This window comes from Bubalus kerabau, chromosome 2 (genome assembly GCF_029407905.1).
Source record: "Bubalus kerabau isolate K-KA32 ecotype Philippines breed swamp buffalo chromosome 2, PCC_UOA_SB_1v2, whole genome shotgun sequence".
Classification (NCBI taxonomy): Eukaryota; Metazoa; Chordata; class Mammalia; order Artiodactyla; family Bovidae; genus Bubalus; species Bubalus kerabau.
In genome coordinates this window covers 103,314,062-103,458,240 of record NC_073625.1, presented here as the reverse complement: position 1 = coordinate 103,458,240, position 144,179 = coordinate 103,314,062, and the positions used below count along the sequence as shown (strand labels likewise).

At 38.0% G+C, this 144,179-nt stretch overlaps 2 protein-coding genes and 1 pseudogene across 4 annotated transcripts in view; 2 read left to right on the top strand and 1 right to left on the bottom strand.

Moving 5' to 3' along the window:
• Positions 1-18,213: 18,213 nt before the first annotated feature.
• Positions 18,214-19,739, bottom strand: LOC129644455 (craniofacial development protein 2-like; annotated as a pseudogene).
• Positions 19,740-28,327: 8,588 nt separating this feature from the next.
• SLC9C1 (solute carrier family 9 member C1) lies at positions 28,328-120,005 on the top strand. Its single transcript, XM_055570081.1, has 26 exons — positions 28,328-28,472; positions 30,597-30,697; positions 33,666-33,794; positions 41,309-41,474; positions 47,873-48,001; positions 54,042-54,203; positions 59,118-59,217; positions 62,765-62,908; positions 64,891-65,065; positions 67,117-67,198; positions 69,109-69,275; positions 72,201-72,326; positions 76,949-77,046; positions 80,837-80,956; positions 88,549-88,744; positions 93,685-93,873; positions 94,947-95,096; positions 99,954-100,005; positions 101,233-101,381; positions 106,866-106,991; positions 108,282-108,380; positions 108,904-109,077; positions 115,953-116,084; positions 116,218-116,403; positions 119,185-119,308; positions 119,890-120,005. Exons 1-26 carry the CDS (start codon positions 28,328-28,330, stop codon positions 120,003-120,005), a joined length of 3,537 nt encoding a protein of 1,178 aa, XP_055426056.1.
• Positions 120,006-136,479: 16,474 nt separating this feature from the next.
• The window catches only part of GCSAM (germinal center associated signaling and motility), a 14,437-nt gene continuing 6,737 nt past the window's right edge, over positions 136,480-144,179 (top strand). Inside the window, exons 1-4 of one of the 3 annotated variants that reach the window (XM_055570273.1) lie at positions 136,480-136,508; positions 140,018-140,086; positions 142,937-142,981; positions 143,954-144,000. In XM_055570273.1, the coding sequence (XP_055426248.1) occupies positions 136,480-136,508; positions 140,018-140,086; positions 142,937-142,981; positions 143,954-144,000 (190 nt within the window). Of the gene's footprint in view, positions 136,509-140,011; positions 140,087-142,936; positions 142,982-143,953; positions 144,001-144,179 lie in introns of all 3 variants that reach the window. The other 2 variants (XM_055570272.1, XM_055570274.1) reach the window with 2 other exon arrangements.

Below are 144,179 nucleotides of genomic sequence, written 5' to 3'. Positions count from 1 at the left end.
TCCTTGGGAGAAAGGTTATGACTAACCTAGATAGCATACTGAAAAGCAGAGACATTACTTTGCCAACAAAGGTCCGTCTAGTCAAGGCTATGATTTTTCCAGTGGTCATGTATGGATGTGAGAGTTGGACTGTGAAGAAAGCTGAGTGCAGAAGAATTGATGCTTTTGAACTATGGTGTTGGACAAGACTCTTGAGAGTCCCTTGGACTGCAAGGAGATTCAACTAGTCCATTCTAAAGGAGATCAGTCCTGGATGTTCTTTGGAGGGACTGATGCTGAAGCTGAAACTCTAGTACTTTGGCCACCTCATGCGAAGAGTTGACTCATTGGAAAAGACTCTGATGCTGGGAGGGATTGGGGGCAGGAGGAGAAGGGGACGACAGAGGATGAGATGGCTGGATGGCATCACTGAATCAATGGACGTGAGTTTGAGTGAACTCCGGGAGATGGTGATGGACAGGGAGGCCTGGCGTGCTGCGATTCATGGGGTCGCAAAGAGTCGGACACAACTGAGCGACTGAACTGAACTGAACTGATATTAATTGTAGCATGATGCACATTAGCCAAGGTGCAGAAACAACCTAAATATTCATCTGCAGATCAATAGATAATGAAAATGTGTTATATATAGTGGAATACTATTCAGCCTTAAAAAGAAAAATTCTGCAATATATGACAATGTGGATGAATATCATGGGCATTATTCTAAGGGACATAAGCCAGTCACAAAAGATAAATCCTGTATAAGTCCACTTATGTGAGTGATCTAAAATAGTCAAATTCATAGAATCAGAGTGAAATGGTTGTTGCCAGGGGCTGGGAGAGAGAAGTGGGAAGCACTAGTTAATTGGTCTAAGTTAAGCAACATGAATTAGTTCTAGAGATCTGCTCTACGACATTGTACTAATAATCACTAGTATTATATTGTATGCTTATAATTTTTATTAAGAGGGTAGATGTCATGTTAAATGTTCTTACCACAATGAAGTAAAATGTTTTAAAAATAGAAATGAATTTACATACATTATAAGAAATTTAAAAATGGAATAATCCAGTAACTTTGAAAGGAACTCAACTGAAATCAAATAATTCCCCTGCCAAAGATGATTCAGAAAAATAAAAGTATAGTCGTTACATCTAAAAAGCAGACAAAATTCCCCATATGGTTTAGCATTTGAAAATCTGTCAATAGAATTTAATGTATTCATGAACTACTTTGGAAAGTTCATGTCACTATCTCAGCAAGTACAAAAAGAATTACTCAAGTTCAACAACTTATATATGATAAAATCACAGAAAATGGAAATAATGAAACTTCTCCTTAAGTTGATAATATGCTTAAAGGCCAAACACTGCATCAGATAGTGTAGAGAAATTTTAGATGTTTTTAAATTCAGAAGTCTTTTAAAGCAAAAATGTCATTACAGGCAAGCAAGATGATGATCTATGTGAAAAATCATTAGATCAACAGAAAACTTTGAATACATAAACAGTTTAGCAAGGTTTCCAGCTACAGGTTAACTCACAAAATCAATAACTGTTCCTAAGCCACTAATAACAAGCTAGAAAATTTCATTTAAAATACGTTACTATTTATTATAGCAAACAAATGAAAAGTACCAAAGGATTAACTTAGAAAAGATCCACAAAACCTACTGAGGGAACATTTTTAAACTTTCTTAAATAACATTCAGAAAGACTTGAATAAAGGGATAACATATTTGTAGGTTGAGCAAATTACACCATAAAGATACCAATACTTCCAAAAGTAATTAGTCTATAAATTCCATGTAGGACTAACCAAAATTCAAGCTGTATTTTTTAAAGAATTTAAACTTATTTCATGATACATTTATATGTTTGTGTATACTTCAATTGAAATATCAAGTTTGAAAAGAAAAAAGGGAAACCTCTACCTACCACATTTTAACACATAACAAAAGACCATAGTAATAAAAAGTAAGCATTCATGAAAAAAAAAAAAAAAAAACAAACAAACAGGGGAACAAAACTTCCACCTGAGAGAGCTGAAAATAAAGCTTATCTGTAAGGAAAGGGTAGATCATGTAGTAGATGATGTCAAGAATATGATGAAAATTAATACTGTATTATCAAGTCTACATTGGGTATAAAGGTTTAAAGACCTAAATAGAAAATAGAAAAATAGAAAGCTAGTAAATACGATTATATTTTTGTGAGTTTAGGTAGATGAAGACTTCTTAAATAAGATTCCAAACTCAAGCTATTAGGTTAAAAAAGTTATGAATTTAACAGCATTAAAGCACTAAAGATTTCTTTTAATTTGAGTAATACCAAATAGGGAGAAGTAATCAATATCTTGTATGTACAGAATCTAGGATATAAGGAATATCTATAGATGTCATATGAAGATGTAGACAATAACTTCTCAGAAGGAGAAACCTATTTAAAGCATGCTCATACTTATTAATACTCAGGAAAAAAGAAAACCCCAAATCAGATAAGCCATTCAATTGGTGACAGTGGGAGGTGGGAATAGACTGTGAATCAGGGAATCAATTGAAACATTCAAAGACATGATTATTACTATAACCTCATTTGAAATGACTAATTCATGAAACTATATATAAACAATTTTTTTCCATTTATTTTTAAAATAACAATTGCTGCAACCAAAGGCACGATTGGGCTTCCCTGGTGGCTCAGATGGTAAAGCGTCTGTCTGCAATGCAGGACACCCGGGTTCGATCCCTGGGTTGGGAAGATCCCCTGGAGAAGGAAATGGCAGCCCACTCCAGTACTCTCGCCTGGAAAATCCCATGGACGGCAAAGCCTGGTAGGCTACTGTCCATGCGGTCGCAGAGTCGGACACACCTGAGCGAAGGGAAGAAGAAAGGCATGATTTAATATGGAAGATTAAGTCTTAAATTTGAAGTATACACAAAGACAGCAAAAGTCACACATTCGCCAATTACTTGTATTCATTAAGGAGTGTGGTTCATTAGGGGTGTCTCAGCTGGAGTGTGCCTGGAGAATGCCAGGGATGGAGGAGCCTGGTGGACTGCCGTCTATGAGGTCGCACAGAGTCGGAGACGACTGAGGCGACGCAGCAGCAGCAGCAGCAGCAGCAGCAGCAGCAGGAGTGTGGTTTCAAGCACATTCTCAGACCTACAGATACAGACTGTGATGATACATAAGATGAATACAACCCAAACCCTCCCCCTACTGGCGGTGTATTGTAAAGCATGCTACGAATAGAAAAGGGAGATTCAAACTCTTGACAGATCAAAATATCTTTTCAATAATGTTTTTGATCATTGATTTTTAATAATATATTGATATGATTTGTCTCCTTGGAGAACATGCCCTGTATACTACCAAATTTATACCTCTGGTCTTACATGCTCTGTAAATCCCAGATTCATAAATCTAGATCCTTCTCTTTTAACTGCTTCAATGGATTGGTATTGCAGACATTTAAAAGCTCAAATGCCTTTCCAAGCCGTGCGTCTTACCTGTTCTGGCCCTCGCTTCTATTTCTAAGTCATTGTTCTAGTCACACTGAGGTTCTCATTATTCTTTGAACACTTCAAACTCATTCCCACCTGAGGACCTATACTAATTTTTCCTTTTTTGTCTGGAATATTCTTTGCTAGAACTTTACTCAACTTTTTTCTTACCCACTTCTCAGGTTAAAAGTCACCTCCTCAAAGAGACCACTCAACATAAACTGGCCCCATGATTTCTTTCAATTTTATTGTTCTGTTTATTTTCTAAATAGTACTTGTCACTACCCAGTATTTTCTTATTTCCTTGTATCTTTCCTTAACTGCCTCTCCCCACGGGGATACAAGCTTCTGAAAGGCAAAGAACTTGTAGGTTTTAGCTGTGACTCTGTCTCCCACACTGAGAACAATGCATAGCAATATATAGGCATTGAGGAAGTATTTGTTGAATAACTGAATCAATATTTTATTATATTAATCTTGTAAAGTAACACCACTCTCACCTTACTGTGGCTTTGTCAGGTAGACTTATCTCAAGTCTCCCGTCCTCACAGTTTTACCACCCAGCAGTCATCCTTCCACCAGATGTCTGAAGTCCATATGATTCTCTCCCATCAAAATCTGTCCTCAAGAATCTTAAACTCCATTTACCGTGCGTGCCAAGTCACTTCAGTTGGGTCTGACTCTTTGCAGCTCCATGGACTATAGCCCACCAGGCTCCTCTGTCCATGGGATGCTCCAGACAAGAATACTGGAGTGGGTTGCCATGCCTTCCTCCAGGGCATCTTCCCAACCCAGGGACTGAACTCCCATCTCTTGTGTCTCCTGCATTGGCAGATGTGTTCTTTACCACTAGTGCCACCTGGGAAACCTTCTATTTACTGTAAGCATGAAAGATTACTAACAGCCTGCCTCTGTAACAATCCCAAGTAGCATGTCATTTTAATAAGGATAAATCCTTTGACTGCAAAAAATTACCAAGAATATACAAAAGTTTTCCATGATGATTCTTTCCATGATTAATTTTCCCAGAGCCATTGGAATTTTTTTTTTCCTATTTAAAACTAGCCCTATTTAATCCACCTTTTCTATGAAAACAGGTAGTAATAATACAACTTACTTTTTCTTTCTCCAAACAATACAGAAGATGAAAAATAAAATACATGAAACAGTAAAGAATGTACGAAATGTATGTAGCCAATTATAAGAAAAACCAGCAGTACCTAGAAAACATAAACCAAAAACATGTTCTTTGGGACTATACTTCATTTTATATACTATGCTGACATTTTGGTACCTTTAATCTGTAATGCTCTATTGGTTTACCATTGGTTTGTTGACATTCAAATTGATACTATAAGATTGTCACATTTCATTTTGTAAAATAATATACTAATAGTATTCAAATTGAAGACAGACAATATTTACTATCATTCTATCACTCTCAAGAATTAAAAAAATATATAGCCACCTAAATATCCACTTAGATATAACCACTTTAAAAATTATTAAGCAAAATATAATATAGTCACTTAATGAAATATTATCCTGTTACTAAAATTGAATTTCCAAAGATTCTGTAATAACCTTAGAAAATAAATTTACAAGGATAATTAGTATTTAAATTAACATTCTTAGAGATGCAATAGACACTTTATAAGTATTATGTAAGGTAGTAGTATTTACCACCCTGAAATACATCTTATTTACACAAGGATCATTTCAGGCTGATTTTTTAAGAAGCTGAAAACACAGGATATACAACTGAAAACCAAGTAGAAGTTACTCTTTGGTAAGAAAGATGTTCATAAGAAAAATAAATCTATAAGACAATCTGTAAGAGAAATCTTCATTTGTACCAGGAAGAAGAGAATGGTGCTAAATGTGTAGATTCTTATCAATTGAGAAAACAACAACTCAAATATGCATAACAGCCTTACCTGTGTTTACGGTGCCCTTTCTGGTAACCTCCCATAACTGACTCCCACCCCTAACATCCTTTTTCTTAAAAAAGCTGAAGATAGTGCTGAGGGTGATGGTGTCAGTCCTTTCAAAGGCTCTGTTTTCTTGGTTCTCTCCCATGTACACATACACTGAAATTTGTTTTTCTCCTATTAATTTGTAATATCATTTTTTTTTAAATTAGACTAGCCAAAGAACCTAAAAGGGAAGAAGGGAAAACTTTTTCATTCCTATAATTATTTACATCAACTAGGTGAGCACAATTATTTGGTACAAAATGGAAAACAGAGGCCCTAAGATGTAATAAAATTGCCCAAAACTACATAGTGATTAGGTGGTAAAACTGAGAAGCAAGTGCAGTTCTCTATCTGACTCCAGGGCCTGCATACTTAAGAAAAACACAATGAGTATCAACGCTTTCTACAATAGCTGTTTTGACTACAATGTACTTAAGTTGTATTAATAAACTTTCCTTCTTTCTATATAGCCTTCTGAATATAATGTATATTTTATATAACAACTTCAGTTTAACAAAAGACCATCATTATGATTATCAATAATAGTTCTTAGGTGTAGCATAAAAATGAACCTGTGCCTCATGGTGGATGGATCTTAAGGAAATTTTCACTTATGTTAAGTGGCATGAACTACTGTGTATTTTGCATCTTTGTTTTTGTCCTCTTTCTGTTTGTCAGATTGATGCCATTTGTCTGCTTTTTGTGACCTCTCATTCCTTTTTAATTTGCTGCTTTAGTTTTTTATTATCATTGAAAAAAAAGATAAATTCTTGTTAGCAATTACTTCTTCCCTGAGATACTATTAGAAAATCATAGATTTTAGTTGAAAAGCTTTGTGCCATTTGTTTTTGACTGGTCAAATATCACTCTGCCTCAGTTTCTATTTTTAACTCTTTTTTTTTTTTTTTTTCTCAGTGAGATACTGCATAGCTCATTCAAATGGGTAGAGGAAGCTGAATGGAAAGAATCTGGCACAAAAATTTGAACACAGACCTGAAGTCAATGGCAACAAAAATCGGGCGGGGGGGAGGAAACTCTAAGATTTCAGCAAAATCAGAGATTTATATCCCAAATACGTTCTATAAAGCTAGTGCTACATTGCTTCAGTGTCCAACTCTTTGTGACCCCATGGACTGTAGCTCACCAGGTTCTTCTGTCCACGGGATTCTCCAAGACAAAATACTAGAGTGGGTTGTCATGCCCTCCTCCAGGGGATCTTCCTGACCCAGGGATCGAATCTGAGTCTCTTACGTCTCTGGCATTGGCAGGTGGGTTCTTTTCCTCTAGCCTCACCTTAAAGATAAACATGGAAAAATCCTCTTCTGAACTGATGTTACATCTTTGAAGACATTTGTATCTCAGTGAGAAATAAAATTAAAAAAAAAAAAGAATTGAAATTAACTATAATAATCTACTCAATAGATTGATGGGACATACATATGCCATTTAGTTGCCATAACTCAATCTCATGATTTGGGGAAAACTACCAGGAGAAAAAGGCTGATTGACTTCTGTTTGAAAGGATACGTGTAACAGAAATACGTATCTCTACTCTTTCCTGAGACTTCATTAAAATAATAGTAACAAAACTAAAATGATTACATGAAAAGTAACAAGTAGACAGAAGAGAGACCTCCATTAACAAGAAGTTTAAACAAGCATATGAAAGATATAAAAAGTACAGAATGGCCTATGAAGGCGCAGGATGAAAGAAGCTGCAGGCTCATGTTTGTACAAAGCAGACTATTCCTGCACAGAGAGCCCTGCAGGACTTGCGGGGAGGGGCTCAGGATTCAGATGACAAAGGAAGGAACAGTGAATCACAGAATAAAGGTTAGAGGCAAAAGCATCACTTCCATATCCCAAAGCACAACTCTGGATAGCCAAGTGCTTACCCCTCAGGCAAAAAACATGGAGGTTCAAATAATCATTAAACATGCAGAAATAGCCAAGGTAGAGGGGATCAGAACACCAGAGTAAAGGCTCTACATTCTGGCTTTCAGAGTCTTCTGGTTAATCGCTGCCTGCTCTGTACAAATAAAAATTTAGTTCTTCACAAGATGCAAAAAACCAAATGAAGATACTTTAAACTCCCAGTCAGGAATCTGTAAACTTTGAAGGAAGCCTGTAATCAAAGTGGAAATTACTAAGTAAAAATAACATAAAATCATGGTAGTGGAGGTGAGGCAGGGACTGGTAGAGATAATTAAAGCACCCCTAAATTATTATTTAAATTATTATTCTTAGATAGATTTGAGAAGATATTATTTCCTTAAAGTAGGAGGATAATTTGTAAAATTAATTTTAAATTATAAAAGCAATTCAGACTTATAAACTTGTTTATCAAAAGAAGGAAACAGTTAATAAAGAGTTTGAACACATTTTAGAAACTTTCTCAGTAGTCTGAAGAAAAGGAAAAGAGACATGAATGTTAAAGAAAAAATAAAATCCAAACTAAATATTTTAATGGCCGCTTAATAAAGTTTATCAAAAGAGAACGTTATCTGAATGGGGGGAAAGTCTCAAAGATATGAGAAGGTTGTCAGAGTTGAAGGATTTGAGTCTCTGGATTGAATGAACCTACCAAATAAATGCCCATCACATTAAAGGATTTTTAAAAAGACAACTATTAATAAAAATAGCACTAGAAAGTTTCAAAAGTCTAATAGTAGAAGAGCCTATGTTACCAATGAGAAGTAATGTTTACTATCACAATTATCAGATTGACATTTGGCTTCTTATCAATAACAACTGATAATCTGCCTGCAATGCAAAAGACACCAGTTCAATTCCTGGGTCAGGAAGATCCCCTGGAGAAGGGATAGGCTACCCACTCCAGTATTCTTGGGCTTCCCTTGTGGTTCAGCTGGTAAAGAATCTGCCTGAAATGCAGAAGACCTGGGTTCAATACCTGTTTAATGGAGAAGGCAATGGGACCCCTCTCCAGAACTCTTGCCTGGAAAATCCCATGGATGGAGGAGCCTGGTAGGCTGTAGTCCATGGGGTCGCTAAGAGTCTGACACGACTGAGCGACTTCCCTTTCACTTTTCACTTTCATGCATTGGAGAAGGAAATGGCAACCCACTCCAGTGTTCTTGCCTGGATAATCCCAGGGACGGGGGAGCCTGGTGGGCTGCCATCTGTGGGGTCGCACAGAGTCGGACACGACTGAAGCGACTTAGCAGCAGCAAGCAGCAATAACAATAGATGGTCAAGGTAACAGAGAAACACTCTGTTCTGAGGCCAAAATGATGCTTAAAGTTGTATAACAAGCAAGATATCATCACATGTAAAAGCATTCTAAGACCATGGGATAGATCCTGTGGTCTGTTAGCATGACCACGAGAGTCACTAGGAAAACTGCTGCTTGTTCTAATCTACAGCATTGAGTTTTGAACTCAATTCTAGACTAGTATTCTAGTCTAGAATACTAGAGTGGGTTGCCATTTCCTTCTCTAGGGGATATTCCTGACCCAGGGATTGGACCCACATCTCCTGAATTGGCAGGTGGATTCTTTACTGCTGAGCTACCTGGGAAGCCCTGAGTTTTTTTTTAATTCAGAGATTGATGAGATTTCATAGGCCTAAATGATGTTATATTTAGCTCATCTGGACTGCTTACTAGACTACTCATTTCAATACTTTTGCAGTTGGCTATATACAAAACTGTTAGATTTCCAAAAGATATGATGTCTCCTTCACTCATTCAAAATTTATGATTCAACATCACCGAAAGCTAATGATGCTTTTGTTTCTTGGGTGGATGTGACAAATTATGGAGATACTTTATCCTTTTCATCATTTTCTTGCATTTATAAAAACCAAAATATAGATTATATTAAAGATATCTTAATAAAATAGAATAAGTAGACTAACTAATGTGACTTACTAAATACTGTCACCAACTCTGAATATAGCATTAAGTTATACTACAAACTGTCCAGTCAAATAAGATTCTGGAAAAGTTATTAGCTTGTGCTTTCTGCAAATGATATGCAGAGGTGCTATAGTTTTTTTCCTAAAATAATCTGTAATAAATGACTTGCCTTCTCCATGTGTATTTTGAAGAAAGAAAATATTTCACTCATTATAAAGCCTAGACTTTGAAGTACTACTCTCTGAATAGTGAAGTCACTCAGTCATGTCTGACTCTTTGCCCATGGACTGTAGCCCATGGACTTTACCCTACCAGGTTTCTCTGTCCATGGGATTTTCCAGGCAAGAGTACTGGAGTGGGTTGCCATTTCCTTCTCCAACTCTCTAAATAGTAAACACTTAACAGTAGATCTCTTCTGTGAACTCTAGTTGGCAGATAAGCAAAGAGCCCTTCTCTTTCTGTTAAAAATATTTAAGGCTATGCAGTGAGGGCAGGAAACTCCTTTTTTGAATTTCTGGAAACTTGAATCAAAGCATATTAATTCTTTAATGTGGTGACAAGACCCTGTTGACATTGAAGCTGTGGAAATGCAGCTACAAAAGATGAATAAATGATGGCCAGTATAAAACTTGATAGTAAGAGAAGATTTCAAGGATATATGTTACAATCTCAAAGTCAGCCACTTAAAGGGTATAGAAGTGTATAGGAATGTATAATTAACAAAGAGGGGGGAAATGAAATAAAAACAAATAATTAATCTAAAAGAATTCAGGAAGAGAGAAAAAGAGACATAAAACTGGTCAGATAGTAAATAATAAGATGGTAGATTAAAATCTCAACATATCAGTACTTACACCAACTTTAAAGAGTTTAAAGATTTTAGTTTTAAAAGATTATCAGGTGGAACTTGAAAACAATTATTTAAAGTCTATAGAAAATTATGCTATTTTAATATTTAGAGAAGATTCCAGAGGAATAGGACATGGAGACCATTTTCTCCCCTACAAACTCATCGAAAGAACATTTGAACGCTGAGCAAATTCCACAAAACAACTTCTGAATGCTGGCAGAGGACATCAGGCACCCAGAAGGGTAGCCCATTGTCTTCAAAAGGAGGTAGGACAACATATAAAAGATAAAAAGAGAGACAAAAGAGGTAGGGACGGAGATCCATCCAGGAAAGGGAGTCTTAAAAGAGAAGTTTCCAAACACCAGGAAACACTCTCACTTGCAGGTCTGTGGGGAATCCTGGAATCTCAGAGGGCAAAATAACCGGGAGGAAAAATAAATAAGTAATTAAAACCCCTAGATTACATGCCTAAGGGAAACTCCCAGCGCTCACAGCCGCCACCAGCAAGCAGGGGCTGAACATTGCTTAGGGTAAGGACTGGGCTGAATGCCCTGAGGGCAATCTGAGGGAACTAACCTGAGATAGCAGCTCAAACTGTGGTATAGCCAGAGAGAGAGAGAAAAAAAAGAGAGAGAGAGAGAGAACTATCCTGCGAAAAGCCCTAACCTGAGGCACTGCCAGGCCTGCTCACAGAACAAAGGACTGAGCAAACATCAGAGGAGAGCTAGCAGGCTGTGGACTGGCCCGTCCCCCGCTGGAGACAAGCAGGCATTGGGGTGGGGTGGGGGGGAGGGTGGAGCCAGAGCTGGAAAAGGGCAATCAGGGCCCCAGAGAGGCAACCTCTACCAAACTGCAAACAGGCTCCATTGCTAACCAAGAGTTCTTGGGATTCTGGACAGTTGACATCTGCTAGGAGGGTCACAGCGAGAGATCAGCTCCCCAGAAGAGACACACGGCACACCTGAGAAGGCACGCCCGTTGTACACCCAGAAAAATGAATGGCTGGGATGTGGGAGGCAATAAGACGCACTGCCCACCTGGGGGTGACTGCACTCACCAAGCACCTGGTCACCTGAGCTGCTCAGACCTGGGAAGGGCACAAAACGCAGGCCCAACCAAGTCTGCGCCTTTGGGGAGTACTCAAGAACCTGAATCTGAGCAGCTTAGACCTGGAAAGTGTACGCAACCCAGGGCCCACCTCAGACAGTTCCCAGCAGAGCAACCTAGAGGCTGAGAAATGTAGACCATGAAAGCACACACGCGGTGAGCAGGGGAAAACCCAATGAGGCTGAAACACTGCAAGCACTCCCCACACACGCCAGTGATACTTGTTTGCAGTGCTCCTCCCTCCCCACAGCACAACTGAACAAGTAAGCCTAAATAAGTGACCACCTTCACCCCCTTGTGACAGGGCAGAAATTAAACACTGACGAGACTAGCAAACAGAAGAAGCTAAAATAAACAGAGGGAACCACTTTGGAAGTGACAGGTGCAACAGATTAAAACCCTGTAGTTAGCACCAACTACATTGGAAGGGGCCTGTAGAAATTGAGAAGTATAAGCCAGATCAAGGAACTATCTGAAACTGAACTGACCCCACACTGTCCGCAACAGCTCCAGAGAAATTCCTAGATATATTTTTACTACTATCATTTTTTAAATTAAAAACTTTATTTTTCATTTTAAGTCCTCTATTACTCCTTTAATTTTCATTTTTATGACCTATTACCTTTGCAAAAAAAGACCTTATTTTTTAAAGCAAACTTTATCTATATATTTTATAATTTTTGTGACTTTGTATTTTTTTTTAAATATTGTGTTTTTGAGAGTCTAACCTCTGCTCTAGATTTTTAATCTTTGCTTTTTGGTATTTGTTATCAATTTTGTACCTTTAAGAACCCAATCTTCAGTACCCATTTTTACTTGGGAGTGTGATTACTGGCTTGATTGCTCTCTCCCCATTTTGACTCTCCTTCTTCTCCACCAGGTCACCTCTATCTCCTCCCTCTCCTTTCTCTTCTCTACCCAACTCTGTGAATCTTTTTGTGTGTTCCAGGCTGTGGAGAACACTTAGGGAACTGATTACCAGCTGGATCTGTCTCTCTCTTTTTGAGTTCCCCTTTTCTCCTCCTGATCACCTCTGTCTCCTTCCTCCCTCTTCTCTTCTCTGTCTAACTCTGTGAACATCTCTGAGGGGTCCAGACTGTGAAGAGCACATAGGGAATTGATTACTGGCTAGCTTGCTCTCTCCCCTTTTGATTCCCCCTCTTCTCCTCCTGGTCACCTCTATCTTCCTCCTCCCTCGTCTCTTCTCCATGTAATTCTGTGAACCTCTCCGGGTGTCCCTCACTGTGGAGAAACTTTTCATCATTAACCTAGATATTTCATCATTGGTGCTGTATAGATGGAGAAGTCTTGAGGCTACCATAAGAATAATTTTGAAATCCAGAGGCAGGAGGCTTAAGTTCAAGACCTGAGAACACCAAAGAACTCCTGACTCCAGGGAACATTAATCGGTAAGAGCTCATCCAAAAGCCTCCATACCTACACTGAAACCAAGCACCACACAAGAGCCAACAAGTTCCAGAGCAAGACACACCATGCAAATTCTCCAGCAACACAGGAACATAGCCTTGAGCTGCAATATACAGGCTGCCCAGTCACACCAAACTCATTGATATCTCAAAACTCACTACTGGACACTTGATTGCACTCCAGAGAGAAGAAATCCATCTCCACCCACCAGAACACCGACACAAACTTCCCTGACCAGGAAACCTTGACAAGCCACCCGTCCAACCCCACCCACCATGAGGAACCTCCACAATAAAGAGGAACCACAAACTGCCAGAATACAGAAAGGCCACCCCAAACACAGCAATATAAACAAGATGAAAAGGCAGAGAAATACTCAGCAGGTAAAGGAACAGGATAAATGCCCACCAAACCAAACAAAAGAGGAAGAGATAGGGAATCTACCTGAAAAAGAATTCAGAATAATGATAGTGAAAATGATCCAAAATCTTGAAAACAAAATGGAGTTACAGATAAATAGCCTGGAGACAGGGATTGAGAAGATGCAAGAAATGTTTAACAAGGACTTAGAAGAAATAAAAAAGAATCTATAATGAATAATGCAATAAACAAGATAAAAAACACTCTGGAGGGAACCAACAGTAGAATAATGGAAGTAGAAGATAGGATAAGTGAGGTAGAAGATAGAATGGTGGAAATAAATGAAACAGAGAGGAAAAAAGAAAAAAGAATTAAAAGAAATGAGGACAACCTCAGAGACCTTGGGGACAATGTTAAACATATCAACAATCAAATCATAGGAATCCCAGAAGAAGAAGACAAAAAGAAAGACCATGAGAAAATACCTGAGGAGATAATATTTGAAAACGTCCCTAAAATGGGGAAGGAAATAGCCACCCAAGTCCAAGAAACGCAGAGAGCTCCAAACAGGATAAACCCAAGGTGAAACACCCCAAGACGCATATTAATCAAATTAACAAAGATCAAATACAAAGAATAAATATTAAAAGCAGCAAGGGAAAAACAACAAATAACACACAAGGGGATTCCAATAAGGATAACAGCTGATCTTTCAATAGAAACTCTTTAGGCCAGAAGGGAATGGCAGGACATACTTGAAGTGATGAAAGAGAAAAACCTACAGCCCAGATTACTGTACCCACCAAGGATCTCATTCAAATATGAAGGAGAAATCAAAAGCTTTACAGACAAGCAAAAGCTGAAAGAATTTAGCACCACCAAACCAGCTCTCTAACAAATGCTAAAGGGTCTTCTCTAGACAGGAAACACAGAAAGGGTGTATAAACTCAAACCCAAAACAACAAAGTAAAGGGCAGTGGGATCATACTTATCAATAATTACCTTAAATGTAAATGGGTTGAATGCCCCAACCAAAAGACAAAGACTGGCTGAACGGATACAAAAAACAAGACCCCTATATGTGTTGTCTACAAGAGACCCACCTCAAAATAAGGGACACATACAGACTGAAAGTGAAGGGCTGGAAAAAGATACTCCATGCAAATAGAGACCAAAAGAAAGCAGGAGTAGCAATACTCATATCAGATAAAATAGACTTTGAAATAAAGGCTGTGAAAAGAGACAAAGAAAGACACTACATAATGATCAAAGGATCAAGAAGAAGATATAACAATTATAAATATATATGCACCCAACATAGGAGCACCGCAGTATGTAAGGCGAATGCTAACAAGTATGAAAGGGGAAATTAACAATAACACAATAATAGTGGAAGATTTTAATACCCCACTCACACCTATGGATAGATCAACTAAACAGAAAATTAACAAGGAAACACAAACTTTAGATGATCCAATAGACCAGTTAGACCTAATTGATATCTATAGGACATTTCACCCCAAAACAATGATTTTTACCTTTTTCTCAAGTGCACATGGAACCTTCTTCAGGATAGATCACATCCTGGGTCATAAATCTAGCCTTGGTAAATTCAAAAACATTGAAATCATTCCAAGCATCTTTTCTGACCACAATGCATTAAGATTAGATGTCAATTATGGGAGAAAAACTAATAAAAATTCTAATATATGGAAGCTGAACAACACATGGCTGAATAACCAACAAATCACAAAAGAAATCACAAAAGAAATCAAAATATGTATAGAAACGAATGAAAATGAAGACAAAACAACCCAAAACCTATGGGACACTGTGAAAGCAGTGCTAATGGGAAGGTTCATAGCAATACAGGCATACCTCAAGAAACAAGAAAAAAGTCAAAAAAATAACCTAACTCTACACCTAAAGCAACTAGAAAAGGAAGAAATGGAGAACCCCAGGGTTAGTAGAAGGAAAGAAATCTCAAAAATTAGGGCAGAAATAAATGCAAAAGAAACAAAAGAGACCATAGCAAAAATCAACAAAGCTAAAAGCTCGTTCTTTGAGAAGATAAATAAAATTGAAAAACCGTTAGCCAGACTCATCAAGAAACAAGGGAAGAAGAATCAAATCAACAAAATTAGGAATGAAAATGGAGAAATCACAACAGACAACACAAAGATACAAAGGATCATAAGAGACTACTATCAGCAACTATATGTCAATAAAATGGACAATGTGGAAAAAATGGACAAATTCTTAGAAAAGTACAACTTTCTAAAACTGAACCAGGAAGAAATAGAAAATCTTAACAGACCCATCACAAGCACGGAAATTGAAACTGTAATCAAAAACTTCCAGCAAACAAAAGCCCAGGACCAGATGGCCTCACAGCTGAACTCTAGAAAAATTTAGAGAAGAGCTAACACCTACCTATCCTGCTCAAACTCTTCCAGAAAATTGCAGAGGAAGGTAAACTTCCAAACTCATTGTATGAGGCCACCATCACCCTAATACCAAAACCTGACAAAGATGCCACAAAAAAAGAAAACTACAGGCTAATATCACTGATGAACTTAGATGCAAAAATCCTTAAGAAAATTCTAACGAACAAAATATCAAACAACATACAATATCAAAATATCAAACAATATCAAACAAAATATCAAACCAACAACATATCAAAAAGATCATACATCATGACTAAGTGGACTTTATCCCAGGGATGCAAGGATTCTTCAATATCTGCAAATCAATCAATGTAATACACCACATTAACAAATTGAAAGATAAAACCCATATGATTATCTCAATAGGTGAAGAGAAAACCTTTGACAAAAGTCAACATCCATTTATGATAAAAACCCTCCAGAAAGCAGGAATAGAAGGAACATACCTCAATATAATAAAAGCTATATATGACAAACCCACAGCAAACATTATCCTCAAAGGTGAAAAATTGAAAGCATTTCCCCTAAAGTCAGGAACAAGACAAGTGTGCCTATTCTCACCACTACTATTCAACATAGTTTTGGAAGTTTTGGCCACAGCAATCAGAGCAGAAAAAGAAATAAAAAGAATCCAGATTGGAAAAGAAGATGTAAAACTCTCACTGTTTGCAGATGACATGATCCTCTACATCAGACCAGATCAGTCGCTCAGTCGTGTCCAACTCTTTGCGACCCCATGAATCGCAGCACGCCAGGCCTCCCTGTCCATCACCAACTTCCGGAGTTCACTAAGACTCACGTCCATCAAGTCAGTGATGCCATCCAGCCATCTCATCCTCTGTCGTCCCCTTCTCCTCCTGCCCCCAATCCCTCCCAGCATCAGAGTTTTTTCCAATGAGCCAACTCTTTGCATGAGGTGGCCAAAGTACTGGAGTTTCAACTTCAGCATCATTCCTTCCAAAGAAATGCCAGGGCTGATCTCCTTCAGAGTGGACTGGTTGGATCTCCTTGCAGTCCAAGGGACTCTCAAGAGTCTTCTCCAACACCACAGTTCAAAAGCATCAATTCTTCGGCACTCAGCCTTCTTCACAGTCCAACCCTCACATCCATACATGACCACTGGAAAAACCATAGCCTTGACTAGATGGACCTTTGTTGGCAAAGTAATGTCTCTGCCTTTGAATATGCTATCTACGATGGTCATAACTTTCCTTCCAAGGAGTAAGTGTCTTTTAATTTCATGGCTGCAGTCACCATCTGTAGTGATTTTGGGGCCCAGAAAAATAAAGTCTGACACTGTTTCCGCTGTTTCCCCATCTATTTCCCATGAAGTGGTGGGACCAGATGCCATGATCTTCATTTTCTGAATGTTGAGCTTTAAGCCAACTTTTTCACTTTCCACTTTCACTTTCATCAAGAGGCTTTTGAGTTCCTCTTCACTTTCTGCCATAAGGGTGGTGTCATCTGCATATCTGAGGTTATTGATATTTCTCCCGGCAATCTTGATTCCAGTTTGTGTTTCTTCCAGTCCAGCGTTTCTCATGATGTACTCTGCATATAAGTTAAATAAATAGGGAGACAATATACAGCCTTGACGAACTCCTTTTCCTATTTGGAACCAGTCTGTTGTTCCATGTCCAGTTCTAACTGTTGCTTCCTGACCTGCATACAAATTTCTCAAGAGGCAGATCAGGTGGTCTGGTATTCCCATCTCTTTCAGAATTTTCCACTGTTTATTGTGATCCACACAGTCAAAGGCTTTGGCATAGTCAATAAAGCAGGAAGAGATGTTTTTCTGGAACTCTCTTGCTTTTTCCATGATCCAGCGGATGTTGGCAATTTGATCTCTGGTTCCTCTGCCTTTTCTAAAACCAGCTTGAACATCTGGAAGTTCACGGTTCACGTATTGCTGAAGCCTGACTTGGAGAATTTTGAGCATTACTTCACTAGCATGTGAGATGAGTGCAATTGTGCAGTAGTTTGAGCATCCTTTGGCATTGCCTTTCTTTGGGATTGGAATGAAAACTGACCTTTTCCAGTCCTATGGCCACTGCTGAGTTTTCCAAATTTGCTGGCATATTGAGTGCAGCACTTTCATAGCATCATCTTTCAGGATTTGGAATAGCTCAACTGGAATTCCATCACCTCCACTAGCTTTGTTCATAGTGATGCTTTCTAAGGCCCACTTGACTTCACATTCCAGGATGTCTGGCTCTAGGTCAGTGATCACACCATCGTGATTATCTGAGTCGTGAAAATCTTTTTTGTACAGTTCTTCTGTGTATTCTTGCCATCTCTTCTTAATATCTTCTGCTTCTGTTAGGTCCGTACCATTTCTGTCCTTTATCGAACCCATCTTTGCATGAAATGTTCCTTTGGTATCTCTGATTTTCTTGAAGAGATCCCTAGTCTTTCCCATTCTGTTGTTTTCCTCTATTTCTTTGCATTGATCGCTGAAGAAGGCTTTCTTATCTCTTCTTGCTATTCTTTGGAACTCTGCATTCAGATACTTATATCTTTCCTTTTCTCCTTTGCTTTTTGCTTCTCTTCTTTTCACAGCTATTTGTAAGGCCTCCCCAGACAGCCATTTTGCTTTTCTGCATTTCTTTTCCATGGGGATGGTCTTGATCCCTGTCTCCTGTACAATGTCACGAACCTCATTCTGTAGTTCATCAGGTACTCTATCTATCAGATCTAGGCCCTTAAATCTATTTCTCACTTCCACTGTATAATCATAAGGGATTTGATTTAGGTCATACCTGAATGGTCTAGTGGTTTTCCCTACTTTCTTCAATTTAAGTCTGAATTTGGCAATAAGGAGTTCATGGTCTGAGCCACAGTCAGCTCCTGGTCTTGTTTTTGCTGATTGTATAGAGCTTCTCCATCTTTGGCTGCAAAGAATATAATCAATCTGATATCGGTGTTGACCATCTGGTGATGTCCATGTATAGAGTCTTCTCTTGTGTTGTTGGAAGAGGGTGTTTGTTATGACCAGTGCATTTTCTTGGCAAAACTCTATTAGTCTTTGCCCTGCTTCATTCCGTATTCCAAGGCCAAATTTGCCTGTTACTCCAGGTGTTTCTTGACTTCCTACTTTTGCATTCCAGTCCCCTATAATGAAAAGGACATCTTTTTTGGGTGTTAGTTCTAAAAGGTCTTGTAGGTCTTCATAGAACCATTCAACTTCAGCTTCTTCAGCGTTACTGGTTGGGGGCATAGACTTGGATTACTGTGATATTGAATGGTTTGCCTTGGAAACGAACAGAGATTATTCTGTCGTTTTTGAGATTGCATCCAAGTACTGCATTTTGGACTCTTTTGTTGACCATGATGGCCACTCCATTTCTTCTGAGGGATTCCTTCCCGCAGTAGTAGATATAATGGTCATCTGAGTTAAACTCACCCATTCCAGTCCATTTCAGTTCGCTGATTCCTAGAATGTCAACATTCACTCTTGCCATCTCTTGTTTGACCACTTCCAATTTGCCTTGATTCATGGACCTGATGTTCCAGGTTCCTATGCAATATTGCTCTTTACAGCATTGGACCTTGCTTCTATCACCAGTCACATCCACAGCTGGGTATTGTTTTTGCTTTGGCTCCATCTCTTCATTCTTTCTGGAGTTATTTCTCCACTGATCTCCAGTAGCATATTGGGCACCTACTGACCTGTGGAGTTCCTCTTTCAGTATCCTATCATTTTGCCTTTTCATACTGTTCATGGGGTTCTCAAGGCAAGAATACTGAAGTGGTTTGCCATTTCCTTCTCCAGTGGACCACATTGTGTCAAATCTCTCCACCATGACCCGCCCATCTTGGGTTGCCCCACGGGTGTGGCTTAGTTTCATTGAGTTAGACAAGGCTGTGGTCCTAATGTGATTAGATTGACCTCCTCCATAGTTTGGCCTCAGGTCAAGCAACAGGAAGGGAACACAGCCTGGCTCATCAACAGAAAATTGGGTTAAAGGTTTACTGAACATGGCCCCACCCATCAGAACAAGACCCAGTTTCCCCCTCAGTTTCCCCCTCTCTCCCATCAGGTAGCTTTCATAAGCCTCTTATCCTTATACATCAGAGGGCAGACAGAATGAAAAACCATAGTCACAGAAAACTAACCAAACTGATTACATGGACCACAACTTTGTCTAGCTCGATGAAACTATGAGCCATGCTGTGTAGGGTCACCCAAGATGCACGGGTCATTGAGGAGAGTTCTGACAAAACGTGGTCCACTGGAGAAGAGAATGGCAAACCACTTCAGTATTCTTGCCTTGAGAACCCCATGAACAGTATGAAAAGGCAAAAGGGTATGACACTGAAAGATGAACTCCCCCGGTCAGTAAGTGCCCAATATACGACTGGAGAAGAGTGGAGAAATATCTCCAGAAAGAATGAAGAGACAGAGCCAAAGCAAAGCCAACAACCAGTTGTGGATGTGACCAGTGATGAAAGTAAAGTCCGATGCTGTAAAGAGCAATATTGCATAGGAACCTGGAATGTTAAGTTCATGAACCAAGGCAAAATCAAGGAAGTGGTCAAATAGGAAATGGCAAGGGTGAATATCAACATTTTAGGAATCAGTGGACTAAAATGGACTGGAATGGGTGAATTTAACTCAGATGACCATTATATCTACTATTGTGGGCAAGAATCCCTTAGAAGAAATGGAGTAGCCATCATAGTCAACAAAAGAGTCCAAAATGCATACTTAGATCAATCTCAAAAACAACAGAATGATCTCTGTTCATTTCCAAGACAAACCATTAAATATCACAGTAATCCAAGTCTATGCCCCAACCAGTAGTGCTGAAGAAGCTGAAATTGAATGGTTCTCTGAAGACCTACAAGACCTTCTAGAACTAACACCCCAAAATGATGTCCTTTGCATTATAGGGGACTGGAATGCAAAAGTAGGAAGTCAAGCGCTACCTGGAGTAACACCCTACTTAGATAAATGGATAGATCAACCAAGAAGAAAGTAATAAGGAAACACTTGCTTTAAATGACACATTAGCCAGATTGACTTAGTAGAATTATAGAAAATATTCCATCCAAAAGGAACAGAATATACATTATTTTCAAGTGCACTTGGACTATGCTCCAGGATAGATCACATTCTAGGATACAAAGTTTGTCTCAATAAATGTAAGAAAATTAAAATCATATCAAAAATCTTTTCTGACCACAATGCTTTGAGACCAAAAATCAATTGCAAGGAAAAAATACAAAAGCCCACAAATACATGGAGGCTAAACAATATGCTACTAAGCAACCATAGATTACTGAAAAAAATCAAAGGAATCAAAAAGTACCTTGAGACAAAAATAAACACACAAGGATCCCAAATCTATGGGACATAGCAAAAACATTTCTATAATGGAATTTTATAAGATCATTCACAGTAGATACTGTAGAAACAAACCATAATTATCTTCCATTGAATTCCACACAAATAAAAAAAGAAAAAAGAATGATACAGATACCTGTTCCTTGTAATTTTAGGGGTGGAATTCAGTTGGCCTGGAAGAAGCGATAAAATACAGAGAACAGAAAATAAAATAAAAAAATATTTCTCACAAGTAAATAGATATAGTGATTGCTTCATTTATTAATTTAATTCTAGCTGTAATAGAAGGTCTTCTCTGGTGGTTCAGCAGTAAAGAATCTGCTTGCAATTCAGGAGATGCAAGTTTGATACCAGGGTAGGGATGATCCCCTGGAGAAGTAAATGGCAACCCATTCTAGTATTCTTGCCTGGGAAATCCCGTGGACAGAGGAGCCTGGCAGGCTACAGTCCATGAGGTGGCAAGAGAGTCAGACACAACTTAGCAACTAAACAACAACAAAACAATCCTGCATGTGTTACTTATATTTCCACTTAAATGATTTACTCAGAAACAATCTTGTCTTTTATTTCATTAAAACATTATGTGAACTTTATCACTTTAAAAAGCTTTACTTAGTTTCTTTTGATTAACCATCCCCCAAATGGATTTACATGGTTAACTTTAGGAAGATTATTTTCTTCAAGAAATACTACTGTTTTGTGGCCACTACAAGTACACATATGAAGGTTCTGAATGCTTTTCTGCCCATCAGAAGGATCATTTGATCAGCACTTCTTTAGCTTTTACTTCTGTCTTTGATGAGTTCACGTTTCACTCCCTATTCTTTGACCTTTCTTCTCTGCACATCCCTTTTATAGCCATCCAAAGAGCCTCACAGACTTTGAGTGAGTAGAATTATAAAGAAGTATCACACATGACAAATAAGTATTTAATTTCAAAATCATTCCAGTATTCCTCCCCAAATATTTTACTATGAGAGTGGGAATATGAAAATTTGCTCTATGGTATTGTAACCAAGCAATTTCAATGAAAATATCCTTTTCATAGTATGTTTAGAAAAAAGCAATGGGTCTATTATTATTCCTAAAAATTTCCCCAGATAAGGAACTCTGGGGAGTTAAATTCTATCTTGCCTGTCTTTATTGCATTCTCAATAAATCCCATCTAGAATGGGATTTCCCTGGTGGCTCAGTAGGTAAAGAATCTGCCTGCAATCCAGGAGTCCCGAGCTCAATCTCCGTGTCAGGAAGCTCCCCTAGAGAAGGGAATGGCTGCTCTGCTCACTCCAGTATCCTTGCCTGACGAATTCCATGCACAAAGGAGCCTAGCCGACTACAGTCCCTGGGCTCACAAAGAGTCAGACAGGGCTAAGTGACTAACACTTTCACTTTATGTTCATACGGCTAGCAGCTAAGTCGCTTCAGTCCTGTCCTACTCTGCGCGACCCCATAGACGGCAGCCCACCAGGCTCCTCTGCCCCTGGGATTCTCCAGGCAAGAATACTGGAGTGGGTTGCCATTTCCTTCTGCAATGCATGCACGCGTGCTAAGTTGCTTCAGTCGTGTCTGACTCTGTGCGATCCCATAGACGGCAGCCCACCAAGCTCCATCCACAGGATTCTCTAAGCAAGAATACTGGAGTGGGTTGCCATTTCCTTCTTCATCATACGGCTAGACTAGCCACTCTCTCTCTCTCTCGTTTCCTAATTCAGCAGCCTGCATCTTCATATTTCAAATTTTCTACAACTCAATCTTATCTAGGAATCTCACTTCCACTAGAATTCTGGGAAAACAGTGTCCATTGGCTCTTTGCCACTAATCTACTGTTCCTAAGCTTTAAATTAATATAACAATACAATTTCTAGAGTTTCCTTTTCACCCTTGCTTAGGTATTGACTTATTTTTAAAATACAACAGCCTTAATAGTTCAAGGATTGCCACAGATGTTCAGAGGTAATGATGCTGTGTAGCACTTTCTACGGAGAAGGCAATGGCACCCACTCCAGTACTCTTGCCTGGAAAATCCCATGGATGAAGGAGCCTGGTAGGCTGCAGTCCATGGGGTCGCTAGGAGTCGGACATGGCTGAGCGACTTCACTTTCACTTTTCACTTTCATACATTGGAGAAGGAAATGGCAACCCACTCCAGTGTTCTTGCCTAGAGAATCCCAGGGACGGGGAAGCCTGGTGGGCTGCGGTCTATGGGGTTGCAGAGTCAGACACGACTGAAGCGACTTAGCAGCAGCAGTAGCAGCAGCACTTTCTAAGACTGTACTGTGTCAGCCAATCAAGTCATGGGTTGTGAACCTAAAGCCAATGGGTGCAGGCCAGGGGCGGGGCTTAGGGCAAGTAACTGTCAATGAGGTTGCAGTTGGTTGTGGCTGTTTCTGGATGAACGGATTAGCTACCTTCCACCTATCACTTACATACTACATAATACTCCTCCTGAAGCTCTGGATGGTGAGTCTCCTTTAGCTTCCCATTCAGGAAATTGCCCTTCCCCGCTGGTACTTTGTTCCTCAAAGAGGAAACAAATGCTTTCACAGTATTCCAGCTACAGATTCAGCAACCATTCGTCTTGTAGTTTCCACTTTTTCTATGGCAGCCAATCACAGACTTTCCCGAAGATCAACCAGCCTCTCCGTGTGACTTTCTGTTCCTTAGCCCCTGCCCCTCCTCCATTACACTTCCCATATCAACTTTCCAAACTGCTCACCTACCTAGTATTTATTCCCTTTGCCTTACAAGGCACTAAGAGGAAACCACACTGTCGCCGTGGCTAATCTTAGGTGTATGGAGCAGAGCCGAGAGCAAGGAAGGGCTCATTCTAGTGAAGAAATCTTAGGAAGGCAACAGACCGCCCACTTTCACAGCGTTTGTGAGTAAGAACCTGCTCTGTTGTGTGATCAGAGAGTCCAACTCCAGTTTTTTATCTGTCATAAATCCTGAGCACTTTGCAGCTTCTTAAGATTACTGGGCTTCCACAGCACTTTTTTCAGGATACTTTTGCTACTTAATTCCTGCAAAAAGTAGTGATTAAAAGGAAGAAATATTTACCATTTTCAGGGACAGAGTGAATCAGTATGATTTCCACACCATGAGAAAGAGAATTCCTCAAGGCTGACTGATGTTGGGGACAAATCCATGGGCCATTTGAGAGGACAATTATTAACCTCACACAGAAAGAGATTTGAGGCATTATTTAATTTTCCTGATACATTAATGTAGGAAACCCATGTGGCAATTTTAAGACAAATCAGTATTTTTTTCCTTAATGCATGTGACATGGACTCATAAACTTATTCAAAATTGTTAAAAGTCAATTTAAGCTGAATAATAATAATTGTAATTACATTGAAAATCTGTTTAATCTAAACTGCTACTTCTTTATCCATATTTTTAAAAGTGTCTTGAATAATATTAGCATTTACATGCTAACTTAACATGAGATCATTTTGTGGGAGTAAAGTTTTGTTAGGTGAATTTGGAGTGAAGATTGAAGAAACTGATTTGAGTTTTCACAGCCAAACAGTGAAATTCTGCTGATTTTGATCATATATTTCCCTAAAGTTCAAGTATAATTAAGATTTGGAGTAATTTTATTCTTTTATAAAAGGGTTTTATTAGAATTTAATATACAAACACTTATTAAGGTTTTCAAATAAGCTATTTTAGAAATGAAAAACCTGCTTATGGGATCATGTATCCCTGCTTTTAGTTTGGAAAACAATTGACTCCTTAACTGTATTAAATTCTGCGAGCATATAGGAGTATACAACTATGATGCAGAAAATATTTTCCTTTTTTGTTCAAGCCCTTTTGCTTTGTAACAGTGAGAAAATTAATAGCTGACATTGACAATATTTTACTAACCAGTTTGATTCTGAGAGCAAATACACCAGTCTTTCAGTGTTCTTCCCTAATGGCACAGATTTCTCCTAGAGCAGTGCTTCTAAATAGGCTGACTATTAGAATCACTGGGAAGCTTTTAAGGTTCCCAATACTCAGGCTGCACTTTATACCAATTAAATTAACCTCTGGGGAGCCACCCAGGTAAATACCTATATTTTTAAAACAATCTGATTCTAATATGTAGCCAAGGTTAAAAATGTCTGTCTTGGAAGGATAACTGAGCTTACTCTGCTGTATCACTATACTATTATCAAGATCCCCTGGTCTACTTCCAGTTCTTAACATGTTACAATGAGGTTAAGGAATTTAGAAATTATTCTAGGGAAAATGAAAACAACAAGTAAAAAAAAAAAAAAAGCAGCCCCAGACACTGGGAAACTGGTCTGACACTTAGGGCTAGATATCACTCAGTGTTACCACAAGCTGGTGTGATGCTCACAGCTAGTCCATGTTGTTCTCTCATTTGACATAAATAATCTCACAGAACATCAAAATCAAATGAGGTCACTATGAGATGATAATAAAATTGGACAGAACAAGTCACCATGCAACCCATCCAATACCAAACACCTCTCATTCTTGTCTAAAATGAGTGGCTGCTGCTTCTGTACTCAATACAGCTTTATCCCCATTCCAGTTTGCTTTCCCTATAGATAAGAGTTATTGAGTACCCAACCACAGAATTGTCCTTGCTTTCTGACAGCACCCAAGTTAGAATAAAGTCTCACTTCCTTAGACCCTCCTTCTCCAATATTACCAAGATCCATAATTAGTTCTTTCTAATTTTGGGGGCTCCAAAATCACTGCAGATGGTGACTGCAGCCATGAAATTAAAAGACGCTTACTCCTTGGAAGAAAAGTTATGACCAACCTAGATAGCATATTGAGAAGCAGAGACATTACTTTGCCAACAAAGGTCCGTCTAGTCAAGGCTATGGTTTTCCCAGTGGTCATGTATGGATGTGAGAGTTGGACTGAAGAAAGCTGAGTGCCGAAGAATTGATGCCTTTGAACTGTGCTGTGGGAGAAGACTCTTGAGAGTCCCTTGGACTGCAAGGAGATCCAACCAGTCCATTCTGAAGGAGATCAGCCCTGGGATTTCTTTGGAAGGAATGATGCTAAAGCTGAAACTCCAGTACTTTGGCCACCTCATGCGAAGAGTTGACTCATTGGAAAAGACTCTGATGTTGGGAGGGATTGGGGGCAAGAGGAGAAGGGGACAACAGAGGATGAGATGGCTGGATGGCATCACTGACTCGATGGATGTGAGTCTCAGTGAACTCCAGAAGTTGGTGATGGACAGGGAGGCCTGGCATGCTGCAATTCATGGGGTTGCAAAGAGTCGGACATGACTGAGCAACTGAACTGAACTGAATATCCTTTAATTGATGCTTTTGAACTGTGGTGTTGGAGAACTCTTGAGAGTCCCCTGGACTGCAAGGAGATCCAACCAGTCCATTCCGAAGGAGATCAGCCCTGGGTGTTCTTTGGAAGGAATGATGCTAAAGCTGAAACTCCAGTACTTTGGCCACCTCATGAGAAGAATTGACTCATTGGAAAAGACTCTGATGCTGGGAGGGATTGGGGGAAGGAGGAGAAGGGATGAGATGGCTGGATGGCATCACCGACTTGATGGATGTGAGTTTGAGTGAACTCCGGGAGATGGTGATGGACAGAGAGGCCTGGCGTGCTGCGATTCATGGGGTCGCAAAGAGTCAGACACAACTGAGCGACTGAACTGAACTGACTATCCTTTTACTGAAACTCCCTACCACAGTTCCCCAGGGTGGATATGTCTCCCTCACTGAGACACATAATACGCCAAACTTGTCAACTACAGATGTGTTTCTGGGGTCTTCACCAGAAGGACACTGATACCCTTTCTCAAAATACCTGACTCAAGAATATTGGAAAAAAATGTTGGCTTAGAGACAGAAGATTGAGCAAGGTTGCCTTTGAATTGGGTGAAGCACAGTGGTTACTAACCTTGGCTACACATTAAAATCACTTGGGGAGCGAGGCTGCCATGCAGACTGATTTAAATAGGAATCATGGGGATAAGACTCATCACCAGTGTTATCATATCTCCCCAAGTGATTTCAAAGAAAGTTATAAATACAGAGAGAGAAATTACACAGACTGGGAAAGTATACAAATTAGAAAACCGAAGCCAACAGCAGGTTGCCCAGAGTCTTTTATGCTGTAAGCCTCAGCCCAGCAGATCTTTGCATGTGGGCAGTCAGACCAGAGAGTTGCCGCTTTCACATTGGTGTTAATATGGTACAGTGTTTGCAAGGCTCTTTGATGCTGGTGATACAATACCATGTGCAAAGAAGCAGAAAGTATGATTAGATAAAGATGAACCCAACTGTGTAAATAAAATACATAAGAGCCACTAGATGACATGATAGTGCAAAAATTTTTCCTGTTTTTGAAATGTTTGTTTATATATTTATTTCAAAAATATTCACAATAAGCATATATTTATTTAATTAGTTTTCTTTCAAAAGGTTGTTTAGATAGTCAGAAAAGAGCGTATAAGAAAACGTATAAGTATATGAAATATGAAACTGAAAAAGACATTGCTGGATCATGAGAGGAAGTTTAGTAATAACTAATTGATTGCTTAGCAAGGCAGCAAGGTGAGATACTAAGAGATGCTAGAAAATGTTAAACCAACATGAGGAGAGATAAAATTGAAAGAATTTCCTCCATGAGGTTTAAGACCCTGATGTAAAATGTTCCTTACCATGGGAAGCAAGTGAGATTGGCAGACTGCAGCTCTCACCTATTTCTTCAGACCAAGACACATCATGGCCCTTGTTCTTCTTCCAAGAAGTAACGATGGAAACATGTAACAATTCTCCCGTTTTAAATCATTTTGGTTTCAATATTTTTCTTAGGTCGTTAGTTGCTATAAAAATATTTAAAAATTAGAGAAAACCTGGCCCATGAATGTCTTAAAGCAGATAAAATATTATTATTGAATATCATCATTGTCTATTGATTTCTCTCTGGATATAACAAGAAAAGAGATCAGAATATTCTGCCCCCTCCACCACTTTCCACTTTGGAATAGCTGCCTGAACATGCTTCCAGAAGCTCAGATAAGTGAGGGCAAACCCCTCAATTGTCCATCCTGAGAAAAAAGTAATCTGTATGAGCGTGTAGTCCCGGTGACTGGCTAGATGAAAAATCCTCTTTTCAGTTGAATAGATACAGCATGAATAATAGCTGATTAGTGCTTGGCATCATAAGAACACAGGATGACACTGAATAGTCTCTATTACTTGGGGTTGTACTTTTTCTTTATTATTTAAATAGAAAACATCATAGAAGAGGAAAGCATCCCTAATTTTGGCAAACTCTAAGAAATTACTGGAAATAAGGACAAATATAGGCTTTTTTCTTTATTTTTTTAAGAAAAGCTTTAGGAGGCCACCAAGAAGAAAAATCTAACTTTCTTTTTTTCCTAGGCAAGTTTTGCAGAGTCCTGAGAGTTGGATTCAGACAGCCTGTGAGAAACCACAGGATGGATGGACAAATTTCTAATCTCACTTTTCTTAGGAAAGAGTTTACTGATGAATGGCTGGAAGTTTTTAGGCATTCATTCTTGGAAACTTCTCAGGAACTCCCTAAAATCATTCTAATATTGTCTTTGATCTGTATGATTGGAGGTAGGTGCAATTCTTTTTATTTCAGTGTATTCTGTGGATGTATTTTGTATATGTCACCATATAGAATTAAGGAAGGAGAAGGCAATGGCACCCCACTCCAGTACTCTTGCCTGGAAAATCCCATGGACAGAGGAGCCTGGTGGGCTGCAGTCCATGGAGTCACTATGAGTAGGACAAGACTCAGCGACTTCACTTCACTTTTCACTTTCATGCACTGGAGAACGAAATGGCAACCCACTCCAGTGTTCTTGCCTGGAGAATCCCAGGGATGGGGGAGCCTCATGGGCTGCCGTCTATGGGGTCGCACAGAGTCGGACACGACTGAAGCGACTTAGCAGCAGCAGCAGCAGCAGAATTAAGGAAGGTAACAATAGTAGGAAATTAGTGTTTTTTTAACAAATTCATACCTCTATCCCAAGATTTCCAATCAAATGAATCCAATAATAATCTGCCCCTGAAGGGAGACCATGTAAATCTGATTCATATTCTTCACCTCTATTGAGCTCAGAGTATTCATACCTTCTTACTTGCTAAGTTATGGTTAGATTTAAGTGATGTGGAATTGAATCAGATTAACAGGAAATCAAAGGTTAGGGATTTTATTGTTAACCTGCATTATCATAAACTATAGTTTCATCCATATTTTTAAGTTAGCTGTCCCACATCTTTCTTTACTTGGAAAAAGAATTTTCAAAGTGATAGGTCTTCTGAATGATTCAGTTACTTTTTAACCCCTTGGCAATGGCACCCCACTCCAGTACTCTTGCCTGGAAAATCCCATGGACGGAGGAGCCTGGTAGGCTGCAGTCCATGGGATCTCAAAGAGTCGGATGTGACCGAGCGACTTCACTTTCACTTTTCCTTTTCATGCGTTGGAGAAGGAAATGGCAACCCACTCCAGTGTTCTTGCCTGGAGAATCCCAGGGATGGCGGGGCCTGGTGGGCTGCTGTCTGTGGGGTCGCACAGAGTCGGACACGACTGAAGCGACTTAGCAGCAGCAGCAGCAGCAGCAGCAGGTGTTCTCTTGGGATTCCTATGTGACACTAGTGGTAAAGACCCCGTCTGCCAGTGCAGGAGACATAAGAGACTTGGGTTTGATCCCTGGGTGGAGAAGATCCCCTGGAGGAGGGCATGACAACCCACTCCAGTATTCTTGCTTGGAGAATCCCATGGACAGAGGAGCCTGGAGGGACACAGTCCATAGGGTGCCACAGAGTCCGGCCCTATTGAAGCAGCTTAGCACAGCACAGCACAGATGTTTTCTTAGGTTTTATCCAAATAGTAACATACGCTGAGAAGAACAGAACACTGTAGAAATCAAAAGAAAGCACAATTTTTGCATCCTTTGTCCTGATTAGGAATTGTATTACAAAGAATTAGGAAACATTAAACTGAAGGAAATGCTGTGATATTGTTTATTTATTGCACTTTGAGAGAATGAACAAAGTTAAGCATTCATTATAGGCTTTCTAATAGGTAGTGAAGTGAAAGTGTTAGTTACTCAGTCATGTCCAATTCTTTGTGACCCCATGGATTGTAGCCTGCCAGGCTCCTCCATCCTTGGGACTTTTCAGGAAAGAATCCTTGAGTGGGTTGCCATTTCCTTCTCCAGGGGATATTCCCGACCCAGGGATCAAACCCAGGTCTCCTGTGTTGCAGGCAGACTCTTTACTGTCTGAGCCACCAGGGAAGGTAGCTAGATTTTTTTCATTGTTATACTAATTCCTCATTGTTATATTGAGAATCAGCCAGGATATTTCATTTTAGTTATTTATTAATCCCTCATTGCTGGATTGCTTAAAAAATGAAAGCTGATTTATAGCATGTACATATATTACTATAAATATTTTAGTAGTAACCCAAGAACCAATGATTACTAGCAATGTTTACTGAAGATTCTAAGGAAATTATACACATCATAAAAGGAGTAAAGCATGAGTTTAGTAGATTACCAATTATACTGATTCTATGTGTTTAAGTGTGAGGAAGGGCTTCAGTTACTTTTTCATCACTTACTCGCTATATTTCTATATTTCATTGTCTTCATATTAAGAAGTCATATCAAATTAAAGTTCTGTTAAGTGTGATACCTCATTGCCTTTCAATAGACATATTTTTTGCAGCACTTTTGAACCAACACTTGAAAGACTTTCCAATTCCTCTCCCTGTGATATTATTTTTACTTGGATGCAGTTTTGAAATGCTAAGTTTTACATCTGACAAGGTGTGTATAGTAAATATGTGTATTTTATTTTTGAGTATATCTAAGATTCATACAAAGATGGCTTAAGAAAATTTATAAGCATATCTTTTTATTGCTGTACCAGTTCATATATGCTTGTGATGTGAATAACATTAGATCAGCTGTGTAGAAAAAGGACCCAGGTATGAAAGAGCTTAAATCCAGCTTAACATCCTCAGAACAGAGCCTAGGTCTCAAACTAGGTAGGCAATTCAGAATTAATACACATATAGCTACTGAGAGTGTGAGTAGCTGAGTATTTAATCATAATTCAAAACCTTAGACAAGAAATTGGCTAACAAGATAGAAACCTAGAAAGACTTTGAACTACTGATACAGGACTCTATTACCAAGACAATTCTGACATTGAACCAATCTATTGCCTCAGGACTGTTTCATAAGTTTCCCATTAGAATGGAGGTTCTCTGTATGCTTGGCTTGGAATATATCAAGAAACATACATTGAACCTCTTACATGGAGTTAGAAGTGAGAGAAAAAGCAAACTATATAGCCAAGGTATCTACAGTAATACTAAATAGTTGGGAACAGCTGTAGTCAGGTAGAGAAGAGAGAATATACTTACCACAAGGAATGTAGAATGCATTACTGGTACATTAAATAGTCCTCTAGCCCAGGGGTTGGCAGCAAAGTTTTTTTTTTCTGTAAAAAGTCATATAGTGAATATTCTGGACTAAGCAGGCTGTCTGATCTCTATCACAGCTACTCAATTCTGCCACTGTAATTTAAAAGCAGCCACAGACAATCCATAAGTAAATTGGCATAGCTGTAGTCCAATAATACTTCATTTACCAAAAACAGACATTGAGCCAGATTTGTTCCCAGGGACCATAGTTTGCCAATACCTGCCTTAGTTAATGGAGAAGGCAATGGCACCCCACTCCAGTACTCTTGCCTGGAAAATCCCATGGATGGAGGAGCCTGGTGGGCTGCTGTCCATGGGGTCGGCGCTAAGAGTCGGACACGACTGAGCGACTTCACTTTCACTTTTCACTTTCATGCATTGGAGAAGGAAATGGCAACCCACTCCAGTGTTCTTGCCTGGAGAATCCCAGGGATGGGGGAGCCTGGTGGGCTACCATCTATGGGGTCGCATAGAGTCGGACATGACTGAAGCGACTTAGCAGCAGCAGCAGCAGCCTTAGTTAATCCATATGTAAATAGGAATGTGTGTAAAAATGATTGACTTTCTCAAACAAATTATATCAGTGATGTTAAAAATGATAATGGAAACCATGTATCCAGGCAAAATTCAGAAGCAGATTACTACTTCATTTGTTATGAATAGGTTTCATAATCATATGATATTTTACATAAATGTTACTTTAAATACTTCTATAAACTTTCCTATTTGTCAACAACTCTTAAAGGAAAGGTCCCTATGTCTAGAACTGTGAAGGGTCTAAGATTTTACTCAGGTTTCAATCTAATAAATTAACTTGCCACAGTTTCCCAATCCTGTCAAAACACATGGGACTCCTGGGCTAGAGACAAAGTACTCTATTACTCATAGCAATAGCAGAATCCAGAGCCTAGGATTTTCTTGTCCCATTCTATGAACCCCATAAAGAGAAGTAAAGAGGGCAAGGTGAAATCTGCATATGCAATGGGTTACATTATAAGAGAGGAAATCTGAGTTTAGAGAACTTGAGTTATTTTATGATGGACAGTGAGCTCATCTTCCCCCTTGCTCCGGAGAGAGATATTATCCTTATTACACTGGACAGTGATAGTAAACCTGCCCTTTGTTCTGGAGGGAGACATTTGCTGTATCTTCCAAAGCTGTTAGTACATACAAATATTCTTGAAAGAAAATATTCCTGGAAGAAAAGCGATCAGTGCCTCCACCCATAAGGTACAGAGAAACACAAGAGACCAGTGAAGAATTATGTTCCAAATACAAGAGTATCACCTAACCAGTAGGTACTCAGTGTTTCCTTCATGAGTGAATGTTGAATGGATGTGTTAATGAACCAAACTTATCTCTGCTCACCCTCAAGCAGGAAAGCCAATTTACTGAGAGTTGCTTGTGGTGAAGGAAAGCATCTATTATAAGATGCCATATGAGGAGTACCAGACATCTAGTACTCAAAAAGTCTTCACTGATGGGTTTCAGCAAAGCATTTTAAAAGCAAGGCAAATGAGGGGAGTCCCAGGGTATGTGATCAACTTGTGCACAATTCTCTGATTGGTTGATGGTGAGGTAAAGTAAAATCATTGCAAATATTTCCTGGTTCCAACCAGACTCCTGAGGGGATGTGTTTATTTCTTTCATTTGGTGGGGATTTGGCATCTGTAAAATAACTCAGCAGATATTCATCAGACACTATTATTTAGATACTTCAGGGAGGAGCTAAAGCAGAGGCTATGATGGAGGGGTCTATCTGGGGAAGGCCCCATAGAATCCTGCTTAGTTACAGACACCCATAATAAGGTTTAAAAATTGCAACTAAATATTTTATGATAAAGGCCACTAATTAATTATTTCATGAACTGCATTAACTTCCTAGTCTCTTATTCCTACTGTTCTTCCGTGCACATTTACATAAGCCATGGCTAATTATGTAGTTTCTGGAATTTGATGTAATTGTTTACTCCTTTGTGGATTTTGTGCATGATGATCCATCTATCCAAAATCTCTTCTCTTGTATGCCTGAAAATCTCCTACATATCCTTTAGTACCTATGTCAATTTACTTCCTATGTTTGTTCCTTAAAAAGAAAGACTAGACATAAAGATGTCCATTAACTTTTTGCTATAGCTAGTAATGACCTGATGGAAAACTATAAAAATCCAACAGAGTTAAGACTTAAGCACTTATTATGTTGTGATATGTCTTTTTATTTTTTGCTAGAGATAGGAATGCCTGACATGTATTCCATGCTAACAGACTAATGGGTAAATGAGAAAATAACAGTCTTATATTATTAGGTCCAAGAATATGCAGATGCCATACAATGGATGGATTCACACTTATTTTTTAATCTATTTACACCGGTAATCATCTTTAGTGTTGCATTTGATATGGATGTTTACCTGCTCCACAAGTTATTTTGGCAGGTAAGAAGTTATTTGGCAGGTGTTATTTTCAATAATATTATTCACTCACAAACTACTACATGTTATATATGTTCAGGTTTTTCTTACATTTTAAAAAACTTAAAAAAATTTTTTCTTACAAAAAACCTTTTTTACATTTAAAAAACTATTTTGAGATATAATTTAAATGCAGTAGTGTGCATACATTTTGAGCATACAGTTTGATGAGTTTTGACAAATACCTGTGTAACCATCACCCAATCTGGATAAAAAATTTTCATCAACCTAGAGAATTCCCTCAGAATTTCTTTGAAGTCAGTCCCTTACCAGTGTATCAGTGAGGCAATCCCTAATCCAAACTTTTTTTTTTAATTATTCAATTTAATTTGATTTACCTTAGAAATTTGTCCAAATATTGATGTGACTTTCAGCATAGACAGTAATTTGCAAGGTCATGGGGTACAAGTAGAAAGACTAATTTTCTCATTATTTGTTATTTCCATATACTACATTTCTTTTGAATATTAATTAATAATCAGAAAAAAAGTAGGAGATGGTTTCTATAGCTTTATTCTTAAAGTCTCAAGTAGATGCCAGGTGAAAAAAATTATATAGTGACTTTTACAGGCATTATTTTCAAAAATCATTCTAAGAAAGATAAATTATAGTCAATTAAATAAAAAAAATCCATTACATATTGTTTTTCACTGGTTCTTCAATAATTACATAATAGTTTCATTGTCTTCCATGTATGACTTAGATTCATGATCAAAAATAGTAAATCTCTGCTTTGGTACCACTGTAGTTTTCTTGTTTCCAAAAGTTTTTATTTTTGATGAAGTCCAATTTGTCCAAATATTGAAAAATTTTTCTTTTAGAATTTGTGTTTTTATGTCATATTAAAAAAATTATTTCCTAATTCAATGTCGCTAAGATTTTCTCTTATGTTTTCTTCTAGAAGTTTAATAAGTTTAGATTTCACATTTAGGCCTATGATCTAATTTGAGCTAATTTTTTAATGACATGAGATGCATGTTCAATTTCATTTTATTTTTTCATTTGGACTTTCAATTTTTACAGAATCTTTTTTTTCTTCAGTTTTATTGTGATATAATCAACATAGATCACTATATAAGTTTAAGGGCTACAGCATAATGATTACTATTCATCATGAAATGATTATCATAATAAGTTTAGTGAATATCCATCATTTCACGCAGTTACAAAATTAAAGAAATAGAAAAAATATTTTTCTTTGTAATGAGAATTCTTAGGATTTACTCTTTAACTTATATAACATAGAGCAATGTTAATCATATTTATCATGTTATACATTATATTCCTATTACTTATTTATCTCATAATTAGAAGTTTGTAAGTTTGTATCTTTGTACTATCTTCATTCAATTCTCCTTCTCACTTCCCCTGTGGTTACCACTGTCTCTGGTAACCACAACTGTGATCTCCTTTTCTATGAGTTTGTTTGCTTATTTATTTATTTGTGAAGTATAATTGACCTACATCACTGTGCTAATTCCTGTTATACAACATAGTGATTCAATATTTATATACTTTTCAAAGTGGTCATCACAATAATTCTAGTTACAGTATGTCACCATACAAAAATATCAGTTTTTGACTGTATTCCCCACACTGTACATTTCAAACCTGTGACTCATTTGTTTTGTGCTGAAATTTTGTACTTCTTAATCTCCCACAGCTATTTCTTTCCTTCTCTCAATCCCCTCTCCAGGTGGTTACCTGTTTGCTCTCTTTATGCATCTGTTTCTGTTTTGCTGTTTGTTCACTTAGCATACTACCCTCTAGGTCCATCCGTGTTGTTGCAAATGGCGAGATTTCATTCTCTTCTGTTGCTCAGTAGTCTTCCTTTGTGTGCATATGTGTGTATACCTCATCTTCTTTATCCACCTATTAATGAACATTTAGGTTGCTTCATATCTTGGCTATTGTAAATAATGCTGCAATGAACATAGAGGGCACATATTTTTTTGAATGAGCATTTTCATTTTCTTTGTATGAATACCCAAAAGTGGAATTGCTGGATTATATGGTAGTGCAATTTTTAATTTTTTGAGGAATCTCCATGTCTTTTTTCCATAGTGACTGCACCAATTTACATTTTGCAAATGGTTCATGAGGTTTCCCTTTTCTCTACATCCTCACCAACACTTGTTATTTGTTGTCTTTTTGATCATAGCCCTTTTGATAGATGAGAGGTGATATCACATTGTTGAAATCAGGGATTTGCATTTCCCTGATGGTTAGTGATGTTGAGCATATTTTCATATATCTATCGGTCACTTATATGTCTTCTTGGGAAAAATGACTATTCTGATCCTTTGCCCATTACTTAATGGGGTTGTTTGCTTGTTTTTGATGTTAAGTAGTATGAGTTCTTTGTACGTTTTAGATCTTAACCCCTTATTGGATATATTGTTTACAAATATCTTCATCCATTTAGTAGGTGACCTTTTTCTTTTGTTGATGATTTCCTTCACTATGCAAAAGCATTCTAGCTTCATGTAGTCGCATTTATTTACTTTTGCTTTTATTTTTCTTGCATAAAGAGACAAAGCCAAAAAAAAGATTACTAAGATTGATGACAAGGATCTTACTATCTATGGTTTCTTCTGGAAGTTTTCCACGTGTTTAGTCCATTTTGAATTTATTTTTGTGCAGGATGTGAGAAAGTAGTACAGTTTAATTCTTTTGCATATAGCTATTCAGTTTTTTCAACACTATTTATCAAATAGGCTGTCTTTCCCCTATTATATATTTCTTCCTCCTTTGTCATAGATTAACTGACCAAAGATTAATTGCATATACAATAATTATCTTTTTCCTTTTCTCAGGTTAGGGAAATCTTCCCCTATTATTTCTTTAAATATATCCTCTGTCCCTTTCTCTCTCTCTTCTCCTTCAGAGACTTTATTATGCTAATGTTAGTATGTTTAATGTTCTTTCAGAGGTCTCTTAAACTGTCCTTTCTTTTTGTGTGTTTTTCTTTTTTGTGTTCGGCTTCAGTGATTTCTAGTACTCTGTTTTCCAGTTCCTTGCTCCATTCCTCTGTATCTTCTAATCTACTGTCGATTACTTCTGCTGCTGCTGTTAAGTTGCTTCAGTCGTGTGCGACTCTGTGAGACCCCATCGAGGGCAGCCCACCAGGCTCCTCTGTCCCTTGAATTCTCCAGGCAAGAACACTGGAGTGGGTTGCCATTTCCTTCTCCAGTGCATGAAAGTGAAAAGTGAAAGTGAAGTCGCTCAGTCGTGTCCAACTCTTAGCAACCCCATGGATTGCAGCCCACCAGGCTCCTCCATCCATGGGATTTTCCAGGCAAGAGTACTGGAGTGGGGTGCCATTGCCTTCTCCGGTTGATTACTTCTACTGCATTTTTAATTTTAATTATTACATTCTTCATCTCTGATTCTTCTTTATATTTTCTAACTCTTTGTTAAAAACTTCCATCTTCTCACTCTATTCATTTAATCTTCTCCTGGATTCTTGGATCGTCTTTATCAGGTAGATTGCTTATCTCTACTTCACTTAGTTCTGAGCTTTTATCTTCTTCCTTCAAATATATATTTGGAACATACTCCACTGTTGCTTCATTCTGCCTAATATGCTATTTTATTTACATGTATCTGATAGGTTCATTGCATTTTCCAACCTTGGGGAAGTGGTCTTTTTTAGGAGAAGTCCTCTGTGCCGCAGTGACACACTCCCTTCTCTTCACCAGAGCTACATCCTCTAGGGGTTCTTCTTACATGAGCTACATGGGTCCATCTCTTGCAGCAGGCTGACCACCGTGGAAAGTCTGATAGATGTGGCTAGCCCCAGTTCAGTTGGTTTCTAGGTTTTGCCTTGTGTGGATGCTGCCAGCTGCTGGTGGGAAGGGCCTGGACTCAGGCAGCTGGCTGCAGATCCCTGGGGGGTCCTGGGGCTAGGGCTGGCCCACTGGTAGGCAGAGCTGTGTTCTGGAGTGGGTTTCTGTGGGACCAGGGATCCTGTATCTAGTGTCTGCCTGCTGGTTGGTGGGTCCAGTTCCTGACACAGCTGATTACAGGGCCTGGGGTGCTCCAAAGTTCATGTTGACCTGTTGGTGAGTAAGGCTGAATCCCAGGGGTGGGCAGCTGAGGCATCGAAAGTGTCTTGGAGCTGGTATCAGCTTGCTGATATGCTAGGTGGTGGGGGTGCCAGGGCTACTATTGGCCTGCTGATGGGCAGGGCCATGATCCAGGGGGGCACCTGGAGCAAGTGCTGTCCTGTTCATCTGGATGGCTTTGGTGCTCTTGTGCTTCCTGGGTTCATGTCTACCCACTGGTGGGTGAGGATGCATCCTGGGGCTAGTGCCAGCTTGATGGTGGGTGAAACTAGGTTCCTCCAGCTGACTGTAGAGACCCAGAGGGTCCTAGGACTAGTGCCAGTATATTGATATATGGGGTTGGATCCTAGCCTTTTTGATGAACAGGGCTGTGTCCCAGGTTAGCTGTACACTCAAGGAGTCTTAAGGAAACTAGCCTACGGGTAGGCAGAGCTGTATCCTCACCCAGGTAGCTGCTTGTCCTGAGGTGTTCCAATACTTTTGCCAACAAGCAGGGCCGGATTCTGCAGATTAATAAGCTAGACGAAGGATTCCAAAATGGCATTTGCCAGTACCAGTGTCCACGTGGTAGAACAAGTTCCCCGAAATGGCTACCAGCTGTGTCTATGTCTCTGGGGCATCATTCCACTCTGAAAGACTTTTCAAGATCAGCAGGTGGGTCTGACCTTGGCTCCTTTCAAATTATTGCTTCTGCCTTGGGTCCCAGAGCATCTGAGATTTTGTGTGTGCCCTTTAAGAGTGGAGGTTCTATTTTTCACAGCCGTCTGTCTATCCCAAAAGCAAGTCCTGCTGGCCTTCAAAGCCAAATGTTCTAGTGATATCATCGTCATGGTGCAGTACCCCCAGCCCGGGGATCCTGATGCAGGGCCTGGACTCTTCACTTCTAAGAGAGAAACTCTGCAATTGTAATTCTCCTTCTAGTTGTGGCTCACTCACTGTGGGTATGGGTCTTGACTCTATAGTGTCTCTGGCTCCTCTTCCCATCTTATGGTGTGTTTTCTTTTTTTTTTAATATAGTTGATTTAAAATATTATGTTAGTTTCAGGTATACAATGTAGTGAATCAATATATTTTGAGATTAAAAGATAATGGCTATAATTCTCTGTGCTATACAATATGTCTTTGTTGCTTATTTTATACATTCCGTCAACCCCATACACTTAATTTGTCCCTACCTCACTTACCTTTCCCTTTTGGTAGCCACTAATTTGTTTTCTATATCTATGAATCTATTTCTCTTTTGCATATATATTCATTTGTATTTTTTTTTAGATTCCACATATAAATGATATATAGTATTTATCTTTCTCTGATTGATTTCACTAAGCATAATGTTCTCTAAGTCCATCCACATTGCTTCAAATGGCAGAATTTTATTCTTGCATTGGTTGTATAGTGGTGAGCATAGTTGCCTTCCATTCTTTTTATGGCTGAATAATATTCTATTGAATATAAAAACCACATCCCCTTATCTATTCATCTGTTAATGGGCACTTGAATTGTCATGGTTTCTTTATATCTTTAGTTGTAGATCTTTCTGCTAGTCTTATGGCCTTTCTCAACAATAGCTACTGTTTTAAATAGGAATGAGTAATCAGTATACTGTTGGCTGTACATGAAATACATTATTGCTGTTAACTGTAGTCACCATACTGATTTATGCCCCTATGCTTTACTTAGGAGAAGGCAATGGCACCCCACTCTGGTACTCTTGCCTGGAAAATCCCATGGACTGAGGAGCCTGGTAGGCTGCAGTCCGTGGGGTCGCTAAGAGTCGGACACGACTGAGCAACTTCACTTTCACTTTTCACTTTCATGCATTGGAGAAGAAAATGGTAACCCACTCCAGTGTTCTTGCCTGGAGAATCCCAGGGACGGGGGAGCCTTGTTGGCTGCCCTCGATGGGGTCACACAGAGTCGGACACGACTGAAACGACTTAGCATGCTTTCCTTATTTTATAACTGGAAATTGGTGCCTTATGACCAATTTTATGCATTTCACACCTTCATCTCCCAACTAACCTGACTACCTGCCTCTGTCAACCATGAATCTGTTCTCCAAATCTATGAATTTGTTTTTTTAGATTCCACACATAAGTGAGATCATATGGCATTTGTCTTTCTCTGTATAATTTATTTCACTTAGTATATGCCCTCAAGATCTACTTATATTGTGGCAAATGGCAAGATTTCCTTCTTTTTCTTATGACTGAATAATATTCCATATATGTATATATATATACATAATGCATATTCCTTATCCATTCATCTATAGATGGACATTTAGATTGCTTAATGTTTTGGCTGTTGTGAATAATGCTATAGTGAACATGGGAGTATATTTGTGAATTCTCACAGGTACTTTAAGGAACAATCAGCATATTTTCCCAAGTCTGTTTGGTCATAAAATCATGCTAAATAGCCACCACAGAATAAGAGAAAATAGAAGGCAACTTCCCACTAGTGGGAAGGCAGAAGGCCAGGTTCCACTTCTGAAATAATAGAATTTTCCTTCCTATCTGTTCCCTGGTCCTCTGCCATTTCCATGCACTCTTTCTATTATTTTGTTTTCTTTTTCCTCCCCCGACCCCCACTCTTTTGTAACTTCTTTCTAAATTTTTTTCCTTTTTTCTGTGTTAATAAGCTATGTCTCAGTTTTTATCCATTGTTAAATGTGTATATATATTATACATATGTAACATATCGGAGAAGGCAATGGCACCCCACTCCAGTACTCTTGCTTGGAAAATCCCGTGGACGGAGGAGCCTGGTAGGCTACAGTCCATGGGGTCGCTAAGAGTTGGACACGACTGAGCGACTTCACTTTCACTTTTCACTTTCATGCACTGGAGAAGGAAATGGCAACCCACTCCAGTGTTCTTGCCTGGAGAATCCCAGGGACGGGGGAGCCTGGTGGGCTGCCGTCTATGGGGTCGCACAGAGTCGAACACGACTGAAGCGACTTAGCAGCAGCAGCAGCAACATATAGTATATTTATATGGTATCTACCTTCACATATACATATCTATATTCAATGTCTTCATCAAGATAATTAAAAATTTGATTTTTCCTTTATGGTTTATTACAGGATATTGAATATAATTCCCTGTGCTTTATAGTAGGACCCTGTTGTTTATCTATTTTATATGTAGCAGTTTGTATAAAAGTTGTTTTTTAATTATAATATTTCCTATAACTAGTATTTCTTAGATTCTAAGACTCTCACTGCAACTTTTGCCCTTATTTCCAGAGTTTCAAGCACATACTTGTTAAGTAATATAATTGTAAATTTCCCTTTGATGGATTTAATGTGATTCTAATGTGATTCTACATCTTCAGTATCCTGATTTTGCTTTTAAAAATGTAATACAAATGCAATTTGATTTTTCTATCTATGAAATTTCTTTGCAGATAGTTTTCATTACGGTTCCTGGCTTTCTGATTAACTATACCTTAATCCTTTGGTATCTGGCATCTGTGAATAAATTGCTTTTGAAAACCACCCCATGGTTATTATTTTCAGCTATCCTTGTGAGTTTAGATCCCATGCTGACTTCATCTGCTATAAAAGATCTGGGTAGGTATATTTCTCTCTTTTCCTATATTTAAAATATATTCCATGTTTAAATTGTCTAGTTTTAAGATCATTGTTCATTATAGCTTCTTACTATGTGAAGTAGGGTGCTGGGACACTAAGGTTTGAGCATAGAGATTCATTTGGTGATTCTTAGAATAGAATGAAATGCCAGTGGTGGGCTTACTTAGTATTTTAAGTCTTACATTCAGTTGTGGAATGAAAGGGAAAGTTAAAGTCGATCAGTCATGTCCAACTCTTTGTGAGGGCATGAATATACAGTTCATGGAATTCTCCAGGCCAGAATACTGAAGTGGGTAGGCTTTCCCTTCTCCAGGGGATCTTTCCAACCCAGGGATCAAACCCTGGTTTCCCACATTGCAGGCAGATTTTTTACCAGCTAAGTCACAAAGGAAGCCCAAAGAAAATAATCTGCCTTTTGCATTGGCTGGGAATCAATCCCCAGCCTCCCATGTGGCAAGTGAGAATTCTACCACCAATGCCTTGTTAGGGCAGGGCATTATTTGGAATGCTTGACTTTATGCATGCGTCTGCCTTGAGCCAACAGAATAGTTATGGGAGCGTAACAATATTGTATGTATTTTATGGTAACATTTTTATTGCCCAACACCTCTTTTCTGTTGAAAACACTGTTCTTTGGATAATGCTATCTGTAAAAAAAAAAAATTATCTTTTAAGTCTTTGTCACCATTAAGACCAAAATTCTAGAGTCAAAAACAATAAAATCATTAATGATATAGTGTTTTCAGTGTGCACTGTTTTAGGAGAAAGAAACCTCTTTTGAAAAGTAAAATACCAAGTCAGTGTAACCCAGAAAAAAAAAAAAAATGCTAAGACTCACATTCAAAAAAAAAGGAAAAATTACCTAATTTATGTTTGCTTGACTATATTTTATAATGAGAATGGAAACATTTGTTTTAAAATAGAATTTTAATGTGGCACATACATGCATACACACCCTCACAGGAACACTTTTTAATGGACAGTTAAAAAGGAAAGAGCTATCTGAGGCACGTAGAAGGAGAGTAGGGGAGAAATATTAAGTGTATCTATATGAATAAAGAAAAGTCAGATCTTTAAGACAAGGAGATTAAGATTGTATCAGCATCTATCCCCCAACCCTGCTGCTATGGGACTCTGTCAATTCCTGCTCCTTTTCATACTCATAAGATTTGGAGGAGTTCTTTACTACCTGAGAGAATTCCATAATCCCCTTAACTTTATAATCTTAGAGTTTAGTTATTCCATTGACTTCCTGGTTTACCATTGTTGAATTTAAATCATTTCTTCGGATTTACTTACAAAGTTATTCTTGTAATCTTTGGCCATCTTGCCATTACTTTTGGAATTTTGCTTTTCTCCTCATTTTGCATCATTTTTAAAGTATAAAACATTTATTTTTCTCTTGGAAATATTTTTGCCTGAGTTTTCACAGAAATACTTTTATATATTTTTTATTTTATTCTCAACAATAAAATCTAGCCAGGCCTATGTTTGGAGTACATGAATACATTCACATTGTCTTGAGCTTTTTATGATCTATTGACTCCTCTTATGCTCCTTGTCTTTATTTCCAAATATTCATTTTGTTATAGCCCTATTTTCTAAGATGAAATAGTTATACAACAGTATCAGTTAGGGTTTGTTTTTGTCTTTGCTTTTGACTAAAAATAACTCCAAAGGGTAGTGGCTTAAAACTACGATCATTTTTTATTTCTCATGAGTTTGGTAGCTTTGATGGTATGAACTGGGCTCTGCTGATCTTGGTTAGGCTCACTAATTAATCTGCAGTCAGCTAGAGGGTTATCTGGGAGCTAAATGATCTAGAATGGCCTCACCTAGAAGATCATTTCTCCCATATTATTTCTCACATTCCTCCAGAAGAGTAGCCAGGAAATTCTGCCATGATGGTGGCAGGGATCTAAGAGAGTAGAAGCAGAAATCTTTCTCAAGCATCTCCTTGTATAAAGTCTCATAAAAAAAAAAAAAAAAAAAAAAAAAAAACCTCTTTGGTGATATAAACTTCAGTCTTAATGCAGAAGGCATGAATGCAGAGACAGGTGAGGAATTAGATTATCAAGGCAATGAGTTTCTACAGGGACAGACTGCCTTGGCTTTGCTTCTTTTCCAGTAGCATACTTACTGTATTAGATTGTGATCAGAAGGATAGGCTGATTGTTTCAAGAAGGGTTTTTACCATTTCCTTAATAATATTTCCTTCCTATGGACATTTTGAAAGTTATTAAAGAAGTTCAGTTATAGTGTTGCCCCACAGGAACATTGAATGGCAAAGAAAGAAAGAATAATTGATAGATATCTAAACTTGGAATAATATCATAAATGGAGGAGATTAAGATGGAAATATATTATATCAGAATGCTCTCCATTAATGGAGTTTGATTTCTAAAACCATTGAAAGTGATGTATGAGAAAGTCAGACAATTACTAATTACAGTCTGACTACCTGGACAACTGCATTAATACTTTGGTTAGTTACCAAGGTATAGAGCTTTGGTTTATAAGTCTGCCTTATCCCTCTACTATCATTTTTTTGTCTTGTCTTAAATGCATGGTGTACATATTTATATAGACCAAGTCTCAGAATTAAAAAATAATAAATTTCACATTTTCATCTGTACTTTGAAACAAGAAATGAGAGCTCTAGTTGATTATCTTACATAAAACAAGCTCCCCCTGGTGAATCAGTGGCAAAGAGTCTGCCTGCCAATGCAGGCGATGCAAGTTCTATTCCCTTAAAATAGTCCTTGGAATAGGAAATGGCAACCCACTCCAGTATTCTTGCCTGAAAAATCCTATGGGCAGAGGATCCTAGGACTCTTAAGAGTCTTATCCAGCACTAAAATTCAAAAGAATCAATTCTTTGGCACTCAGCCTTCCTTATGGTCCAAGTCTCACATTCATACAGGACTACTGGAAAAACCATTTGTGTGTGCGTTTAGTCGTGTCCTAGTCTTTGGTTCCCCTCTCCATGGGATTTTCCAGGCAAGAATACTGGAGTGGGTTGCCATTTCCTACTCCAGGGAATCTTCCCGACTCAGGGATTGAACCCATGTCTCTTGTGTCTCCTACATTGGCAGGCAGATTCTTTACCACTGTGCCACCTAGGAAGCTCCCTTATTGGAAAAGCCATAGTTTTGACTACATAGATCTTTGTCAGTAAAGTGATGTCTCTGCTTTTTAATATGCTAGGTTTGTCATAACTTTTCTTCTAAGGAGCAAGCATCTTTTATTTATTTTTTTAATTTAAATTTATTTATTTTAATTGGAGGCTAATTACTTTACAATATTGTATTGGTTTTGCCATACATCAACATGAATCCTCCACAGGTGCACACATGTTCCCCATCCTGAACCCCCCTCCCACCTCCCTCCCCGTACCATCCCTCTGGGTCATCCCAGTGCACCAGCCCCAAGCGTCTTTTAATTTTATCATCTATATTGATTTTGGAGTCCAAGAAAATAAAATTTGCCACTGTTTCCACTTTTTCCCTATTTGCCATGAAGTGATGGGACCAGATGCCATGATCTTAGTTTCTGAATGTTGAGTTTTAAGCCAGCTTTTTCACTCTCCTCTTTTACGCTCATCAAGAGACTCTTTAGGTCCTCTTCAGTTTCTGCCATTAGAGTGATATCATCTGTATATCTGAGGTTGTTGATATTTCTCCTGGCAATCTTGATTCAAGCTTGTGATTTATTCAACCCAGAATTTTACATAATGTTCACTGTATGTAAGTTAAATAAGCAGGGTGACAACATACAGCCTTGAGGTACTCTTTTCCCAATTTTGAACCAGTCCATTTTTCCATGTCCAGTTCTAACTGTTTCTTCTTTACTTACACACAGTTTTCTCAGGAGGCAGATTAGGGGGTCTGGTATTCCCATCTCTTTAAGAATTTCCACAGTTTGTTGTGATCCAGAAGTCAAAGGCTTAGCAGAAACAATGAAGCAGAAGTGGATATTTTTCTGGAATTCCCTTGGTTTTTCTCTGACCCAATAAATGTTAGCAATTTAATCTCTGGTTCCTCTACCTTTTCTAAACCTAGCTTGTACATCTGAAAGTTCTTGGTTCATGTACTGTTGAAGCCTAGCTTGAAGGATTTTGAGCATTATCTTGCTGGTATGAGATAAGCACAATTGATGTATGGATGTGAGAGATGGACTGTGAAGAAGGCTGAGTGCCGAAGAATTGATGCTTTTGAACTGTGGTGTTGGAGAAGACTCTTGAGAGTCCCTTGGACTGCAAGGAGATCCAACCAGTCCATTCTGAAGGAGATCAGCCCTGGGATTTCTTTGGAAGGAATGATGCTGAGGCTGAAACTCCAGTACTTTGGCCACCTCATGAGAAGAGTTGACTCATTGGAAAAGACTCTGATGCTGGGAGGGATTGGGGGCAGGAGGAGAAGGGGACGACAGAGGATGAGATGGCTGGATGGCATCACTGACTCGATGGATGTGAGTCTCAGTGAACTCCGGGATTTGGTGATGAACAGGGAGGCCTGGCGTGCTGCAATTCATGGGGTAGCAAAGAGTTGGACATGACTGAGCGACTGATCTGATCTGATCTGATGGTAGTTTGAACATTCTTTAGCATTGCCTTTCATTGGGATTGGAATGAAAACTGATTTTTTCCAGTCCTGTGGCCATCCTTGAGTTTTCCAAATTTGATAGTATATTGAATGTGGCACTTTAACAGTATCATCTTTTAGGATTTTAAATAACTCAGCTGGAATTCTATCACCTCCAATAGCTTTGTTCATAATAATGCTTCCTAAAAGTTCACTTGAGTTCACACTCCAAGATGTCCGGCTGTAAGTAAGTGACCACACCATCATGTTTATCTGGGTCTTTAAGACCTCTGTGTATTGCCACCTCTTCCTAATCTCTTCTGCCTCTGTTAGGTCCTTACCATTTCTGTCCTTTATCATGCCCATTCTTGCATGAAATGGTCCCTTGGTATCTCCAGTTTTCTTGAAGAGATCTCTAATCTTTCCCATTCTATTGTTCTCTCTATTTCTTTGTATTGTTCAGTTCAGAAGACTCTCTTATCTCTCCTTGCCATCTCTGGAACTCTGAAATCGATTAGGTATATCTTTTCTTTTCTCCTTTGCTTTTGGCATCTTTTCTTTTCTCAGCTATTTGTAAGGCCTTCTCAGACAACCATTTTGCCCTCTTGCATTTCTTTTTCTTGGGGATGGTCTTGATCCCTGTCTCCTATACAATGTCATGAACTTCCTTCCATAGTTCTTCAGGCATTGTATCAGATCTAATCCCTTGAATTTATTTGTCACCTCCTCTGTATAATCATAAGGGATTTAACTTAGGTCATACTTGAATGGTCTAGTGGTTTTCCCTACTTTCTTCAATTTAAATCTGAATTTTGCAATAAAGATCTCATGATGTGAGCCACAGTCAGCTCCAGGTCTTGTTTTTGCTGACTGTATAGAGCTTCTCCATCCTGGCTGCAAAGAATATAATGACTCTGATTTCGGTATTGACTATCTGGTGATGTCCATGTTAGAGTCATGTCTGGTGTTGCTGGAAGAGGGTGTTTGCTACATCCAGAGTGTTCTCTCAGCAAAACTCTATTAGCCTTTGTCCTGCTTCAATTTGTATTCCAAGGCCAAACTTGCCTGTTTTTCCAGGTATTTCTTGACTTCCTACTTTTGCATTCCAACCCCCTGTGATGAAAAGAACATCATTTTTTTGGTGTTAGTTCTAGAAGGTGTTATAGATCTTCATAGACTGTTTGAGTACAGCTTCTTCAGCATTAGTGCTTGGGGCATAGACTTGGATACTGTGATGTTGAATGGTTTGCCTTGGAAATGAACTGAGATCATTCTGTTGTTTTTGAAGTTAAACCCAAGTACTGCATTTCATACTCTTTTGTCAACTATGAGGGCCACTCCATTTCTTCTAAGGGATTCTTGCCCACAGTAGTAGATATAATGGTCATCTGAGTTAAATTCACCCATTCCTGTCCATTTTAGTTTGCAAGAATACTGGAGTGGGTAGCCATTCCCTTCTCCAGGGTATCTTTTCAACCCAGGGGTTGAACCCAAGTCTCCTGCATTGCAGGCAGATTAGTTACCATCTGAGCCACCAGGGAAGCCCTTTCTTTGATGCCTCATCAACCACAATTAATTTGGTACCTACTCATGATGATCTAGGCTTGTAAGTTAATACATAATGAAATCTTCTTGAACAGATTTTACAAACATGACTAACGTATATTTAAGTATGTAGAAAAAGTACATGATATAAATCCATGGCTGAAAATGTCCTTCTACTTGTTGATAAATTCTGTTCTTTAATATTTATGAAAATTTTCCCTCCTTAAAAAATTTTTTTTCCCTCTGTAGGTCTTTCTAGAAGCCTCGTCAGTTTAATTAATGGAGAAAGTCTGATGACCTCTGTAATGTCTTTAATGACATTCACTGTTATTGTGAATATTGACCTTAGCTTGCACAAAAATACGATCCAGTCCTTAGGTAAGGACCTATTTTTTCCAAATTTTTTAAAAATTAGAATTCCATATTTTCTGAAATCTTAATTTCTTAAAACTAGAATACTGTATTTTCTGACCTCTGACATGGATTTTATAATACCAAAATTACACTTATGCAAACATAATCATATTAGTATAATTATTGGCCATTTACAAAGAGGTAACAAACATCCCTTATTTAATATTGGTTATGGTTTTGTTGTGAGGCTAAATTGGGACTTTTCATGAGGATGCCTATAGAAGCAACATTTCTCAGACCTAGACTGAATCAGAATTATTGATAACAAGAATGAGAGAATTTTTTTACCTGCCAAAGATGAACTCAAAAGATGAGTTGAGTAAGGAATCCAACAGTGCCAAGGGGAGGTGTCTTCCCTTCCCTTTACTCTGTGACTATCTCCCTGCAGGCAACACAGAAAGCTGTCAGCTCAGGGAGAAATTGTGAGTTATATGGCCATCTACAGGGTCTGAGCACAGTGCTTGTAAGCAGAGAGATTTTAAAATGTCTAGAGGTTCATTTGCCACATTCAAATAGTCCTGAACCATACGTATTTTGTGCTTTATCATGTGTATGTGCATGCATGTGTATATAAGTTAAGTGATGTATGCACACTGCAATGAGTGATTATAAAGTATACAGATGAGTAATTATGACTTAGGACAAAAAATACAGTTGTCAGGACTCCTGTGAGCATCTTATATGCCCCTTCCTAATCAAAACCTCATCCTTTCAGTAGTTTAGAGTGTAGTCTCAACAAAATTGGAAATAAAGAACTTATAATTGACACCACAGAAACACAAAGGACCATAAGAGGCTACTTACTACAGGAAGCTATATGCCACTAAAATGGACAACCTAGAAGAAATGGACAAATTCTTAGAAAGATACATTCTCCCAAGATCAAACCAGGAAGAAATTGAAAATATGAATAAACTGACTACAAGTACTGAAATTGAATCTGTGATTTCAAAAACCAAAGAAACAGAAGTCCAAGATCAGATGGCTTCACAGGTGAATTCTATGGAACATTTAGAGAAGAATTAACACCTATGCTTTTGAAACTATTTCAAAAAATTACAGAAGAAAGTACACTTCCAAACTTACTCTGCAAGACCACCATCACCCTGATACCAAAGCCAGACAAAGATACTACAAAAGAGAGAAAATTACAGGCCAATATCACTGATGAACATAGATGCAAAAATCTCAGCCAAACACTAGCAAACCAAATCAAGCAATACATTAAAAAGGTCCTATCAGTTTGGTTCAGTTCAGTTGCTCAGTCGTATCTGACTCTTTGCGACCCCATGAATTGCAGCACGCCAGGCCTCCCTGTCCATCACCAACTCCCAGAGTTCACTGAGACTCACGTCCATAGAGTCAGTGATGCCATCCAGCCATCTCATCCTCTGTCGTCCCCTTCTCCTCCTGCCCCCAATCCCTCCCAGCATCAGAGTCTTTTCCAACGAATCAACTCTTTGCGTCAGGAGGCCAAAGTACTGGAGTTTCAGCTTTAGCATCGTTCCTTCTAAAGAAATCCCAGGGCAGATCTCCTTCAGAATGGTCAACACCGAAATCAGATTGATTATATTCTTTGCAGTCAAAGATGGAGAAGCTCTATACAGTCAACAAAAACAAGACCAGGTGCTGACTGTGGCTCAGATCATGAACTCCTTATTGCCAAATTCAGACTTAAATTGAAGAAAGTAGGGAAAACCACTAGACCATTCAGGTATGACCTAAATCAAATCCCTATACAGTGGAAGTGAGAAATAGATTTAAGGGACTAGATCTGATAGATAGAGTGCCTGATGAACTATGGACGAAGGTTGGTGACATTGTACAGGAGACAGGGATCAAGACCATCCCCATGGAAAGGAAATGCAAAAAAGCAAAATGGCAGCCTGGGGAGGCCTTACAAATAGCTGTGAAAAGAAGAGAAGCAAAAAGCAAAGGAGAAAAGGAAAGATATAAGCATCTGAATGCAGAGTTCCAAAGAATAGCAAGGAGAGATAAGAAAGCCTTCCTCAGTGATCAATGCAAGGAAATAGAGGAAAACAACAGAATGGGAAAGACTAGAGATCTCTTCAAGAAAATTAGAGATACCAAGGGAACATTTCACACAAAGAATCACCTTACTCATGTCTTTCTCAAGGCCTGGTCCAGGCCGTGGACAACTACCCAACTTTGGCATAAGAAGCATCTACTTTCAGCCTTGTTTTTTGTATCCAATTAGTTTACTCAAGCCATGGCAGTTTAGAATATCTGTTGTGATCCTAGAACCCCAGTTTAGCAGAACAAGGTACATCCTCTTTAAATGCTTCATATAACCTTTCTGTGGTGTGTGAGAAAACCAAACTACATACATAGAATATTTTCCAAAATGTAGAGTACAAAAAGAGGTGACAGAATACAGTACTCAGAGAGTTTTTACCATAAAACCTGCTGCAGATATGGCCTTCCCATAGATGACTGAGGTGAGGAAAAAGAAAATGTTTATATTCAAAAGCATCTTAAAAGCTCAAAAACCATCCTTGGGGGAAACTGAGAAATGTAAAGTGTAGTCATACATGCTGGTCAGAAGGATCAAAGTCCAACACCTCTATACCTGATCTAGTATTATGTGCAAGCTGCTCAGTGATGTCCAGCTCTTTGCAATCCCATGGACTGTAGCCCATCAGGCTCCTCTGTCAATGGAATTCTCCAGGCAAGAATCCTGAAATGGGTTTCCATTCCCTTCTCCAGGGGATTCTTCCAAACCCAGGTATTGAACCCAGGTCTCCTGCATTGCAGGCATATTCCTTACTATCTGAGCCACCAGAGAAGCCCAATCTAGTGTTATATGAGGTCCCATTTAAGACAGTAAATACCACTCATATTACTGAGTCCAAGCTTACTCTGCTCACCACATAAATAAATCCAAGAGACAGGTATTGAGGCAAGGAATATGACTATATTTAGAAAGCCAGCTGACTGAGAAGATGGCAGACTAATGTCTCAAAATAACCATCTTGTCAAGGTCTTAATGCCAGGTTCTTTTACAGAACAGGAGTGGGGGGAGGTAAGGGGGTAAAGTAAAAGGCCATTAATCTTACAGATATCTCCTGGAATGGCTAGCCTCAGGGAATGAATGTGTCCATTTTTCCTTTCCTGTAGCCATCCACAGGTGGACATGGTCCTAAACAAAGGCATTTTGGTTTAACATTCAGGCAGAGAGGCAGGGTTCCCTGAGGGAGGCCACTCTGTATGAACAGTATCCTTTTAATGAATAAAAGTATTGGGAAGCAATGGTTAAAGTTAAAGAAACAGATCCAACATGGAGTCAGTTCTTCCCTATAACAATCATAGAATTTCAGGGAACTTTATCAGAGATGATATCCACAATATAATCAAAAGAACTTTCTATTCATTGGGGAATGAAAAATAAAGAGACAAAGAAAAATACTTATGTGGAAGATAATTCATTCAATAACCCAACAATTATTTGTTGATATGTACTAAGTGATAGCTCCTATTGTAGGCCCTGATGTTTCAGCCATGAACATAACTGTTCTTGTTTTTGTAGAGCTTGTGACTGACAATTTTGACAATAATCAATGTAATAGAATTTTGCTTTTGTTTAGGTTTCAGAGGAGTAAAAACTGTTAAGTAATCACTCTTAAAACAGTAATAGTAACAACTACAATAAAACAGAAGGTCTGCTCTAGGATGAAAACAGTGAACTTATTTTCTTCACCATCCAGACTTTCTCTGAATTTTTAGTAGAAGAATTCCTCTTAAGAAAGATGTTTGATAAGTTTTACTGGTATTTTATTTATATCCATTGGCATAATTGTGAAACAGTAATTTTCCTAGTATTGTATTGTATTGTTTGGTCACTCAGTCATGTACGACTCTGTGACCCCCATGGACTGGAGCATGCCAGGCTTCCCTGTCCTTCACCATCTCCTGGAGCTTGCTCAAACTGATGTCTGTTGAATCAGTGATGCCATCAACTATCTCATCCTCTATTGTCCCCTTCTCCTCCTGCCTTCAGTCTCTCCCAGCATCACTGTCTTTGCTAATAAGTCCACTCTTTGCATCAGGTGGCCAAAGTATTGGAGCTTCAGCTTCAGCATCAGTCCTTCCAATGAATATTCAGGATTGGTTTCCTTCAAAATTGATTGGTTTGATCTACTTGCAGTCCAAGGCACTCTCAAGAGTCTTCTCCAATACTGCAGTTTCTTAGTAATCATTATTTTATAACTTGTAATTATTTAAACAGTGTTGCTGTATCTTTGAAAGTGTTAGTCTCTCAGTCATGTCTGACTCTTTGTGACCCCATTGTCTGTAGCCCACCAGGTTCCTCTGTCCATGGAATTCTCGAGGCAAGAATACTGGAGTGGGTAGCCATTCCCTTCTTTAGGGGATCTTCCCCACACAGAGATCGAAGTCAGGTCTCCCACATTGCAGACAGATTCTTTACCATCTGAGCCACCAGGGAAGCCCAGAGTCACCAGAGAAGCTCTACTGTATCTTTGAAGTGAGCATGTTTCATAATAGAAAAAAAACACAAGAAGAGCTATTGTACTCAGAGTTCTTACCTTTTCCTTCTTGTATGTTAGAAGATTAAGAACATTGTAAGAAATAATGGATTTGCTTTGAGGCATTTCCTGGCCTAGTAAATCCATCCAGTAAATATTTTATTCTTTAAGAGCTCTTTTTCTTTTTTAAAAGAGAAAGCATCTTTTAAACTTGGTCTTTTAACTCCAGTTCTCTGCATCTTCTGAAATCAGAGTCAGTATCCAGCATATGTTTCATTTACAGGAGGTGCTGGATTCCTAAACCTATCACCATAGTCAACCCCATTCCTAGATTGGACAGGACCTAGAGTCATTCATAAAATTCTCTCAAGCTCACACTATCCCTACAAGTGTTAAATTTTTCTGCTTGGCACATCTAGAAACCATGGCTCTCTTTCAGTCATAGGAATGAGACTAGGTAGAGAAGGAATTTGGATAACCTCAGGCATCTTAACAGTGCCATCTCTACCAGTGGACATCTATGATTAAGGATTCATAAAAGGATTCTTTCTTCTTCATTTCACCACCTCAGAGCACTGTTCTGGGATTTACTTCCCCAAATTTAGCCTTGTTTTTTGATGTGGTTGCTATTGCGGTTTTCTGTTGGCCATCCTTCGTTTTGGTTTTGTTCTTGCTCTTCGCATGTTCTATTGAAGTTGACCCTTCAGGCTTTTCTGCACCTAAGACCCACTTTCATCTGTGATTTAAAACTTTTCTCCTTTCTTCCTCACCCTACAAAGATGAGAAGGACTTCCTCATCCACTGAAAATGCCTGATTCCAGCCATCAATGCCCTCAAGGGTTTAGGCTTCCTGTTTACCTGGGAAGGGCATCATAATGACTGTTGAAAGAAATTTGGCAAAACGTAACAGTATCAGTAAAGGATCAACTATCCATTAGTGTAGTAATTCCACTTCTGGGGCCTAAGGAAGTAATCAGAGAAGTACAAAAATGTATGTATAGAAATATACACCACACCATTGCTTATCGAGAGAAAAACTGGAAACAATGAAATGTCCAATAGTAAGGAACCAATCGGATTGGTTTGGCAGGCCAATACAATACAGGAGATTCACTTAGCTGTGACCCAGAGGCATTCCCTTTTTTTTTTTAATTTCTTGTGTATATAATTTTAGACATAGATTCTAAATTCCATGAAGTTAGAGAGCTTCTACTTCTTATTCATTATTGTTTTTCCAAAATGTATTACACATTTTGGCACTAAATAAATATATATTCCTGAATTGGGACTTAAAAAGCTCTTAAACTAAACTGATCAAATTTTATCAATTTAATTGTGACTTTTGACGTTTGAAAAGAAACTCTTTCAACTTAAGATTAAGAAAATACCCTACATCTATCCCAAAGGCTATGAAACAAAAGTTGACCCAGATTATCATTTGAAATTAAAAGCACGTACATTCTATTAATTATTTTTTAATTTATTCCCTTTTCTTTCAGCCTATATAATCATGAGAGAAATTTGGTTACATATTATAGTAAGTTTCTCGTTTGGAATTGTTAGTTCAAAACTGATTCAACTATGGATGTCTACTGTTTTTGGAGAGGATGTCAATCATATAAGTCTCAGCTTTTCATTTCTGTACCTCATCTTTTATATTTGTAAGTAAGGGGACTATGCCTAAAATTAAATAATATAAAAAGGTTCAAATTAAAGATATAAAGATGTGGGAAATATTTACCAGGTAAAAAGCAAAAACAAAAAAACCACCATGCAACTGATTTAGAAGGAATATTTTTGTAAAAAAATTATCAAAAGACATTAAAAATATTAATATGTATACAATAGGAAACAGTGTACCAAGGTACATAAAGACAGTTATAATAAGAGAAACTTGACAAAATCATAATTACAAGGAGAAACTTTAACAGGCCTTTCCTAAATAATTTCATATCCAATTGGATTAAAAAAATGACTATGGCTATGATTTATATGAAAACTTAAATGCTTGGTTCCTAAGATATATATAGAGTTTTATCTTCCAAAACAGAGTGCTTCTTCTTTACACATACCTATAGGCATTAACAGAAATCAACTAGACTAGAAGAACATATCAATAAAATTTCAAACATTATTCAGCCACAGTGCAATTAAATGCTTACTTCAAAAGGAAGATCTTTAAAAATGAATATTCTAACTGCCTGAAATTGAAAAAAAAAAAAACTGTCTTGGTAACTCTTAGATAAAGAAGGTAATAAAAATAGAAGTTACAGATCAAGGAAGGCTAATATTAAAAATTCTATCACATTACTAATCCATTTACCACAACTCCCCTCTCACAGAGGCACAGTAGACAATGATAACCATATTGCTGTTTCCTGATACTGCCTCAGAATCACTTTCCATTCAGCCCTTTAGACAGCTCTACAAATGATTTGAAGTTGACATGTGTGATAATACCAACTTCCCAACTGACTCTATATCTTTCCATTACATTTAAGAATAAGACAATGTTGCCTAGCCTCATATCCATGATTAAAAATAATTCTGGAAGCTCTAGTTAATATAATAAGAAAAAATAAAGTTTATACATATTTTAAAGAAAAAATGGTTACATTAGTCACAACATTTTAGAGTATATAAAAACCCAAGAGACTTAATTAATAAACTAAGATAGCAAGGCTCTTTAATGGTTTGATAAAAGATAAATATTTTAAAAATTTATAAATCAAATAACATTCTTACAAACCAGCAGTAATTAGTTACAAGGGCTTCCCGGTGGCTCAACAGGTGAAGAATCCACCTGCAATCCTGGAGATACAGGAGATGCAGTTCTCTCCCTGGGTCAGATCCCCTGCAGAAGGAGAGGGCAACCCAAGCCAGCATTCTTGCCTGGAGAATCCCATGAAAAAGGAGCCTGGCAGGCTACAGTTCACAGGGTCAGAAAGATTTGGACACAACTGAAGTGACTGAGCACACACACACACAACTAGTATAAAACATAATGAAAATTGAGTCTCTTTACATTGACAAAAAAGTTGGAAAATATTAAGGAATAAACTTAAAATTTGGATCCAAACAGAAAACTACACAAGTTTTCTGAGAAGTAAAAATTTCAGTAGAGACAAAGGAAAACTTCTTTGTAAAAATGCTAGAGCAATAGAATTCATTATTTTCATGTCTGAGAAAGGACAGGCATAACATAGATATTTGAGGTTTCCAAACCAATCTGGATTTAAGCCAATTATAATCTAGTGAGTTTACAGAATCCATTAATGACTTAATAAATAGTGACAGAATGATCAGCCAGTACAAATGCATTCACTATGCACTACCTTGTACATACCTAAACCTACAAAGCATATATTTCAGCAAATATAATTTCTTTTAACATCATCAAGTAAGAATAGCCTCAAGATTAAGGGTTAAAATAAATGATGAGAAACCTTCTTAGATTATACTGTATGGGTGAATGTTATTAATATAACTGTTCTAGAAATTACATGAAGTTCCAAAAAATCTGATACATCCTGATACAATGCTATTATAATTCTAATTATCCTAAAATGTTGTATGTCACAGAAATAACTAAATTTCCTTGTAACAACACCATTGTAATAAACTCTCATCTGATCTTTAACCATTAAAACAGGAAGATTAAGGGTTATGCTCAAGGAAATAATTTTATTTATTTAATTTTTAAAATTGAAGTAGAGTTGATTTACAATATTTTATTGTTTTCAAGGATGCAATATAGTGATTCAATATTTTTATAGATTATATTCCATTTAAAGTTATTACAAAATAATGGCTATATTTCCTTGTGTGGTACAATAGACTTCCTTGTTGCTTATTTAGTTTATACATACTAGTTTGTATTTTATAATCCCCTACCCCAATCTCCAAAAAAATAATTTAAATTTTTTAGAGTCAAGATGTCTCAATAAATACTTTAGAAAGCAGATAATAAGTAAGTATAAATCTAATGTAAAAAAACTTTTACTCTGGGCTGTCAAATAAATGAATATTTTTAAAAGTTATCACAATCTGAATCAAATAATGATAGAAATTTGGAGGGAAGTGAAATTTTACAGAAAAATTTTAAAAATTCATCTGGAAACATAAACTGTGGGACTACATTTATGACATATGTCATATGGCATGACAATCTATTTAAGTGAAGGATTTTTCCTACTAAGTGGATAATAAACATTTAATAAGCCTATAATAATTAAAAAACAACTGCTATAACAGAGGAATACAAAGTAAACCAAATAAACGGATCCATTTGATAAACATGTGCTGTGCTCAGTCGCTGGGTTGTGTCTGACTCTTTGCAACCCTATGGACTATAGCCCATCAGGCTTCTCTGTCCATGGGGACTCTCCAGGCAAGAATACTGGAGTGGGTTGCCATGCCCTCCTCCAAGGGATCTTCCCAACTCAGGGACAGAACCCAGGTCTCCTGCATTGCAAGTGGATTCTTTACCATCTGAGCCATCAGAGAAGCCCAAGAACACTGGAGTGGTTCCCCTTCTCCAGGGGAACTTGCCCCACCCAGGAATTCAAACCTGTGTCTCCTGCATTGCTGCAGGCAGATTCTTTACCAGCTGAGCTACCAGAGAAACCTATGGAAAGTGGCATATCTACAATATTCTTTAATATTAAAACAAAATTTTAATTTGTAACTGTTACCTAGAACAATGTCTGCTCAACATTAAGAGAAAAAAAATTAGCCCATTCCAGAACAGTATTGCTCTACAATCCCTCTTTGGGTGTGTGTTCCGTCATTCAGTCGTGTCTGACTCTTTGGGACCCCATGCAATGGGGCTCACCAGGCTCTTCTGTCCAGGGGATTTCCCAGGCAAGAATACTGGAGGGGGTTGGCATTTCCTTCCCCAGGGATAATCCCTCTGTAGATTTTCTTAATGTGTGACTTTATGTATATGTATGCTGGATATGAGCTTCTGTGTGTTTACTGGGTACTCCACTCCTACAATCTTAATCCAGTTATCCTAAGCTTCCAATAGACACTCTCAGTTGTGTCCGACTCTTTGCGACCCCATGGACTATACAGTCCACGGAATTCTCCAGGCCAGAGTACTGGAATGGATAGCCATTCCCATCTCTAGGGGATCTTCCCAACCCAGGGATCAAACTCAGGTCTCCCACATTGCAGGCAGAGTCTTTACCAACTGAGCCACGAGGAAAACCCAACCTAAAGATACCTCCTCAAAATTTCTGAAAGTTTCTGGAGTTTTCTTCCTCATAATCTCTGCTGCCTCCTCCTAAATATATAACAATTTCTGCTTCATGGTGAACTTTAGTAAAGGTGAGAACAAGGGGAGCTCACAGAGAAAATTACATTGTGCAGTTCACAATTCTGAGATCTGACAGCTACCATTATCTCCTCACTTTTCTATATTTCCTGCTTAATTTTTACCACTTGTCTCCTGTATAGAAATTCAGCAAACAGCCTTTAATGCTTGGAGTTGCCTTTTGGGTCTCACACTGTACTCTCAAATAGTTTATCAAATGACTTCTTCTAGGCAAATATAGTCCTCTCCCCAATAGAAATTTCAATAAAAATTTTCTTCAAAATTTTACCTGAATTCTTGGCAGTGGAGTTATGGGTGTTCCCTCTTTCTAATCTGCCTGCAATGCAGAAGACCCCGGTTTGATTCCTGGGTCGGGAAGAATCCTGGGAAGAATTCCTGGGTTGAGAAGAATCTTGGAAAGGATTTCTGGGTCAGGAAGATCCCCTGGAGAAGGAAATGGCAACCCACTCCAGTATTCTTGCCTGGAGAATCCCATGGACAGAGGAGCCTGGCAGGCTGCAGTCCATGGGGTTGCAAGAGTCAACAGGACTTAGCAACTTAACTTACCACCTTTTTCTTAAAAATATATAATATCTATACTGTACTATATTATTTGAATTTTTCACAATGATAATATGTCACTTTCATAAGCTACTTCCAAAACTGTTTTCCCCTCTAATTCATGAAAGTTGACAATATTTAAGAGTTTCCACAGTTTTTTACACTTTTCCATCTCAGACAGTAAGTGCACCAAACCATAATTAAACTGGGAAGCAGATCTGTATTGGGTTTCTCTTGGCTCTACTCTCTTAGCCTTGCCACAAAAGCAAACCATTTCTATCTCCTGCTGTCTCCCAATAAGAAGTATGTGAAGTAGGCTAGTCCATAGCGAGCTCATCAGCTTACTTCCACTTAATTGATCCAGAGCCGCTCTGGAAAAATCAGACCTATGGAGGGTGCTCTAGCCTCACTGGGGTACCTGAAAAGATTTGTGAGTTCCACATTGTTGCCGATGATCAGAAGCCACAGCAGTGTAAGCTTGTCCAGTACAGACTTTTCTGCACGCTGAATGTGAATCTGAGGAGGAAGGACAGTGCGTGGTGGTGATAATTTGTGACATTATTCAGTGGAAACTAAGTGGGATACCCTCTCTATGAAGTCCCTACTGTCAGATATCAGGATGTTTTTGTCTCTGGGAGTATTGGTACCACTCTTGATGTTAAATTAATACTTTTTATTTATTTCCTTAAAAAAATAGGTGAGCTAACTGAAATGTCTGGAATATTTACTCTTGTCATTATGGGACTTTTTTTAAATTCTACAAGTTTTAAACCAGGAGTTGAAGCACTTATTCTCGAGTAAGTGACTAGCATACTTTTACTTTGTTTTCATACATTGAAGTTATAATATTATAATTGTAACTACATCTACATGGCCAAAATAAGATACTGACTTGGAAACTAGCCAAGTAAAAATAAAACCCACCTTTTAAAAACTCTATTGCTTATGTTCTCTAAACCTCTAATTTCAGGTAAAATTTGTCACCTTACCTTGAGTTCACATTGACTGTATTTCACTACTAATTCCCTTACATCCCTGACCATATTACCCAATAGTGTCCAGTCTGATCCCCTAGACAGGGCCAGGGTTAAAATAAGGCAAGTGAGGCCCTCATGTCAGACACAAAATCTAAGAGGATGCCAAAAGACTCAGTAATCAAGATAAATATTTTAATGCAATATTTTGAAATTGAAATTAATGCAAAAAATCCATGGTGAAAATACAAAATTTTTAAAGATCAATATTACTAATAGTTCCTTTTGCCTCAGGCTCCAATATGGATCAGTATGGCAATGCCTCTAGAATGAAAGACCAAAATTCTAAGGACAGTGAAGAGGCCATGCAAAGTCAATTAAAAAAGTAAGCCAGGACATTTAAATACAATTGGCAGTGTTAAAAAAGAAAATAGAAAAGTACAAATGGTGCCTTGCTCGAGGGCACCTACCTGAGGGGTCAGTGAAGTCTGTGTTAGTCTTGAAGAAAGATACTTTCTGAAATGTTTCAATATATGGGATGGGAACTTGGCCTAAATGACACAATAGCAACATGTGTGTTAACAGAGGCCCTGAACTTAATCAGTGATTTTTTAGGACATTTGGGAGGACATTGCGAAAGATGAAATGAGTTCAGAAGTCAGAAACTTAAAAATACAGATTACAGGCTTTGAGAGCATGTCACTAAAATTTCATGTCAATTATAATGGAAGCCAGTTGTATTAGCAGCTAGGTAGCATTTGTTGGGCCACCATTGTAAGAAGAATTAATCATGCTATGCATGTATTTATATCTATGGGGAGTAATTCCGAAGGCTCCCTTCATTCTTGCTTTAACTGAAACCTGGATCTCCCCTGAAGATATGATTTCCCTTGTGTTTCTGAAAGGTTATAGTGTCTTTCTCAGCTGCATCCCTGGTACTACAAGCCTAGAGTTGATGTGGGTGATCTTCCTGTACCTCAGTCATTTCTATTCTATTTTTCTTCTTCCCCAGAAGCAGCCAATTTTGAAGCTCATGGCATCAGATTATACCACCTGCCACCCTCTTGGTTGCAGTTATCTCTAGAACCCTGAATCACACTCTCCATTTTGTGATGATTTTGGCCCCCTCTCACTGTGACATTCCAACATCACACTGTCACCATTCTTAGTGATGTCAGTCAATACTCACACACTTAATGCTTCTATTCCCTCACCTTTCAATTCCAGGACTTCTTCTCCTCCTGGGATCATATTTCCCACTCTGCTTCAGCCACCCACTTGATGCTCATACAAATAATCGCTTCATAATTTCAATTTCAACAATTAAAATATTTAAAATAGAATATGTACCAGCTCCTACTCTCCAAGAGAGTAGAAATCTAAGATAATAATGGTAAATCCTACTAAACCCTACAGTGGTCTACACTGTCTCCCATCTTTTCAGTTTACCCCCCTAGGACTCCAATTCTAACAATTATATAGTCACACTGAGAAGACAGTGCATTGATTCTATGCTATTTTCTGACCATCATCCACCTCACTCCCTCCTTATCCAGATCATTTCTCGTGTTTTAAATCATCTAATAACTTCTCATCTCATTTGGCTACAAACCAAGGTTGTTTTCATGGCAAACAGGTGATCTATCTGTCCCCTTGTTACTATGGCAATTCATTCCTGCCCCCCTCACCCTCACCCACTCTGCTCTAACCACACTAGGCTATCCCTCATACATGCCGAAGAGGGTCCCTGTTTGACCTTGTGTCCTTGTGCTTCTGCTCTTGAAATGTGCTTCTTTACATGTTAGCATAAGTGGCTGCCTTACTTCTTTCATGCTTCTATTCATACTTCACCTTTTTAGAAAGAAATCCCCAAATAAGAGATATTTCCTTGTCAACTTGTATAATCTTCTATTCCTGGAAAACTGATGTTCCTAAAATGTCCAGGCCATAAAGTCTTCTCAGTCCTCTAGGCTAGGGGCTATGCAACATTAAGATATAAAAATGACATATATGCTTAGATCCATAATATCAAAATCTATGAGGGTGAAGCATGGGATGTCTGATTTTAAAAAACTCTTCCCAGATAATACTTAAATACAGACAGTGTTGCAACCCTTTGCTCCTATAAAAGATCTAGATTTGTTAGGACAACTCATGATCACCAAATAAAGAAAAGGGACTTTTTAAAAAAACTCAGAAGCTTTTTCACTGCGTGCCTGACTGATTGCACACATGTACACACATATATATGTACATGCACAGGTCTATTAGATGGTTTTGGAGCTTGGTTATTCGGCTCATATATACTGTGAATATAATGGGCACTGATTCCTTTGAGAATCTGGTTTCCTTCCCATCCAATTTCTCCCATTAATTTCTACTACATATGAAAGAGTCTTAATAACTCCTCAAAATTTGTTGCTTAATTGATTTGATTACATTTTGTGCTAATTAATGAGACTGAGTTTTTTTCCCCCTCAATGTTTCATAATGAAATTTTCTCTGGTAATACCTAGGTATTTGTTTTTCAGGGACAGAGTCTGGCAGCATATGGGTAAAACCAAGCTCTATTTCCTCTCATGAAATAATATTCATGTGCCCCTTTAAGCTTTTCAATTTATTTTGCCATACATATAATGTCAAATTAAAGACAGGAAATATACAAAGAGATAACGAGAAGTAAGTTTTAAATAGCTATGATCCCAACACCCAAAATGATAAATAATGGTGTCTGAGTGTGCTGCTTTTTCACACTGTTTTGCCTGCAACTGTTGAGAGCATGAGTTTTGGGAATGATGCCGTTTTCCTAGGCTCTAGAGTACTTGAATAAGCACAAACTCAGAAACCACAAAGAATCTACAAAGGGCATTCACGTGAATAAAAGATTCATTTGCATTCTCTAAGTGCTAGCTAGATTTTGGGCAAAGGCTTAATTCTATCACTGTGTAAATCAGACTAGGAGTTAAGTATTTCCTTTTAAAATAAACAATTTTAGCTCTTCCTACTGATACAAGGGCTAGCTACTTGAACCATAGCATTTTCTAACTACTTGAACAATAGCTCCTGAATGAGTTTTGTCAAATAGCATAGCTACAACTTAACATGTCTTTCAAAGTCAACCCCAAAAAGAGACACTAATTTATATTCAGTGCAAACTGGTTAAAATTGCTTTAGAAGTATTTGTTTACTTATCTTAGTGCTCCTTTCTTCCCAGTTAAATTACAAACTCCTTGAGTGTTGGTGAATGTCTTACTCATCTTTACTTTCTTCATAATGCCTAGCTCAATGCCTCACATAGATAAGCCTTGCATTGACTATGTTAGCTTAATTAACTATGTCAACTATATTTAATTTTTTTCTAAAAATGCAGATTCTGGAATTGTCTATCATTTGTTGCTTTTCTTATGGTGTTTACTTTCACTGGACTTCTAATTCCTGCACATACATATTTATATATATCATTTTCTGATATATATTATTCATTAAATATCTACTTAACACTTATTATGTTCAGGTAAGAAAGCCATTTGAATTTTTCTATTTATGTGACATTGACTAAGCCTGAAGATATTCTTTAAATGACAGAAATGTTTCATTCTGGAATGAAGAATTCACTCAAATTTTCCAAGGAATCATCAACAAATTAACACTTAGTGTTTTCGATTTTTAACTGCATTTCAAAACAATGCAAGCATGTTGTAAAGTTTTTGAAAAAAAGAAAAAAAACTCTCATAATCTTTACTACCTAGAGGCAAACACTACTAATATTTCACATACTTCCTCCAGAATTTTATATTGTTTTTTATTCTATGAGGTTTCATGAAGTTAGACACCTATTATAAATTAAAATGTTAACTTGTTTTATTTGCTTAATATTTTATGACAGATAATTTGTATTAATAAAGTATAGATGGAAATAGTTTTTTAAAAATCAGAGTGGGACAAATTGGGAGACCAGGATTGACATATACACACTGCCTGCAATGAAGAAGGCCCAGGTTTGATTCCTGGGTTGGGAAGATCCCCTGGAGAAAGAAATGACAACCAACTCCAGTATTCTTGCCTGGGAAACTCCATGGACAGAGGAGTCTGGTGGGCTATAGTCCTGGGGTCGCAAGAGTGGGACATGACTTAGCAACTAAACCACCACCACCAGATATAAAATAGATAATTAATAAAGACCTACTGGATAGCACAGGGAACTCTACTCAGTACTCTATAATGGCTTATATGGGAGAGAATAAAAAAAAAGAGTGATATTTACTGATTCACTTTGCTGTATACCTAAAGTTAATACAGCCTTGTAAATCAACTATACTCCAATAAACATTAAAAAAGAAAAATAGTCTTTCTTTCCTCTTAAATGATTCTTCACTATTATTTCATATCATTTATCTGCTCTGTTCAGTGTTCTTATGATTCTGGCATTCTGCTATGTTGTTACTTTTCACTAAGATAAAGTGTTGAAGATCAAGGTACCATTTTTCTAGCTTTGATTCATAAAATATAAACATAAAATTATCTCATGTCTAAATAAATAAATAAAAATGAAAATCATAAGGAAGTCCTTCTTATAAATGTCATTTTTGCCTAAATAAGTTTTGTGGCCCCTTTTCCAATGTTAAAAGGCTTTCAGAAAGCAGTCTGCTTATGTAACTGAAAAGGAGATAATATAGAAGAGGAAAACCACTATAACAATTATATCACCCAAATTGTTAGCATTCTAGGAAAATTAGTTGGGACTCAACTTCAAGTTGGGCTTCCCTGGTTGCTCAGTGGTAAAGAATCTGCCTGTCATTGCAGGAGATGTAGGCTTGATCCCTGGGTCAGGAAGATGCCCTGGAGAAGGAAATGGCAACCCACTCCAGTATTCTTGCCTGGAGAATTCCATGGACAGAGGAGCCTAGCTGGCTATAGTCCATGGGGCTGCAAAAGACTCTAACATGACTTAGGGACTAAATAACAACATTAAGTCAGCCAGTGCCAAGTAAATGGAAATTAGTCGCAAATTATCAGATACAATTAGTGTAAAATATAAGACTTATCTATGACTGAAAAAAGAAATAGAAATGAATTAACTAAAACTGGGCAAATTCAGTATGATTAAAATCTACGAAGAAAAAGATGGAACATTGTTTTCTCTCCCATTTATTAAATTTGTTTTTATTTGTTTCTGGGATCCAGAGTAGAGTGGATCTATAAAAATGTCTAGCACTTTCTTTTCTACCTGAAGAAGCACCACTTAAGGGTGATATGGAATTATTCTACTGCTTAGTTAACAGAAAGAAAGAAAAGGAATAACCCCATTCCCTTGGCATGTTTGTGCATGGGATGCCCTTCTGCTTTCCTTTGGTGCAATGCCAAAGGTGTGTGAAAGATGGCTCATTCTTCTGAGAGTTGGCCGTTTCGCAGGGAATAGATTGGAATAGTATAGAATAAGATGGAAAGAAATTTCTATGACAAAAATAACTTTTTAAAATCTGTTTTGCCTTTTAGACTTCTGGTCTTTCTATTACTGAGCCCTCTTTTGTCTCGACTTGGTCATGGTTTCAGCTGGCGCTGGGCATTCATAATGGTCTGGAGTGAAATGAAAGGGACTCCTAATATAAACTTGGCTCTTCTGCTTGCCTACTTTGAAAACTCTCATGGATCTGAAAGGGAGAAATCTCAAGTAAAGAAAGATGTAGTTTTTCTATTTGAATATTTTATGAAAACTGTTTCTGTGTACTCAAATATGCTTTTGTAGTAGATCGCTCAACCCCACTTGGACTGTGGGATTGATTTAGCTATGATGGGGAAACCAGGGAGGGGAAAAACAACTGGAAACTTTCCTATTCCTCATTTTAGTTTAGATATCCTTAAACTCCTTCATCACACTCCTAAAAAATAGGTTTATTGTGAAAGTTAAGGGAATTAAGACTTATAAATCATTTAAAATAGTACCTGATACAGAGTATGCACTCAACAAATGTTTCTTTTTTAATTTACTCCTAATACCTACTTAGGAGAAGTCAATGGCAACCCACTCCAGTACTCTTGCCTGGAAAATCCCATGGGCGGAGGAGCCTGATAGGCTGCAGTCCATGGGGTCGCTAAGAGTCGGACACAACTGAGCGACTTCACTTTCACTTTTCACTTTCATGCATTGGGGAAGGAAATGGCAACCCACTCCAGTGTTCTTGCCTGGAGAATCCCAGGGACGGGGGAGCCTGGTGGGCTGCTGTCTATGGGGTCACACAGAGTTGGACACGACTGAAGTGACTTAGCAGCAGCAGCATTCTGACTGGTGTGAGGTGATATATCACTGTAGTTTCAATTTGCATTTCTCTAATAACTGGCAATATTGAGTGTCTGTTGTCCATCTATATGACAACATACTTCTATCCAGAATATAATTTTCAAAATTTCTACAATTTTGTAACAAAAAAGCAACCCAATTTTAAAAACAGGTAAAAGAGTTGAACAAATATTTCAAAAGGAAATGTATATACCACTAAGTATATTAAAATGCTCAACATCATTACTCTAGGGAAATGCAAATTAAAACTACAATGAGAAACATAATATTCAGCTTAAATGAAGATTTTAGAATTGTCGTATCCCATCTATAAAAATAGAAACAGTGGTTGTCTCTTGTCTGGTGAGGATTGATTGGAGCAGCCCTGGGGAAATTTAGAGGATATGAGAATATATACATCGTGAAAGGATTGAGGGTAATACGGGTGTATGCACTGTAAAACTTATCAGATACACAAGTACATTTCATTCTGTGTAGATTATACCTTGGTTTTCCTAATGACCATTGTTGGGGTGGCCCCCTTGAGGAATTAAATCAGAATATTCAGTGAGAGCGTCCTGTGCACCAATATTTAAAATTTCTCAAGTAATCCTAGTGTGCAGCCATGAAAGCCTCTGGTGTGTTTCACATTCTGTCTCTAACTTCCATCTGTAGCCAAAGAATAGAGGACTGGCTAAGAGTTTAAAATAAATTCTGGAAGTTAGATTTCCATAAATCAATGGAAATATGTAATATCAGACTGAGAAGTGTTTCTGCATCTGTCTGTGGAGACTAGCTTGAGATATAAGAGGAGAAAAAAAAAAAAGTGACACCAAAGGCATCAGTTGCTCCTCCCTTCTGGTAATGATGGTAAAGAATCCGCCTGCAATGTGGGAGACCTGGGTTCGATCCCTGGATGGGAAGACCCACCTGGAGAAGGGAAAGGTTGTCAACTCCGGCATTCTGGCCTGGAGAATTCCATGGACTGTATGGTCCATGGGGTTGCAAAGAGCCAGACATGACTGAGCAACTTCACTTTCACTTTTTTTCTGGTAATGAAGGGATACCAGAAAGGCAAAGTATGTGGTAGAACAAACATACCAAGGCCTTGTATTGTTTCTTCTAGGTGGAGAGAATTATTTAACACAGATGTGCTGGTAATGTTGAACAGAGAACTGTGTGGCTATGTACATGGAAGTGTATGTGGTGGATGAGAATTGATAAAGTACAGGGATATTCCCAAGATGCAAGAAGTTCAGAAATCGAAATTAAGAACAAAATTTTTTTCCTAATGTCTTTATAAGTATATAAATACTTGTCAAAGCAAGTCATTATATTTCCCAAATATTGACACAGTACAACTTAGCTTAATTCACACTGGTAAATATAGAGTATATTATATGAAATTATGATGAAACTTACTTTGGTTTGTTTTTCTATTCCAGATATTATTTCATGGAGTGTCAGTATCCTTGATTAGCTTGATTGTCAATAGATTTATTTTGCCAATGGCAGTTACTAAACTTGGTAAGCCCTGCTAATTCTTGAGTAAAAAGAAAAACATTCCAAATATACTAAAGAATTGCTAATAATGAAGAAGGAAGCCATATAAATACAAATCAAAGGTGTCTAATTGAAAAGGAAATTGGATCTCAATATAAAGTCACATGAATCATTAAAGCCAATAAGTTCATTAGGCCAATAAGCAATAATCTTATAAATAAGATTACTTATTTACATTAGCCCAGTTTAAGTGAAATAATACAATGTCTATTTAATTATTCCACAAACTTTTTATTAAGAGCCTCTTACATGCCAGGCACTATTCTAACTGATAGTGATGCATTATGAAGACAGACAAGTCTAAATTGTTGAAGCTAAATTGGAGAGAGGAGAGACAGACTGTAAGCAAGTCAAATAAGGTAATATCAGAGTGTCATTTGTGCATGAAAGTACTCACACCACATACAAAGAAAGTAGAAATACAACATGTGGTAGATTCCTGAGGAAGTTAGAAACCAAGTGTGTTCACAGAAAGAAGGTAAGGTTCTGGAACCTTCGAGAACTATGTCAACAGTGGAGGAAGTCCAGGTGGGACAGGTAGGGAAAGAGCTAGATCGTGAAAGACCTTGAATTTTAAGATTTTATTCTAAGAGGTAAATGGATTTCTTGGTTGGTTTTAAGCAAGTAAGTGTAATTTTATGAATAAGGTTTTAAAAAGACAACTCTGGATAGCTGACTGGGGCCTATGAAGAGAGTAGAAGCAGAAATACCTGTTTTAGGAGGCAACAGCTTTATGCAGTATGACTGTTTCAATCTCCTACTTTTTAACAATCCAAAAATTGAAATCTAAAGAGTTAAAATTTCTTGTCTAAGATCACACAACTCAGTAATGGCAGTTAACAAACTAAAAATAAATTCCTCTAATGCTTTTAATCCACTTTACTCTTCACTGCTCTATCACCCTTTCTGTTTCATTCATGTGGCATTTTCTTAACCAATCTTAAATTTCATCTTTATGGGTAATATTGAATTTTCATTCTCATGTTTGCAACCATATCCTTTTTACCATTTACTTTTTTTCTTTTCTGGGCCTTAACATAGTAAAATGAGAAGAACAGATTAAAGAGGTAACATTTTGCAGAGTATCAGATTCTGTCCATGGGATTTCCCAGGCAAGAATAGTGGAGTGGGTCACCATTTCCTTCTCCAGGGGATCTCCCCAGCCCAGGGGTCAAACCCACGTCTTCTGCATAGCAAGCAGATTCTTTATCACTGAGACACCAGGGAAGCCCTTCAGATGTTCTACTTAGTAGCTAAATAAACCTAAAATTCTTATTGTAGAGCATCTGTTTACTTGTACTGAGAAAAGTGAACATTTGCTCATGGAATATTATTGCTTTTCGAAGAAACTTCTATGTCTCAAAAAAAGGAAATCCGTGTTTGATAGTAAGAGTCCTTCAAACCTTAATGAGGTCTGTATATATAGTATATATTACCACTGATCCTTGATAAAAATGAATTTAAACTATGTCAGTCCACTTATAAGTGGATGTGAATTTTTTTCATATGTACTTCAGTACAACCAGAACCTCAGTTTATTGAATCTGAGGATGCAGAACCACAGATATCGAGGGAAAACTGCAAAGTTATATGCAGATTTTCAACTGCATGGAGGGTTGACGTCCCTGAATCCCATATTGTTCAAAGGTCAATATATATATCTGGAGATAAATAAATATATATCAAATATATATATGATCTTACATATACATAGGAAATAAATATAAGTGCATATATTTCTGTGTACATATATGTATATCTATACCTCCTACACATGTATCTCCTACACATTTATGTGTGTATATGTGCATATATTCTGTATATACTATCAAAATGATATCCACTATTTATAAAATGTGTTCTTTTTATCAAAGGTCTTCGTGATGTCACGTCAACAAAGTATAAATCACTGTATTATACATTTCAACACTTTCAAGAACTAACCAAATCCGTAGCCTCTGCACTCAAATTTGACAGAGATCTTGCTAATGCAGATTGGAACATAGTTGAGAAAACAATTATACTTCAAAACCCATATGCAGTAAGCAAGTAGTATTTTTTAAAATATCTTTTGTTTATTCCTTCAAAGTGGATATGATTCATCTTAAGTATGAATGTTATAAATGTTAATTCAGAATTCTTAGGGAATTTTATGATCACTGTGAGACAAAGTAGAAGTGACAACCCTTTTGGGTATATGAAAGTGAAAAGTGAGCGTTAATTGCTCAGTCATGTCCAACTCTTTGCAACCCCATAGACTGTAGCCTACCAGGCTCCTCTGTCCATGGGATTCTCCAGGCAAGAATACTGGAGTAGGTAGCCATTCCCTTCTCCATGGGATCTTCTCTACCCAAGGATCGAACCTGGGTCTCCTGCATTGGAAAGCAGATTCTTTACTGTCTGAGCTAGCAGGGAAGACCACCCCCACAAGACACACTTTGAGTATATAGCAAATGTGTATTGTTTTCCCAGTAGTCATGTATGAATGTGAGAGTTGGACTATAAAGAAAGCAGAGCACCAAAGATTTGATGCTTTTGAACTGTGGTGTTGGAGAAGACTCTTGAAAGTCCCTTGGACTGCAAGGAGATCAAACCAGTTAATCCTAAAGGAAATCAGTCCTGAATATTCATTAGAAGGAATGATGCTGAAGCTGAAGCTCCAATACTTTGGCCACCTAATGAGAAGAACTGACTGATCGGAAAAGACCCAGATGCTGGGAAAGATTGAAGGAAGGAGGAGAAGAGGCATACAGAGGATGAGATGCCTGGATGGCATCACTAACTCGATAGACATGAGTTTGAGCAAGCTCTGAGAGTTGTTAATGGACAGGGAAGCCTGGCATGCTGCAGTCCATGGGGTTGCAAAGAATCAGACACGGCTGAGTGACTGAACTGAACTGAATATTGTAAATTCAAAAGAAAGAATAGTATATCAGAGCTACTTTAAAAAGATAGTATAAAAAGAAATATCATGTATGAAACGAGTTGCCAGTCCAGGTTCGATGCACGATACTGGATGATTGGGGCTGGTGCACTGGGACGACCCAGAGGGATGGAATGGGGAGGGAGGAGGGAGGAGGGTTCAGGATGGGGAACACATGTATACCTGTGGCGGATTCATTTTGATATTTGGCAAAACTAATACAATTATGTAAAGTTTAAAAATAAAATTAAATTAAAAAAAAAAAGAAAAGAGTGAGCTTTAGAAAACAGCTAGATATTTTTTTGCTAGACTGAAGATGGACAGCATTTATTCAGTATTTATTTAGGCTATTATATACTGAAGTACTTGCTAAGCCTTGGTTTATGGTTACTGTTACATTTTTATCATAAAATAGAATTAAAAGCTAGTATCACAGAGAGTCGGACACGACTGAGTGACTAACACATACACACACATCATAAGATTAGATATAGTGAAATATCACCTCCTGCTTCTGAGACATACTTTAGAATCTCCATGGTCAGACTTCTTATTCATATATGAGAACATAATTCATCAGCAGTCATGACTGCTGGAGAAATAATAAAAGTTGTCCTGTGATCTGCTCGTTGCTTTTTCTGGTTTGTCATTGCCTATCGTGTCCAATTTTCACTGCAGTATTTTTCTGCATCACACAATATGAGGGGACAACTGCTAAGAGTGTGGACATAATTGGTTGCTATGAAATAGGATTTGCAAAACTCCATTTTATATCCTGTAAGAGGTGCTTGAGGCTTCAGATGGAGGCCCAGAATCAAGTCCTATGTTTGCGGAAATATTGATAGGATTTCTGGTTAAGAAAAGTACCAAGTCAAATCTAAGGATTTTTTTATAGTAGTTCTCAATATCTAACTCTGGCCTTTTGCTAACCTGGCTGCATTAGAATCACCTGGAAAGCTTATTCAAAATATGGAATCCCTGCTGGTTCAGCAGTAATGAATCTGCCCACAATGCAGGAGACCACCTGCCAATGCAGGAGACTCCGGTTCGATCCCTGGGTGGGGAAGATCCCCTGGAGAAGGAAATGGCAACCCACTCCAGTATTCTTGCCTGGGAAATCCCATGGACAGAGGAGCCTGGTGGGCTACAGTCCATGGGATCGCAAAGAGTCAGATATGGCTGTAGTAAGAGAGCACATAGCCTTGATTTCCCGACCTCTATCCAGGAGGTTCTGATGCAGTTGGTCTGAGGAATATGTATTTTTCATCCATTTACCTAGCTAATTCTAATGCAAACTCAAAGTTAAGGTCAAACTCTGGTATTTGATCTGTTTCAGAAGGCAGATAAATAAACAACTACATTCTCTTCTTTATGATGCAGAGATGAGAGATATTCTAGCATTACAGATAGAATGTTGGCCTTGGACTCAGAAAACCTGGGTTCATATCTTAGTTTTGTTACTTAATAAATAGCTTTGTGATTTTTTATAAACCGTGTATTGTATCTAAGCTTCAACTTTTCTCGTCTATAAACTGGAGGTATCCATATTCCCATCTCCTAACAGCCACGGTCACTTGTTATCCTACTGTGAGTGGTTAGTTTCAAGTGTTGCCACACTTTAGCTGTAGCAGAATCATGGAATGTGTTTATAAAACACAGGACAGTTTCTGCTTCAGCAGATCTGTGGCAGGCTTTGAGAATGTGCCTTTCTAACAGTACCCAGGTGATGCTACAGAGCTGGGGTACCACACTTTCAGAACCAGTGGTTTAAAGTGTGATCAAAAATGCAGTAGTTTTTGTAAACTTTTACCAGTGCCATGCAAAGGTAAAGATATGATCTAATTCTTTCCCCAACAAACTGGTAATTATTTAGCCTTCTAGATGACTGTGTAAGTGCAAAACTCATCTGAACATTTTTATGTAACTAGCAGATTTTCTGTGAGTTCTTAAACCAAACTGGTATTTGAATTTCTTGAGGTTTATGCTAAATGATACATTAATGTCCATGTACTATTATTTGGTTTTGATCTGTATGTTATTTAGTTGGGCCAAGGAGAAACAAAAGAACATCAAAAAGTGAAATGTCTACACTGCAACAAGGAAATTGATGATAACCTCAACGTTGAAGCAATGGAGTTGGCCAACAGACGTCTCTTGTCAGCACAAATAGTTAGTATTTTATTACCCATTTTTAAAAATTATTGGCCTGTTGTTTCTATCACTTGCAAATTTTTTTCCATTCAGTACATTTTTTCATTTTGTCAATGGTTTCCTTTGCTGTGCAAAAGCTTTTAAGTTTAAATTAGGTCCCATTTGTTTATTTTTGTTTTTGCCTTTGGAGACAGAGACTCCAAAATGTTGCTACAATTTATGTCAAAGAGTGTTCTGCCTGTGTTTTCTTCTAGGACTTCTGTGGTTTCCAGTCTTACATTTAGGCCTTTAATTTTGAATTTATTTTTGTATTTTATCTATGGTGTGAGAAAATGTTTTAATCTCATCCTTCAACATACAGCTGTCCAGCTTCCTTAGCACCTCTTATCATAGACACTGTCTTTTCCCCAACCTTGCCTCCTTTGTCATAGATTAATTGACCATAGGTGCATGGGTTTATTTCTGGGGTCTCTACTCTGTTTCTTTGATTTACTTGTCTGTTTTTTGTGCCGGTACTATACTAAAAATTTAAGTTATTAGCTAAAATTATACTTAAATTGAAGAAAGTAGGGAAAACCACTAGACCATTCAGGTATGACCTAAATCAAATCCCTTATGATTATACAGTGCAAGTGAGAAATAGATTTAAGGGCCTAGATCTGATAGACAGAGTGCCTGATGAACTATGGAATGAGGTTCGTGACATTGTACAGGAGACAGGTATCAAGACCATCCCCATGGAAAAGAAATGCAAAAAAGCAAAATGGCTGTCTGGGGAGGACTTACAAATAGCTGTGGAAAGAAGAGAAGCAAAAAGCAAAGGAGAAAAGGAAAGATATAAACATCTGAATGCAGAGTTCCAAAGAAAAGCAAGGAGAGATAAGAAAGCCTTCTTGAGCGATCAATGCAAAGAAATAGAGGAAAACAACAGAATGGGAAAGACTAGGGATCTCTTCAAGAAAATCAGGGATACCAAAGGAACATTTCATGCAAAGATGGGCTCGATAAAGGACAGAAACGGTATGGACCTAACAGAAGCAGAAGATACTAAGAAGAGATGGCAAGAATACGCAGAAGAACTGTACAAAAAAGATCTTCACGACCCAGATAATCACGATGATGTGATCACTGACCTAGAGCCAGACATCGTGGAATGTGAAGTCAACTGGGCCTTAGATAGCATCACTACGAACAAAGCTAGTGGAGGTGATGGAATTCCAGTTGAGCTATTTCAAATCCTGAAAGATGATGCTATGAAAGTGCTGCACTCAATATGCCAGCAAATTTGGAAAACTAAGCAGTGGCCACAGGACTGGAAAAGGTCAGTTTTCATTCCAATCCCAAAGAAAGGCAATGCCAAAGAATGCTCAAACTACTGCACAATTGCACTCATCTCACACACTAGTAAAGTAATGCTCAACATTCTCCAAGCCAGGCTTCAGCAATATGTGAACCGTGAACTTCCAGATGTTCAAGCTGGTTTTAGAAAAGGCAGAGGAACCAGAGATAAAATTGCCAACATCCACTGGATCATAGAAAAAGCAAGAGAGTTCTAGAAAAGCATCTATTTCTATGCCAAAGCCTTTGACTGTGTGGATCACAATAAACTGTGGGAAATTCTGAAAGAGATGGGAATACCAGACCACCTGATCTGCCTCTTGAGAAATTTGTATGCAGGTCAGGAAGCAACAGTTAGAACTGGACATGGGAAACAGACTGGTTCCAAATAGGAAAAAGAGTTCGTCAAGGCTGTATATTGTCACCCTGTTTATTTAACTTATATGCAGAGTACATCATGAGAAACGCTGGACTGGAAGAAGCACAAGCTGGAATCAAGATAGCCGGGAGAAATATCAATAACCTCAGATATGCAGATGACACCACCCTTATGGCAGAAAGTGAAGAGGAACTCAAAAGCCTCTTGATGAAAATGAAAGTGGAGAGTGAAAAAGTTGGCTTAAAGCTCAACATTCAGAAAACAAAGATCATGGCATCCGGTCCCATCACTTCATGGGAAATAGATGGGGAAACAGTGGAAACGGTGTCAGACTTTATTTTTCTGGGCTCCAAAATCACTACAGATGGTGACTGCAGCCATGAAATTAAAAGACGCTTACTCCTTGGAAGGAAACTTATGACCAACCTAGATAGCGTATGCAAAAGCAGAGACATTACTTTGCCAACAAAGGTTCATCTAGTCAAGGTATGGTTTTTCCAATGGTCATGTATGGATGTGAGAGTTGGACTGTGAAGAAAGCTGAGCACCAAAGAATTGATGCTTTTGAACTGCGGTGTTGGGAAAGACTCTTGAGAGTCCCTTGGACTGCAAGGAGATCCAACCAGTCCATTCTGAAGGAGATCAGCCCTGGGATTTCTTTGGAAGGAATGATGCTAAAGCTGAAACTCCAGTACTTTGGCCACCTCATGCAAAGAGTTGACTCATTGGAAAAGACTCTGATGCTGGGAGGGATTGGGGGCAGGAGGAGAAGGGGACGACAGAGGATGAGATGGCTGGATGGCATCACCGACTTGAAGGACGTTGAGTCTGAGTGAACTCTGGGAGATGGTGATGGACAGGGAGGCCTGGCGTGCTGCGATTCATGGGGTCGCAAAGAGTCGGACACGACTGAGCGACTGATCTGATCTGATACTGAAAACTTTCTCCCTTGTTAAATACATCTTGGTTATGCTCACCTGCACAGTTTAATAGATAGTTTACAAAGGTAAAGGGAAGTTCAGCATTGTCTTAGGAATTTGTTTCACTGCAAAAAGAAAAGGGGAAAAAAAATCCACTCAAATTAGCTTAAGCAGAAGGTGTTTTATTTTGAGGAAAATATAGTATTCAGGAACCCTTAAAATCAATGCAGGGGACTCCATTTTGAGTCTTGCTTTCATTATTAATATGATATGTGGCTCAGAACTTATTCTTTTTTCTTTATTTTCGCCATCTGTAGAAGAAACATGCTACCCAAATGATCTCTTAGATTCCCCCTCCTGTGATATCCTATGTTTTCTATAATACATGCTTTCTGTATCTTTTTGATTTATTCCCATTAATTTTTTCCCCTATTTCTACTATTACATCTTTGTTGATTTTCTGCTGTTAGGTCTTAATCCAGAAGTCCTATTTTCAAAGTGCATTGAGTCTCTGTTCTATTCTCCAGATCCTCATCTCACCTTGTACATTTTTAGTCCTTCTTTGTACTAGATGTATTTTCACGTATATCTTGGCTTATTGATTTGATTTCTGCAATCTCCATTCTAATAGTCACTCTCCCAACAGTATTAATTGGCTATTATAGTTTTCAAAGCTTTGAGAGTTCTTTGTTTAAATCTCAGCCAGTTCAGGTTAATGGGAGCAATATCTCCTCCACTCCTGTACATGTGAAGAGGGAACATAGCATGGCAAGACGGTGGCAAAGGAGAGACAGCACTGTATAGTTGGAGGAAGGGAGGCCAGGCTTTCAGTTCAGGAAGAATTGAGTTTTTAATATAGTCTTGAGAAAACTACTTAACTCCTTTAGGATTCTCATCTTTCTCATCTATCAAATACAGATTTGAACGCCTTCATCATAAAGCTGTTGCAAGAATTAAATAATTTTATGTAAAACAAAAATTATTACGTTAATCCAATAGTATATTAGGGAGCTCATAGATGGCAGTTATTTTTAGGAATCAGCCATTCTCTAAATTCTTACAAATTGGTACGAATGATCATTTAAGAATTAACATTTTTCTAGTATTGAACTGGTCAATTACTTGTGTTGCTAAGCTTTCATGAGTTCCATATTACTTTCAGCTTTCTTATTTTCCCTACAGACTGCAGTGTTTGTCTTTGAGAATACTGAAAATATTTTACATTTACATTATTTTATAGGTATTTTAATGAAGTTTAAGAAGAAATGATACTCTATTGAATTCTCATTATTATGGACAACTAGCTTATTGATCTTTCATCCTAAAATTTAGTTCTGTCCCTTTCTAGTATCCTCCAAGAGCAAAACATGTTTCAATGTTCATAGATTGTGCAAACAGAATGTCTTCTCTGGAACCGGGAATCTTTAGTCATATCATACGTTCCAAATCAGGAAGTAGATTCTCAACAGTGCTCAGCACACAGAAGCTGAGTGGGCTCTCAGTATATGGCCCGAATGCATGAATGAATGGATGAATGTGTTTTGCACCATAGCAGCAGGTCATCTCATGCTGGGAATAGATTGGAGACAAGAGAGTTCTGTTGTCAAAATATTTGGCTAAGTGAAGTTAAAGAAAGACATAAACCAGGATCCCTTACTGTAAAACTTCTCAGAGGCTTTAAAATTCAAATATGTATTATAAACTTCTAAGGTGGGGGTAGTTTGCAGCAGTTCCCATGCTTATTTGGCCACAGAACTCCACTTATTTTTGAAAACGTAATTAACATCTATCAGGAACCTAGTTTCTTGCATAATCTATTTCACTCCACACAAAGCTCAGACGTACCTTCTGCACTGACCTCATGGTCTAGACTCCACTGAAAAATTTTTTTTAATAAAGATACTGTTATTTTGGGGTTTTGACTTCTCTCTCATGGATTATTTTTCCATAAATTGTCACTCTGATCCATATTATATAACAATTTGGTTCAACATTCCTTTTAGGCGAGCTACCAGAGACAATACAGGAGTGAGACTCTGTCCCAGAGCGCAGTCCAGGTGCTGGTAGGTGCAGCAGGAAGCTTTGGAGAAAAGATGGTAGAGTAAGTATGATTTCAAGAGAAAGCTTTATTCTAAGCCACTGCATTTAGGAAATTGTGCGAGTGAGTTTCCGCTTTTGTCTGGTAATCTGAGATCATCCAGTATGATGCGTTCGAGCCACTGCCTGTTCTCCATTCCACCAGCAGGCCAAGTCACCTGCTTCCAGTTTCCCAGACTTGCTCCACTCACTCACACCTCTGTGCATTTGAACAAGCTGCTCCTCCTGACTGATACTTTCTCGTTCTCCTTTCCCCCCCCTCCTAAAGCTAAGCTGTTGTAAACCACTCTTCTTTTAGACACCTAGCTGAGGTCGAAGACTTCCTTCAACCCTCCAGGTACATCTTCACAATGCACACCCTCTTTTGACATATTTATATTGATTTCTGTGGATGTGAGCCTCCACAGCCAGCAGTGAGTTCCTGAGTCAGTGTATTAGTGAGTGCCCTCAGATCATCCCCTGTGGAAGGAGGAAGGCAACATGGTTGGGCAGAGGGAAGAGTTAAACTGCGGTTCAGCTGCAGTAGTGACCACCCCAAACCCAGACATTCCTTCTTGTTCTAGATCTCTCTTCTGGGACCATGAACACCAAAATTTCCTGCTCAAATGGTCCTAGGATTGCTTGGACCTCTCCCCTAGATCATCATCTTACAAGCAAACCAGGTCTTTGGTGTCCACTCCTCAAAACCTAAGATGTGGCAGCCTGGTATCTACTCACATACACTGGCTTGAGGTTTGTTGTTGTTCAGTCACCCAGAAGTTTCCAACTCTTTGCAACCCCATGGACTGCAGTACGCCAAGCCTCCCTGTCCTTCACCATCTCCTGAAGTTTGCCCAAGTTCATGTCCATTGCATCAATGATGCCATTCAGCCATCTCATCTTATGATGCCCTCTTCTTCTGCCCTCAATCTTTCCCAGCAATAGGGACTTTTCCAATGAGTTGGCTGTTTGCATCAGGTGACTAGACTACTGGAGCTTCAGCTTCAGCATTAGTCCTTCCGATGAGTATTCAGGGTCAGTTTCCCTTAAGATTGACTGGTTTGATTTCCTTGTTGTCCAAAGGACTTTCAGATGTCTTCAGCACCACAGTTGAAAGCATCAGTTCTTTAGCATTCTCTGGGCTTGAGGTTTAGTAGTGAAAGATAAAGCCCTGTGTGGGAAGAGAAGCAACCAGACACTGGGGTATGTTCCCATTGCAGTGCGAGTACAGATTGTCAAAGAGCCTAAGAGTTTTAATTTCAAGCCTAGCCATACAAATCATTATCACATTATATTTCCGTATATGATACAAGAGCCCCAACCTACCTTCTTGCTCTGGGCCCCTCCAGAAGCTTAGGGGACCTGATGGATGCTAGTGAAGTAGAAGGAGAGGGCTGGGCAGAAGTGATTAATTTAAAAGAGTCATACTTTAAAGACAGACGCATTGTGTACCGCAGAAATTTTTAAATGAATGGAAAATGACATCTGAAAGTGTTATCACTGCATTGTCCAGGAGAGGTTAACATATATAGAACACATATAAAACAGTATAGGGCAGTTCAGTCCACTCCCTTGATTTTTCCTCTTAAAATCCACAAAGGCAGAATCAGCATCTGCCTCTGAGGACCCAGAGTAAATGGATACAAAAAGGAGGTAAATTGTGGGGAAAGGGGGTTAAGGGTTGAAGTGGTTCATAGTAGACAACAAAGGCAAATTTTGAAATGTATTACATTTTCATTTGGACGTATATGAGATAAATATTGAATCCTAAATGTGTGCAAAACTATATGCCAGCCCCGGGAATATTTGAGATCAGTGAAATGGCTTTCAAATCAGAGCAGAAGTTTCTCTTAATTACTCTTAAGTTCAGTACTTGCTTCTTTGCTGGGCTGCCTTGGAGCTGATTCTACCATTTGCTGATTATTCCTATCTGTAACCCCATGCGTTGAGGGTATCCTGTGGCAAGGAAACAAGTCTAAAGATAAAAAGAGTAGGAAGTTTAAACAGAAGTTCCAGGACCTGTACTAAGCACCTGTGTGATTACCTAATAAACAATACTCTGAATAGAGATTATGTTTATGGTCTTATGTCACATACAGTTTTAAATATATTGCATGTATTACCCTTTCAAGGTGGTAAAAATCCTATAAGTGCTATTGTTACCTTTATTTTGCAAATGGGGAAAGTGAGGCACAGGGAGATTAAATAATTTACCCAAGGTTATTTGACTAATTAATTACAGAGCCCAGATTCAAAGCTATCTCATTATCCAGTTAAAGAGATCATACTGTTTTCCTAAATCAAGTCTAAACAGTGAACATGTTTAGAGCATATCAAATAGGAACCCAGGAGCCTGATACACACGATAGTTTGGTCTGTTAAAATATCACATGCACTGATATCACAGGAACTTGTGAAATGATCACATCTTAACTTGGACATTAACTGGGGTTTCCTGGTTTCCCAGGACTATATTAAACAGCCCTGTGTGGATCCAGAGTGCCCTTCTCTTTATTACCTGTGCAGAAGACTTACTACACTTCACTGCGACTGCTGTTGGCATATTTTACTCCACTAGTCCTCAGAAGTCTTGCCAACAGAGTCGCAATTTTTTTAAATTTTTTAATTAAAATTTTTTAATGCCTTACCCCATGCATTTATCAAGCATAATAGGTGCTCAATCAAATATTTTAACAATCAGAACTGAATCAAGTCATATATACATTCATGATTTTCCATGCCATTACCACATTGTTATATTAATCACATAAAACAGATTAACTTCCTTCTTTTTAATTATGTCAGTATCTCTGTAACAGAGAAATTGCCCACCTTTTAGGGTAAGAACATTATAATCTATAATTGTTCTTCCTATAATCTTCTATAGGAAGAACAAGACCTTCCTTTGAACTTAAGTCACCAATGCCCTTCTATTAAGCTGCATTTTAAGGTAGGGCCTCATACCCAGGGATGGAGCCCTAACCTCCTTCTGATGAAGAGCAAGACCTAAATGTAGCACACACATCTGAGCTGTCTCAAAAAAAAAAAAAACAACAACAGAAAAAACCTACAGGCAACTTGGGGACAAATGTCTTTGATGGGTTTATGAGCACCAAGTCTTCCAAGTAACCATTTTTACTCTTTCACTTCACCACTTGTATTTCCCCCATAAATTCCCTGATTACTTGCCCAGAAGGTGAAAGAAAAGAGATGGGGGGATATGTGAGGTGGGCCAGATGCCTCCTGTAGACGTTCTCATTTAATTTTCCCAGGCTGGCATTAGTCGTCTTAACTCCATTCTACAAATCAAACAAGTTAGTGAGGTATTTAGTTCATTGGCACCCAGATAGTGGAGGATCCAACATGAAAACCCATATATATTTGAATCCCAATTATTTTAATCATGGTGTGCTTTCTCTTCCTGAAACATGACTTCTCTATTTTGAACCACTTTTTTATACTCTGATTAATAAACCAATTTTTATTGAATCTTTTTTTTTATACTCCGATTAATAAACCAATTTTTATTGAACCATTTTTTATACTCTCTGATTAATATTGAACCATTTTTATACTCTAATTAATAAGTGAATTTTTATACTCTCTAATTAATTAATTAAAGCTCCACAACCTAACTTCACAATTATATAATCCACCTTTATCGACATCTTTGTGACTTGGACCTATGCCTATGAAAGTGTCTCACTTCCTGTCATCACGGAACAAAATAGTTTTCCTGCTTTCTGATAATTCTGCATTAAACTTATCTCAAAAATTTTAAAGCATGTTTAAAGATTTCTTCTTCCTTTTTTAAGGTATATGAATGCTGAGACAATAAAGAATTATTCTGAAAGCAAAAAAATTATTGTCTTTACAAGAAAAGTATTGCTCAATTGGGTGTATAATACGAAAAAGGAAAAAGGGATCCCATCAAGGTCAGTGCTTTTAAACCTTACTAGACATGTTATTATATTCATTTGCCATTTCCTTTTAATTTATTTTTTTAAATTTATATCCTGGATACTTTGTAAAATATTTTGAGGTAGTTGCTTATATATATATATACAAAAGTTACCTAAAAAAGTTACCTAAAGAAGAAAGATACAGTGTAATAACTTTTATTATAGATGTAAATTTCATACAAGATTAAACATTAAACATTTTAAAGTGTACCATTCAGTGTTATTTAGGACATCTGCAAAATTGGACAACCATTTCCTCTATCAAATTTCATAGCATTTCAATTGCCCCAAATGTGAACCCAGTACCCATTAAGCAGACACTCCCCATTCACTCTTCTCCCCAACTGCTGGAGAGCACTAGTCTGCTTTCTGTCTCTATGAATTTATCTATTCAACTGTTTCATATAGATATACAACATAACACCTTTGGTTTCTGTATTCTTTCACTCAGCATAAGGTTTCTTCCATATTGTAGCATCAGTAGCATAAGGTTCATCTACTTCATAGCAATAACAATACTTTATTTCTTCCGATGGCTGAATAATAACAGTCCATTGTATGCACGTGCTATATTTTCTTTATCCATTCATTGGTTGATGGATAGCTGAGTTATTTTCACCCTTTGACTATTGTAAACAGTACTCCTCTGAACATTTATTGTAAACAGTGCTCCTATGCTATGTACAGTTATTTTTTTGAATTCTTGCTTTCCATCTTTTGGGTATGCACCTAGGAGTAAAATTGGTGGATCATATGAAAATAAAAATTATTGAATTAATTTATTGAGGAAACACCAAATTGTTTTCCACAGTTGCTAGATAACTGTGAAATCAGGAAATGTGAGTCCATCTACCTTACTTTTCCTTTTCAAGATTGGTATAGCTATTCAGGAAACTATTCATAGAAGAACTGTGCAGAAAAGAGCTTCATAACCAAGATAATAATGATGGTATGATCACTCACCTAGAGCCAGACATCCTGGAATGTGAAGTCAAGTGGGCCTTAGAAAGCATCACTACAAACAAAGCTAGTGGAGGTGATGGAATTCCAGTCAAGCTATTTCAAATCCTGAAAGATGATGCTGTGAAAGTGCTGCACTCAATATGCCAGCAAATTTGGAAAACTAAGCAGTGGCCACAGGACTGGAAAAGGTCAGTTTTCATTCCAATCCCAAAGAAAGGCAATGCCAAAGAATGCTCAAACTACCACGCAATTGCACTCATCTCACACGTTAGTAAAGTAATGCTCAAAATTCTCCAAGCCAGGCTTCAGCAATATGTGAACCGTGAACTTCCAGATGTTCAAGCTGGTTTAGAAAAGGCAGAGGAACCAGAGATCAAATTGCCAACATCTGCTGGATCATGGAAAAAGCAAGAGAATGCCAGAAAAACATCTATTTCTGCTTTATTGACTATGTCAAAGCCTTTGACTGTGTGGATCACAATAAACTGTGGAAAATTCTGAAAGAGATGGGAATACCAGACCACCTGATCTGCCTCTTGAGAAACCTGTATGCAGGTCAGGAAGCAACAATTAGAACTGGACATGGAACAACAGACTGGTTCCAAATAGGAAAAGGAGTACATCAAGGCTGTATATTGTCACCCTGTTTATTTAACTTATATGCAGAGTACATTATGAGAAACGCTGGGCTGGAAGAAGCACAAGCTGGAATCAAGATTGCCAGGGAAAATATCAATAACCTCAGATACGCAGATGACACCACCCTTATGGCAGAAAGTGAAGAGTAACTAAAAAGCCTCCTGATGAAAATGAAAGAGGAGAGTGAAAAAGTTGGCTTAAAGCTCAATATTCAGAAAACGAAGATCATGGCATCTGGTCCCATCACTTCATGGGAAATAGATGGAGAAACAGTGGAAACAGTGTCAGACTTTATTTTTTGGGGCTCCAAAATCACTGCAGATGGTGACTGCAGCCATGAAATTAAAAGACACTTACTCCTTGGAAGGAAAGTTATGACCAACCTAGATAGCATATTCAAAAGCAGAGACATTACTTTGCCAACAAAGGTCCATCTAGTCAAGGCTATGGTTTTTCCTGTGGTCATGTATGGATGTGAGAGTTGGACTGTGAAGAAAGCTGAGCACCAAAGAATTGATGCTTTTGAACTGTGGTGTTGGAGAAGACTCTTGAGAGTCCCTTGGACTGCATGGAGATCCAACCAGTCCATTCTAAAGGAGATTCAGCCCTGGGATTTCTTTGGAAGGAAAGATGCTAAAGCTGAAACTCCAGTACTTTGGCCACCTCATGAGAAGAGTTGACTCATTGGAAAAGACTCTGATGCTGGGAGGGATTGGGGGCAGGAGGAGAAGGGGACGACAGAGGATGAGATGGCTGGATGGCATCACTGACTCGATGGACGTGAGTTTGAGTGAACTCCGGGAGATGGTGATGGACAGGGAGGCCTGGCATGCTGCAATTCATGGGGTTGCAAAGAGTCGGACATGACTGAGCGACTGAACTGAACTGAACTGATAGCTATTCAGGATTCCTTGCAATTACATTTGAACTTTAGGATTAGCTTGCCTTTCATTTGGATTTTCATAAGGATTGCATCTAACTTGTAAATTGTCATGTTAAAATATTAAACTTTCTAATTTATGAAATAGAATGGCTTTTCATTTATTTAGATCTTAATTCCTGTTAGAAATATCTTATAATTTTCAGTGTACATGTCTTTAGTAAAATTTAATCTTATGCATTTTTATGCTATTTTAAATAAAATTTTGTTCCTAATTTCTTTTTTGTACTGTCCATTTCTCGTGTATAGAAATACAAATCATTTCTGTATATTGATCTTGTATCTTGAAGCTTTGCTGAATTCATTTAATACTTTTAGTTGCTTTTTGTGAATTCTCTAGCATTTTCTATATTTAAGATCCTGTCATTGAGAAATAATTTTACTTCTTCCTTTCCAATTGGGATGTCTTTTCTTTACTTAGATTCAAGAGAGGTTTTCCTCTTTTCAATAGAAGTATCAATAAGTACACAATGGTTCTTTTAAAGCCTTCAATAGTGACTTAAGCTGCAACTATCTGAGTAATTATTTCTGTTGATGTGACAAAGAAATGGAGATTCGAAAAACTAGGAGTTATAGTCAATCTACCTTTTAGGCTGTCTCTTAAGTATCATTCATCTCACAGTAGGTAGTACAGATTCTGGAGTCAGGTGTGTTAATTTAGAATCCTAGTCTTTATTAAATCATTTATTAGCTGAAGGAGCTTTACAGGTCTGTTTTTTCACTTGAAAAATGGGTGAAGTAATATTAATATCTGTATCATATTCTAAAAGCTAACTGATATAGTTAAAGCATTTGACAAAGTAACTGTCACATAGTAGATACTAGTATATGCTAGTTGAGTTCTCCTTTGCCTACCTTACAGGATTGTTGTAAAGATTACATAAATTGTGTGTGTAGAAGCACTTAGTCCAGAGAATAACAATAGCTAAGCACTTAAATATTAGCGTTTACTAGTAAGCGCTAAATAGTGTTCGATTAAAAATTGAATTCTTTAGCCAATGGATGAAGACACTATCAAAGATGAACAAGCACACTAGAAAAGAAATAATCATGAAAGTGAATCAGCAGAAATAACAGCAGCAGATTTATATCCCTAAGACTTCAGTTATTAAAATTATCCAATATGGACTATAAGTATTACTGAAATGTTGAAATTAGCAAATGATGGAATCACAAACATGAGCAAAGTCAATCACTAAAAGAAAATGAATAGAAAACTGGAAAATACATATAATTCTTAAAATTAAAAATTCAGCTTAAGTTTTCAGAATTAAAAGATAATACACTTGTGTGCTTAGTCACTCAGTTGTGTCCGACTCTTTGTGATCCCATGTATTCCACCAGGCTCCTCTCTGCATTGAATTTTCCAGGCAAGAATACTGCAGCAGGTTGCCATTTCCTGCTCCAAGGGATCTTTCTGACCCAGGAATGGAACCTACATTTCCTGCATTGGCAGGCAGATTCCTTAGCCCTGAGCCACCTGATATATCTAATTGGATGGGATGCAGGTAGAGCTGTACAATGACAATAAATGCAGGGCCTCTGTATCAGTGCCAGGCCTCTGACAGGAGAAGATCAGGACTATGAGATCTGAAGTGGTGACACTTGGGTGGGCAAACCTGAAAATCTCGAACTTCCGCATTCTCTTGACTACCCTGGCTTGACAGAAGTAGCCACCTCTCTTCTGCTGGAGAACAATAACAATAACCTTTTATCACCTTTAAGTGCTGTAAAGACATCATGAGATAAAGCTTGTTCTTAGTTTCTACCACCTTTCATTGCTTCCATGGTAATTACCCAGGTCGAGTCTCAACATAGCTAGAGGGGAAAATATAGTGGCTGCTTCAGGAAGAGTACAACTTATCAACGGAAAGAATTACAGGACTTAACTGATACCAGTAAATACTAATAGAACATATAAGGGAATGGATCTTGAGGATACTGGACCAGAGGGCTGCAACATAAGGCCAGATTGGGAAGAAATTTATTGGCACAGAGTTCTTAGCCATAATTCAGTTTTCAACGTTCTGCTGAGGACATTTGGAGCTGGTGCAATTATATTCCTGAGATGGTTCTTGTTTGGAAGAAGAATCTTGATTCTTGGAAAGAGGGTTATGACAAACCAGACAGCATATTAAAAAGCAAAGACAGGACTTCCCTGGTGGTCCAGTGGTTAAGAATTCCACCTGCCAATGCAGGGGACACGGGTTCAGTCCCTGGTGTAGGAAGACTCCACATGCTGCAGGACAACTAAGCCTATGAGCCACAACTACTGAGCCTGCAAGCCCTAGATAGAGCCCATGTTCTGCAACAAGAGAAGCCACTGCAAGGAGAAGCCCAAGCACGGCAACAAAGAGTAGCCACCGCTCACCACGATTAGAGAAAGCCTGCATGCAGCAACAAAGACCCAGAGCAGCCAAAAGAAAATAAATAAAATTAAAAAAAAAAAAAAAAAAAGCAAAGACATCTCTTTGCTGACAAAGGTCTGTATTGTCAAAGCTAAGGTTTTTCCAGTAATCACGTACAGATTTAAGAGTTGAACCATAAAGAAGGCTAAACGCCAAAGAATTGATGCATTCAAATTGTGGTGCTGGAGAAGACTCCAGAATCCCTTAGAGAGCAAGGAGAACAAACTCATCAATCCTAAGGGAAATCAACCCTGAATATTAACTGGAAGGACTGATGCTGAGGCTGAAGCTCCAATACTTTGGCCACCTGATACAAAGAGCCAACACACTGGAAAAGACCCTGATGCTCGGAAAGATTGAAGGCAGAAGAAGAAGAGGGTGGTAGAGGATGAATGGCATCACTGATTCAATGGACATGAACTTGGGTGAACTCTGGGAGATGGTAAGGGAAAGAGAGGTCTGGCTTGCTGCAGTCCATGGGGTCTCCAAGAGTCTGACATGACTTAGCGACTGAACAACAACATACCTGATAAGGGGTTAGTATCCAAAATACATAAGGAATTCATACATTGAATAGCAAAAAACAAGCAATCCAATTAAAAATGGTCAGAGGAACTGAATAGACATTTTACCAAAGAGGACATACGAAAGGCCAATACAAACATGAAAAGGTGCTTAATGTCACTAATTACCAGGGAAGTACAAATCAAAATCACAATGAAATATTATCTCATACCTGTTAGAATGCCTATCACCAAAAAAAACACACACACACACACACAAACAAAAAAACAAGAAGTAGTAAGTATTGGCAAGAACATGAAAAAGAGGGAACAATAATACACTGTTGGGGGGAATGTAAACTGGTACAGCCACTGTGGAAAACAGTATGGAGGTTCCTCAAATAATTAAAAATGAAACTACCATATGATCTAGCAGTCCCACTTCTGGGTATATATCCAAAAGAAATAAAAACAACATATCAGAAAGAAATCTGCAATCATATTTTATAGTAACATTATTCACAATAGTTAAGATATAAAAATAAACTATCCATCAACGGATGAATGGATAAAGAAAATACAATGGAGAAAGAAGGAATTTTTGTCATTTGTGACAATATGGTTGGACTGTGACAGTTCTATGCTAAATATAAGTCAGACCAAAAGAGACAAATACTGCATGGTATCACTTATATGTTGACTCTAAAAATAAGTAAAATGAAATGAATAATAGATTTTTAAAAGTCAACTAATAGAAACAGAGAGTAGAAAAAGAGGCTACCAGAGCTGAGAGTTTAGGGAAACTGAGATTAGTAAAAGGTTACAAACTTTCAGCTATAAGGTGAATAAAGTCTGAAGATGTAGTGTAAGACATGGTGACTATAATTGAGAAAAGAATTTAGTCGTGCCTCAGAATAGTCACACATCATGTAAGGTGATGGATGTATCAATTAACTAGATGGGAGGAATCCTTTCACAAAGTATATATATATTAAGCCACTAGGATAGACAGTTTCAATATCTACAATTTTACATGTCAGTTATACCTCACTATGACTGAATTTTCTAAAAAGAAAAAAAAAAAAACAGTCTGAAAAGACAGCTGAGAGGGAAGTGTTACCTTGAAGTTAACAAGGCTTACATTCTATGGGTCTCCCTCTCTCTGGCACTGCCTGAAACCTTGGAGGATTTTTGCAATTTGATGACAGGATCATATATGCATTTATGATTTATCTCATTTTTATTAAATAGGGATCCAAATCATAAAGATTGTAAAAATTTCAGGTCCTGCATAACATGGGTCTAACTTTAAGAATAATGAAGTAATCAGCACTCACCTGTTCTTTAGTCAATAATTGATTAATCATTTCATTTGAGTTTTAGTAATAATAATGCATTATTATACTACTTGAATAATTTAAAAATAAAATTAAAACTGCATAAAGTAAATCCTTTCACCCACAATTCTACTCTCTAGCATACTCAGTATAAAAATAATTTTTCAAAGCACATATGTTAATTTAAAGTTTTTGATAAAATGTGGACCTATCCTGTTTCACTCCCACACATATTAGGATGCCAAGACATATTATATGCCTTGACAAGGAAAAATGCTCATGATCCATTGCTAAGAGAAAAATAACCAGGTTATAGAACAATATACATGATATAGTTTTTTTTGTATTTGTAGATAATGATTATATAAAAAAATTGGAACAATATTAAAACTGGTAATAGTAGACATCTCTGAGAAGTGTATTGATTAGAAGGTGGAAGAGATTTTTTTAAATTAATATCTCCAGTTTGAATTATCTCTGTTTTATGATCTGAAGTATTTCTACTAAAAGTATAAGTAAAAATGAATGAGAAGTAAGGAAAGAAAGAAAGAAAGAGGGGAAACTAGCCTGAGGACATTTACAGAGGAGGAAATTAAAGGACCAGTATCTGAAGTAGAATGCCAGCAAGTGTTTGGTAGTGACGGCTACTTCTCAGAATTAAGCAGGGCTTTGTGGCTATTGATGATTAGATCAGGACTGAGTATATAATGAAATTAATTCAGTGTAATTATTTTATCAGATAAAACTATCTCTTTTTTTAAACTTTTTTTTGCAGACATTGCTTTCTTCGTGCATGCCATAAAATAGTATTTACTGATGAATTTGAGTACATCGGATACCTTGTCATACTAATGAATATGTTTCCTATTATAATTTCTTGTATATCTGTGTTAAACGATATCTATGAGACAGAATTAGCATATGCTAACTACTCTTTTCTTGCATTTTATATCATGGAGGCACTACTTAAGGTAAAGCTAAATGTGCTTTTGTGTGTGTGTGGTATGTCTAACAGGGAGGTTTCATAACTTCATTTTTTACCCTAGCTGCACAGACAGTTTTCTAAAGGATTGTATAAAATTCTCCCTCACTCTTCAAACAAACTTTATTTTTTAAAGGTGATTTTTACGGTGACAATAATAAATATTCATACTTTAAGTACTGATTTTGTATTTGTAAATGTTCAAATAATGTGTGTCAAAGAAGTGCAGAGTGAGTTACAAGGGTATTGGCAATGTTCTTCAGCTTGGCAAAGTGGTGAGCACCTGTATTTTTTTTAATTTATTTTTATACTAGATAAATAAACAGATGGATAAGTAGACTGATAGAGATTCATTTATACTTAAAAAACATTTCATAGTTTGGATTTTTTAGTTTAGTGTAAAGATAGCTGTTAAATGATGGAAATATATGTCCACAAACTGACAACAGTATTGTGTTATATGGGGCTTCCCTAGGGCCTTAGCCGTAAAGAATCCACCTGCCAATGCGGGAGACACGGGCTCAATCCCTGTGTTGGGAAGATTCCCTGGGGAGGAAAACAGCAACCGACTTCAGTATTCTTGTGCCTGGGAAATCCCATGGACAGAGGAGCCTGGCAGTCCACTCCATGGGGTCACAAAGAATCAGACACAACTTAGCGATTAAACAACAACAAATTGTGTCATATGGATCAAATTGTATATAAAATATTTTTATCCAGATGATTTAAATAGAGGAATTAAATTTGATATTTGGACAAAATGGATGAATCTCAAATCATTACTGGAAAATTAAAATACTAGAGCTATGATTACTGGGGGGAGTGGAGTGGATTCATATTCAATCATTGTATGTAATAAATTCCAACTAGTTGGAATAACCATAGGAGATGTCACAAAGTTAAGAAAAAATAAAGCAATTCGAGTTAGCATTAGTACTAGCGTGAGGGTGAGAGTAAAGTGTTCCCTAAAATCATTTAATATGTACTATAGTGGAAAGAACAATGAGCCCAGATGCAGACCTGACTCTGACTTTGGCTTTCTCCAACAAAATGTTAGCTGTTCACCAAGTCACTAAGCTTTTTTCAGCTTCAGTTTCTTCTTCTGTAAAATATCAAGGTTGGCCTAAATCTTCATAGCTGAGAGGACACTCCCAACTATTCAATCCTGTGTTTGCTTCTCCTTTCTGTTTCACTCAAGATTCATCTTCACTGCCCAGTTTACGAACTTGCCTTCACTTATTTTCTTTGCCCTTTTTTCTATTTAGTTCAGTTCTCCCCCCTTTGTAGTAAGCCTTTTTAAATATTCATTATATCAATAACAACAATAATAAATGATCACTGAGGTGCCAGGTATTACTGCAATTATAACATTTCAAATCCTTGTTTATACTTTAATATAGATATTATGCCTTGCATTTTACAGATGAGGGACCTAAGTCTCTGAGAAGTTTTGTAACTTGTTTAAGGTCACACAGCTAATGAATAGAAGAGTTGGGATCCAATCCCTCAAAGTTTGTGTTCTTTCTTATATATAATTCTGCCTTAAACTTTCCTTCTCGTATTTTCAAACTTTCCCCCAATACTCCTCAACCTATCAGAGTAATGAATCTTTTAAAACTTTCTCAGAGGAAGGATAATTACTCTTCTGCATCAGAGTGCCAGAGGCTTTAACAACTAATTTGACAGATCTCTCTTCCTTTGAAGCTTGTGCTATCATTTTATACCAAGCTCTTCCTCTCCTAGGGCTGTATTCTATCTCTTTCTCTCTCTGTGTGTGTGTGTGTGTGTGTGTGCGTGTGTGTGTGTGTTAGCAGCTCAGTCATGTCCAACTCTTTGCAACCCCATGGACTGTAGCCCACAGGTTCCTCTGTCTATGGAATTCTCCCGGCAAGAATACTGGAGTAGGCTGCCATTCCCTTCTCCAGGGGGTCTTCTCAATCCAGGGATCAAACCGTCCTTTCCTGTGCCTCCTGCACTGCGGGCAAATTCTTTACCATCTGATCCCCCAGAGAAGCCCGAGTGGCTGTAATCTTTGACCTCCAAATAACTCCTTCATGTTTCTGAATACTTGGTATCTAGATAAAGTCTTAATATTTATAACAGTTCTTCCAAGCTCCTAAGAGAAAGAACTCACCTATACTCTGTTGCAACAAGAAGGAAATGAGACTTACAGTAGCTAAATTGTGTCTTGCACAGGACCTCACAAGACCAGGATCTGATCTTCTGCTCCCTAGATTCAGACATTGACTTTCCTCAGCCTGGCCAAACGAGAGCACACTCAAGAGAAATGACCCTATACCATTAAACCCTCTACCACTTGTCTGTTTACAAACAAGTATGACAATATCTTTGGCCACCTGAGGCAAAGAAGGGTCATTGGAAAAGACCCTAATGCTGGGAAAGATTGAAGGCAGCAGGAGAAGGGGATGACAGAAGATGAGATGGTTGGATGGCATCACTGATGTGATGGACATGAGTTTGAGTAGACTCTGGGAGTTGGTGTTGGACAGGGAAGCCTGGCATGCTGAGGTCCATGGGGTCACAGAGTCAGACACAACTGAGTGACTGAACTGAACTAATGACAATTTCTTAATTTACAATGAAGCTTTTGCTCTCCCTGGCATAAATATGTCTATCTCCTTCACTTTCTCTGAATTATAGTGAGTAGGAGGATTGGGTTGCTAAAAAGACAGATTAATCAAAATTATAAATCAGTATTATGTATTATTATGTATATATTATGTAATATTAAGTATTATGATTAAGAAATATACAGGGTGCTATTGGAAAACACAGGAATTCCTTATACAGAATAGTAGGGTCAGAGAAACAAGTCTATTAAGGAAAGGAGATGCTTGAATTGAACTTTGAATAATGAATAGGAGTAAAAGTAGAGACTGAACATGTAAGTATGGAGCAGAATAGACAACAAGAACAAAGGAAAACTTAGAAGTGCCAATGTGACACACACAGGGAACCCGACTCCCAGTGACAGGAGCTTAGAGATGGATTGGTCAGGATGAAGACTGGAGAGATGTTAAATTTGTGTGGAGGATATGAAAAATAAAACAAGAGGCACGGACATGAATTATAAGATAGGGTCTCATGGGCCAGGCTATGTCAGTCACTTCTCTGGCATCAACTACCATTCATGGTCTCATGACTCCCAAACTTATGTCTCCTGCTTGGACTTTGTTCAAAGCCTCAGATCATATAGACAACTGATGACTGGGTCTCTACAACAAAACAACATCTCAAATAATTTATTCAAAATAAGTTTATCATCTCTAAACCTACTCTTCCTTCAAAGTTCCACTGGAAATCTAATTTCTCAGGCTGGAATCCACAATCATTTTTGACTGTTTCCACTCTTAGTTACAGTTGTTCTTCAGTCACTAAGTCCTGTCTGACTCTTTTGCGACCCCATGGACTGCAGTACACCAGGCTTACCTATCCTTCACTATTTCCTGGAGTTTGCTCAAATTCATGTACATTGAGTTTGTGATGCTATGCAACTGTCTCACCCTCTGTCACCCGCTTCTCCTGCCCTCAGTCTTTCCCAGCATCAAAGTCTTTTCCAATGAGTTGACTCTGCATCTGGAGAAGGCAATGGCACCCCACTCCAGTACTCTTGCCTGGAAAATCCCATGGACGGAGGAGCCTGGTAGGCTGTAGACCATGGGGTCACGAAGAGTCGGACACGACTGAGCGACTTCACTTTCACTTTTCACTTTCATGCATTGGAGAAGGAAATGGCAACCCACTCCAGTGTTCTTGCCTGGAGAATCCCAGGGAAGGGGGAGCCTGATGGGCCGCCGTCTATGGGGTCTCAAAGAGTCGGACACGACTGAAGCAACTTAGCAGCAGCAGCAGCAGACTCTGCATCAGGTGGCCAAGGTATTGGTGTTTCAGCTTCAGCATCAGTCCTTCCAGTGAATACTCAGAGTTGATTTCCTTAAGGATTAACTGGTTTGATCTCCCTGATGTTCAAGGGACTCTCTAGAGTCTTCTCCAGCACAATTTGAACATATCACTTCTTCAGCCCTCAGCCTTCTTATGGTCCAACTCTCACATCTGTACATGACTACTGGAAATACCATAGCTTTGACTATGTGGACCTTTGTTGGCAAAGTAATGTCTCTGCTTTTTAATATCTAGGTTTTTAATGTCTAGGTTTGTTATAGCTTTTCTTCCAAGGAGCAACATCTTTTAATTTCATGGTTGCAGTCAGCATCCACAGTGACTTGGACTTCTTTGGAGCCCAAGAAGATAATATCTAACACTGTTTCCACTTTTTGCCCATCTATTTGCCATGAAATGATGGGACCAGATGCTGTGATCTTTGTTTTTTGAATGTTGAGTTTTAAGCCTGCTCTTTCACTCTCTTCTTTCACCCTCATCAAGAGGCTCTTTAGTTCCTCTTCACTTTCTGCCATTAGAGTGGGTATCATCTGTATATCTGAGGTTGTTTATGTTTCTCCCAGCAGTCTTGATTCCAGCTTGTGATTCATCCAGCCTGGCATTTTGCATGATGTACTCTGCATATAAGTTAAATAAACAGGGTGACAATATACAGCCTTGATGTATTCCTTTCCCAATTTTGAACCAGTCCATTATTCCATGCCTGATTCTAACTGTTGCTTCTTGACCTGCTTATTTATATAGTAAGATTTCAATAAAATATTTTTAAATAAATAAAGAATGAATGAATTAGTAGGTATTTTGAATATTTTCTGTCTTGGAATAGATGCTTCAATGTTTTAACCATTTAATTTCAAGTTGATGTGATCACTTGGTAGTATTTCAGACAAGTAGAGTCTTAAGGTAGATCAGAGAAAAACTTAACTATTCATGTTTAAGTTATTATGGAAAATAATGTTGTGAAAGCAAAAACAAATAAGGTAGTACAATTTCTTTTTAAATCAACAGATAGCAGCAATGAGGAAGGAATATTTTTTCCATGCCTGGAATCTATTTGAGCTAACAATTACGTTAGTTGGCATCATAGATGTAATGCTGATTGAGACAAATTCCATTAATTATTATATTTTTGATTTGGTCCAAATAGTCATCATTATGAAAATTGTTAGATTTCTTCGCATCCTACGCATTTTGAAGGTAAAAAACTATTAAATCAAACAGTTTCAAATTTCTCCTAACTACTTCATGAAATATGGATGAAAATCAGCTTACTAGTTTTGTGGTTTCCACTTTCTGTTGGGCTGATGCTTATATTTAGATTCTTTTGACAAGTTAAGTCTCATAACAGATTATATTATGAATATCTAAATTATATTAGAAATTCATTTAGCACATGAAAGTAAAGAACTACTCATCACTGCCTTTCCTTTTAGTAGAAAGCACATGGAAACCCCAAAGTAACATTTATTCCTATGAATACCTGACATAAATGATAGGAGTTAGCAAAGCAAACCATGTATGTTTGTAGTGACAATGCAAGTAGTATATATTCATACAAATTAAGGAACTGAAAAATACACTTTGTGTTCTATAAACTTATAGTATTATGAAATCACAGCATCTAAAATGACCTTTAATTGTCTAATGTGTCTTTCTATAGCAGTATAACAAGTAATTATTTTCTGTATGAGTGTGGAGCACTGTGGAGCAAAGACAGGAAAATGTAGGGATCGGCCAGTTCTGCTGAAGTTAGGAGAGAGACAGCACAGTGGTGACAGATAAGCTGGAGACTTAAACCCGCAGCAAAGAAACAATGAGAAGTTAATTGTGGGGTCAAATAAGGACCATAGTTGTGGTGAGCTCTAACTCAAATGAACCATGAAGATTCTAGTGAAAAGTTTAGTGGGAGGTTTAGTCGGTAAAAGTGGCAATACTTCATAGACAGTCATTTTGTGACCTAAGCCCAGAAGATCAACCACGTTGTTTTCCAAGAATAAAACCACTTAAAATATCAAGCAATTCTCTACAATGGAAATAAGTGAAAAACAAAGTCTTAACTTCACATAGGCATCTAATATTATTAGTTATGGGGAAGTAGCTCTAGCCACAAAGTTACAGAGATTCTGTGAATAAAATAACTAAGAATCTTGACAAGTTGCTATAGTTGCCAGAGAGAATGTCATTTCTTATTACTACCTATTTTAAACTAGCCAACATAAAATCAACCATAATTTGTACAAATTTTATTAAATATAGTCTTGTTTTTTCAGCTTGTAACACCAAGGTTGCTGCAAATATTAGATAAAAGGATGAGTCATCAGCTGTCCTTTAGATATGCTATACTAAAAGGATATGTCCAAGGTGAAGCAGATATAATGACTATAATTGATAAGATTGCAAGTTCTAAACAGGTTAAACAGGTGAGGAAAACTTTAAATACTAAGAAAATGGTTTATTTCCCTCACTCCTCAGTTGCCCTCACCCATCGTGTCTTCTTTCTATATATGTAGAGGTGATCTCTGACTCCTGGTTTACTGAGAAATTTTTGCAAAAACAGAAACCAATCTACATTTATATTACTCAGGTGACTCCTTACTGAAGTATCTATGACACATTAGCAAGTTATGAGGCTCCTCTAGGTCCATCTATGTTTCTGCAAATAAGAGTATTTTCTTCTTATTATGGCTGAATAGCATTCCATTGTGTATATGTGCCACATCATCTTTATCCATTTATCTGTCAATGGACATTTAGATTGCTTCCATGTCTTGACTATTATAACAGCATTATTCGTACCAGCCAAAAAGTTGAGACAACCCACATGTCTATCAGCTGTTGAACTGATAAATAAAATGTGATGTAATTGCACAATGGAATACTAATATTATTAAGCAATAAAAAGAATGAAGTATTGATACTATAGCATGAATGAACTTTGAAAGCATGCTAACTGAAAGAAGATAGTCACAAAGCACTTCTAGTATGATTCAATATACAAGAAATGTCCAGAACAGGCAAATCCATACAGACAGAAAATAGACTACTGGTTGCCTATGGCTGGGGGTGGGGGGTGGGTGTGGATGAGGAGGAACTGTAATGGTTATGAAATTTCTTTTTGGAGGATGAAGATGTTTTAAAATTGATTGTGAGGATGATTGCACAATACCATGAATGTATTAAAAACCATTTAATTGTATACTTCGAATGAGTGAAAAAAAAACAAAAAAACAAGTTATGAGCCTCTTGGAGCACACATTTTGGTCCTTTTGGAGCTATCATGAAACCCATGTGCTGTGCATCAGCTTCTCTCAATGCAAGTTCCAGGATCTATCAGGCTAAGATGCATTAAATAGGAAATACTGCAGGATGATAAGTGATGTCAGGATTGAGCAGACAGACCCTCCTCATAATTTCCAAAGCTCCTTCTGTTTCTCTATATGCTTGATTTTCCCACAGTAAATAGTAAAAATGAAGGATGGGGATCTGACAAGTAGAAAGAAGTACCAGTAACTTATTTAGAGGGAAACCATATCTAATTCCCTCATTTTACAGATTGTCAGGGAATGTTTAACAGGAGGATTCCTACGTGCTGTTTCTCACAGGTCCTTTGTTTCTTTTTAAGCAGAACAGCACGCTGCTCCCAGGAACTGGGATCATTGTGTGAGACAGGCTTGAGTCTCCTTTAGTAAACATTCTCTTTACGACAAAACTGCTTAGTCTCGATCCCCTTTCTTGAGATATGGATTGTTTCCTGACCTTGTGACCATCATCATCCCTTGTTCCCTTGGTAACAGTTACTGTACATTTGGTATTCTGATCTTTATCATTGATGAAAGAAACTTCTTGTACTACAGCCTATATATACTCACAGAAAAATCATTAAAGCACCTTTGCTCTATCAGAGTTTGAGTCCCCATGTCTGTCTTTCTTTCTTTCTCTCTCTCTCTCTCTCTCTCTTTCTCTCTCTTTCTCTTCGGCTGATTCCTTGGAGTGCAGAGACCCGTCTTGCTCACTCTCCTGCCTGGGCTTCTAAGACTCTCTCAAGAAGGCGCCCTGTGCCTTCACCCTGCCTCGAGAGGGTGCCCAGTACCTTCATGAGAGATGCAAGTCCTGTGTTAAGGACTTTATTGGTTTTCTGTGTAAACCAGGGAGTGTCAGCCTCTTTCTTTCACTTTCTTTTTTTTAAATATAAATTTATTTATTTTAATTGGAGGTTAATTACTTTACAATATTGTATTGGTTTTGCCATACATCAACATGAATCTGCCACAGGTATAGACGTGTTCCCCATCCCAAACCCCCCTCCCTCAACCCTTCCCGTACCATCCCTCTGGGTCGTCCCAGTGCACCAGCCCCAAGCATCCTGTATCATGCACCAAACTTGGACTGGCGATTCATTTCATATATGATATTATACATGTTTCAATGCCATTCTCCCAAATCTTCCCACTCTCTCCCTCTCCCACAGAGTCCAAAAGACTGTTCTGTACATCTGTGTCTGTTTTGCTGTCTCGCATACAGGGTTATCATTACCATCTTTCTAAATTCCATATATATGCGTTAGTATACTGTATTGGTGTTTTTCATTCTGGCTTACTTCACTCTGTATAATCGGCTCCAGTATTATCCACCTCATTAGAACTGATTCAAATGTATCCTTTTTAATGGCTGAGTAATACTCCATTGTGTATATGTACCACAGCTTTCTTATCCATTCATCTGCTGATGGACATCTAGGTTGCTTCCATGTCCTGGCTATTATAAACAGTGCTGTGATGAACATTGGGGTACATGTGTCTCTTTCAATTCTGGTTTCCTCAGTGTGTATGCCCAGCAGTGGGATTGCTGGGTCATAACGCAGTTCTATTTCCAGTTTTTTAAGGAATCTCCACACTGTTCTCCATAATGGCTGTACGAGTTTCCATTCCTACCAACAGTGTAAGAGAGTTCCCTTTTCTCCACACCCTCTCCAGCATTTATTGCTTGTAGACTTTTGGATCACAGCCATTCTGACTGGCATGAAATGGTACCTCATAGTGGTTTTGATTTGCATTTCTCTGATAATGAGTGATGTTGAGCATCTTTTCATGTGTTTGTTAGCCATCTGTATGTCTTCTTTGGAGAAATGTCTATTTTGTTCTTTGGCCCATTTTTTGATTGGGTCGTTTATTTTTCTGGAATTGAGCTGCAGGAGTTGCTTGTATATTCTTGAGATTAGTTGTTTGTCAGTTGCTTCCTTGGCTATATTTTCTCCCATTCTGAAGGCTGTCTTTTCACCTTGCCTATAGTTTCCTTTGTTGTGCAGAAGCTTTTAACTTTAATTAAGTCCCATTTGTTTATTTTTGCTCTTATTTCCAATATTCTGGGAGGTGGGTCATAGAGCATCCTGCTGTGATTTACGTCGGAGAGTGTTTTGCCTACGTTCTCCTCTAGGAGAAGGCAATGGCACCCCACTCCAGTACTTTTGCCTGGAAAATCCCATGGACGGAGGAGCCTGGTAGGCTGCAGTCCATGGGGTCGCTAGAGTCAGACACGACTGAGCGACTTCCCTTTCACTTTGCACTTTCATGCATTGAAGAAGGAAATGGCAACCCACTCCAGTGTTCTTGCCTGGAGAATCCCAGGGATGGGGGAGCCTGGTGGGCTGCCGTCTATGGGGTCGCACAGAGTTGGACACGACTGAAGCGACTTAGCAGCAGGAGTTTTATAGTTTCTGGTCTTACATTTAGATCTTTTATCCATTTTGAGTTTATTTTTGTGCATGGTTTTAGAAAGTGTTCTAGTTTCATTCTTTTACAAGTGGTTGACCAGTTTTCCCAGCACCACTTGTTAAAGAGATTGTCTTCAATCCATTGTATATTTTTGCCTCCTTTGTCAAAGATTAGGTGTCCATAGGTGTGTGGGTTTATCTCTGGGCTTTCTATTTTGTTCCATTGATCTCTATTTCTGTCTTTGTGCCAGTACCATACTGTCTTGATGACTGTGGCTTTGTAGTAGAGTCTGAAGTCAGGCAGGTTGATTCCTCCAGTTCCATTCTTCTTTCTCAAGATTGCTTTGGTTATTCAAGGTTTTTTGTATTTCCACACAAATTGTGAAATTATGTGTTCTAGCTCTGTGAAAAATACCACTGGTAGCTTAATAGGATCATCACCTCTGGACTGCCAGGTCCCAGTCCATTAAAGGACCCCAACAACAGATGAGAAAAATGAAGCCAAGAAATGAAGCCAATTTAATGATTATGTCCAAAGTCACATACAGAGCTAGTTAACAGCAAACAGAATGCTAGGGCCTAAGTTCTATATCTTATTTTTCATTTTCTCAATTGAGTCAGATTAACACTGAAGTCAGATTAACACTGTGCCCCTAAATTTATCATCGAGTGAAATTAGACAGTCATCTTTCAAGATAATTTAGAACATTTTAATGCTATATGTCATGTGCCCAAAGTTCTGTAGTTGAGAACATTGAACACTCAATATGTAGTTGAACACAAATCACTGTATCTTTTCTCTATTCACCACCTGTAACTTTAAAACAACTTTGCTGAATTTTGTTACCTTTTATACTCACTCATACTGAGGATACACAGTAGGAAATACAAAAGAACTTGAATATTTAAGATATTGGCCAGTTTCAGTCTTCATTTCTGCTCTCACATATTTTGGTTAAAACTTCTATCTCATTTAAGGTTGAAAACCACATGTATTTCCTAAATTCGGAGATTCTCAAAAATTGAATGGGAAATACCTCACATGCCTGTAGTTTTCAGAATCAACAGTATCCTAAAGTAAGTTACTTTAAGAAAAAATATATGACTTACCTTTGGGCTTCTCAAAATCAGCCTAGGTAATGCCACTTCTCATCCTCTCCACCACTCTTGCTGGAGTAAAATAAAATTCATTGCACAAAATTCTCAGGTGGCACTAGTGATAGAGAACCTGCCTGGTAATGCAGGAGACACAAGAGACATGGGTTCAATTCCAGAGTCAGGATGATCCCCTGGAGGAGGACATGGCAACCCACTCCAGTATTCTTGCCTGAAAAATCCCATGGACAGAGGAACTTGGCGGGTTACAGTCCATAGCGTTGCAAAGAGTTGGACATGACTGAAGTGACTTGGCACACATGCACAAAATTCAATTCTAATTCCAGAGAAGTTTCCATCATATTTTTCTTGACAGTTATTAATTTAGGTAAAAAATTAATAAATTGCAAATGTAAAGGCTTTTTATAATAGTTTGTTTTCCAATAGGAATAACATTTCTTTTGTTCCGTAGATGTTATTAAGGAGGGTAACAAAGAACACAGGACATGCTATGAAAGAACTAGGTAGGTACCTCTCACCTTAAAGATCTAGCATGACCATCTGTTTATCATCATTTCTTTAGAGAGGAAATGGTTTTGATAACTAAACTGATCTTTGAGGAGATCTACTTATTATCAATAATAAAGTGAATAACTCCAACAATCAACATGATCATATCTTTGACTGAATGAGAATAGTGTAATATTACCCCTCCACATTTGTTTTTTCTGCCTTATGTGACAATGAAGACCTTTTCGTTTCTGTTTAAAGAAAACACATTAGCATGCCATGATTGTGCATGTCTTCATCACACTATAAATTCTATTTTCTTCCAAATGTACTATCTTGAGCAACACAAGGAAAGAAGTTATTTTTTTTCTCCTTTTGCCACAGAGTTGCCATCTGAGGATTTAGGCTTTAAAATGAGTTGAAATCAGAACAGAATTTCATGGAATTGCTGGTTTGGCTGCTAGAAGGCTCAGTGCTCAAACATGACAACAGCCTGTTCTCTGAATTGTGCCAGGTCATGGTCCTAGTGCAAGACAAATCCTGGGAGTGAGACAGACATCTCTACGGCATAGTGTTTATATGTTCAGAAAAGGGAGTTTGGTACCACATGGTGGACAGTAAAAGAACACAGCAAATCTGCAATGAGCCCAATCATGAGAGATCTTTCACAGCAGATAGTTGTCAAGCCAGACGAGAGGTCATGACCAAGAAAAATTCCTAAGTGGATGAAACTCTCATTGGCACCCAGGAATCCACATCATATTAGCAGAAGAACATAGATGGATGCATCATCTAGATGCCCAGGCAGGATGGGTGGAAATGACCCAGAATGAGTGAGAGGATTTGATCAGAAGCCATGTTTAAGCACACAGTCTATCGTCAGAAATCTTGATTCAAACAGAAGAAAAAACTGGGTCATAAACTTTAGACCTAGAGCCCAGGAGAGCCTCTCAGTGTCCAGTTTAGGTGCATTAGTATAACTGTTAATCCTAGGACTAGGGTTGTCTGTCCTTCTTCATGGGCTTAGACACAGTATGGGCTGCCGACAAGGAAATGTCAGGCAGAACTCTGCAATTATGGGTGAATTTTGATTGATTGCAGAAATCTCTTTAGGGAGAGATACATTTCCCTGTGATAAGGGTTGTGCTCCATGGGTTTAGAAAATAAATATTAACTTACTGTCCACATGAAATATTTAAGCAATGTCCTATTTCATTTGAAAATATTTTGTTATTTTTCAGGCTACTTAGAGTATGATCACCCAGAAATTGCTGTCACTATGAAAACAAAGGAGGAGATTAATGTCATGCTCAATTTGGCTAGAGAAATTGTTAAAGTTTTCAGATTAAAAGGCATTCTTCATAAAATTGAAAGTTCTGAAATTAATAAGGTATGGTGGAATACTTTCAAAGCAAATATACTTACTTGATAGTAATTTATGATCTTCAAACCTGCTTTCAGTCCTTTCCAATATAGGCCATTTCTGCAATGTAAATGCATAACTTAAAATAACTGTCTAAAGAAAAATACTTACCAGAAGAGCTTCCTTCCTGAAACTCTAGTGGTCACCTTCTCTTTCCTTTCTTGCCGCAATGAGGAACCACATCTTTCTATGCTTTGTACCCAAAACAAAGGTATAATGAAATCTTTCCTCATCCTAGGCTAGACTGGGTATTAGTATGTTCCTGGCAATTATCTGTGACACCGAAATAATTTTCCCATAGAAACTGTGATTTATAAGAACACTCAATTATAGGGTAAAAATTAATTAAATTTTCTTTCTTCAAGTTGTTTAAATGGTATTGGGAAATGTAAAAAGATAGAGAGGGTCCCAACTCATTCTGTAAGTATAAAATTTATGCCCCAAATCAGGAATAGTATAAGGAAAAAAATAAAGCTATTATACTTGTGAATACATATATAAAACTTTTTTTATTGTAATAGTAGCTAATTGAATCTGGCAGTATAGGCAAAGCATGATATGCTATAACTAAAAAGGTTTTGTCTCCCAAAATAGCTATATAACTCACTTATTGAGAGATCAAAGAAGACAAGTCATATTCAGAATGTTCAAAGGCTAATAAAAGAAGTAGCAATTCTTAACTAGAAAGAGAATATATATTAAAAATATGAAGCAAACATTGTATTAGATGGCAAAACATTAAGCAATATTCCCATTAAAGTCAGGAAAAAATAAGAATGAATAGTTCATTCCAAGTAGTGAAAGCTGTGTTTGTAGGTCTTAGCAGAAAAACAAAAGGAACTTGAAACATGAAAGTTTTGGAGAATGGACAAAACTATTACTGTTTATTCATTGTTTAATCTAAAACCCTGAGAATTAACTTCAAATCAATAATATGGGACTAATAAAATAGTTCAACAGGGCTTCCAGAAACAAGATCAACATTTAAAATATTCCACAACTAAAGAAAATGTGGAAAAATATTGTATTCACAGTAGTAATTAGAAACTCTAAATCCTTAAGCTTGAACTCAAGGTAAAATATATGTAACACACAAGTAGCAGGAACTAAAAGGCACATTTAATCAGGTAGAAAAACAAGTCACCTTGAAAACAGAACTGTGGAAATTATATTATGTGAGGAACGGAAAGAAAAAAATTGGAGAAAAGTGAACAGAGTCTAAGGGACCAGTGAGAAACCATCAGTGGACCAACATATGCATTGTAGATGTCCCATGAAGACAAGAGAGAGAGGGAGAAAGGAACAGAGAGGAAATTTAAAGAAGTATTGGCTTAAAACTTTCTAAACTTGATACCAAGCATGAATATTAACATCTAAGAAGCTCAGTGAACTTCAAGTGAGATGAACTCAAATAGACCCACACCAAGACATATTATAACCAAATTGCTGAAGAGAACTTTGAAATCAGCAAAAGATTAAAAACTCATCACATACAAGGGATCCTCAATAAGATCATCATCAGATTTCTCATCAGAAATTTTGGAGACCAGAAGAAAGTGGGCTGATATGTTCAAAGTACTAGAAGAAAAAAAGTAGTCAACTAAGAGGGCCTCCCAGCTGGCTAAGTGGTAAAGAAGTTGCCTGCCAAGCAGAAGACACAGGTTTGATCCATGGGCTGGGAAGATCCTCTAAAGAAGAAAATAACAACCAATTCCAGTATTCTTGTTTGGGAAATCCCATGGATCCAGGAACCTGGCGGGCTACAGTCCCTGGGGTCGCAAAGAGTCAGACACAACTTAGTGACTAAACAGCAGCAGCAGAAATCAACTAAGAACCTTATATCCAGCAAAACTGTCTTTTAGAAATGAGAGGAAAATGAAGACATTCTCAAACAAAAGCTGAGGGAGTTCATTACCACTATACCTGCCCTGAAAGAAATGCTAAAAGATGTCATGCAGATGGAAATGAAAGGACACTGGAAAATAACTCAAATCCATATGAGGAAATAAAAACCTCAATAAAGGTAAGTACATGGGCAATTATTAAAGCTAATAGTGTTGTAATAATGGTGTCTGACTCTACTTTTTGTTTTCCACATGATTTAAGATGCTAATACATTTTATTTATTTATTTATTTTGGTAGGCTGAGGTTGATTTCTTTTTTTTATTATTTTATTTTATTTTTAAACTTTACAATATTGTATTAGTTTTGCCAAATATCGAAATGTATCCACCACAGGTAAAAAGTAACTATTTGTCTAAAAGCTAGCAGTATTATATCTTTGACTTATAATGTTATACTTTGTTTTCTACATAATTAAAGAGATGAAAGCATTTAAAAAATATTCGTTTATGTTTTGGATAGACAACATACAAAGATGTAATTTTGTGATGTCAACTACAAGGGGTAAGGATGGAACTGTTAGAGGAACAGAGTTTTGTATGTTATGGGAGTTAAACTGGTATAAGTTCAAATTAGAGTGTTATATTTTAGAATGCTAAATGTTATCCAACATCCGCTGGATCACGGAAAAAGCAAGAGAGTTCCAGAAAAACATCTATTTCTGCTTTATTGACTATGCCAAAGCCTTTGACTGTGTGGATCACAATAAACTGTGGAAAATTCTGAAAGAGATGGGAATACCAGACCATCTGATCTGCCTCTTGGGAAATTTGTATGCAGGTCAGGAAGCAACAGTTAGAACTGGAATGGAACAACAGACTGGTTCCAAATAGGAAAAGGAGTACGTCAAGGCTGTATATTGTCACCCTGTTTATTTAACTTCTATGCAGAGTACATCATGAGAAACGCTGGACTGGAAGAAACACAAGCTGGAATCAAGATTGCTGGGAGAAATATCAATAACCTCAGATATGCAGATGACACCACTCTTACGGCAGAAAGTGAAGAGGAACTCAAAAGCCTCTTGATGAAAGTGAAAGTGGAGAGTGAAAAAGTTGGCTTAAAGCTCAACATTCAGAAAATGAAGATCATGGCATCCAGTCCGACTACTTAATGGGAAATAAATGGGGAAACAGTGGAAACAGTGTCAGACTTTATTTTTGGGGGCTCCAAAATCACTGCAGATGGTGACTGCAGCCATGAAATTAAAAGACGCTTACTCCTTGGAAGGAAACTTATGACCATCCTAGATAGCATATTCAAAAGCAGAGACATTACTTTGCCAACAAAGGTCCGTCTAGTCAAGGCTATGGTTTTTCCTGTGGTCATGTATGGATGTGAGAGTTGGACTGTGAAGAAGGCTGAGCGCCGAAGAATTGATGCTTTTGAACTGTGGTGTTGGAGAAGACTCTTGAGAGTCCCTTGGACTGCAAGGAGATCCAACCAGTCCATTCTGAAGGAGATCAGCCCTGGGATTTCTTTGGAAGGAATGATGCTAAAGCTGAAACTCTAGTACTTTGGCCACCTCATGCGAAGCGTTGACTCATTGGAAAAGACTCTGATGCTGGGAGGGATTGGGGGCAGGAGGAGAAGGGGACAACAGAGGATGAGATGGCTGGATGGTATCACTGACTGGATGGACGTGAGTCTCAGTGAACTCCAGGATTTGGTGATGAACAGGGAGGCCTGGCGTGCTGCGATTCATGGGGTGGCAAAGAGTCGGACACGACTGAGTGACTGAACTGAACTGAACTGACTGAAATGTAATCCCCATGGTAATAAAAAGGAAAATAAAAAATTACATTAAAATGGGCAAGAAGGGAGTTTTGAATGTTTCACTACAAAAAAATCAACTAAATACAGAAGACAGTAATGCAGAAAATGAGAGGCAAAGAAAGATACAAGATAATGATAAGACAGTCTAAAAAATGGTAGAGGATATTTTCAAAATAAATGTATCCAACAAAGGGCTTATTTTCTTAATATATCTTACAAATCAATATGAACAAGACAGAAAATTCATGTTTTTTAAAAAAAATCAGCAAAAAGTTTGAACAGGCACTTCCCAACAGAGAATATTCTAGCACCCAGTAAATATAAGAAAAGATGCCAAGTGTCATCATCATAAGCTTAATGCAAATAAAAAACCAAAATAAAATACCAATATATACAATCATCAAAGTACTTAAAATTTTTTTTAAAAAGCCTGACAATACCAAATGTAGGCAATGATGTGGAATAACTGGAACATTAGAAAGGGAGTATAAACTGATGCAATCACTTTGGAAAACTGTTTGGCAGAATTTACTAAATTTGGACATATACATATCTTAAGACACAGAAATTAAATTATATAATCAGGTATACAGCAGAAATGTGTACATATGTACAGTGAACAAACACTCATAGCAAGTGGCTTTTCAAAAGTTCCAAACTGGAACAGCCCAAATGTCAATCAACAACAGATAAATAAAGCTGTGGTATATTGATAAAACATAACACTAGACAACAGTGAACATGGAAAGAATTTTTGCTCCTTGCAACATTATGGTTGGATGGCATCACTGACTCAATGGACATGAGTTTGAGTAAACTCTGGGAGTTGGTAATGGATGGGGAGGCCTAGTGTGCTGCAGTCCATGGGGTCGCAAAGAGTCAGACACGACTGAGCGACTGAACTGAACTGGACATTATAGATGAACTTCAGAAACATAATGTTGGACAAATGAAACACAAACAAGTACATACACTGATTTCATGCAGATACCACTCGAAACTAGACAAATGCTAAACCATGGTAATAGAAGAAGAGTGTTACTTTGGGGTAGAAGTAATGACTAGAAGAGAACATCAAGGAGGATTCTAAGGTGCAATAGATGTTTTTAATCTTGGTTATGGTTACGTAGATGTTTTTATGTTGTAAATGTTCTTTGAGTGGACATTTAGGATTTGTGCACTTTTGCATGAGAAGGCAATGGCAACCCACTCCACTACTCTTGCCTGGAAAATCCCATGGATGGAGGAACCTGGTAGGCTGCAGTCCATGGGGTCGCAAAGAATTGGACACGACTGAGCGACGTCTCTGCTCCTGCTGCTAAGTCACTTCAGTCGTGTCCAACTCTGTGTAACCCCATAGATGGCAGCCCACCAGGCTCCGCTGTCCCTGGGATTTTCCAGGCAAGAGAACACTGGAGTGGGTTGCCATTTCCTTCTCCAATGCTTGAAAGTGAAAAGTGAAAGTGAAGTCGCTCAGTCGTGTCCGACTCTTTGCGACCCCATGGACTGCAGCCTACCAGGCTCCTCCATCCATGAGATTTTCCAGGCAAGAGTATACTTCAGTAAAAAGATTTACTTTTAAAAATAATCTATGACTTCAGAATAATGATAACATAGAAAAATGCTTCAAGAGGGGATAGGTTGAAGTTTTCCATGGAAGAACAGAAATCTCAGGAGATCAAGAAAAGGAAATGGTACAAAACCATACTTGTTTTAAACATTTCATTAACACCAGTTTTGTTCATCTACTTTCTTAACTTTGGTGGTTTTAGATAATAATGGCCAAAAAAAGAGACATACTTGATTTTCAACCTACATATAAACCTCTTACTGTTGAAGAAGCACTCTATCATATCCCATGGCTAGATAAAGACGAAGAACATATAAGCTTTATTCAGGTAATATTTGTATTCCCTGCTAATAATATCTTTAATGTACCAATAAATGATCTTTTAAAAATTAAAGGTTTAGCCATGATACTCTTTGTTATTGTTGATTACCTATAGAGTAAAATCAAAATCAAAATCCCTTTGAATGACATGCAAAGTTCTCCCATAATCTGCCCCCTACCTATCTCTCCATCTTTACCTTTAGTTATCCATATGTCATATACCCCAACTCAGAGGGAAGGGTAAAGAATCTGCCTGCAGTGCGGGAGGCCCAGGTTCAATCCCTGGGTCAGGAAGATCTCCTGAAGAAGGCAATGGCTACCCACTCCACTATTCTTGCCTGGAAAATTCCATGGACAGAGGAGCCTGGCAGGCTACAGTCCATGGGGTTGCAAAGAATTGGACATGACTGAGTGACTAAATACTTTCACTTTTGTTTCACTCATGATACCCCAAGAACTTTATGCTTTTTAAATTCCATTCCTCTGCTAGTGCTATATACTGATCATAAAATGTTTTCACCAACGCCCCCACCCCCACCCCCACCCCACCAAACTGCCTCTGCTTACTTCTTCTCTGGAAACATTCTCTAAAAAGCAGGCTTTTTAGAGTCAAATACCAGTAAAAAAAAAAGACCAACCTATGTTTGGAGGACCAAAGATGTCACCATTGCATCCAGTATACACTTTTATTATAGCATAATTACATTACAATTATTACCTTTACAGCTCTCCCCGCTTCTATAATTTTTACCTCATCAAACTTTTGACTACTCAGTGCCTATCATGTTGTACCCATACTGGGTGTTCAATAAGTGTTTCTGGGATGAACAAATAAATGGATTTAACCTGTTCTTACTATATGTAGTAAGTTCCAAAAAACCAATTATATTTTTTTCACCTGGTTAAAATATTTTGAATGATTGAATTTTTATTACCTCATCAGCTGTTTAGAGCATGAGTATGTCTAAGACATATATGTACCATTAGCTTGTATTTATCCAGATTATTTTTCGTCCAAAGAAATATTTTCACCTTTCCATACATTCTAATTCCTAAGTTAGATTGTTTTCTAATTTATGTATAAACACCCAATCTGAAATTACATATATTCATTAATATCTACTTTCTCTTTTTTAGTCATAATTTCTATTTTCTCTTACAAATTTATTACTAATACACTGTCTCAGATCTTTTTGAGTAATATTTACTTTAAAAGCATAAAACTTTTATTAAAATGTAAACTCTAATCACTGCTAAAATATTATTTATAGCTTATGTATTTGGTGACATTTTTTAGGAAAGATCCAGAGTTGTAACATTTGATTGTGGAAATGATATATTTGAAGAAGGTGATGAGCCTAAAGGAATTTATGTAATTATTTCAGGCATGGTAAAGGTAAGGCAGAGATATTTATAAATGCACTTGTGAGCATTAGTTAAAAACATTACATAATTGAGAATAAATATCTTTAAATGGTAAGAATTTTATTAATCCTTCTTTTAGGACAGCAGCTACCATCCAAACAACAATTATCTTCCTCAAACACAATGAATGACAGCAGCTATCACTTGTTAAGCCATACTTTCCCATAGATAACAAGAAACTTTAAAAGGATCAGCATTAAGGTTGAAAGTTATAAAATAAGCTGTTATTTATCTTATATTTGAGTTAGGCATTTAGCTATTCTATGACAGGTATTAATTGGTTGAGTTGGTAGAATCAGAAAGATGAGAGTATTTAAGAATGTTGTTTCCAAGTCATCGCTAATTTAATAAATTCACTTTAAAGTTATGAGTAATACATATTTTCAGGCAATATGTAAATATTAAAATTGTTAAAGGGAAAACCCATAAATTAAATAGTTTTGGTAAGTTAACTGGTACGTGTATTTTTTTTTTCTTTCTTTGTTCTTGAACAGCTTCAAAGATCAAAGCCAGGTTTGGGAATTGATCAAATAATCTGGGAGTCAGAGGAGAAAGATTACCAGATAACTTATACAGACTTTGTGATCAGTGGGGCAGTAATAGGAGAGCTAAACTGCTTGACTAATGCACCCATGAAATATTCTGCCACCTGCAAAACTGTAGTAGAGGTCAGAAAATGTCAGCTTATGTCTTATTATTATAGCTTGTTAAATATCTAGTACCAAATTTAAAGTTCTTTTTGTATTTGTATATGTTTGTAGTCTAGTGAAAATATTTTAAGAAATAGGAATAATAAAGAAATAAAACTTGTTACAGAATTTTATGTACACAATGTAATGTCCTAGCAAAATGGCTTGCAAAAGTTAACCTACCATATTGGAACAAGGATTTAACCAGAGAAACTGGTTATATGAGATGTCTCATGGGAAATTAGATGGGATATGTTAAATGTCAATACCATAATTTGGAGGGTAAAGAAGGGGAAAAGTCAAAGAGCTGGGATTTATTAATAGAAAGTTGAGCACAGTGAATAGAAGTTTCTGACACACAATTCACAACAAAATCCTCAAAGCAACAGGGGTTCCCACTGGCCTAATGTGAATCCAAAAAGAACATTGACTGTAAATAATAAAACCACAAACATATAAAAATTCATAAGTTGATAATGGTATCAAGTTTTTTATTTTAAAAAGATTGCTAGGATATCAACTTATGTCTCTGAAAATGGATTGCTTATTTTAAAAAAGAAATAATTAAGCATTTATCTTGCCTTTCCTCTATGAACTCTTTCAAGGAAACTACAAAAAAAAAATAAGATGAGGAAAATTATTCTGATAGAAGAATTCAAGCCAATAAATGTAGAATAAGAGAATTAAAATATCTCCATTTAGTCAGCCCAAATGAAATAATGGACCTATGCAATAACCACCAATTGATACTAGAACTACTGAGTGGAATGTTAGTGGAACACTTTATAATGAAAAGGCGTGCTAACATCACCTACGGACAGTCTTAGCATCACTAAAATAATGGCAACTGGGCATCACATGCTTCATGATCTGATGCAACAGAAGTACTAGCACCATGGACTCTTCTTGCACAAGAAAAGAGAAAACCTGAATTCTAGTTCCAACCAGTTTACAGAAAATGCAGGAAACAAGTTAACTGACACCAAGAGAGAATAATTAGCTAAATCTAGAGTGTGGGATGTCAACAGGCCAATAACCCATTTATTTTTTAACAAATCAAAGGAATAAAAAGGGAAGAGGAGGGGGAGGAAGATGGCAAAGGAAAATTTTGCCTCTATGGTTCAACAATGCATATTAGAATATTTATAAGTGAAATTATATGACATCTGACATTTGCCTAAAAATACTCTAGCCTTTTGCTTCTGAATATAAGGAAGTTACTGAGAACATAGTGGCACACTTACCATAAATAACCACAACTTGACAAAATATATGAGGCAAATATTTTCAACCATCAGAAAACAGGCAGTGTTAAGTCTGGAAACCTCAAGAGCAGAGAAACTCACGAGATAAGCTCCACATCCACCTTCACCCTCTGACTGGGACAGTTTCTGACTGCAGTTCAATAAGAATCCAAAAGGAAAATAATGATCCTGCTGCACTGAGATGGGAGAGATTAGAAATTGTGGTAACTAAAGTAGATTGGAATGTGTAGGGTGGGGCATAGGATCAGAATTCACAAAGGGGAGACCTGAGCAATCTGTGTGGTCCACAAGTCCTTGGCTGAGGGATAGGCTGCAAATGCACAAGGTGAGACAAAACTACATTACCAGATTGCTAGGAATGGAACAGAGATGTTAAAGGTCAAGGAGTATCAGGGATTTGAGGTATTTTAAGGTTCTATCTTGATAGAAAAGAGAGACTTTTTAAAACCTCTGGCATGTAGGTGAGCGCATAGGTGAGAGCAAATATCATAGCCTAGTAAGACTAACTATAAACTTGCTAAAACAAGCCTGAGAGCAAGCCCTGGCAGACTTCAGTTTGGAGGTTAAGTACCATGAAATTACACAATCATGGGAAATGCCTAGAGTTTTCTTCTGATTAAACAAAACAAATCGTAAAACACAACCTATACAAAGTCAAGGTTATCAGACAGTGAATGAAGGGGTCTACTGCAACAAACATCAGCAACGATAACAGGAGGATAACAGAACCTGGACTATTGACAATTTATCTTCAGGAATCATGAATTACTAAGCAAGCAAAGAAACATGAAAATGTGACCCTTAATGTGGAAAGGGGGAGTGGAACAACCCTGAAATTACCCAGACTATGGACTAAATGAAGACACTAAGAGCTAAGAATAGATTCAAAGAACTAAAAGGAAACATGTTCAAGCCACTAAAGAAAAATACAATCTTTATGAGAGAAGACATAGGAAATATTCAAGAAAAGAATCAAATGAAAATTTTAGAACTAAAGAGAGTAGTTTGGGGATGGCAATAAAAAAGGTAAGAAAGGAGCAATAACCCACTAGTAAAGGCAAATATATAGTAAAGCCTGTGGATCAGTCAATTAAGTTATTACAAGATTAAAAGACCAAAAAATTGTAAAATTAACTAGGACTAGAATAAATAGTTAGGGATATGACATCAAAGACATAAAGCCTGGGAGAAGTAAAGAAAGTAATTTTAGGATATGTTTGAACTTAAATGACTATCTGTTTAAAACAAGTAGATCTAGTTACAGGTTAACATATATGAACCTGATAGTAAGCACAAGTTAAAAACCTACAATAGACACACATAAAACTAGAGAAAAAAGGAACAAAGCATTCCTCTAAAGAAAATCATCACACCACAAAGGAAGAAACTAAAAAAGGAGAAAGGGACAGAGAAGAACTGCAAAAACAACCAGAAAACAAGTGGCAATAAGCACACACCTATCAGTAATCATTTTAAATGTCAATAGACTAAATGCTCCAGTCAGAAGATATGGGTTAGGTGATTGGATAAAAAACAATGCTGATTACCAGAGACTCACTTCAGAGCTAAAGATATACACAGGCTGAAAGTGAGGGGATGGGAAAAATGTTTCATGCAAATAGAAATAAGAAAGCTGTGTAACAATACTCACATCAGGAATATAGACTTTAAAACAAAGTATTGATTTGTTAGGAATGTTAGGTCCATGAATCAAAGTACATTAGAAGTGGTCAAACAGGAGATGGCAAGAGTGAATATGGACATTTTAGAAATTAGTGAACTAAAATGGACTGGAATGGGCAATTTTAATTCAGATGCCCATTATATCTTCTACTGTGAGCAAGAATTCCTTAGAAGAAATGGAGTAGCCATCATAGTCAACAAAAGAGTCCAAAATGCAATACTTGGGTGCAATCTCAAAAATGACAGAATGATTTCTGTTCATTTCCAAGGCAAACCATTCATTATATCACAGTAATCCAAGTCTATGCCCTAACCAATAACGCTGAAGAAGATGAAGTTGAACAGTTCTATGAAGACCTACAAGACCTTCTAAAACTAACACCCAAAGATGTCCTTTTCATCATGGGGGCCTGGAATACAAAAGTAGGAAGGCAAGAGATACCTGGGGTAACAGGCAAATTTGGCCTTGGAGTACAAAATGAAGCAGGGCAAAGGCTAACAGAGTTTTGCCCAGAGAACGCGCTGGTCATAGCAAACACCCTCTTCCAATAACACAAGAGAAGACTTTACATGTGGACATCACCAGATGGTCAATACCAAAATCAGACTGATTATATTCTTTGCAGCCAAAGATGGAGAAGCTCTATACAGTCAGCAAAAACAAGATCAGGAGCTGACTATGGCTCAGATCATGAACTCCTTATTGCCAAATTCAGAATTAAATTGCAGAAAGTAGGGAAAACCACTAGACCATTCAGGTATGACCTAAATCAAATCCTTTATGATTATACAGTGGAAGGGGGTAATAGATTCAAGGGATTAGATCTGATAGACAGAGTGCCTGAAGAACTATGGAAGGAGGTTCGTGACATTGTACAGGAGGCAGGGATCAAGACCATCCTCAAGGGGAAAAAAAATGCAAAAAGACAAAATGGTTGTCTGAGGGGACCTTACAAATAGCTGAGAAAAGAAGAGAAACTAAAGGCAAAGGAGACATAGATTAATGGAACAGAACAGAGAATCCAGAAATAAACCTACGTGCTTGTGGTCAACTAATCTAAATCAAGGCAAAAATATTCAATGGAGAAAATACAGACTCTTCAATAAGTGTTGCTGGGAAAACTGGACAGCTACATGTAAAAGAATGAAATTATAACGTTTTATCACACCAAATACAAAATTGAAAATGAATTAAAGACCTAAATGTAAGGCTGTAAACTGTAAACTCTAGAAAGGATCATAGGCGGAACACTCTTTGACATAAACCATAGCAATATTTTTTTGAATATGTCTCCTAAGGCAAAGGAAACAAATGCAAAAACAAGCAAATGGTACCTAATTAATCTTAAAAGACTTTCCATGGAAAAGGAAACCATTGACAAAATAAAAAGGCATCCTATTGATCAGCAGAAAATATTTGCAAATTGCATGATCAATAACAGATTAATATCCAAAACACATAAACAGCTCATACAACTCAATATCAAAACAACTCAATTATATAATGCGCAGAAGACCTGAATAGATATTTTTCCAAATAAGATATACAGAAGGTCAACAGGCACATGAAAAGATGCTCATCATTGGTAAATATCAAAGAAATGCAAATCAATATTACAGTGAGTTATCACCTCACCTCTGTCAGAATGGGTATCATCAAAAAGTCTACAAATAACAAATATTGATGAGGATGTGGATGAAGAGAACGCTCCAAGGTCTCCCTGGTGGCTCAGTAGTAAATAATCCACCTGCCAATGCCAGAGATGCAGGTTTGAGCCTTGGGTCAGGAAGATCCCCTGAAGAAGGAAGTGGCAACCTACTCCAGTATTCTTACTTGGGAAATCTCATGGACAGGGGAGCCTGGCAGGCTGCAGACCATGGGGTCACAAAAGAGTCAGACATGACTTAGTGACTGAACAACAACACCACCAACCTACACTGTTGGCAGGAATGTAAATTTGTGCCACTATGAAAAACAGTATGGAGGTTGCTCAAAAAAACTAAAAATAGAGCTATCATATGATCCAGGAATTCTGCTCTTAGATAGGTATTGAAGAAAATAAAAACATGAATTTGAAAAGATCCATGTTCCTCCATATTCACAGTAGTAGTATTTATAACAGCCAAGATGTGAAAGCAACCGAAATGTCCATCAACAAATGAATGGATAAAGAAGATTTGAGATATATATATATATAGATAGATAGATAGATAGATACACACAGTATTACTAAACCAAAAAAGAATGAAATTATGCTATTTGCAACAACATGGATGGACTTGGAGGGTATTATATTTAATGAAATAATAGAAAGACAGAGAAAGACAAGTACTGTAAGTTATCACTTTTATGCGGAATCTAAAAAAATAAACAAGTTAATATGACAAAACAGAAACAGATTTACAGAAATGGAAAACAAAGTAGTGGTTATCAGTAGGGAGAGAAAAGGGAGTAGGACAAAATAGGGCAACCCACTTCAGTATTCTTGCTTGGGGCCTAAGAGGTACAAACTACCATGTGTGAAGGATATATTGTACAGCACAGGGAAGAGAGTCAATAACTTTATTTTTTTTAATTTTTTTTAATTTTATTTTTAAACTTTACAAAATTGTATTAGTTTTGCCAAATATCAAAATGAATCCGCCTCAGGTATACATGTGTTCCCCATCCTGAACCCTCCTCCCTCCTCCCTCCATATACCATCCCTCTGGGTCGTCCCAGTGCACCAGCCCCAAGCATCCAGTATAGTGCATCGAACCTGGACTGGCAACTCGTTTCATACATGATATTTCACATGTTTCAATGCCATTCTCCCAAATCGTCCCACCCTCTCCCTCTCCCACAGAGTTCATAAGACTGTTCTATACATCAGTGTCTCTTTTGCTGTCTTGTACACAGGGTTATTGTTACCATCTTTCTAAATTCCATATATATGCGTTAGTATACTGTATTGGTGTTTTTCTTTCTGGCTTACTTCACTCTGTATAATAGGCTCCAGTTTCATCCACCTCATTAGAACTGATTCAAATGTATTCTTTTTAATGGCTTGAGTAATACTCCAGAGTCAATAACTTTAAATGGAGTATAATCTATAATAATAATATTGGATCACTATGTTGTACACCTAAAACTAATAAAATATTGTAAATCAACTATGCTTCAGGATTTAAAATTGGGCAATGGATTTGAACAGATACTTCATAAAAGAATATACAAATGGCCCATAAACATATGAAGAAGATGCTCAATATCATTAGTGCTCAGAGAAATACAAATTAAGATCATGATAAGGTATCACTATATACATACTACATTGGCTAAAAATACATAGATTGAATGCAAAGTATTAGCAAGGATGTCAATCAGCTGAAATTCTCATAAGTGGCTAGTTAAAGGGTAAATGTTACAGCCTCATCTGAAAACAGTTTAGCAGTTTATTATAAATACACATTTACTATATTACCCAGCAAACCTACTCATGGCTGATTACCAAGAGAATTTTAAACCAACAAACACAATCTCTTGTGTCTTCAGAGCAGTTTATCCCTGAGTCAATAGTCTAATCACTGTTAGTACCAGAATTTTATTACTAACCAAAACATTTTCTCCCCCCAAATAATGTTTTTAGAAATACTTATAAGTCTTTGTTTTCTATTTTTTTCAGAATCTATAAGAATAATAACGAAGTCTCATTAAATCATGCAGCCTTTCAAAACTTAGTATATGACAAGACTGTAAAAATATTTACTAAATAGATACATTTTATTAGGTTTCCAGGCAATAAAATGAATCTGCATAATTTAAATATTATTAGATTTAATGTTACATGTATATGAGAAAATCTCATTTCATTGAATCATGAATGCACAGAATGAAATAGTAAGTTGACATCCTCTTTTTTCCAGACATGTTTTATCCCCAAAAATCACTTGTATGATGCTTTTGAACAATTTTATCCTCACATTGAATACAGAATGTGGCTAAAACTTGGACTTTCTATTACTGCCAAAAAAATCAGGGAACATTTATCTTATGAGGTAAGAGGTGCTTATGTGAAATTGTCCTTCTTTCTGAATGAAAATGAACTAAAGTATTGTTAGAAATTAACTCTTTAGGAATTTATATTAATCTTTATAAACAATAGGCTATGAAATTGTATTTTTCTTATAGGATTGGAATTACAAGATGCAATTAAAACTCAGTAACATTTATGTAAAAGATATACCAAAGAACACCAAAACTGATATCTATGATGAAACAGTAATTTATGTCATCCTCATCCATGGAGCTGTGGAAGATTGTCAGTTACGAAAAGCTTATAAGGCTCCTTTCTTAATTCCTATAACATGTCATCAGGTAAAGAAATATTGATTCATATCTTCAGGTCAATATTCCATTTGTCCAACAATGAGTTAATAGTAGAAAAAGTGTCACTTTTCCACCTTCCCATTCTCTCCCATTCCCCTACCACTCCCTGAATGCACACACAGCACACACACTCCAAGTTCACTGATTGCTTTAGCACTGGGTAGCCCAAACACCAACCTGTTCCTATTCACTATCAATGAATCAGGCCAAGCTATACATTTTGGTACAATTGTAAATAGCAAAAGAGGACCTATTCAGTTCATGTACATATTGCAGGACTACTCTCTCTGGATTATATCAACAGTGCTGTAAAAAGGTTCTTTCAGTCCTAAGCTGAAGTATTACTGGTATTTCTTCAGCTACTTTGAAAGTGAATGTAAAAATAAAGGATGTTCTCATATTTAAGCTGTTGAGTTATGTGTATGCTTAGTTGTTCAGTCATGTCCAACTCTTTGCAACCCCATGGGTGTAGCCCAGCAGGCTCCTCTGTCCATGGGATTCTCCAGGCAAGAATCCTGGAGTGGGTCGCCATTCCCTTCCCCAGGACCTGGGTCTCCTGCATTGCAGGCAGTTTGTTTACTGTCTGAGCCTCTAGGGAAGCCCAATTAAAATGAAAAGCTGTGCCATGAGAAGAAAGAGAGAATGAAGGAATATTGTAGTATATGTATGTGTTTGTGTGTGTATGTGTGTGTACTGGGGTAGAGTAAGAGAGGTACATGTCTAGGAGAATCAGAGGACACATAAAATACTGCTAAAGAAAGTAAATTGAAAGAGAGACCAAGAGTTAATTAAAGTAAGCATATTTTTTAGGCAACTATGACAGAAACAGTGCTAGATGCTAGAGTGATCAAAACAAATGAGTCTTGCAACTTACCCTCAAGAGATCTCTCAACCAAGCAAAACAATATATATAAAAATAGACACATAAATGTTTACAGCTATGATCAGTTCAGTTCAGTCACTCAGTCGTGTCCGACTCTTTGCCACCCCACAAACCGCAGCACGCCAGGCCTCCCTGTCCATCACCATCTCCCGGAGTCTACCCAAACAAACCATGTCCACCAAGTCGGTGATGCCATCCAACCATCTCATCTTCTGTTGTCCCCTTCTCCTCCTGCCTCAATCTTTCCCAGCATCAGGGTCTTTTCAAATGAGTCACCTCTTTGCATCAGGTGGCCAAAGTATTGGAGCTTCAGTTTCAACATCAGTCCTTCCAGTGAACACCCAGGACTGATCTCCTTTAGGGTGGACTGGTTGGCTCTCCTTGCAGTCCAAGGGACTCTCAAGAGTCTTCTCCAACACCACAGTTCAAAAGCATCAATTCTTCAGTGCTCAGCTTTCTTTATAGTCCAACTCTCATATCCATACATGACCACAGGAAAAACCATAGCCTTGACTAGACGAACCTTTGTTGGCAAAGTAATGTCTCTGCTTTTGAATATGCTGTCTAGGTTGGTCATAACTTTCCTTCCAAGGAGTAAGCGTCTTTTAATTTCATGGCTGCAGTCACCATCTGCAGTGATTTTGGAGCCCAGAAAAATAAAGTCTGACACTGTTTCCACTGTTTCCCCATCTATTTGCCACGACGTGATAGGACCGGATGCCGTGATCTTACTTTTCTGAATATTGAGCTTTAAGCCAACTTTTTCACTCTCCTCTTTCACTTTCATCAAGAGGCTTTTTAGTTCTTCTTCACTTTCTGCCATAACGGTGGTGTCATCTGCATATCTGGGGTCATTGATATTTCTCCCGGCAATCTTGATTCCAGCTTGTGCTTCTTCCAGCCCAGCGTTTCTCATGATGTACTCTGCATATAAGTTAAATAAGCAGGGTGACAATATACAGCCTTGATGTACTCCTTTTCCTATTTGGAACCAGTCTGTTGTTCCATGTCCAGTTATGATAGAAGTGCTTAAAAGGTAGATATGGGACACAAGAAAAATATATTGGAGATATGAGGAATCCTGAGCTGAGAAATGGTCATAAGAAAAATTTCCACATGGATACTACTAATCTGATAGCCAGTGAGAGGAAGTGAAACATTATTCTTAACTATGGTGCTTCCTACCTCTATTCCTGAATACGTGATAATAGAGCTTAGGGATGCTGGATTGGGAATTTAGATAACCAAGAAAGAGATTCTTTAGGCAACCCAAACCTGCCCAACTCTGTCTACTGTCCTGGGCATAAAGCTCTCCTCACTGTGGGTTTGATTGGAAGTTGTCTTGAAATCCATTGACATTCAGACTTTCTTTATGCCAGTATGTAGAAAAATACTCTGGGAGATATTTTAAAGAGTCGTGGATGATTAAGTCTTCACTGTTTTTCTCATTTGTAATAAAAATGGATAAAATAATTTAAAATCAGTGAGAGCATATAGAATATCGACTTTCACAAAGCTAACATACCCAAGTATTTGGCTATATCTAATGTCTATTTGGGCTTCCCTGGTGGCTCAGATGGTAAAGAATCCACCTGCAATGAGGGACACCTGGGTTTAATCCCTGAGTTGGGAAGAGCTCCAGGAGAAGGGAAAGGCTACCACTCCAGTATTCTGGCCTGGAGAATTCCATGGACTGTACAGTCCATAAGGTCGCAAAGAGTCAGACAGAGCTGAGTGACTTTCACTTCACTTCACTTCAATATTTATTTACAATGTCATATTTCAGGCCCAGATATTTAGAGAGGGTCTGAGATAGTAGCTTACTAGAGAACATTTAATTGTTAGATTTTTACTTAGAAATTAGCTTGTAATCTGTCGATTTTCAGATACAAGGCACTGAAGATTTCACAAAGGTAACAATTGTTCAAACTTCGATTTATTCAAAAAGATTCAGGTGGAACACTAGAAAGTATATAGCTTCACATAAACCAGCTGATCCAACAACATCAGGTATGTAAGTTAGAATTCTTTGAATAATTGGGAACTTATTTTTCTTTTATGAAATAGTCCTATAGTATTTGGAAACTTGTATGCACTCTGCCTAAAGTATTGAGGAATCTTTTAACTGCCATATTTGATATCCAATGTGTGAATTATGACTGAGAATATAAAAGTTATAGTTAGAAATTATTCTATATTTAATCTATAAAATAAATACATAATTATAATAGGTATCATATATTATAAACATTATAAGTATATAAAAATAATATGAAGAAAAGATTGATGAGGAAATTTCTAGTTCTTTCCAAAAGTTAAAATATTTTATATAGCAGTAATAATGAAAATGCTGTTGTGTTGTCTGAATAACAGAGATATAAATCATAGAACTGAATAAATAACCTTATTATAAGCCTATTCTCTGTACAAATTTTGCATGAATTAAACTGAATCATAATATAAATGATTATTTAATAACTGCTATAAGCTAGTGATTAAAATTTGGAAAATAAATTTGAGATAGTTTTAAAAATTGAGTTATATTTGAATTATGGAATAAATATGCTTTAATATTTTTCATTTCTCTGAAGGAGACATTGTTCTAAATTTAGAAATACAGAAATTAATTTTAAAATTCTGCATTGATAAGACTATTACCAATCAAGAGATCAACAAGGGACAGTTCATGGAAGAAAAGTTTTATTGAAAAAAAAATGTAGACAAAAGTTCAATGCTACTAATATTTAAAGAAACAGAAATTAAATATTAGCCTATTTCATTCATGAGATTTTTAAAGAATTATAATGACTAAAGCTCAAAAAATGTAGTGAGTGGGAGAGAGGTTTAAGAGAAAGCGGGGATTATGTATACTTATGCCTGATTCATGTTGTTCAATGCAGAAACCAACACAACATTGTAAAACAATTATCCTCCAATTAAAAATAAATTCTAAAACTTTTAAAAATGTAGTTTTTCTGATATACATTCTTATCTTGACACCAATATAAATTGATCAAATAAGTTTATCACAAGATTCCAAAAGCCCTAAAAGTATTTCTATCCCTTGCTTAAATAATGTAATTTCTAAATATGTCAATTATATATCAATAAAAATAAATTAATAATATAATTTCTAGACATTTATTGTAAATAAATAAAGCAAAAAAAATAATTAAGGTAATTAAGCATTATTTATACATATTAAATATTATAAATATATAAAATTAGAAGTTATCAAATGTCCATACAATAGTAAAGATTAATAAAACTAAAGCTGGTTCTCTGAGAAGATAAATAAAATTGACAAACCATTAGCCAGAATCATCAAGAAACAAAGAGAGAAGAGTCAAATCAACAAAGTCAGAAATGAAAAAGGAGAGGTTACAACAGACAATGCAAAATACAAAGGATTATAAGAGACTATTAAGAACAACTATATGGCAATATAATGGATAACCTGGAAGAAATGAACAGATTCTCAGAAAAGTTCTATCTTCCAAGACTGAACCAGGAAGAAATAGAAATTATGAACAACCCAATTACAAGTGCTGAAATTGAAGCTGTGATCAAAAATCTCCCAAAAGACAAAAGCCCAGGACCAGATGGCTTCACAGGAGAATTCTATCAAACATTTAGAGAAGAGCTAATGCCTATCCTTCTAAAACTCTTTCAAAAAACTGCAGAGGAAGGAACACTTCCAAACTCATTCTACAAGGCCACCATCACCCTGATACCAAAATCAGACAAAGACAACACAAAAAAGAAAACTATAGGCCGATATCACTGATGAACATAGATGCAAAAATCCTCAACAAAATTTTAGCAAACAGAATTCAGCAACACATCAAAAAGCTCATACAACATGATCAAGTTGTATTTATTCCAGGGATGCAAGGATTCTTCAATATATGCAAATCAACCAATGTGATACACCATATTAACATATTAACCATAACACCATACTAACAAATTGAAAGATAAAAACCATATGAAAATCTTATACATACAGAAAAGGTCCTTGACAAAATTCAGCATCCATTTATGATTAAAACCTTCAAAAAATGGGCATAGAAGGAACCTACCTCAACATAGTAAAGGCCATATATGATAAACCTAGAGCAAACATTATTCTCAATGGTCAAAAATTGAAAGCATTCCCTTAAGATCAAGAACAAGACAAGGGTGTCCACTTTCACCACTATTATTCAACATAGTTCTGGAAGTCCTAGCTACAGCAATCAGAGAAGAAAAAGAAATAAAAGGAATCCAGATCAGAAAAGAAGAAGTAAAGCTCTCACTGTTTGCAGATGACATGACATCAGATCAGATCAGATCAGATCAGTCGTTCAGTCGTGTCCGACTCTTTGCGACCCCATGAATCGCAGCACGCCAGGCCTCCCTGTCCATCACCAACTCCCGGAGTTCACTCAGACTCACGTCCATCGAGTCAGCGATGCCATCCAGCCATCTCATCCTCTGTTGTCCCCTTCTCCTCCTGCCCCCAATCCCTCCCAGCATCAGAGTCTTTTCCAATGAGTCAACTCTTCGCATGAGGTGGCCAAAGTACTGGAGTTTCAGCTTTAGCATCATTCTTTCCAAAGAAATCCCAGGGCTGATGTCCTTCAGAATGGACTGGTTGGATCTCCTTGCAGTCCAAGGGACTCTCAAGAATCTTCTCCAACACCACAGTTCAAAAGCATCAATTCTTCGGCGCTCAGCCTTCTTCACAGTCCAACTCTCACATCCATACATGACCACAGGAAAAACCATAGCCTTGACTAGACAGACCTTTGTTGGCAAAGTAATGTCTCTGCTTTTGAATATGCTATCTAGATTGGTCATAACTTTCCTTCCAAGGAGTAAGCGTCTTTTAATTTCATGGCTGCAGTCACCATCTGTAGTGATTTTGGAGCCCAAAAAAATAAAGTCTGACACTGTTTCCACTGTTTCCCCATCTATTTCCCATTAAGTAGTCGGACCGGATGCCATGATCATCGTTTTCTGAATGTTGAGCTTTAAGCCAACTTTTTCACTCTCCACTTTCACTTTCATCAAGAGGCTTTTGAGTTCCTCTTCACTTTCTGCCATAAGGGTGGTGTCATCTGCATACCTGAGGTTATTGATATTTCTCCCGGCAATCTTGATTCCAGCTTGTGTTTCTTCCAGTCCAGCATTTCTCATGATGTACTCTGCATATAAGTTAAATAAACAGGGTGACAATATACAGCCTTGACAAACTCCTTTTCCTATTTGGAACCAGTCTATTGTTCCATGTCCAGTTCTAACTGTTGCTTCCTGACCTGCATACAAATTTCTCAAGAGGCAGATCAAGTGGTCTGGTATTCCCATCTCTTTCAGAAGTTTCCACAATTTATTTTGATCCACACAGTTAAAGGCTTTGGCATAGTCAATAAAGCAGAAATAGATGTTTTTACCCTCAGAATAGGAGAAAATAATAGCAAATGAAACAACTGACAAAGGATTAATTTCCAATATATCCAAGCAGCTCATACAACTCAATACCAGAAAAACAAACAACTCAGTCAAAAAGTGGGAAAAAACCTAAACAGACATTTCTCCAAAGAAGACATACAGATGGCTTACGAACAAACACATGAAAAGATGCTCAGTGTTGTTCATTATTAGAGAAATGCAAATCAGAACTACAATGAGGTATCACCTCACACCAGTCAGAATGGCCATCATCAAAAAGTCTACACTCAATAAATGCTGGAGAGGGTGTGGAGAAAAAGGAATACTCTTGCACTGTTGATAGTAATGTAAACAGATACAGCCACTATGGAAGACGGTATGGAGATTCCTAAAAAAGCTAGGAATAAAATCACCATATGACCCAGCAATCCCACTCCTAGGCATATACTCTGAGGAAATCACAATTGAAAAATACCTATGTATCTCATTGTTCATTGCAGCACTATTTGCAATAGCTAGAACATGGGAGCAACCTACATATGCCCATCAACAGATGAAGGGATAAAGAAGTTGTGGTACATATACACAATGAAATATTACCCAGCCATAAAAAGGAACACATTTGAGTCAGTTTTAATGAGATTGATGAACCTAGAACTTATTATACAGAATGAAGTAAGTCAGAAAGAGAAAGATAAATATCATATTCTAAGGCATATATATGTAATCTAGAAAAATGGTACTGAAGAAATTTATTTACTGGGCAGCAATGGAGAAACATAGAAAATAGATTTATGGACATGGGAAGAGAGGAGGAGAAGGTGAAATGTATGGAAAGAGTAACATGGAAACTTACATTACCATATGTAAAATAGATAGCTAATGGGAATTTGCTGTATGGCTAAGGAAACTCAAACAGGGGTTCTGTATCAACCTAGAGGGGTGGGATGGAGAGGGAGATGGGTGGGGGCTTCAAAAGGGAAGGTATATATGTATACCTATGGCTGATTCATGTTGAGGTTTGACAGAAAACAACAAAATTCTGTGAAACAATTATCCTCCAATAAAAAAATTAATTAAAAAAATAAAGTAATTAAGGTAATTAAGCATTATTTATAAGAATAGAAATCAGAAGTTATCAAAATGTCTAATGATCAATGAATGGTTAATTAAATTAACACAATTGAATGCTTAATAAGCATTAAACAATTAATTTCCCAGGTAGTACCTTGGAAAAGACCAATGATACATGTCAAGTAAAAGTAGCACTGATACAACATTGTCTTGCTAATTTTAAACAAATTTTATCTTTATTGTGTTACAGTTATAAACCCTTGAATCCATGTGAACACAATACTGTCATTCCATGGGTCCCCACTGATCTTCACATTAAGCAGAAATAGGACATAGTATGGGAAACTTCATCATCTGCTCAGTCTTCAGCCACCTTCCCTCCCCACAATCTAAAATGTGGCCATACCAAACGGCTAATGGTTCACATAATATGAGAGACCTCGTGGTCTCTCATTCCTGAACCTTTGCACATTTTTTCCCCTTCCTTCTGCCTAGAACCCTCTAAAAGTGCTTGCCCCCACATCTCCCCATTCCAGGGAGTGAATTTCTTATTCCTTAAATCTCAGCATCACTGATACATCCCAAATTCACAGAACTGCACTTTCCATGTGCTCCCATAGCCCATTATGCACACAGTCCTATTTTCCCATCATGTATTTTTTTGTTCGTATATTTGCTGATCCGTCTTCTCCAAGAGAGCATGGATCATCACTCATTTGCTTTCTTATGTATCCCCATTGCTTACCAATTGGCCTGGCATGCTTAGTACATATTAATATAAACGTACTTTGGGGATGGTGGGACAGTAAATGATTTTGTCTCTGTACTTTCCAAACTTTCTGCACATTTGTTACACAATCTTTATAATAAAAGACTTTTAATCTCTTTTTTTAAAGTGACCCCATTTCCTACCAACTGAAATTGCCACCAATTCCAGATCACAGTGACTTGAACTTGGTTGAACTGGATAGTTGGACTAATTAATATGGTTGTTTGTTTCCGTGTTTGAATTAATGCAGTCTTTTCTGAAGGAGCTGAATCCAGAAGATGTGAATATCCCTTTCCAGAGGAGACACGTACTCAATTTGAAGCAGGTGAAAGTGGAACACGTGAAAATCTCTCTCAAGAAGAGACACATACTCAGGTAAACTGAGAAATAGAATGAAAATACAGTCAGTTCTTCGTATCCTAGAACACAGAACATGTGGCTCCTGGGCCCTGACTGTACTATGTCATTCTATATAAGGGACTTGAGCATCCCTTGATTTTGGTATTCGTGGGAAGAGGGAGTGCTGTCCTGGAACCAGGCCCCTGCAAATACCTATAGACAACTGTACCTCACTAGATCTCCATCAGCCTATCTGAACCTCACTAGATCTCCATCAGCCTAACTGTAGACTGGATTTTAGGGAATTCCAAGCGAGGTAGAGAATTTATTTTTATTTCTTGTCTTTTCCAAGCTGGTAGTATTGTCCCAGGAGATGCTAATTATAATACCCAGAATATGAGAAATATCTGCTACAAATGAATACATCAGAAAATTGTATATTTGGTTGTTAAAGATGTTTTACATCAATTCAGTCCACTTACTCTATTAGCAGAAGGCATCAAACTCAAAACACATTCTCCTTCTCCCCTGAAACTTGCCTCACGAGTATATGTTGAATCAAAGGTTATTAAAGGTTCCATGAGGGACATTGAAGGTGTTTTCCTAATGTCCATCTTTAACTCAAATGTGTCCAAGTTCTCAGATCTTGAAGAGCCCAACACTCTTCTTTAATACATAAGTTCTCATTCTACATAAAAGCAGGAATTTCAGTTTATCCTTGAATTTCAGAGTCTTCCTGGGGAAGCTTTCCCTCAAACCCTCCGTAGTTGTTGCCTCAAACTGCTGACCCAATAGCACAGGGGTTAAGAGTGTGGGGTGTAGCATGAAAGTCTCTGGTTTGCTTCCTGATTCCATCACAATTAGCCATGTGACCTTGAACAAATTTCTCAACCTGCCTTAGCATCATTTTCCCTGTCTATAAAACAGATAAAATAATAAGTCACATTCATACGGTGCTGCTATGGAGATTAAAGAAACGGGAGGTACACTATTTGACACTGCTTCTTAACATTGTAAACTGCTTCTCCAAATGTCTTTTGCTCTTCCCATATTAACTTTCTTAAAAAAAAAGCCATGAATATAGTCACCTCCTCTAATTCTCCCAAACATAGTTTCTGCCGAAGACTAGGAAATAACAAAGGGAAATTACAGTTAATAAACAAACAAACAAAAAATTATAACACTTAAAATATAAGATGGCTCCTTCCAGCTTACTGATTAAGCCATCTTTCTCCTTAGCCTTGGTAGGCTGCCAAGCTTGTAGGATTTATCTTAATAGCGTATTTGGGGGAATGAAGGGAGGAGCCAGGAAAGCTAATGCTCTCCTAGTACATAATGTCCCAAATTGCTGCTTTTACTTAATTAAAAAGAAAATGATTTGCATAAGAGTTGTTAACATAGAGGAAATAGTTTGAAAGTGAGAGTCCAATAAATGATAGAAACATCAGCTAGTTAGACATACAGAGAAGATCAATAAATTCTGTTATTTAATAAATGCTTGTTCTCCCTCATGTTAAATCTTGGTTGTGTTTCTGAGCCAACTCCCTTCCCTCTCCCCTCAAAGTTTTCCCTGATTGCCACCAGCCCAGAATGGTAGCTTTACCTTTACATCATTAAAAACCTGTCACAACATTAAGTGGCTCCTTACAGAGCATTTTGGTCCCCACACAGTGCTGCCGCTGCCAGGAGTCCCAGCTGTAGGTCCCCCTGATCTACAGACCAGATTTGACACCAGCTCTGTTTTATAAATCTTCCTAACTTTAACTCCTATCTCCATTTTTAGAATCAAGAGCCTACAAAATCAACTGCTAAGATCATGATGGATAAGAGCATCTATGGGAACTCCTCGAATAAGCCTAAACGGAAGTCTGGTAAGCTGGTTCCATTTTCCTAACATGAGTGGGAGCATACCTGTTCCTGGAGATGTAGATGGAAGCCAGTTTATTTGCCTTTGTGTCATAATATGCTTATACCACCTTCTACTAGCCAGAAGATTCTTCTACTGGCACTAATTCTAAATTCTAATTTGGAAAATTAATTCAAAATAAAATTCCTTTATCTGAATTTCTGGAAACTATAGCTTCATGGTTCCCTCTCTATATTCTGCCATTTAATCTCACATGCAACACTAGTTGCTCCCAGTTTGGTAGGTTGTTTTACAGGTAGCCATGTAATGTGGAAGATATAAGCAGACTATAAGCTATGACTTCATGTTCAAAAATTTATGTTCTAGTTAAGGAAGCAAAACATACCACACGGAAGGCAATTAAATGACAATACAAGAAACACAGTGGACAGTGTCAACTGAAGTTAAATGAATTCAAGAAACAGATAGCTACTAAGCATAGCAAAGTCTTTGTAGAGAAAAGAAGCTGATGCTTAGAACAGAAGACGCAGGAGACCAAGAGTTTTAGGAAACAATGAGTAGACCAACCTGGCTGTTGGCAGTACAAAATGTCGTGTCTGGGGAAATATTTGTGTTTATAAGTGCTTTATATGACCTCCAGATAAATTTTTTATCTCCATTTAAAAAACATTAACTGTTGAATACCACTTCCTATGACAAAGATCATATTTTAAAATAGATTTAAAGGCTAACAATACACCATGTGAAAAGTGTTTGAAAGAATTATTTGCAACACAATGAATATCTTTACCTGGGGAAAATGTGTACAAAATGATGAGGAAAACACTATGATACCAACAGGCAAACTTATGAACAGCCAATTCAGGGAAAAAACAATGCCCAAAATGTGGAGAAAATAAAAAAAGCGACACTAAACAACAACAAAGTATTAACATTTTTTAAAGAACTATTTTTATTAAATAGTAGAATTATTTTCTTTGAAATAAATGAAAATAGAATGATGCTTATTTTCTCATATTTAGCTAGTAGATAAGCAATTTGTCAACAAAAGTCATAAAAATGCTCACACAGTTTGCCTCGGTGATTTCTCTTCTGAAAATCAATCCAAAGAAAGTAATACAAGGTATACAAGTAGACAAATGTGCAAAATGTCTAATACACTACTATTTCTAGTGACAAAAAATTTTAAGTAGCCAAAGTGTTCAATAGTGAAAAAATGTATAATTTCACTACGGAACATCCGTAGTACAAGGAGTGTCACACTACTATGGTTGAGTAGTTCAACATAAAATGTAAAAGCTGAATTCAATACTGTACATATAACATGTTTAGTGTAAACAAGGCCAGGAAAGATAAATCCAAATGATATAATTAAGAAAAGGGAGAGTAGAGATGGTCTTCGGAGACGGCAATGGCACCCCACTCCAGTACTCTTGCCTGGAAAATCCCATGGACGGAGGAGCCTGGTGGGCTGCAGTCCATGGGGTCGCTGAGGGTAGAACACGACTGAGCGACTTCACTTTGACTTTTCATTTCATGCATTGGAGAAGGAAATGGCAAGCCACTCCAGCGTTCTTGCCTGGAGAATCCCAGGGACGGGGGAGCCTCGTGGGCTGCCCTCTATGGGGTCGCACAGAGTCGGACACAACTGAAGTGACTCAGCAGCAGCAGCAGCAGCAGCAGAGATGGTCTTATTTACCCCTCTTATTTTATGTGGTTTTGTGACTCATAATGAAAAATATGACTGTAAAACCATCAAGAATTATTCAAATATAAATTACTTGAAAGTTGTCTGTTGTCTTTTGTACCACACTTTACACTCAGAAATCCATAGTGTTAGGAAATGTGAAAGTGAAAGTGTTAGCTGCTTAGTTGTGTCCAGCTCTTTGCAACTGTAGCGTGCCAGGCTCCTCTGTCCATGGAATTCTCCAGGCAAGAAGACTGGAGTAGGTTACCATTCCCTTCAGCTGGCGGATCTTCTCAACTCAAGGATAGAACCCTGGTCTCCTGCATTGCAGGCAGATTCTTAACCATCTGAGCCACCAGATAGTAATAGCCAGAGCCAAAATTCAATGAGTGATAATGACTCCAGTCAGTTATTCCCACAATGGTAAACCCTCCTCCTGCTGCTGCTGCTAAGTCGCTTCAGTCGTGTCTTCTAGTCCATAAACTTCTGCACCCAGTTCAACAGGCCCCAGGGGTTTCTTGGATTCATACTCCCAGTTTAAATCATGCTACCACCCCTTATGATGACAAGTGATTCACATTCAACTTGCTCAGCTTCCTTCCTTGGTGTCATTAATAATGACCAGATATTTCTTGTGGGAATAAAACTGACGCTCCAGGATATCCTATTCTGGGTTGTGGGCCAGTGTTGAAAGATTCCAGAGCTCTTTTGCCTGGGATTGTTTTCTTTCATTTCCATTTCTTTTAGAAACATTTGACAAGGCTGTTTAGAAGACTGACACATGTACGAGCCCTGCTGTCATGAGATGCCTCCTGTTTTTGAAGCACGTTTCCCGACCTCGAGAGGGAGCAACTTTGAGCTGAATCCTATGTGGATCTTCTTGATGCCACACTGAAGGAAGTTTGGACTTTGCAACTGGATTTAAAATATCTATTATTTAAAATATCTAAAACACCCCAGAATATCTTAGAGTAAGTTTTAGTTTTAGAACCAGAAAATAAGCTTGTGCTACCTGGATAGTTTGTATATTACTCTTAGAAAAAAAAATGGTTTGATTCACTTTATGAAAATTAAATGCTATTAAAAAACATTTTAAATGTTGCTCTTGAACCAAGTGTTGATTTTTGTCATTCACTCAGTGAAGTGTCATTGCATTTCATTCATCCTGGAAGCCCTCAGTGATTTAAAATAGCAAATAGAAAGGATTTAATCCTTTCTAAAGGATTTAACCATAGAAAGACTTAACCATGTAACTTAGCCTTAAATAAAACTTTTGGTGTTCATTTTGTTCATGATTATATTTACAATAGGCAGCACATGATTTTTTTAAATAATCTTAACAGTGAAGAGATATTGTATTGCTTCTGTATGCTGTTATATAACAAATGCTGTACAGTTATAAACTTATGTAATCTTCATAGTAATCATATAAGGTAGGTACTATTATTTCCAATTTACAGATGAGTAAAGAGTGAATTCAGTACTTTGTGGAAAACCTCATAGCTAGTAAGAGGCGGAGCAGAAATTTGAAAACAAGTCTACAATTAGCGATTGTACCATATACACCTCCAGTATGGTAGGTCCTAAATAAGTACCTGAAGAATCAGTAAAAATTTAAATATATATCTTCAGGATCATGCCTCCACCCAGGGGTTGGGAAATGTTATTCCAAACTTTGTTCTTGCCACAACTGCTGGTAGGCACATTTTTCAAAGAGGCCAAGTGTAGAGATTCCATTCATAAAATGTGCTTGTGGAGGAGACAGTTTGGTTTGTTGCTGTTGGGAAGTCAAATCAAACTGCTATTAGGCTTCTCAGATGGTCCAGTGATTAAGAATCTACCTGCCAATGCAGAGGGCGTGGGTTCAATTCCTGGTCTTGGAAGATTCCCTATGCCACAAGGCAATTAAGCCCACGCACCCCAGCTACTAAAGCCTGTGAGCCCTAGAGCCTGTGTTCCACAACAAGAGAAGCCACCACAAGGAAAAGCCTGCACCCCACAACTAGAGAAAGCCCACATACAGCAACGAAGACCCAGTACAACCAGAAATTTAAAAAAAAAAAAAGAAGAAAGAAAAACTGCTGTCATTTCTCTCCAAAACTAACCTCAACAAGTTTTTTTCCAGTGCTAGTTACATGACAGCTGTTTTAATATCTGAAGGACTTTTTTTTATTACTGAGGTGTAGTTGATGTATGATATTATATGTTACAGGTGTACATCATAGTAATTCACAATTTTAAGGTTATATTTCATTTTTAGTTATTATAAAATGTTGGATACACTTCCTGTATTGTAGCTTATTTATTTTTAAACATAATAGTTTGTATCTTTTAGGCCCCTACCCCTATACTGTCCCTCCCCTCTCCCCTGCCTCACTAGTAACCACTGCTTTGTTCTCTATATCTGAGAGTCAGTTTCCTTTTTTTTTTTATAGTCACTAGCTCATTTTATTTTTAGATTCCACATATAAGTTATATGTATTTGCCTTTCTCTGTCTGATTTATTTCACTTAGCTTAATACCATAAGGATCTTATTAATGAGTACCCTTTCCTGAATTCTAAACCAAGTGAAAATTAAGACAAAGGATTGAGGCAATTAGAACTTAAAACACACAGACCCCACCATGCCCTCCCCACACACACCTCTTTATTAGTGACTGAGTTGACTTACAATACATGGTTGCCTTTTGACCCCAGATTTGGACAGTTTTACTACTGTGAGCATTTGTCATTAAGCTTATTACATAGCTGAGAACAGCAAAAACTAAGGTTTCTAAGGGTGAGATCACTCCCAAAAGAAATCAGAAAGAAGGGGTCAAATATGAACATCCAGACTCTGCTTCCAAATTCAACCTGATAAGCCACTCTACCTCAGCAGAATGAATGAGGAGGTAGTGACAGGCCAGAAATGTTAAGGCAACAGAGAGTGAAGCCCTTGATCTGGAACCGGACACCAGGAAGGAGAAGGGCTGTCCAACAGTAGTCACCACTGAAAGAGAGAGTAGTGTGCACTGGACACTCTTCTGAGAGCTTTGCCCTCATTTCAGCTTGGGCAATCACTACACAAACTGTGGGTGGTAGGCACTAGTAACGGAGCTTAAAGAATTCAGAAAATTACTCAAAGTCACAGCTAGACGTGAGGACGTTTGGACTTGTATCCCCCGAATGAATTCAGAATAATTTACAATACTTTTAAGTTGTCTAGGTTTTATTTTGGAAATCTAAAATCACTGCAGATGGTGACCGCAGCCATAAAATTAAAAGACGCTTACTCCTTGGAAGGAAAGTTATGACCAACCTAGATAGCATATTCAAAAGCAGAGACATTACTTTGCCAACAAAGGTCCGTCTAGTCAAGGCTATGGTTTTTCCAGTGATCATGTATGGATGTGAGAGTTGGACTGTGAAGAAGGCTGAGTGCCGAAGAACTGATGCTTTTGAACTGTGGTGTTGGAGAAGACTCTTGAGAGTCCCTTGGACTGCAAGGAGATCCAACCAGTCCATTCTGAAGGAGATCAGCCCTGGGATTTCTTTGGAAGGAATGATGCTAAAGCTGAAACTCCAGTACTTTGGCCACCTCATGCGAAGCGTTGACTCATTGGAAAAGACTCTGATGGTGGGAGGGATTGGGGGCAGGAGGAGGTGGGAACAACAGAGGATGAGATGGCTGGATGGCATCACTGACTCGATGGGCGTGAGTCTGAGTGAACTCCAGGAGTTGATGATGGACAGGGAGGCCTGGCATGCTGCGATTCATGGGGTCACAAAGAGTCGGACACGACTGAGCAACTGAACTGAACTGAACTGAAGCCATTGGAGAAGAGAAGGATATACTCTACAAATATTAGTCATTGTCAGTGTCTGACTAGGAACGTATCCTTGAGTGTAAACATCTCCACGTGGGGAAAGAAGCCTGCACAAGGCACTGAGATGTGAAATAAACTCAGTACCTTGCAAGGTGTACACCCACCCTGCTCAGCATCATATGATGGGTGTGTGCCCAGAACTCCTCCTTCACCAGAAAGAATGTAATGCAGGTTTTGGACTGAGAAGGGCACTTAGAGCTCATTTCCCCTAGACTCCTCAGAGGAAACCTACATGTCTGCCTTTAATATTTTCAGACAAGGGCTTTACTTGGTCTTTTCACACTTGGGACTTTACTTTTGGCTTACTTTTTAACTTTTACAGTGCTTAAGCCTAGTTTGTATTTTTTTGCCATGTATATAACTTAATTTTCCATATTCCATGTTAGTCTTACTAATGAAAAATAGAAAACTTTGCAGAAAAACCAACATTCTTCCCAAGGGTCATTCATTCTGAAAAAATAGTCCAAACAATGACAAGGAAGAGTGCTATACCATCCACCAGCTTGGGTACATTGTAGGAGCCCTCTCAGTGAACTGAAAAAGTTCCCATTTTGTTTCTAAACCATTCCCTTATTATTAAAAATAATCTTTAGTGGTATTATTGCCACCAGGAAGTCATATGCTAACACCCCTTCACCAGACAGCAAAATTCCAGCCCCAAATTCACTTAGAGGGATTGGAACTGTGTTACTGCCTCCTTTTAAAAACTAGAATTGCCATCATTAAAATGTCTACAAATGACAAAAGCAGAAGAAGGTGCAGAGAAAAAGGAACCCTCTTATACTGTTAGTGGGAATATAAATTGGTGCAGCTACAATGGAAAACAGTACAGAGGTTTCTAGAAAAACTAAAATAGAGTTGCCATGTGATCCAGCAAGTCCACTCCTGGGCAAATACCCAGACAAAACTATAACTCAAAAAGATATATGCACCCCTATGTTCATAGTAGCTCTATTTGTAATAAACAAGATACGGAAACAACCTAAATGTCCATCCACAGATGAATAAAGAAAATACAAGGTCTTACTATATAGCACAGGCAACTATATTCTATATCATGTGATAAACCATAATGGAGGAGAAGATGAAAAAGGATATATATATATATACATGGGATTTCCCTGGTGGTCCATGGTTAAGACTGTGGGGTCCCAATGCAGGGGGGTCTGGGTTCCATCTCTGGTCAGGGAACTAGATCCTGCATGCCACAACTAAGACCCAGTGCAACCAAATAAAAATAATTCATGAAAAAAAGATATGTGTGTATAACTGAGTCACTTTGCTGTATAGCAGAATATAACACATTGTAAATCAACTACATTGCAACAAAATTTTAAAAAATAAAAACAGCTAAAAACTCCTTAATGAGGAATAATAGCAATTAACAGTCATAGTTTTCGAACACGTAACTCTCTGACGTTAGCCAGGACTCCTAATCAACTCATATTCTGTACCCAAAAGTAAATAGAAAATTATACTCAGGAAGACATCTCAGTATTAACCCATCATACAGCCTTCACTCTCTCTATGAGACTTTTGGAAGGAAAGGAAGAATGGTGAAGTCTTAATTAACTATTATATTCCTGACTCTACAAGCATTCTTAAATAAACCAGATCTTTTCCTGTCATAAAATGTTCCAAAGTTATTTTGCTTAGCATAAATAGCTTTCCCAGCTTCTATCTCTAATCACAAAGTCTAAAAAGGACTACCTAGAGCTAGATTTATACCATCTAGTTTTTTGAGACTGAAAAAGTTCAAAGAATCACTGTTATCCAAAAGGCCTCTAACCTGCCTTGGCAGCTAAAGTCAGACTGGAGTTGAACGCGCCAACTAAAAGTCATTCGCCTTCTGGTTCTGCAAGGATTGAGTCATTAGCCACTGCAGTTGCTGACCTTCAACACACCCTGAAAGGAGTTCAAGGTGGAGATCAAGAATAAGGTACTCTGTGCTCTGGGAAAGCTGGCATATTGAATAAATATTAAACCAGAATGTAATGAGGATCATTGGCTATCCACTAAGGAGATTTTCAGACTTCCCTGGTGGCTCAAACGGTAAAGCGTCTGTCTACAATGCGGGAGACCCGGGTTTGATCCCTGGGTTGGGAAGATCCCCTGGAGAAGGCAATGGCACCCCACTCCAGTACTCTTGCCTGGAAAATCCCATGGACGGAGGAACCTGGAAGGCTGCAGTCCATGGGGTCGCTGAGGGTTGGACACAACTGAGCGACTTCATTTTCACTTTTCACTCTCATGCATTGGAGAAGGAAATGGCAACCCACTCCAGTGTTCTTGCCTGGAGAATCCCAGGGACTGGGGAGCCTGGTGGGCTGCCGTCTATGGGGTCTCACAGAGTCGGACACGACTGAAGCGACTTAGCAGTAGCAGCAAAATGCACACTTTGGGGTATACAGCTCTGGGAATCGTGAGAAATGCATACAATCATGCCTCCACCACCACAAGATACAGAACAACAACAAAAAAATTCCCTGGTCCCAGAAGTTCAAACCTTCTCCTACTCCTTTTTCTGGCCACCACTGGTGTGTTTTCTGTCCCTACAGTTTTGCCTCATCTTGAATGTCACAAAAGATAGGCTTTAAGACTGGATTCTTCCACTCATTCTTTTGAGATTCGTCCATGTTGTTGTATATATTAGTTGCTGTTGTTCAGTCCCTAAGTCATGTCTGACTCTCTGTGATCCCATGGACTGCAGCATGTCCGGCTTCCCTGTCCTTCACTATCTCCCAGAGTTATTCAAACTCAAGTCCACTAAGTCAGTGATTTCATCGAACAATCTCATCCTCTGTCGTCCCCTTCTCCTCCTTTGAATATACATTATAAAAAGTATAATATTAGTAGCCCATTCCTTTTTATTACTGGGCCGAAGCCCATTGTGTGAATGTGACATGGTTTGTTTAGACATTTACTACTTGAGATTATTTGGGTTATTTCCAGGGTTTGGTTTTATTTGGCAATTATGAGTAAAGAAGCTATAAACATATGCATACAAGTTCTTAGAGTTCTTGATTTCTTATTTCATTTGGGTTAATGCCTAGGAGCTAGGTTGTATGGTAAGGCTATGCCATACTGTTTTCCAAAGAGGCTGAAACATTTTACATTCCCATCAGCAATAAGTGAGACTTCCAGATGTTCTGTTTTCCTTGTCAGCACTTAATATTATCAGTTTTTGCTTTCATTTTCAACTGTTAGGCTCTCTAATAGGTGTGCAAAAGTATTGCTTTGTGGTTTTGGTTTAAATCATTATACCCGCAATGACTATGATGTTCATCTTTTCATGAATTTGTTTGCCATCTGAATATTTTCTTTGATGAAAATCTTTTCCAATATTTTGTCCATCTTATTTGATGTTTGTTCTATTCCTAGTGGGGAGAAGGCAATGGCACCCCACTCCAGTACTTTTGCCTGGAGAATCCCATGGACTGAGGAGCCTGGTGGGCTGCAGTCCATGGGGTCGCTAAGAGTCAGACACGACTGAGCAACTTCACTTTCACCTTCCACTTTCATGCATTGGAGAAGGAAACGGCACCCCACTCCAGTGTTCTTGCCTGGAGAATCCCAGAGACGGGGGAGCCTGGTGGACTGCCATCTATGGGGTCGCACAGAGTCGGACACGACTGAAGCAACTTAGCAGCAGCAGTAGCAGCTCTTCCTAGGGATTCTTGAGAGTTCTTTGCATGCTTTGGATAAAAATCTTTTTATCAGATGTATGTTTTGCTAATATTTTTCTACTGGTCTATGGCTTGATTTTTAAGCTTTTTTGTTTTAAAACAAAGTTCTCCTTCTGATGTTTCTAGGACTACTACAAAGTGGTTTAATAAGCTTAGGCGTCTGAAGTGAAAAGCCCTTATGACCTGTTTACAATTGCAGTTGGGGCTTCCCCATTCTTTCAAAACCCTCACTGACTAACGGCTTCTGGTTAAAAGCAATAACTGGGTTCGTTCAGCCTGACATTTTAGGAAGCTGTGCCTGTGTGCACTTCTGAATCTCCTCCCCCGGAGGCTCCTCCTCCCCTCCTCAGAGGATACATTCCCCTCAGCTCCCTCTGCCCTGGTGGCCAGAGCAACGCAGCCCCCGTCTCTAAGTCAGGAGCAGCCTGCCGAGGGGAGGGCGCCAAGAGGACTGAGAGGATGGGGAACTTGCTGCCAAGGGAAGACAGGTGAGTCCAGACTCCCTAAGGGGGAGCAGGAGAGATGGGTTGGGGCAACAGGGCCAGAAAGAGAAAAAGAGGTTTGCTCTTTGGGAGAAGGCAACCAGGTAAGGGATTGACAAGAATGAAGTGCCTACTATGTGCCAGGGATCATGTTCAGTTCCTTATCGGTTGGCCTTCTTCCCAGAATCATAGTAACCACTGGTGCAGAACAGCTGAAAGGCAGGACTTTATCAAGGAAGTTCTGTGCAGGCTACTCTAAGAAACAGAGCAACTTTCTGGGGCAGGAAGGGGATACTCTTTTGAGCTCTTAATGCCCCACAAACAGCATAAAAACACCACCACCCTGGTAGCTCGGCTGGCCTGCAATGAAGGAGACCTCAGCCTGATTCCTGGGTCAGGAAAATTCTCTGGAGAAGGGATAGGCTACCCACTCCAGTATTCTTGGGCTTCTCTGGCATTTCAAATGGTAAAGAATTTGCCTGCTGGAGACCTGACCGCCCACACCAGTATTCTTGGGCTTCCCTAGTGGCTCAGACAGTAAAGAATCTGCCTGCAATTCGGAAGACCTGGGTTTGATCTCTGGGCTGAGAAGATCTCCTGGAAAAGGGAACAGCTACCCACTCCAGTACTCTTGCCTGAAGAATGTCATGGACAGAGGAGCCCGGCAGGCTACAGTCCATGGGGTTGCAAAGAGTCAGACACGACTGAGTGACTTTCACTTCTCTTCACTTCAAAGCTTGAAACAGCAAGCTTTCTGATAGCATAAGACCTTAGCTGGTATACAATCCTTGCAATGGGTAAGCAGAGGACATTGAAATTGGTAGGGAACTTGGCTTAACTTTTCTAAACCTTAGTTTCATTATTTTTAAATGGAATTAGTAGCAGAATACTTACTTTGGAGGATTCTAGTGTGTGCGATGCTAGCATGGTACCTGGTACGTCAGTTCAGTTTAGTTCAGTTGCTCAGTCATGTCCAACTCTTTGTGACCCCTTGGACTGCAGTATGTCAAGTTTCTGTGTCCATCACCAACTCCCAGAGCTTGCTCAAACTCATAGTACATAGTCAGGTTCAGTAATTAAGAGATACTAGTTAGTTTGACCATCACCTTCATTAACAGCAGCCACTGTAAAAATGGCTTCTTTGGTGGCACAGATGGTAAAATTGTCTGCTTGCAATGCTGGAGACCCGAGTTCGATCCCTGGGTTGGCAAGATCCCTTGGAGAAGGAAACGGCAACCTACTCTAGCACTCTCGCCTAGAAAGTTCCATGGATGGAGGAACCTTGTAGGCTACAGTCCATGGGGTCGCAAAGAGTCGGACATGACTGAGCGACTTCACTTTCTTTCTTTTTCTTTTACTGTAAAAATTAGTATCACTCTAAACAAAGGAGTCCCTCCAGTACAAAGTAAGATGGTGAAAATCAGTTGGCTGGGGAGGTGGAGGGTGGTCTTTACAGGATTATGTTTCGTGTCCCAGAGCTCAGTTCATGCTACTGAGATCTTGAACGTAGGATCCAAAAAGCTACCTGACAAAAGGAGTCTTAGCAAAGCCATGGAATGTCTCCTGGCCCTCCATGAGGGTCAGTGTTTTCTAGGACTTCTCTCCGGATACTCTCAACCCTTTGTCAATCTGAAACTCTTGCATTCTTATATTGGATTATAAATCCCTATTTTTATGTCTAGACGTGAGGTCCTCAAAAGTAGAGACTGTTTCTTATTCATCTTTGAATTTGTGTTTTCTAACATTGTTTCTGACATAGAAGAAGCACTCAATAAATGCTGAATGAATGCTTGGAAACCTAAATAAATGTCTTGAAAATAAAAATAAAATAAAGATATGATGGACAGAAAGTTAAGATTGATGTTACATCTATAATTTTGTTCTTTAGAACCTTGGTAAGACGGTGAAGGATTGTGACATTAATACATGTTTGTTGTAAAAGAAATTGGAGAATAAATAAAATATAAACAAAAAAGTAAACTGGAAAATTGCAGAACTACTTACGACATTAGAAGTGTTATCTTTATTTTACTGTCTTTATTTATCAGAGATTTGTATTTCTTCATCTATGAAGGGCTAATACGCCTTCTGCCAATTTTTGTTTTGGATTTTGGACTACTTTCTTTTATTTATTGTAAAAGATATTTTTACTTGAAGAAATTAGCACTTTTTCATAAATATTACAAAAAAATTATTTTTCCAGTCCATGTGTCTTGTGTTATACAGAATTTTTGTTATTCTTATATATTTAAACATAATTGCATTAAATCTAGAAAGCTTTTTGCTTTCTACCAATTTATGCTTAAAATTATTTCCTCATCCCAAGATAAGACAGATCCACAGTATAATTTTCATGGTTTTATTGCCTTACATTTTAGCATCATACACTTATTATATGATGTCAGATAGAAATACATATTTTTCCACATAATTACTCAGTTGGCCCAGAATCTTCATTTCTATACTGATTGAAAATATCTCCCTTAATATACTCAAAAGTCATATTTACTTGGATCTGATTTTCAACTTCACCCTTACTGCCTGGTTATCATCCAATCAGCACACTCCACCTTTTCTCTCCAGATCAAAATTGTTACAAAAATCCAGGAAATTCCCCCTCCTCAGGCAGAATGGCACCAATTCCCTTCATGAAAGGAGTTCAGAGTCTCAGAGGATGAGTCTGCCAGAAGCAAACTCAGTTTTCCCACTTACTCTCATTTATCTGTCCTCAGACAAGTTGCATAAGCTTTTTCATCTCAGTTTCTTCAGGGACAAGACATAGACTCATAATGTCTACCTCATGGATTTATTCTGGGATTAAATGAAATATAACATAGAAAATGTACATGTTACTTACACTTAATAAGTAGTATGCATAGTAAGTAATGTATATATAAAAACAAGTAGTATTTATAGTTCGTGTGCCTATATATATAGTAAGCACATAGTAAATTGTGTTTAACGTCTAGTTTCTTTTTCTCTATACCCCACACTCCCCACAAATCAAAGGACAGTTACACAGAAACCCAACCCAAACCTTGAGTCAATTTCTTTTCTTTATTTCATTCTTTCCTTCCCTTTTATCGTGTGCTCTCTGCCTCGGTACTTCTTGTGAAAACTGCAGTGTATGTGAGACAAGGCCTGGGCCCTTCTCAGTTCCTGAGTGCAGTCCCTGAAACTGAGCTGAGCAGACAGGCCTCCCTGTGCACTGACATTCTCATGGTCATAAGGATGCCTGGATGTTTGGGAACAAATGATTGGGGCCTGGTTATGTACAGCAGTTGTTGGAGAAAATTGGGGGGGGGCGGCTGTTGCAGTGGCAATGGAGAAGAGGTCGAGTCAAGGACAGATTGGGGTGTTCCATTAACAAATGGAAGGGCAACAAGAGAAAGCCGAGGCAATGCCGGGGTTTCACCCACAAATAGCAGAAGTGAGGAAAGCTGGAAAAATTATCAAGCAAGGTGGGAAGCCTGGAGAGCAAAGACTTAGCTCATTCTTAATATGCTGAGTTTCAGGTGGCAGCAGAACACTCAAGAGACACCCTGGAATCTGAGAAGTCAAAGCCCCAAACTGAGAATATCCAGGTGAGACCAAATCCAACAGCAATTCTCCCAGGCTTTACCTGTAAGGAATGAAGTGTGTTAGGTCTTGGGCTGCACACACCCCAGAATGGAAAACCTTGCTTCAACCCAACAGCAGTTGTAACAATAGTAAATGCAAAGACAAGACAAAAGACAAACACACTCTGAACCTTTGGACAGGAGATGTGGCATTTTGCTGGGAACCTAGTATAGCCCATAGAACTGGAAAGAAGACCCTTATTTCCTGTTGTCTCTTTATCTGTTAATCTCATGTCCCTTTCTTCTCCAGCCCCATTCTGGCCATTTCATTTTAAGCTCTGAGTTTCTATTTCTGAGGTAACCACATTCCCCACATGGCTACAATTGTTGAAAGTTTTGTGGCGAGAGACACTTGTGATTACCATGATGCTCTTAAATGCAGTCTTCCTCATCAGTCCCTTCTGATCAGGTCTTTTTCTTCCCTTAATTTTATTTATTTGGCTTCGTCAAGTCTTGGTTGCGGTATGCAAACTATTAGTTGTGGTGTGTGGGATCTAGTTCCCTGATCAAAGATTGAACCTGGGCCCCCTGTTTTGGGATCACAGAGTCTTAGCCACTGGACCTCTAGGGAAATCCCCTGACCAGGACTTTTGAGTGTCAAGGAATCACTAAAATATGAAATGAGTGTCCCTGAATCCAAGAATCCCAAAGTATGGTAGAGCCAGTTTTTCAGTGGCTTGAAGAGTTATCTGCACTTTTCCCATGGTTTCAGGAGAAGCTTTTGAAAAAGCCACTGCACAGTCAAAGCCTACATAGGCACCCCCCCCTAAAAAGGATGTTTTTCTTCAGTACAAACAAAGGCTCATATATTTGGTGTGTATCACTGGACACATGCTAAAGTAATCAGTCCAAATGATGAAACAGACTAGTAGGGCCATGAGCATTATAAGGAGGGAGAGACTGGGCAGACTTCAGGGGCTAGGGAAGCTTTGTGTTAAGAGAGAGGAACCTGGAATTGCTAGCAGGTTGTAGGGCTTCCCACATGGCTCATTTGGTAAAGAATTCACTGCAATGCAGGAGAACCAGGTTTGATCCCTGGCTTGGGAAGATCCCCTGGAGAAGGAAATAGCAACCCACACAGTATTCTTGGCTGGGGAATTCCATGAACAGAGGAGTCTGGCAGGCTATAGTCCATGGCATTGCAAGAGTCGGACACGACTTAGTGACTAAACCACCACCAGCCCAAGTTGTAGAGATTCATCTGGTTTCAGAGGAGGTTGTCTGAACCTAGTCTAGACCAAAACTCCAAACTGAAATGCAAAAATACATTGCAGAAAAGTTGACTGGGGGAAATAACCAGTTTAAAAATAGCTTTTGTCCATATTTAACTTTATTTGATCCTTACACTTAGGGCAATATATTTTTGCATTCTAGGCAAGAACACTGAAGTGAGTTGTCATTTCCTTCACCAGGGTATCTTCCCAACCCAGGGATTGAACCCCAGTCACCTGCACCGGCACGTGGATTCTTTACCACTGAGCCACCAGGGAAGCCCTTATATAGCTACCGTGGGGTCAGTAAGGCAGATCTGATGATCTGAGCCAGTTAGAGTTGCTCTGTTCTTAGCTACTCCTTCATTTATCAGATACTTATTGAAAATATATTTACTATGTGCCAGACATTGTAGCATATGCTGGTAATCTGTGCCATGATGAACAGACAAATATGATCCCTGACCTTGTGACATTCATGTTCTAGTGTAGGATATAGACCAATGAGCAGACAAATGTTAATACAGTAGTTCAGTCACTCAGTCATGTCCGACTCTTTGTGACCCCATGGACTGCAGCATGCCACACTTCCCTGTCCATCACCAACTCTCACAGTTTGCTCAAACTAATGTCCATCGAGTCAGTGATGCCACCCAACCATCTCATCCTCTGTCATCCCCTTCTCCTCCTGCCTTCAATCTCTTCCAGCATCAGGGTCTTTTCCAATGAGTCCATTCTTCACATCAGGTGGCCAAACAACCGGAGTTTCAGCTTCAGCATCAGTCCTTCCGATGAATATTCAGGGCTCATGTCCTTTAGGACGGACTGGTTTGATCTCCTTGCAGTCCAAGGGACTCTCAAGAGTCTTCTCCAACACCACAGTTCAAAAGCATCAGTTCTTCGGTGCTCAGCTTTCTTTATAGTTCAACTCTTACATCCAAACATGACTGCTGGAAAAACCATAGCTTTGACTAGATGGACCTTTGTCGGCAACGTAATGTCTCTGCTTTTTAATATGCTGTTTAGGTTGGTCATAGCTTTTCTTCCAAGGAGCAAGAGTGTTTCAATTTCATGGCTGCAGGTACCATCTGCAGTGATTTTGGAGCCCAAGAAAATAAAGTCTCAAAATTAATAAATATATTAAATATTAATATAAATTAATATTAAATTAATTTAAATAGGAGTATAAATAGGAGAAGTTCAAAGTGCAGCAGGATCCTATGTAAATATTGCCTAATCCATGCCTAGAAGAAATTTCTAAAATGTCCACACACTTTTACTTAGACTTCCTGGGGATAACTGTGTACCCTTCCTCACAAGAGGCCACATAAATTACTGGAACTGGGGATGAGCAAACCTTTGCTAGGAACACAGCAGCAAGTTCCTTCTCTGATTAAGAGTTGATAAGGTCATATTTCCAAAGGTCCAGTTAGTGTCATGGGAGGATGAAGGCATGATAGATGTGTCCAAGTCACCTAGAATGAATAGTCTCTTGGGGGAGGGAAAAAACGCTCTTCCACAGAAATGACAAAGGGAAGGGAGTCACTGTAACAAAGTTGCAGAAACTAAACTTGTGATATGTATCATTTCTTGGGTATTTTAGATGCTCGGACTGCCACATCGCTGAAGCGTGTTTCTGCCTTCCTTGGTGAGTGGAGAACTCTTTTCAAGGGTTATTTTCTGTAAGTGTAGTTTCAGTGTGCTGTTTGCTGTAAGTTACCTGTGAATTTCCCACTGTCTGTGGCCACAGTGGAAGCAGGCACTAACATATGAGAGTCAGTCAGAGAAAACCACACTTGAAGTTTGGTGAGAAACAGGAACAATAGTCTTATGGGTGGTTACACACCCTTTAAATGGGAAAGCCTCAGAAGCAAGGATGAAACTGTCTACGGAAGTAGAGAAGCCCCTTAATCACACTGCATATCCCAGCGAGCTCCTGGGACAGTGGCACAGAGAAGGCATAGCCAGGATGATGTATAATTCATTGTCCAAACCAGAAAACTTCTGCAAATGAAAAGGAGGCTAAAAATAGTTTAGGGTCACTAAGTGATTGATAATGACATAACTAAACTGTCTATGCAAACCAGGACGTATGGTCATTCTCCTTTGAGCAGATGTTGCCCTTGTCCCCTGGGATGATAACTGGCTGCCATGATATTTACACTGTGTTTTTCTGAGGCCTCATGTGGGAGGTGTTGGCTTGCTGGCTTGATTATTTGTTTGGATATCACAGATTGAGACTGAGGTTAAGATTGTATATAACAATGGCTCCTTAATATAAGAGAAATTGATATTTTTTCAGGAAATAAAACTCCAAAAATGTTACCTACATCATCACCATAGTTCTCTACTTATAAGTCAATTCCATACCAGCCTGAGAAAAGGGAGAAGGGAGGTGAAAAAGGGAGAGAGAGAAACACAAAGGAGTAGATTTCTACTCAGTCTTGTTTCCAGTTTTCCTTTTTTCCTATCCTCTTATTTCTCTGGCTGAAGGAGATGTTTATAAAAGCCTTATAACTTTAACAAATGAAATAAACATGAGCTTTTATAGTTGAGTATAACTCCCTTTGAGAGTTTCTGAATAATAGAACAACCAATTTATTTTTTTTTTCTTTTACAGGAAAAAAATACACATTTTTGAAGCAAGACAAGATTCCCGAAAGCAAAGTAAGTCATTGCTTTCACATTATTTTTACTTTTGACAGACTTAGCTTTTCTTCTTCCCTCCGCTCCCAAAGCACCTTGGGCATACATCAGGTATAATACTTACACATTTGCTGACGATTGTCCAATGGCATGTCTATCTCCACTGAACCAGGAGCTCACTGAGGGAAGAATTGACTTGT

What these genes read in the sequence shown, in the direction of transcription:
- SLC9C1 (XM_055570081.1), top strand. Translation starts at nt 28,328, where the DNA reads ATGGATGGACAAATTTCTAATCTCACTTTTCTTAGGAAAGAGTTTACT. An exon ending in TAAGTTTTACATCTGACAAG is followed by an intron (nt 30,698 to 33,665) that starts GTGTGTATAGTA and finishes TTATATTATTAG; the next exon opens with GTCCAAGAATATGCAGATGC. An exon ending in AAAGTTCTGAAATTAATAAG is followed by an intron (nt 101,382 to 106,865) that starts GTATGGTGGAAT and finishes TGGTGGTTTTAG; the next exon opens with ATAATAATGGCCAAAAAAAG.